General features: G+C 56.3%; 8 protein-coding genes, 1 long non-coding RNA gene and 2 other non-coding genes across 17 annotated transcripts in view; 5 read left to right on the forward strand and 6 right to left on the reverse strand.

Annotated features, from left to right (window-relative positions):
- Nucleotides 1–557: 557 nt before the first annotated feature.
- Nucleotides 558–3,337, reverse strand: LOC137486915 (uncharacterized). Its single transcript, XR_011005815.1, has 2 exons — nucleotides 3,210–3,337; nucleotides 558–812 (listed from the first exon to the last, which is right to left on the reverse strand). It is a non-coding gene; the product is annotated as an uncharacterized lncRNA (long non-coding RNA).
- A 2,030-nt stretch (nucleotides 3,338–5,367) lies between these two features.
- Nucleotides 5,368–31,746, reverse strand: PLXDC1 (plexin domain containing 1). Its single transcript, XM_068212471.1, has 14 exons — nucleotides 31,590–31,746; nucleotides 30,200–30,324; nucleotides 25,261–25,404; nucleotides 24,955–25,024; nucleotides 24,049–24,171; nucleotides 21,147–21,265; nucleotides 20,915–21,014; nucleotides 18,106–18,201; nucleotides 15,428–15,509; nucleotides 12,585–12,642; nucleotides 11,405–11,540; nucleotides 7,496–7,531; nucleotides 6,555–6,709; nucleotides 5,368–5,591 (listed from the first exon to the last, which is right to left on the reverse strand). Exons 1-14 carry the CDS (start codon nucleotides 31,642–31,644, stop codon nucleotides 5,472–5,474), a joined length of 1,419 nt encoding a protein of 472 aa, XP_068068572.1. The 5' UTR covers nucleotides 31,645–31,746; the 3' UTR covers nucleotides 5,368–5,471.
- A 1,171-nt stretch (nucleotides 31,747–32,917) lies between these two features.
- Nucleotides 32,918–32,989, reverse strand: TRNAC-GCA (transfer RNA cysteine (anticodon GCA)). The gene has a single exon. It is a non-coding gene; the product is annotated as a tRNA-Cys (tRNA).
- A 7,132-nt stretch (nucleotides 32,990–40,121) lies between these two features.
- LOC137487085 (dickkopf-related protein 1-like) lies at nucleotides 40,122–41,772 on the forward strand. The gene is made up of 5 exons (XM_068212724.1): nucleotides 40,122–40,251; nucleotides 40,622–40,764; nucleotides 41,073–41,250; nucleotides 41,401–41,596; nucleotides 41,718–41,772. Exons 1-5 carry the CDS (start codon nucleotides 40,122–40,124, stop codon nucleotides 41,770–41,772), a joined length of 702 nt encoding a protein of 233 aa, XP_068068825.1.
- Nucleotides 40,700–40,789, forward strand: TRNAI-UAU (transfer RNA isoleucine (anticodon UAU)). The gene is given in 2 exon segments: nucleotides 40,700–40,737; nucleotides 40,754–40,789. It is a non-coding gene; the product is annotated as a tRNA-Ile (tRNA).
- Nucleotides 41,773–43,355: 1,583 nt separating the features above from the next.
- On the reverse strand, nucleotides 43,356–62,078 carry CACNB1 (calcium voltage-gated channel auxiliary subunit beta 1). Of its 2 annotated transcripts, none has more exons than XM_068211749.1 (14): nucleotides 61,956–62,078; nucleotides 60,678–60,764; nucleotides 58,822–58,941; nucleotides 57,972–58,094; nucleotides 57,737–57,873; nucleotides 57,567–57,643; nucleotides 52,065–52,084; nucleotides 51,850–51,930; nucleotides 51,703–51,761; nucleotides 49,442–49,551; nucleotides 46,513–46,664; nucleotides 46,298–46,393; nucleotides 45,478–45,663; nucleotides 43,356–43,898 (listed from the first exon to the last, which is right to left on the reverse strand). In XM_068211749.1, exons 1-14 carry the CDS (start codon nucleotides 62,040–62,042, stop codon nucleotides 43,545–43,547), a joined length of 1,689 nt encoding a protein of 562 aa, XP_068067850.1. In that variant the 5' UTR covers nucleotides 62,043–62,078; the 3' UTR covers nucleotides 43,356–43,544. The 2 variants fall into 2 exon arrangements, with proteins under 2 accessions (XP_068067850.1, XP_068067851.1); XM_068211750.1 differs by lacking the exon at nucleotides 52,065–52,084 and adding an exon at nucleotides 57,170–57,315.
- A 5,393-nt stretch (nucleotides 62,079–67,471) lies between these two features.
- Nucleotides 67,472–71,854, forward strand: RPL19 (ribosomal protein L19). Its single transcript, XM_068212448.1, has 6 exons — nucleotides 67,472–67,521; nucleotides 68,921–69,027; nucleotides 69,493–69,615; nucleotides 70,176–70,296; nucleotides 71,092–71,202; nucleotides 71,664–71,854. The coding sequence occupies exons 1-6, from the start codon at nucleotides 67,517–67,519 to the stop codon at nucleotides 71,785–71,787; spliced, it is 591 nt and encodes a 196-aa protein (XP_068068549.1). The 5' UTR covers nucleotides 67,472–67,516; the 3' UTR covers nucleotides 71,788–71,854.
- A 2,207-nt stretch (nucleotides 71,855–74,061) lies between these two features.
- Nucleotides 74,062–77,664, forward strand: LOC137486726 (transcription factor CP2-like protein 1). Its single transcript, XM_068212188.1, has 15 exons — nucleotides 74,062–74,286; nucleotides 74,367–74,518; nucleotides 74,598–74,668; nucleotides 75,345–75,450; nucleotides 75,515–75,621; nucleotides 75,725–75,877; nucleotides 76,062–76,172; nucleotides 76,254–76,351; nucleotides 76,424–76,478; nucleotides 76,588–76,681; nucleotides 76,756–76,846; nucleotides 76,954–77,030; nucleotides 77,219–77,364; nucleotides 77,498–77,549; nucleotides 77,627–77,664. The coding sequence occupies exons 1-15, from the start codon at nucleotides 74,204–74,206 to the stop codon at nucleotides 77,662–77,664; spliced, it is 1,434 nt and encodes a 477-aa protein (XP_068068289.1). The 5' UTR covers nucleotides 74,062–74,203.
- A 2,746-nt stretch (nucleotides 77,665–80,410) lies between these two features.
- FBXL20 (F-box and leucine rich repeat protein 20) lies at nucleotides 80,411–119,426 on the reverse strand. Of its 4 annotated transcripts, XR_011005779.1 has the most exons (16): nucleotides 118,793–118,938; nucleotides 105,186–105,247; nucleotides 98,588–98,642; nucleotides 96,668–96,742; nucleotides 94,287–94,381; nucleotides 92,762–92,830; nucleotides 92,333–92,428; nucleotides 91,949–92,075; nucleotides 91,403–91,477; nucleotides 89,228–89,358; nucleotides 88,075–88,135; nucleotides 87,401–87,445; nucleotides 86,345–86,401; nucleotides 85,103–85,315; nucleotides 80,673–82,494; nucleotides 80,411–80,638 (listed from the first exon to the last, which is right to left on the reverse strand). XR_011005779.1 is itself a non-coding variant. In XM_068212130.1 (15 exons), exons 1-15 carry the CDS (start codon nucleotides 119,409–119,411, stop codon nucleotides 82,387–82,389), a joined length of 1,290 nt encoding a protein of 429 aa, XP_068068231.1. In that variant the 5' UTR covers nucleotides 119,412–119,426; the 3' UTR covers nucleotides 80,411–82,386. The 4 variants fall into 4 exon arrangements, 3 of the variants coding, with proteins under 3 accessions (XP_068068231.1, XP_068068230.1, XP_068068232.1); XM_068212130.1 differs by lacking the exon at nucleotides 118,793–118,938 and adding an exon at nucleotides 119,391–119,426 and having other exon boundaries at nucleotides 80,411–82,494; XM_068212129.1 differs by having other exon boundaries at nucleotides 80,411–82,494.
- Nucleotides 119,427–119,857: 431 nt separating this feature from the next.
- Nucleotides 119,858–137,497, reverse strand: MED1 (mediator complex subunit 1). Of its 2 annotated transcripts, XM_068212126.1 has the most exons (18): nucleotides 137,338–137,497; nucleotides 135,319–135,425; nucleotides 134,521–134,599; nucleotides 133,869–133,923; nucleotides 131,940–132,072; nucleotides 131,182–131,210; nucleotides 130,792–130,863; nucleotides 130,542–130,616; nucleotides 130,095–130,168; nucleotides 129,786–129,875; nucleotides 128,705–128,816; nucleotides 128,344–128,468; nucleotides 128,031–128,149; nucleotides 127,090–127,291; nucleotides 126,820–126,915; nucleotides 126,613–126,718; nucleotides 125,430–125,570; nucleotides 119,858–125,252 (listed from the first exon to the last, which is right to left on the reverse strand). In XM_068212126.1, the coding sequence occupies exons 1-18, from the start codon at nucleotides 137,363–137,365 to the stop codon at nucleotides 122,324–122,326; spliced, it is 4,572 nt and encodes a 1,523-aa protein (XP_068068227.1). In that variant the 5' UTR covers nucleotides 137,366–137,497; the 3' UTR covers nucleotides 119,858–122,323. The 2 variants fall into 2 exon arrangements, with proteins under 2 accessions (XP_068068227.1, XP_068068226.1); XM_068212125.1 differs by having other exon boundaries at nucleotides 119,858–125,570.
- A 94-nt stretch (nucleotides 137,498–137,591) lies between these two features.
- The window catches only part of CDK12 (cyclin dependent kinase 12), a 30,197-nt gene continuing 30,161 nt past the window's right edge, over nucleotides 137,592–137,627 (forward strand). For both annotated transcript variants that reach the window (XM_068212127.1, XM_068212128.1), the window contains exon 1: nucleotides 137,592–137,627. This exon is cut by the window's right edge and continues 1,818 nt beyond it. The gene's annotated coding sequence lies outside the window, so the exon portion shown is untranslated.

A 137,627-nucleotide genomic window follows, 5' to 3' on the forward strand; every position in this document is an offset into this window, starting at 1 on the left:
TTTTGGGAGGGGGAAAAAGCAGCTCCAGGCGATTCCACCCTGCCTTAAAAACACCTTTTCCCTGTGTACACCCCCCAAAAACCAGAGAATTCCCAGGTTCTTTGCAAGAAATGAAACCATTCCCATCCCTCCCTGCTGAGCCAGGCAACCCAAGGCACAATAAATCCGTTTAATGCCCAAATTCCCCTCTCCCACTCGCACCCAGAGCTGAATTCTGCCTGGAAAATGCAGATTCAGAGCATCTATTTGAGGTTTTATTCCTCCACCCACGGGCCCTGCTGGAGCAATCTGCTCCCTCCTTGCTGTCAGTGCTGTTAATTATGGCTCAAGATGCTGCTTTGGACCTGGGGTTGCATTTCCTGGGTAAAAATCTGAGTTTATTTGCATGGCTGAGGTGATTTTCCCCCTGTTTTGGAGGGTGTTGTTGGGTGTGGAAATCATTTTTGTGAGTTATTTTAATTTGTTCTTAATTTTCTATTGAAATTGGTGACTTATGTGTGTGTAGATTCATGGAATATATTGGGAAAAATTAGAAATATTCAATTTTTATATCAATATTCTATCTCTAATTGCAGACCTGCTGCTTCTCCACTCAGAGAAATAGAACAAGGCACCAGGATGGGAGAATTCTTTAATCCTGATTAAATTAAATTAAATTAAATTAAATTAACTCCTACCTGTTGGCATTGTTAGCACAGCTTCCCCCAGCCTGAAGGAAAAGAGGGATGAACAGGGTGAAAGGGAAAATGGGGAAGAAATGGATTTATTATTTATTTTTCTAATGGCAATAAACAGATAAAAGAAAAGGAAGCCTGGATGGGAAATTATGCCCAGAGGTCTCAGGTTACGAATGACCTTAAAGTGATTTTTTTAATATTTGAAATAATTTGGAATCAATGCAGAAATCAAAAATATTGACTCTGAATGCTGTAAAAAAAAAGCCAAATTATCCAAGGAAACTCTGCTTTGCATGGAAAAAAAAATAAATAATCCAAAATAATCTAAATATTCCAAGCAGAATAGCTGAGAAGAAAATGAGAATTTTGGTTCAAACCTTGATTATTCCTTCAGAGAACTCCTGGTAACGATGAGGCAGGAAAAAAAAAGCCTTAAAATAAATAATTCCCTGTATTCCTGCGGCATCCAGGAAAAGAATTTAGGATAAAATCCATTCCCAGCCCGCCCAGCAGCCCAGGCCATCAGCAGGAATCCTTTGCAGGGTTGATGTGGAAAAAGGAAAATGTTTTTATTCCATATCCAGCCTTTATCCCATGCAGATAAACCACAAAAAACCACAGGAAAATCTGGATAAATCTCCAGATTCTGCTGGAAATCAAAGTGTGTGGGAAAGAGGCCTTTGGTTACGGAGAGAATTCTTTTTAATACCAAAAAAAAAATATTTTTTTTGCCCCAAAAATATTTGGGTTGTGTTTTCCTGGTTTTTCCCAGCTCAGAGGGGGAGGGACAGGGAGGGGATGGAATTTCCCACCTGGGACAGGCCAGCAGAGGCACAAAGGAGGATTTGGAGCAGAATTTGGGTTTTTTCCCCTTTTTTTGAGGGGCACAGCTGCAGCCCCAGCCCCTCAGCCAGGTCAGGACACCCAGGGACACCAAAAGGAGCCCAGAATCCAGAGGGACTCAGAGGAAAACATCAGGATGTGGCTGGAAAAGTGAAATTAAATTAAATTTTGGGTCATCATTGTCACATTCCTGTTTCAATACTGAGATTTTCCAGCACCTTGGAATTTGTCAGGCAGGAAAAGGAGGATTGATCCCCACAGGATGGATTTGGAGCACCCAAAATCTGCTTTTTTGACAGGATTTGGTGGTGGCAAAGCCATTTTCCCCCTTTTTTCCGAGCCCTGCAGCAGCGGATTTTCCAACACAGAGGAAAACATCAGGATGTGGCCGGAAAAGCGAAATTAAATTAAATTTTGGGTCCTCATCATCACATTCCTGCTTCAACACTGAGATTTTCCAGCACCTTGGAATGTGGCAGGATTGATCCCCACAGGATGGATTTGGAGCACCCACAATCTGCTTTTTTTGACAGGATTTGGTGGTGGCAAAGCCATTTTCCCCTTTTTTCCGAGCCCTGCAGCAGCGGATTTTCCAACACAGAGGAAAACATCAGGATGTGGCTGGAAAAGTGAAATTAAATTAAATTTTGGGTCCTCATTGTCACATTCCTGCTTCAACACTGAGATTTTCCAGCACCTTGGAATGTGGCAGGATTGATCCCCACAGGATGGATTTGGAGCACCCACAATCTGCTTTTTTTGACAGGATTTGGTGGTGGCAAAGCCATTTTCCCCTTTTTTCTGAGCCCTGCAGCAGCGGATTTTCCAACACAGAGGAAAACGTCGGGATGTGGCTGGAAAAGCGAAATTAAATTAAATTTTGGGTCATCATCATTCCTGATTCATCACTCTGAGATTATCCAGTGAGATAATCTCAGAGTTTGCTGGGCAAGAAAAGGAGGATTGATCCCCACAGGCTGGATTTGAAACACCCAAAATCTGCTTTTTTGACAGGATTTGGTGGTGGCAAAGCCATTTTCCCCTTTTTTTTCGAGACCCGCAGCACTGGATTTTCCAAAGGGTTATGAGGAAAATGTCAGGATGTGGCTGGAAAAGTGAAATTAAATTAAATTTTAGGTCATCATCACATTCTCGCTTCAATACTCCAAGATTTTCCAGCACCTTGGAATTTGTCAGGAAGGAAAAGGAGGATTGATCCCCACAGGATGGATTTGGAGCGCCCAAAATCTGCTTTTTTGATAGGATTTGATGGTGAAAAAGCCATTTCCCCCTTTTTTCTAAGCTGGGTTTTCCCAGATTTCCAGCTCCACTTCCACCACAAGGAAAATTTGGGAATATTGTCCCTGTGGGAGCTGCCCAGGGGTGAAATTCCAGCCCACAGTGGAAAATTGGAGCGGTGAATGCTCAGACCCCAAACCTCAGGAAGGCACAACAAACCCCTGGCGCAGATCCTGGCTGGATTTGGTTCTTCCCTTAAAGGAAAAATTAAAAATAATTTAAAATAAAGAGCTTTTTATACCCCAGGCACTCCAAATTTGGCATCCCCCTGAATTTCAGGAGTTGTTCAGATCCCAATCCAGCCATTTCTGAGCTGTGAGTGTTGGAAAAATGGGGAAAATTTGATTTATTATTTATTTTTCTGATGGGAACAAACAGATAAAAGGAAGCCTGGATGTGAAATTATGCCCAGAGTTCTCATGTTATGAATGACCTTGAAGTGATTTTTTATATTTGAAGGATTCCTCACCTGAATCCTTCCCTAAATCCGGATTTTCTCCCAAAATCCCAGCTACAGCACAAACCCCAGGGACTGGTACAATTCTTGCTCTTTAAAATGTGGTTTTCTTTAAACCCATGGCATTTCAGAACACTTGGATGGTTCCCAGCAGTTCCAGGGGCTGCGGGGGAAGAGAAGGACCCAAACCTTCCTGTTCCCATGTGCAGAAAAACAGGAAAAAACAGCCCTGAAATGATTGGAATTAATAATTCAAGATTTAACCATTGGAAAAAAGTGAAATACAGAGAAAATCCCTCATTAACTCATCACCATTACAAAGGAGAACAGATTTGGGGTAAAAACTGGGTGGTAAATTCTCCCTTTCTCTCCTCACTTTGGGGAAAGAATCAATTTTTTGGGAAATTCTTGATTTGGGAATAAAACTTCCAAATCTAGGGCACGATCACGACTCAGCTGGAGAATTTTGGTGCTTTTACAGCATAAAATGCAGCAAAAAAAAAAAAAAAACTCCCCAGGGGCTGCAAGGAAGTCAAATTTGGGGTCTGAGTGCCACCATACATCCGTATTTATCTGTAATTGTTCCACAAATTCAGGAGATGAGGAGGAAAATATTAATTAGTCAGACCCTGCCTTTGGCACTAATCACCAGCAGTGACAGCTGAGCCAGCCAGGGGATAAAATACGCCCCAAATTTGATTATCAGGACAAAGAACTGAGGAGCAGGAGAAAATTAAAAATAAAGAGAGGGGAAAACTCCATAACCAAAAAGCATTTGGGGTGGGGGAAAGAAAATTTACCTCCCTCGGACTTGGGATTCTGGTTTTGTTTTTTTCCCCTCAGTTTAAGGCCCGATTTTGGGGATTATTTTGCAGGTGAATCCTGAATTTTGGTGGCACAGAAGGAGTAGAAAACACTGAGAATTCCCGAGTCAAAGCCTCCCTTGGGGTTGGGGGATCCCAAAATCCATCCAAACCCAGGGGCTCATCCCAGACAGGGGGAAACGGTAGCAAAATTAGGAAAAGACTAAAAACAATGACGTTAAGGGGGTGATTTTGAGGTTTCCTGCGATGTCCAGGCACTCCTCACGGATCTGAATCCTGGATTTAGCCCAGGATTTATCCCAGAGTTCTGTCCCTAAATCCTTCTCTGTTCCCGCTGTATCCGTGGCCACCAGAGGATGAATTTTGGCAGAATCTCAGATTTATTTCCCCCCTCTCTGTCTCCTTCAGGGCCGAGGGTCACAATTAGCAATTTAGCAAATTAATTACGTGCCCAAGAAGCGCAGCAAAGCCGTGGGGCCACACAGATCCTGGAGGTGAATCCTCAAAATAAAGGTTTTGTGCTCAAAATAAACCAAATTCCCCTTTCCTGGAGCAGTGGGTGGAAGGGACAGACTCGGCAACGGGGCAACGGAAAATTCCAGCGCTTTGAGACACGGGAGGCTCGGGATTCCTCGGGATGGATTCCTTGGGATTCCTCAAAATTCCTTGGGATTCCTCGGGATGGATTTGTCAGGATTCCTTGGGACCTGTCAGGATGGTTTCCTCAGGATGGATTCCTCAAAATTCTTCAGGATTCCTTGAGATTCCTCAGGATGGATTCATCAGGATAGATTCCTCAGGATTCTTCAGGATTCCTCAGGATGGATTCCTTGGGATTCCATGGGATTCCTCAGGATGGATTCCTTGACATAGATTCCTCGGGATTCATCAGGATTGTTTCCTCAGGATGGATTCCTCTGGATTCCTCGGGATGGATTCCTTGGGATTCCTCAGGATTCCTTGGGATGGATTCCTCGGGATTCCTTGGGACGGATTCCTCGGGATTCCTTGGGACGGATTCCTCGGGATTCCTTGGGACGGATTCCTCAGCATAGATTCCTTGGGATTTGTCAGGATGGTTTTCTTGGGACGAATTCCTCAGGATTCCTTGGTATTCCTCAGGATGGATTCCTTGGCATAGATTCCTTGGGATTCCTCGGGATTCCTTGGGACGGATTCCTCGGGATTCCTTGGGACGGATTCCTCAGCATAGATTCCTTGGGATTTGTCAGGATGGTTTTCTTGGGACGAATTCCTCAGGATTCCTTGGTATTCCTCAGGATGGATTCCTTGGCATAGATTCCTTGGGATTCCTCGGGATGGATTCCTCAGGATTCCTCAGGATTCCTTGGGATTCCTCAGGAGAAGCGCTCAGCACTGCTCAGCCTCCACAAATCCCTCCTTTTCCTGGCTGGCCGCCTCCACCTCGGCATACGAGGCGTGGTTGCCGTGGTTCCGGAATTTCATGGCGGGCCAGCGGTGTGGCCTCCGCTGGGGACAGAAACAGAGGCAGGTGAGCAGCTGGGACAGGGCCCTGTGCCCCAGTTCCTGTGGGAAAATGGGGGGAAAAATAATGGGGGGGGGAAATGGGGGAGGGGGAAATGGAGGGGAAAAATGGAGGGGGGAAAGAAAATGGAGGAAAGAAAATGGAGGAAACAAAATGGAGGAAACAAAATGGAGGAAACAAAATGGAGGAAACAAAATCATAAAAATGGGGGCAAAAATGGGGGGAAATGAGTCCTGGGACACATAGGGCGCTGTCAGTGTGAGTGTTTTTAGTGATAAAAGTGGATTTTAAATGTTGTTTCATGCTTCAAAAGGTTTTTTGGAATGCATGGGTCTCACTGGATGGGAAAGACACAGATCCTGGGATCTGAGATGGTGGGAGGGACCCAGATCCAGGATCCAGGGATCTGAGATGGTGAGGAGGACACAGATGCAGGATCCAGGATCATGGATCCAGGAATCTGAGATGTTGGGAAGGACACGGATCCAGGGATTTGAGATGGGGAGGATGTGGATCCTGGGATCTGAGATGGTGGGATGGACACAGATCCAGGATCCAGGAATCTGAGATGGTGGGAGGGACACAGATCCAGGGATCTGAGATGAAGGGAAGGACATGGATCCAGAATGCAGGATCCAGGATCATGCATCCAGGGATCTGGGCTGCCTGGGAAGGACCCAGATCCAGGGATCTGAGATGGTAGGAGGGACATAGATCCAGGATCACAGATCCAGGGATCTGAGATGGCGGGAGGGACACGGATTTTGAGGGGAGGAGGATGTGGATCCAGGGATCTGGGCTGCCTGGGAAGGACCCAGATCCAGGGATCTGAGATGGTGGGGAGGACCCAGATCCAGGATCCAGGGATCTGGGCTGCCTGGGAGGACCCAGATGGAGGGAAGCGGGAGGATGAGGAGGACGGGCTGATTCCCGGGCAGCTCGCTCACCTCGATGAAGAAGAGGGCGGCGCTGGATGTGGGGTGGCCGCTGATGTAGATTCCGGCCAGGAGGATCCCGGCCAGCACCAGCACGGCCACCACAATGCCCACCACAGTGCCCGTGGGGATCGGGGCGCCCGCGCTCCGCGAGGGGAGGCTGCTCCCTGCGGGGGAAATAGCAAAGGTTTTCAGAAAGCTGTAAAATTGATTTTTTTTTTTAATTCACACAATTTGAAATACAAAAAGCTTTATAAAATTTTTAAAAATTTGCAAAATTTAAAAATTTTTAAAAAATTACATAATTTAATTTTTTTAATTTACAAAATTTAAAATCTAAAAAAATTTACAATTTTTTTAATTTTACAAAGCACATTATTAAACCATTCAAGTATTTGTTCTATTCATTATCCAAATCACAAATTATTGCAAACAAAATTAAGTTTTAAAAAAAATTCTATACTAAGTAAAAAACCTTTAAATACTATAACTCTTTTCACTAATAAATAAAAAAGCAATAATAACATTAATTATTAATAATAGAATATAATATACTATAATATACTAAAATAAATATACTAAAATAAATATAATAATAAGAATTAGTAATAAAAAAACATATAAATCAATAATAATTTAACAACACCAAATAACCAAAACATAAAAATCAACTCTTCAAACAATAAAACCAAATAAAGCAATACAATAGAATAAAATAATTTTAAAAAATCAAAATAATAAAATAATAGAAATAATTCAAGCAATAAAAAACTCTCCTCAGGATAAAGCAGAGCATTCCTAGCTGTTTTCACTGGCTGGAATTGCACTAATGGGGGTGAGGAATGGGAATGGATCCCTCTGGGGTCCCCCTGTGCTCCCCCAGCCCCGTGCACGTGGATCCAGGGAATCCCAAGTTCCCTTGGAGCAGAGGGGGGGATGAAGGCCGGCCTTACCCTCTCCTCCTGCAAACTGGTTGAGTTTGGTGTCGTCTGAAAGGAGAAAACACAGCAAAACAATAAAATCAGGAGTTTTCAGTGATATCCTCATGTTTCCCTGTTGGCCAGATTTTTAAAAGTGTTAAGTTTTCCTTTATAGCTCTTTTGAAAGTTTTAAAGTTCTCATAAAACTTCTTCAGCCTTCTGATCTGCTTAGGTATCTCTGCTGGAGTTCTCGTGCACTGTTCATGTAAATAATGATTGTTTTGCATTCTTCTCTGTGGGAGGAGAGAATTGATGGACTGCTGGTTTGACCAGTGTGGCTGGAGAGGTGGCAACTCCATCCTCCAATCCACGGTCACCTCTGGAATTCTAGAAATACCAGATGCTCAGATAAAACACGCTCTTTTTTGGCCTTTGAACTTACCAAGCGTTTGTGTGCTTACTTTGTGTCCAATAGCGACATTTCCCACCCCATTGCTCCCCCCAGGATGGGATCTCCTGGCAGTTTTAAATCTCAGTGGGAAAGGGAAGCACCTGGAAAAGGCCAGGGACTGAGCGGGGTGTGGGATGTGGGTTCCTCCACTGAGTTGGCACCTGGAGCACAAATATCCCTTGGAAGGGTCGCTCACAGCTCCCCATGGGAGCTTTGATCCATCACTGGGTGTCTTCCTTCAGCCTGTGGAATCTGCATCCCAAATAAATCCACGGGATGCTCAAAATCCACTCCCATTCCTCAGCTCATTCTGGAAGGACCAGGATCTACCAGACAAGGCTTGGTCCCTCAACAGGCTCCACGTGATCAGCCTCACCAGGGTGAAATCCTGATCCAGAATTCCCTGGGCTTGTCTTGGCCTCCAAATCCTGATCCAGAACTCCCAGGGCTTGGCCTCCAAATCCTGATCCAGAATTCCCCGGGCTTGGCTTGGCCTCCAAATCCTGATCCAGAACTCCCAGGGCTTGGCCTCCAAATCCTGATCCAGAATTCCCTGGGCTTGGCTTGGCCTCCAAATCCTGATCCAGAACTCCCAGGGCTTGGCCTCCAAATCCTGATCCAGAATTCCTAAGGCTTGGCTTGGCTTCCAAATCCTGATCCAGAATTCCCTGGGCCTGGCCTCCAAATCCTGATCCAAAATTCTCAGGGCTTGGCTTCCAAACCCTGATCCAGAATTCCCAGGGCTTGGCTCAGCCTCCAAACCCTGATCCAGAATTACCAGGGCTTGGCCTCCAATTCCTGATCCAGAACTCCCGGGGCTTGGCTTCCAAATCTTGATTCAGAATTCCCAGGGCTTGGCTTGGATTCCAAATCCTGATCCACTATTCCTAAGGCTTGGCTCAGATTCCAAACCCTGATCCAGAACTCCCAGAGCTCGGCTGTGCCCCAGAGCTCCAGGGCGCTGGAAGGGCAGGGGAGGATGTGAATCCAAAAATGGGGCTGGCTGGGGAGGACACGGATCCAGGGAGCAGGGATGGTGGGGAGGTCACAGATCCAGGGATCTGGCTGGAGATTATGCAGATCCATGCTGCTGAGCCCGTGGGGAAGATGTGGATCCATAGAACCGGACTGGCTGGGAAAGACTCTGATCCAGGGATCTGGGCTGGTGGGAAGGACTCTGATCCAGGGATCTGGGCTGGTGGGAAGGACTCAGATCCATAGAACTGGACTGGCTGGTGGGAAAGACACAGATCCAGGATCTAGGATGGTTGGACAGGACACAGATCCAGGATCTGGGCTGGTGGGAAAGACACAGATCCAGGATCTGGGCTGGTTGGACAGGACACAGATCCAAGGATCTGGGCTGGTTGGACAGGACACGGATCCAGGGATCTGGGCTGGTTGGACAGGACACAGATCCAGGGATCTGGGCTGGTTGGACAGGACACGGATCCAGGATCTGTGCGGGTGGGGAGGACGCTGAGGGCCAGGCCCCCTCTTTGGTGGAGCTGCTCCTCTGCTGTTCTCCACTCGCCCCCCGCTGCAGCTGCCTTCGTTCCAGTCCAAGATCACAAATTAACTTAATGCCCTGTGTCACACGGAGCCTCTCGTTCCTTTTTTCCAAGAACCAGCGATGGGCTGGAAAACAATCTCGTGGCGGAGTTCCAACCCTACCCTTGCCTTTAATTGCTCCTTTCAAAGCCAGCCCTGCCAGGCAGGAGCTGTTCCCCCACCCAGCTCCTTCCCGGCGCTGAAGGACAATTACCAACGCTCCTTTCTATTGATCCTAATTAGCACTTTGCGTGAGGGACAATTAAGCAGCCAAATTGCGGCGCTACCTGCGCCAGGATCGGCGGAGCCGGCCCCGCGTTAATGGGATTATGGAGCTTTGGGTCTCCAGGGAAGATCGGGGCTTTTTTTTTGTGGAGCTGGAAGGAGCAGCAATCCCAAGAAAAGAGTGATCACCGCGGGAATTCCAGGCTGAGACTCCTGGCACCAGTGAAATCCGAGCCCAGGGAAATCCCAACCCCCTCTCTCCGGGATTGACCCCTTCTTGGTTGCTTGCTGACCTTCACAAATGGGTAAAAAAAGCTGGAAAAACCCCAAAACTCTTCCCACCGTGCCTCACTGCCCCATGTGTCACCTCTTGGCTGCCCTTCCTTGCCCTTCCCATGATCTCCTGTTCTCATCCCTCCCCAAGGACGGGCTCTGGAGCACCCTGGGATGGTGGGAGGTGTCCCTGCCCCTGGGATGGGATGAGCTTTGAGGTCCCTTCCAACCCAAATCCTTCTGGGACTCCAGAACCTCATAGATCCGGGGATTGCAGATGGAGAAATGGACTCGGGAGGGGATTTTGGGAAGGAATTCCTCCCTGGGAGGGTGGGGAGGGGCTGGGGTGGAATTCCCAGAGAAGCTGTGGCTGATCCATCCCTGGAAGTGTCCCAGGCCAGGCTGGACGGGGCTTGGAGCACCCTGGGATGGTGGGAGGTGTCCCTGCCTGTGGGACTGGAGGGGATTTAAGGTCCCTTCCCACCCAAACCATTCCAGGATTCTGCTCCAAAACCCCTCCGGTCCTGCTGTTCACTTGGATTTGGATTTGCTTTTTGAGGAGGTGAAAGACCTGTCCAGGGATCAGGGATCAGGGATGGGGGATCACCTGTCCAGGGATTGGGATCAGGGATGGGGGATCACCTGCCAGGGATTGGGATCAGGGGTGTGTGGTCACCTGTCCAGGGATTGGGATCAGGGGTGTGTGGTCACCTGTCCAGGGACTGGGATCAGGAGTGTGGGGTCACCTGTCCAGGGATTGGGGTCAGGGATGGGGGATCACCTGTCCAGGGATTGGGGTCAGGGGTGTGTGGTCACCTGTCTGGGGGTCAGGGATGGGAGATGGGGATCACCTGTCCAGGGTTTGGGATCAGCGATGGGGGATCACCTGCCAGGGATTGGGATCAGGAGTGTGGGGTCACCTGTCCAGGGACTGGGATCAGGGATGGGGGATCACCTGTCCAGGGATTGGGGTCAGGGATGGGGGATCACCTGTCCAGGGACTGGGATCAGGGGTGTGTGGTCTGGGGGGTCAGGGATGGGAGATGGGGATCACCTGTCCAGGGATTGGGATCAAGGACGGGGAATCACCTGCCAGGGCTTAGGGGGGCAGAGTTGCCTGTCCAGGGCTCAGGGGTGTGGTGTCACCTGTCCAGGGCCAACTCCCAGGGCCGGGGTCACCTGTCCAGGGCTCAGGGGTGTGGTGTCACCTGTCCAGGGCCAACCCCCAGGGCCGGGGTCACCTGTCCAGGGCTCAGGGGTGTGGTGTCACCTGTCCAGGGCCAACTCCCAGGACCGGGGTCACCTGTCCAGGGCTCAGGGGTGTGGTGTCACCTGTCCAGGGCCAACTCCCAGGACCAGGGTCACCTGTCCAGGGCTCAGGGGTGTGGTGTCACCTGTCCAGGGCCAACTCCCAGGGCTGGGGTCACCTGCCGGGCACCCACCTTCGGTGGTGAGGCTGTCGAGGAAGAGCGAGGCCGTGGGGGAGGTGACACGGCCGGGCTGCGGTGACACGGAGCTGCCCGGGGACGCCGAGTAGTGACCGCCCTCCGCTAAATCCTCACAGGTCCTTTCATCCGACTGGGGAGGGAAAAGGAGAGTTTGGGTTAAGAGGAGCAGAGTTTGGAGCTGTTTTTCCCCAGCAGGAATTCCAGGAGGGCTCTGTGGGTTCAAACACTGGAGGGGAAGCGGGGGAGGAGGTCCAGAAGTGACCCAGAGCGGGGAAAAGAGGAGGAAAATCTGGGAAGAATTTCAGCAGGATGAGGGACAAATCCTGGGACAAATCCTTTGTGCACCTCGGGGTGACCCCACGTGGGTCCGGTGACCTCACAAGGGTAGGAATAAAGGGAATAGCGTGAATAAAGGGGAAAACAGGAATAAAGGGAAAAACAGGGGGAAATGGGAAAGAAGGGAATAACGGGAAAGGAGGAAATAACGGGAATAAGTAGGAAAAATGGGAATAAAGGGGAAAACGGGAATAAACAGGAAAAATGGGAATAACGGGAATAAAGGGGATAACAGGAAAAACGGGAAAAATGGGAAAAAACAGGAAAAAAGGAGAGGTGAAGGGTATCCAAAGGGAATCAAGGGGTATCTCCAGGGAATCAAAGGACATAAGCAATAAAGGGATATTTAAGGGGAATAAAGAATGAGCTACAGATGTATTGAAAGGAAATAAAGGGATATTGAAAATGAATAAAGGGATTTCCCAAGGGAATAAATGGATTTCCCAAGGGTTATCTGAAGGGAATAAAGGGATGTTTAAATGGGTATCCAAAGGGAGCAAAGGGATATCTAAAGGGAAATCCCAAGGGATAGCTAAAGGGAATAAAAGGAAAGCCCAAGGGATATCTAAAGGGAAATCTAAAGGGATATCTAAAGGGAATAAAAGGAAAGCCCAAGGGATATCTAAAGGGAAATCCCAAGGGATATCAGAAGGGAGCAAAGGGAAATGCCAAGGGATGCTGAGTCTGATCCAGAACGCAGATGTGTGGGTCACACATCCATTTTTTGAGCTGGGCCATGGATTTCCTGAGGCTGGGTCCCATTGCCTGCCCTCAGGGAGGGATTGGGATTGGAACTGGAACTGGAACTGGGATTGGGACTGGGACTCTTCAGGCTCACCTGGCCGCAGCCGTAGCTCAGCCACTCCTCCCGGTACCGATCAAAGCCGCTGGAGCACCTGTGGGGAAAATCAGGATTATCCAGGGCCAGGCTGTGGGAAGTGGATTCATAGGAAAGGTTAAAACTCGACAGAAAGTTCACAGAGTGTGCATTGGTATCCAAAATTTAAGATAAGTAAATGCTGACTCAGAAATGCCATGGAATAGGACAGACATTGCTGAGAGAAAAATGAAATTAGAAACCAGTTTCAAAAGGTGGCCTTGCAAATCAGACTGGGTACTTTGGAGGAACAGAACTATTTTATGTAATAAAATATTATATACATGCAAATAAAATATAAAAATATATATAATAGAAGTTGCATTGTAGTAGGACCCATGAGGGGTAATTTTAGATTATTATCTTTAAGGCATTTACAGCATGGTGTGGCTAAAACTGATAGGCAAAAAAATGCTTATGTTGTAATTAGTAATTGTAAACACTTATATTGTAACTAAAATACAATATTGTGTGTTGTAATTAGGAAATAACAAGCTTCTGATTGTGATGGAGTGAATTATAACATCTGTATTTCCCCACCCTTCACATGAGACTGAAAATGGAATAAAAGTTTTTAAAACACCTCTCAGTTATCCCATCTCTGGGTCAAAAAAAGACAAAATCCAGCAGCAGGTAAGGAGGGTGGGAATGTCTGTGGTTCCACAGCTCCCAGAAATCCCAAATCCCAAATCTGGGTGGGAATTCTTGGACAAACGGGAAAAGTGAGACCCAAGGTTTGATCCAGAGCTGTGGGGTTTCCACACAGCTGTGCTGGAAAACACAAATATTCCCCTACCCAGAGGAGGAAAAGGGTCAAGAGCACTTCTGCAAGGGAAAAGGAGAGGGGAAAATCTGGAGAAAAGGAGAGGGGAAATAAAGAGTAAAAGGAGAAGGGCAATCAAGAGAAAAGGAGAGGGAAAATCATGAGAAAAGGAAAGGGGAAATGAGGAGAAAAGGAGAGGGGAATCAAGAGAAAAGGAGAGGGAAACCAAGAGTAAAAGGAGAGAGGGAATCAAGAGTAAAAGGAGAGAGGGAATCAAGAGTAAAAGGAGAGGGGGAATCAAGAGTAAAAGGAGAGGGGGAATCAAGAGTAAAAGGAGAGGGGGAATCAAGAGTAAAAGGAGAGGGGGAATCAAGAGTAAAAGGAGAGGGGGAATCAAGAGAGAGGCCCGGGCTGAGTTTGAGTTTCCACTCCCAGGACTCGGTGCCAGGGCAAGGCCACGAGACCCACGAGGTTCCCTGGGCTCCTTCCAGCAACATCTGCACAGGAAAAACACTGCAGGAGCTCCAGATGACATCAGGCAAAGGCCAGCCTGATAATTCCCTGCAGGAACAGGGACTGGAGCAGAGCTCTGACCTTTGGAAAGGCTTGGGGAGGACCCAAACCCCAAACAATTCCTGCAAACATCGATTCACCCACCAGGGAAAGGAGAAACAACAAGGAAGCTTCTGAGATCTTTGGTTAAAGTCCAGTTCCTGTCACAATTATGGGCTCAGGAGAGGCAAAAAATACAGATTTTATTATCTGGGAGAGAGCTGGGAGGACTCGGGGTTGGAATCACGAGGTTGGGATGTCAGCCCCGAGCCTGGAGCTCTTTGGGAAGGATCATTTGGCTCTGCAGGACCAGCCTGGCTGGAAGGCAGCGACGACAGGGGCCCTCCTGCTCCAGCTCTCCATTGCCAGCACGTTCCTGCCAGCTGGAATTCCCACCTGGAAGCTGAGCTGTCCCCAGCGACGCGGGGCTGGCGGCCAAGGTGAACATCAGCAACAGCAGCTGGGCTTTGGAGGGTGAAAAAGGGTTCAAGAGGGTGGGGAGGGGCTGGGACAGAATTCCCAGAACATCTGTGGCGGTCCCTGGATCCCTGGCGGTGTCCCAGGCCAGGCTGGGACAGCGGGAGGTGTCCCTGGCGCCACAGGGGTGGCACTGGAGGGGCTCTGAGGGCTCTTTCCAACCCAAACCATCCCAGGATTCCACGATCTGAGAAAATCCCACTTGCCAAGGCCCTGAACTGGGAACAAGCAGGACAAGGAAGGGTTTGCACGGGGCTCAGCCCAAACCAGAGCCAGGCTCGAGTTTTGCCACCGAAGCCACACCCGGGCTGGGCAGGATGAGAATGTCCCCTCGCCACGGAGCCGCTGTCACTGCCAAAGGCCACCAGCCTGGCTCGGGGGTGTCACAGGGACTCAGAGCTGCTCTGGGGTGGCTCAGGGGTGGGAGGTGCCCCCAGCTGAGCGGGGTTCCCACGGCACAGGATCTGTGTTACTGGGTCCCCTCCCCTGCCACCAGCTCTCAATAAACCCTGCAGCTCAATCTCATTAAATCTCCTGTTCTGTAAAACCCTGAGAGCAGGGACAGCACCACGTCCTCCATTCACCCCCCCAAAAAAATCAGCAAATTCCTCCCCACACCTTTGCTGGCCCCTTCCCTGACGAGCAGAGCCCGTCCCACACGGAGGAGCATCCCCAGCGCTGTCACCTCCCCGCTGTCCTTGCCCTGGAGCCCTTCCAGCCTCCCTGCCCTGCACTTCCACCGATCCCAGCCCAGGTCAGGACAAGTTTCCCCCGTTTTCAAGCTCACTGACAAAAATCTGAGTCCTGCCTCAGGTCCCAGCTTGTTCCAGGACCAAAAACCCCCAGGAAACGCAGCCTTGGAGTGGCTTGGAATTGGAGATCAGGTCACGGCTCAACCGTGACTGTGGGGCCTCAGACCCCCAAAAAAACAACAAAAAAGGGGAAATAATTTTTAAAAAGGCAGGAACGCTGGCAGAAAGAGCAGCAGGGGAAGGAGACTCGTGGCAGGTACCTCTGCAGGACGTGGCACCAGCTGCAGTTGAAGGTCAGCTCTGAGCTCACGCAGGTTTCACAGCTCTGGTGCTGCAGGCAGGCTGCAAGAGAGACAGGAGACAGGCTCCAGCCAGATTGTGGCAGCAGCTCTGTGGCCACGGAGACAAACACAACTTTCCCAAGCACTGTTCTGGGAAAGGCTGTGAGAAAATCAGAGAAAAGGATGAGAAACAATTCTTGCTGCTCCTGGGGTTGTGAACGTGTCATGGAGATTTGTTTACCAAAGGGTGGTTTCCTAATTGGCCAATGGTGATGGTGTTTTAATTGGAAGACCAATTAGGTCCACCTGTAGTGAACCAGGGTATAAAAGGAAGGGTTTCTTCATGAAGAATCTCATCAGCCTTCTGTGGATGCGTGGAGCCTGTGGAATTTGGAACTCATTACTCGGTCCTGGCCCAGGATGCCAACACCCGCAGGGCACAGGGGAGCTGCAGCTCGGGCAGCACCGAGCCCTGAGTGCCCCACCCCAGCCTCCCTGCCCCGGGAAGTGAAGGGAGCAGCTCCTTCCCAGCTCCTTCTTCCCCTCTGGGGTTAAAACTCAGCTGGGAATTTTTGCCATTTCTGGTTGTTCCTCCTGGGGAAGCAGCTGAATTCCCCCAGGGCTGTGTCCACTCTAAGGGGACAGGAATTCTGCTGCTCACAGGACACTTTTGGTCTAGAAAAGGTGGCCAGGAAGGACTTGGATGCCAAAAAAAATCAGGGAAAGGAGGAGTTTTAACCAGGCCCCGAATGGCAGAGCCCAGAGTGGGTCCTGTCCCAGGTGCTGTGGCGTTCCTGGGGATGGAATCACAGGATCAGGTCCTGCTCGAGGGCAGCAGCATTCCCATCCCTCCTGGGACACCTGGAACTGCTCCCCCAATCCAGGTGCTCCCTCCCTGGGCACCTGGGCCAGCTCCCCCACACCTGGGCTACCAGCCCACGCTCTCCAGCGGCCTCCACTCCTCATCTCCTCTCCCATGCTGAGATCCCCCAAAGGCAGGGAACAACCTCAGGTCACTTCAGCAGGAGGCAGAGCCTAAATCCCTCCCTTCTGACCCAAAAGGAAGGCTAAAAATTGAACGCCCAGAAGAAACATCAGGCTCAGGTTCTCCGTAGCTCCTCTGCAGATTCCCTGAGCTGCTGGGGAAAAACCAGGGAAAAAAAACAAACCTCCAGCAGGGAAATAAAATGAGATTTTGCAGAATGGTTATTTATGTTCTGCTTGCAGTATGCTGCTGCTGCTAAAATTGTCATCAAACACCCCGGGGAGAGCGTTTAGTGCAGCCCGGGGTGGCTCCAAGGCAGATTTTCCTCTCAGCCCGGATTTACGGGCGGCTCTGCCCGCCTGCCCTTGGATCCAGCCACTAAAAACCCGCCTGAGGAACCTCCCAGAAATCTCAGCCGGGTGTGGAGGCGTTGGGAATGTCTTGGAGACAGACCTGAAGTGAACTGGTGTCCAGCAGAATCAGCTGCTGCTCGGGGAGTGATGGGAAAAAAAAAAAAAAAAGGGATTTCAGGTGGGAAGAGCTGTCAGTGCAGGGAGGGGGGAATGGGGGAGCAAGGAGAGCTCAGGGCACAGCTTGGGACCGTGGCACCTGTGTCCCCAGGGCTGTCCTTGTCCCCTTCTGGGGGCTCTGAGCAGAGGGAAGGGGAAATTCCTGCAGATCCCTCCTGGATCAGCTCTTCCTGAGTTGGGCTGGCAAGCACGAGGGGGTTGGGATTTCTCTTGGCTCAGGTTGATCCCAAGGTCATCCTGGATCCATCCAGGCAGGGCTGGGTTTGGGAGAGGCTCGGTGGCAGCTTGGGGACCCCAGGACAGGCTGGAGACCCCAGGATGGGGTGAGCTGGGGACCCTGGGGACCCCAGGACAGGCTGGAGACCCCAGGATGGGGTGAGCTGGGGACCCCAGGACAGGCTGGAGACCCCAGGATGGGGTGAGCTGGGGACCCTGGGGACCCCAGGGCAGGCTGGAGACCCCAGGATGGCGTGAGGGCATGAGGAACCCCAGTGTGGGGGAGAGCTGCTCTCCAGTGACTCCAGGACAGAGTGAGCTCCTCCCCAGGGACCCCAGAACAGGCTGGAGACCCCAGGACAGGCTGAGCTGGGGACCCCAGGATGAGGTGAGCTGCTCTCCAGGGACCCCAGGATGAGGTGAGCTGCTCTCCAGGGACCTCAGGACAGGGTCAGCTCCTCCCTGGGAACCCCAGGATGGGGTGAGCTGCTCTCCAGGGACCCCAGGATGGGCTGGAGACCCAGGGTGGGGTGAGCTGTTCCCTGGGGACCCCAGGACAGGGTCAGCTCCTCCCTGAGGACCCCAGGGTGGGGTGAGCTGTTCCCTGGGAACCCCAGGACAAGGTAAGCTGCTCCCCAGGGACCCCAGGATGAAGTGAGCTGCTCTCCAGGGACCTCAGGACATGGTCAGCTCCTCCCTGGGGACCCCAGGACAGGTTGAGCTGCTCTCCAGGGACCCCAGGGTGGGCTGAGCTGCTCCCTGCTGACAGCACCCCCTCCCTCCACAGGCCCCAAACACCAGGAGATGGGCAGCGTCACCCCCCCAGCACCCCTGGCCCTGCCTTGGCTGCCCCCTCGGGCTAGAATTCAGAGGCTGCTGCGGTTGGTGGGTGCAATCTGGGGTGCCGAAGGGGCACTGGCACTCACTGGGCAGCGGGGTGAACTCCACGGCCGACAGGCTGCTGATCCTGCTGGTGTCCAGCTCCACGCGGTGGTACTCGTAGATCGTCCGGCGCCGGGACTCTGCAACAGAGCCTGGCCTTTAAACCGGGCTTAAACCAGGCTTAACCCCCCTGCCCAGGGCTGGGCCGGGCTCTGGGGGAGCCCTGAAGGGCACAGGGTGTGGGGTTGTGCCCTTGGGGGCTGCAGGAGGAGGGCAGGGCTGGGAAATGGATTTGTAGGAAATTCTCAAAAGCTGCAAGAAGGGCCGACGGGCTGGGGTTTGTGTCGGGGGAACACCCGTGCATGAAGGAGAAAACTGAGCACTCCCACTTTTCCTTTTCAAGTGGATCGGTGCAGGACTGTCAGCTGGCAGCAGCATTTGGTCCCAGGCAATGGGGGCCAGGCTGCTCCAAATCTGTGGCCCCAAACTGGGAGGTTTGGGGTCAGCCTCCTTCTTCAGGGAAGAAAGTTTAGACTGCAGCATCATTTTGGGCTGTGAAGCAGCGCTTGTATAACTTTAATTATGCTTGGCTATAGCTTCAGCAGCCTTTCTCTAGCAGAATTCTCACCTACAAATGATTGTGGGTTTTTTTAAATGAGTATCTGTGTACAAACCTAGAGATAAGAAATGCTGACTTAGATGATTGGCTTTAAGGCATTTAAAACATGGTGTGGCAAAAGCTGAAAAGCCAAAAAACGTTTATAGTGTGTTGTAATTAGGAAATAATTGGCTTCTGATTGTGATGGCGTGAGTTATAACATCTGTATTGTCTCACCCTTCACATGAGACTGAAAATGGAATAAAAGCTTTTAAAATTCCTCTCTGTTGTCCCATCTCTGGGGCAGAAAAAAAACTTAATCCAACAGGCTGGGAGGTGCCAGGGCACAGGAGGGGCTTGGGGCCCGGCCCTGCCCCTCCGAGGCTCTGGGGGGAGCCGGGCTCCAGCCCTGAGCCGCTCCCAAACAGCTCCAAACAAACATCACTGGGCTCTGACTCACGGCCGGGGCCTCCCCCTGATGCCTCAGGTTTTAGTTTTTCTATTTTTCACATTCTGTGCTGCTTCAGTGTGTGGGTCTGGGTTTGCATATTATGGGATGGGGAGCTCTGTTCACAGAGCAGGGAGACAAAACAATTCCTTCTCTAGCTGGGGACCAAGGAGAAATGATCCAAATCTCAGGCCCAAGAGCACAAACAACGTGGGCTGAAGAGAGAAAAACAAGGATGGGACTGCATGGGCTGGAGCTGGAATGGGACAATGAACTCCAATATGCAAATGGAGCAGAGCTTATAAAAGTGAGAGACCCTGTGAGCGGTCATGCATTTTGAGACCATTTTGGTTTATTTTGGGTTCATTTTGTGACCATTTTGGTTCATTTTGTGACCATTTTGGTTCATTTTGTGACCATTTTGGTTCATCTTGGGTGCAGCCCTGGCTGGGCTCTGGTGCTGCCCAAGGTGGATCCACTGGGGAGATCCTTTTAATGAATCCCTGTTTTGTTCTGTAACTCTGCCTGGCCAGTCTCTCCATGGAGGAGATCCTTTTAATAAATTGATTCTCTAACTCTGCCTGGCCAATCTCTCCATTGAGAAGATCCTTTTAATAAATTGATTCTCTAACTCTGCCTGGCCAATCTCTCCATGGAGGAGATCTTTTAATAAATCCCTGCTTTATTCTCTAACTCTGCCTGACCCCAGTTCTCGCTCAGCTTTCTCAAGGTACCACCCGGAGCTCCCAGGGTTCCTGCAGCTGCTTTCCCCCAAAAATCTCCTCCTGCCCCACCCCACTCGGGCCGTTCCCGCTTTTCCCCGGGGCCAGGGTGGTGACACGGCCCAGATGCTCCTCTGGCATCCCCTTTGTCACCGCGGGACATCCGAGCCCTCCTCCCAGCACGGCAACGCGAGGATGAGCAGGACGAGCATCCTCCGCTGCTCTCCATCCCTCCCACCCCTGCTTCTCCACCCCACCCGGCTCCCCCCTGCCCATTCCTGCCTCTCCTATGCCCTCCCAGCCCGGGCAGGGCTCGGGAGCTCCGCGGGGACCGAGGGAAAGGAGGGAACGGCCCAAGGAGCAGCGGCCGGGCGGGAGGGGAGGGGAGGGGAGGGAGGGAGCGCCCAGCCCGGCCGGGCTCTGACACAAACCGCGGGGAGCGGGGAATAAACCAGGGCCAGATGGCTCCGAAATAACAGGGAGGAGCGGGGCTGAGCTCCGCGTGACTGGACAGGCTGGGAGGGACTTTTTGGGGGGAGCCCTGCAGCTCAGGGCACACTGGGAATAAGTGTGAGGACATGGATGAGCATTCCCACATCCTGCTGACACGGGGGCAGAGCCCTGACACGCACTGGGCCAGCTGCAGACCCCCCCAGAATCTCCCATCTCTATGGGAATGGGGCACCCTGCGCCCCCCGAGCCTCTTGTCCATCTGCATTCCATCCTTTGGAGTCCAAGAAGAATTAGATTTCCCTCCTCTTCCTCATCAGCTGGGAATCAGGGAAAAGCTCACGGAGGTTCTGGACTGGGCAAAATTCCAACCCAGAGCATGAGGCTGAGGGGTGGTTTGGCCATGGGGGGATGCATCCCAAAAAGGGATCTCAAAAGGAGATCCCAAAAGGGATCCCAAAAAGAGATCCCAAAAGGGATCCCAAAAAGGGTCACAGGGAACATGAGGGGCAGGCAAACCCCACACCCCTCCTCACACTCGCTGGAAATTGAAGCAGGGCATCCTGCCACGCCGAAATCCCCCAAGATGAGGATCCTGCCCCTCTCTCTGTGGGATCAGCTCCCCAGGGACTCACCAGGCACGTCAGGAGAAGGGTTGAGGACCATGAAGGCGTCAGAGAGCCCGGCCTTCACGGGGTGCTGGCTGGCACTGATCTGCAGGACGGGCACCGGGATCTGCCCGGGGACAGAGAGGGGGACAGAGGATGGGACAGAGGGTGGGACACATCCCAGCCCCAGGAACGTCCAACCCCCTCCCAGCCCCAAAGGGACCCCCCAGGGACCCTCCTGCCCCGTCCCCTCTCTCACCTCCTTGTAGCCGAAGACGATCCTCCCGCTGCTGTGCAGGGCGGCCTGGAAGGTGAAGCTGCCCAAGTCCTCCTTGCCCTGGAGATAAACCTTGTCCCACTGCACCACAAACACCGTCCCTGGGGGTGACCAGAGCCGCTCAGTCCTTCCCTCTCCCCCTGCTCCGTCCTCTCCTGCCCTCGAGGCTCCATCTCACCCCCCAACCTCCAGCATCCGCTGGGAGCGGAGCAAATCATCCCCGACTGCAGGAAACAGAAAGATGGAAACTTCCACGGATTCCAAAGAGTTTGATCTGCAGCCTTAGAAGGAACTTAGATTGATGTAAAAATAAAGTACATTAGGTAGAAAAATAATAAAGTTATATTTCTGTAGTTGTAAGAAAGAAACTGTGTTGGGGAAGATGGTGAAGAGTCTGTGAAAAGTTTAAAAGTTACAGAGAGTTATAAAGAGTTTAAAAGTCTTTAAAGAGTCTAGAGAAGTTTAAAAGTTGTAATAGAAGCATCCCATCCTGTCCATCCCATCCTGTCCATCCCATCCTATCCTGTCCATCCCATCCTGTCCATCCCATGGATCCCATCCTGTCCATCCCATCCCATCCTGTCCATCCCATCCATCCAATCCCCTCTTGTCCATCCCACCCCATGGATCCCATCCTGTCCATCCCATCCCATCCTGTCCTGTCCATCCCATGGATCCCATCCTGTCCATCCCATCCCATCCTGTCCTGTCCATCCCATCCCATCCTGTCCATCCCATGGATCCCATCCTGTCCATCCCATCCCATCCTGTCCTGTCCATCCCATCCCATCCTGTCCATCCCATGGATCCCATCCTGTCCATCCCATCCCATCCTGTCCTGTCCATCCCATCCCATCCTGTCCATCCCATGGATCCCATCCTGTCCATCCCATCCCATGGATCCCATCCTGTCCATCCCATCCTATCCATCCCATCCCATCCTGTCCATCCCATGGATCCCGTCCTGTCCATCCCATCCCATGGATCCCATCCTGTCCATCCCATCCTATCCATCCCATCCCATCCTGTCCATCCCATGGATCCCGTCCTGTCCATCCCATCCCATGGATCCCATCCTGTCCATCCCATCCTATCCATCCCATCCTGTCCATCCCATGGATCCCGTCCTGTCCATCCCATCCCATGGATCCCATCCTGTCCATCCCATCCTATCCATCCCATCCTGTCCATCCCATGGATCCCATCCTGTCCATCCCATGGATCCCATCCTGTCCATCCCATCCCATGGATCCCATCCCATCCTGTACATCCCATGGATCCCATCCTGTCCATCCCATCCTGTCCATCCCGTCCCATCCTGTACATCCCATGGATCCCATCCTGTCCATCCCGTCCCATCCTGTCCATCCCATGGATCCCATCCTGTCCCTCCCATCCTATCCACCCCACCCCACAACAGAGCGGGGGCTGACCATCCCCAGGCCCCCTCCCCACAGCCCCAGCCCCTCGGGAAGCCACGGGGGCCAAGGCGTGAGGACAGGACAGTCTGGTCAGAGAAACAGAAACCCCGATGAGCTCTGCCCTGAGCTGCTCCGGGGAGTTTTCAGGGAGGCAGAGAGAAAGAATGGTAAAAGGGAACAAACCACAAACAAACAGTTTCAACCACTGGTTTTATCCAAATGGTTTTAACAAATCCCAGACAAAATCAAAACAAATGGTGAACCATCTGCAGCTCGGGACAAGTTGTTTTTCTCATGTTTTACCAAAGGGTGTCATCTTAATTAGCCAATCATGTGAAATGTGTTGATTAAATGACCAGTCAGCTCCACCCGTATGGGAACAGGGTATAAAAGAAGGGGTTCCAATAAATTCGGGGCTTCCAATGAACCTCTTAGCCTTCTCACCTGGAGTCTGTGGCTGTTTAGCCATGAAGGACACAGACTCTCAAGGCACTCACAGAAGGTTAATTCCACTTTATTAAGAAACCCTAATTGCTTTTTATACCCTAGTTTGCTACAGGTGGACCTGATTGGTCCTTTAATTAAAACACCGTCACCACTGGCTAATTAAGAAGACACTCATTTGTAAACAACCTTATGGGCAAAACAGCTCATTACAAAACACCAGGGGCAGATTGTTTAGAATTCTTTCTCTCCAGCTCCTTGATGTTCCCAGACCAATTCATGGGTGTTGGGAGCCCTGGATGCTGAGAATTTTAAACTTTCTGTGCTGAAAGGCACAGAGCCACAGGAGAGCACTGCATTCCGCCTGAGGCTGTGGAGAAAGCTTCCAAAATTGACTGATAGCACTGGGATTGTGGGTGTGGAGCTGGTTAGGAGTGTGTAACAGCACAGGGTGGAAAACTCAGAGTTTGGGCTTTTAGAATATAGAAATAAATATGGGGCAAGATGGAGGTTTTAGGTGGAGACAGGTTGTTCTTCTTCACCTTCTTCTTCCCTCTTCTCCATGGGTTTGGGGGGTGTTTTGTAACTGGGCAGAGAAGTCCACAGTGCTGGCTTTGAGGGATCAGTGATTGGGTTAGAAGTGAAAATAATTTAGGTGTCATTTCTTAACGGGATAGTTTAGCCTTAAAAGACCTTGTAACAAGGGACAGTTGGCCATTTTGTGCCTTGCTGATGAGAGAGTGCAGAACTCACTGCTGTGAGGCTGGAACACTGCTAAGGAGCAATAAACACCTGAGTCTGAACACAAACCATCCTCTCGAGTGCCTCCATCCCCACCCTGACAGAGGTAGAAAAAACAGGCAGAGAACCCACACATGGGAAAGCTTGTCCAGCTGTCTCTCTCTCTGCCCAGAGAGCTGCCACCACAAGAGTCCGTGTCACCTGGGATCCGTCCCTGCCTCAGCAGCGACAGAGCTGAGCCTGCTGGCCGAGGAAGGAGCAGAGGGGGCTGCACTCACCGTTGTCCAGGTACTGCACGGTGGAGTTCTGAGAGTAGCTGGGGTTGAAGTTGGCCATGAGGGGGGCGATGTATTGCGTGGCCGTCAGCATGCGGTGGATGACGTCCCCCGTGAAGATAAAACCTGAGCGGGCAGAGGATGAAGCTCGCCCTCCTCCTTCTGTCCTCCCTCCACCCCACCCCACCTCACCCATCCCATTTTTACCCCTCTGGATTTCCTCTCTGACCCCCCTGTGTCCCCCTGGTCCCTGCAGATGCAGAGGGAGCAGCAGCTCCTGACTCCCTGAGGAGATTTGGGGTGCAGGGAGCTGGTTGGAAGGGCTGGACCCCGTTCTCTGAGCTCCCTGGGGCTCAGGGATGTGGGGGAGGGTAGAGCCAGCACCAGAGCCGTGTCCAGGCCCCACTGTGGGCATCGCATCCCATCCTGTCCATTCCATCCCATCCTGTCCATTCCGTCTCATCCTGTCCCATCCCAACCTGCCCATCCCATCCAGTCCCATCCCATGGAACCCATGTATTCCATCCCATGGATCCCATCTTGTCCCATCCCATGGATCCCATCAATCGCATCCCATCCCATCCCATGGAACCTATCCCATTCCATCTCATGGATCTCATTCTATCCTATGGATTCCATCTCATCCCATCCCATGGATCCCATCAATCCCATCCTATCCTGTCCCACCCCATCCCATGGAACCCATGGATCCCATCCCATGGATCCCATCTTGTCCCATCCCATGGATCCCATCAATCGCATCCCATCCCATCCCATCCCATGGAACCCATCCCATTCCATCCCATGGATCCCATCCCATCCCATGGATCCCATCAATCCCATCCCACTCCATCCCATGGATCCCATCCCATCCCATGGATCCCACCCCGTGTCCCGGTCCCTGCTCACCGCCGGTGGCGATGGTGACCTGCCGCAGGAGGTGGCCGTAGAAGGGGAAGTCAAAGGACAGGACAATCCTCTGTGGGGTGGAGATAAGGGGAGAGCCAGGCTCAGCCCTCGGGAAAACACTGGGAATGTGGGGGGCTGGAAGAGGGTTGGGAAGAGGGATCCTGCAGGTTCCTTCATGCCTGGAATGAGCAGGAGGCCACGAACACTTCCCAAGCCCTGAAACTTCCCAAGCCTGTCACCGGGACCCCCGCTGCCCCTGGGCCACCCCTGCCGGGCACGGGGACTCGGGGACGGCCCGGGGCTCACCGAGGCCTGCCGGTGCGTGTTGGAGAGGATCCCGTGGACCTTCACGTGGCTCCCGTTGGCCGCTGCCATGTCCACCCAGAGCGCCGCGCGCCGCGCGTCCCCCGGGCCGTAGGTCCGCGACACGTAGTAGCTGTGGTTGTCCTCCTGCAGCCACAGGGGACACGGGGACAGGGAACCACGGCATGGCACGACCCGCGGGGATGGGAGGGCGCCCGACACAAAGCAGGGATAAATCCAGGGAAAATCAGGGGAAAATACTGGATAAATTCAGGGGAAATCAGGGGAAAATATGGGATAAATCCAGGGAAAAACAGGGAAAAATACGGGATAAATCCAAGAAAAACCCAGGAAGAATCCAGGATAAATCCAGGAAAAACCCAGGAAAATACAGGATAAATCCAGGGAAAAACAGGGATAAATCCAGGGGAAACCCAGGAAGAATCTGGGATAAACCCAGGGAAAACCCAGGAAGAATCCGGGATAAATCAAGGGAAAATCAGGGAAAAATAGAGGATAAACCCAGGAAAAACCCAGGAAGAATCTGGGATGAACCCAGGAATAATCTGGGATAAATCTAGGATAAATCCAGGGAAAATCGGGGATAAATCTGGGATAAATCCAGAAAAAAACCTGGGGAAAATCCGGGATAAATCCAGGGAAAATCTGAGATAAACCCAGGAAAAATTCCGGATAAATCCAGGGAAAATCCGAGAAAAATCTGGGAAAAATACGGGATAAATCCAGGAAAAATCCGGGATAAATCCAGCGTGGAAAAGGCCAGCAGAGCCAGCGGGGGATGATGCTGAGCAGCTGGGGAAGGTGCAGGGAATCCCGCGGGATGCTCTGGGCACAGAGGCCGGGCTGAGCAGAGCCGTGACCCACCGAGACCCCGGCAAGGATCAGCCCCGCTCAGAGCCGGGGCAAGCTGGAGTGGCCACTCCGAGCCAAGCACACGAGGCCAGAGGAAATGAGGAACCTTGGCCCGAGCAGCTCGGGGAGGGTGGGGTGGGGTGGGGTGGGGGTAGGGATGGGGGGCAGGGGTCGGGATGTGCTCCGGGGGGGGTCACCCTGGAATGGGAATGGGGCCGGGCTCTGGGAGAGAGCAGCTCCCACTTGGTTGTCACCCAGAGAGAAGACCCTGTCGGATTAAGCTCTTTTAATTGAGAGGCGTTTTAGAAACTTCTGTTTTTCGCCTCATGTGAAGGGTGAGGCAACGCCGATGTTCTAATTCACGCCATGACTCTTAACAACATCTGTCTCATTCTGTAGCATTTCTAAATCAACGTTTCTAACCTCAGTGTTTACATGCAGATACACACGGTGTCAACTTTCTACCAAAATGAAAGAGTTCTCAACAAATTCATTTCCCACATTGCCCCAAGTGCCCCCCTGAGCTGCCAGCAGCACCCCCAGACCCCCTGAGCCCCCCGTTCCTGGTGGCACTGCCCAGGTGCCAGCCCTGCCACAGCATGGTCAGGGACCTGCTGGGGACACCCCCAGACCCCCTGAGCCCCCCGTTCCTGGTGGCACTGCCCGGGTGCCAGCCCTGCCACAGCATGGTCAGGGACCTGCTGGGGACACCCCCAGACCCTCTGAGCCCCCCTCTGGCCGGTGGCACTGCCCAGGTCCCAGCTCTGTCCCAGCGTGGTCGGGGACCTGCCAAGGGACACCCTCAGACCTCCCCACTCTCACTGGTGGCACTGCCCAGGTGCCAGCTCTGTCACTGCCACCCCAGCATGGCCAGTGACCTGCCAAGGGACACACAGCCCTGCTGGGGACACCCCCAGATCCCCAGACCCCCCTGTTCCTGGTAGCAGTGCCCAGGTGCCATCCCTGCCGCAGCATGAAGAGTGACCAGCCGGGGGACACACGGCCCTGCTGGGGACAGCGGCCACCCCCAGTGCGGGCTCTGCGCCGGGAGTGGACGGACAGACGGACGGACGGACGGACGGACAGCTGGGAGCCATCGCCTGCCAGGGGAGGCGCTTCACACCGAGCGGGGTGGGGGACAAGGGAAGCAGCTTCATTTTCCCTGGGGAGCGCTCCCCGCTCCGTGCCAGCGCTGGCACACGGCCACGCTCGCCGCTCGTCCCCAGCGGCTGCGGTCTGCTGCCGGCCCCTCTGACCCCCAAAAACCTTCTCTGACCCCCAAAAACCTTCCCTGATCCCCAGAACCCTTTTCCCTGACACAAAACCCCTCTCCGACCCCAGCACCCTTATCTGATCCCCCAAACCCTTCTCTGATCCCCTAAAACCCTTCTCTGATTCCTCCAAAACCCCCTCTTAGCCCCAGTTCCCCTCTGACCCCCAGAACCCGTATCTGATCCCCAAAATTCCCTCTGACCCAAAACCCCTTCTGACCCCCAGAACCCCTCTACGACCCCCCAAAATCCCTCTCTGACCCCCCTCTGACCCCCAAAACTCTTATCTGATCCCCTAAAACCTGTCTCTCACCCCCCAAAACTCTTTTCTGGTCCCCAGAAACACCTCCCTGACCCCCCCAAAACCCCGTCTGACCCGCCTCTGACCCCCAGCACCCTTCTCTGACCCCCCAAACCCCTCTCTGATCCCCCAAAATCCTTCTCTGACCCCCCAAACCCCTCTCTGATCCCCCAAAATCCTTCTCTGACCCTCACAAACCCTTCTCTGACCCCCAAAATCCCCTCTCCAACTCTCAAACCCCTCTCTGACCCCCCAAACCTTTCTCTGATGCCCAAAATCCCCTCTTTGACCCCCAAAATCCCCTCTCCAACCCCCAGACCCCTCTCTGACCCCCAAAAATTCCTCTCTGACACCCAAAACCCCCTGTCTGCCGCCCAGCTCCACTCCCTGCACACAAAACTCCGGTGCCCGGCACAGGCACTTCCCTAAGGATGGGGAAACTGAGGCACGGGCACTTCCCTAAGGATGGGGAAACTGAGGCACGGGCAAGGCCGTGCCTGCACAGCACACAAGGGCTGCAGGGGACAGCTGGGTGACAAATGACAAAACCTCCCGTGTCCTCCTCTGGTGCCCCCTGGGCTTTCCCAAAGTGCTCCAAATAACGCAAATAAGGGGGAAGGAGCGGGAAGGACGCGGCTCCTGAGCTCATCCCAACCCCTCACCCTGCTCTGGGCACCGCAGGAATTGGGACAGGGGAGCTTGGGGACACGGGAATTAATGGGGCAGAGCTTGGGAACACGGGAATTAATGGGGCAGAGCTCGGGGATGGACCAGAGCGTCACCCTTTGTGGTCGGAGCTGCCTGTCTGCATGCTGGGCACCAATAATTTAGGGTTAGGGTAAATCTGGGAGAGAATTTTTGAAGGGTTTTTTCTTTTTTAGAAAGTAGGCTTGATTGTTTGGGGATTTTAAAATTGGTTTGGTAATTTTTTTTTTTTTTTTTGGCGAAAAGTGGAAAACAATGTTTATTAAATAATAAAATTTGAATAATATTAAATAATAACATTTTATCATAAAATACCCATAAACTTGGGGTATTTTGGGAGGAGAAAGGGGAAAAACCCCTCCAGGCCCTCCACTGGCACCTCCCGAGGTGGGATCCCACCTCCCGAGGTGGGACAGGATGAGATGCACCTGTGACCTTGTCCGTGGCCCCAATCCCGGGGCAGATCCCAAAAACGTCCCAGGAAATTGCTGCCTGTCCCTCCCGGGAGCCACGAGCCCCACCACGCCCTCCCTGTGGCTCCCCAGCGCCGGTTTTGGGCCACTTTGGGATATTTTTAAACACTTCCACACCGGGACTTTTCCTGGCTCCTCTCCATCCCCGAAGGACGAGCTGGAGCAGAATGGAAGCAGCCACTTTGTCCCCTGTGGGCCACCAAAACCAGCGGGACAAGTCACCGTCCTCCAAAAAAACCCCGCGGCCGCACATCCCCCAGGCCGAGAGCGCGGGGAACTCCCACAAATAACCGGGAGCTAATTGAGGACGGCTAATTAGGCACAGCCCGGCCGGGAGAGCCGAGGGAGGTGTCCCACAAGGTGACACAGAGGTGAACAGAGCCCCCCGGTACCGGGGGACAGCGGCGTTGTCCCCGCGTGTCCCCCGCACAGCGAAGCGCCCCGCGATGTGCAGCGGGCAGGGCTGGGCCGACCCCGCGGCTGTAATTATCCTCGGGGCTGTAATTATCCCCTCTGGGATGTAATTATCCCCTCTGGGATGTGGGATCCAGCCCCACAGCGGAACCGGAGCCAAACTGGGAATAGATCTGGCGGCGGGAGCGGGTCCGGGCGGGGGTCCGGGGTCAGATCCGGGCGGGGGTCGGGGGGCGGATCCCGGCGGGGGTCCGGGGTCAGATCCGGGCGGGGGTCGGGGTGCGGATCCGGGCGGGGGTCGGGGGTCGGATCCCGGCGGGGGTCCGGGGTCAGATCCGGGCGGGGGTCGGGGGTCGGATCCCGGCGGGGGTCGGGGTGCGCATCCGGACGGGCGTCGGGGCGCGGATCCGGGCGGGGGTCATGGGTCGGGGTGCGGATCCTGGCGAGGGTCGGGGGTGCGGATCTGGGCAGGGGTCGGGGGTCGGATCCAGACGGGGGTCGGGGGTCGGGGTGCGGATCCTGGCGAGGGTCGGGGGTCGGATCCGGGCGGGGGTCGGGGCGCGGGTCCGGGCGGGGGTCGTGGGTCGGGGTGCGGATCCGGGCGGGGGTCGGTGTGCGGATCCGGACGGGGGTCGTGGGTCGGGGTGCGGATCCGGACGGGGGTCGGGGTGCGGATCCGGGCGGGGGTCGGTGTGCGGATCCGGACGGGGGTCGTGGGTCGGGGTGCGGATCCGGGCGAGGGTCGGGGTGCGGATCCGGGCAGGGGTCGGGGTGCGGATCCCGGCGGGGGTCGGGGCGCGGATCCGGGCGGGGGTCGGGGGTCGGATCCCGGCGGGGGTCGGGGTGCGGATCCGGGCAGGGGTCGGGCGCGGGTCCGGGCGGGTTTCGGGCTCGGGGGGACTCACCACGATGCGGGTCTCGCTGGCCGGCAGGGTGTCGATGGCCAGGCTGCCGCCCACCAGGTCCTGGCTGATGCGGGTTCCCTGGGCCGCGTCCGGAGCTCTCCGTCCCTCGCTCCCGGGGGGGCGTCCTGGGGGCACACAGGGAGGGGTCAGTGGCAGCCCTGGGGTCAGTGGTGTCCCCCAGCAATGCTTCTGGCGCTGTGACACGAGTTTGAGGGGTCTCAGCCTCCATGAACAGCGTCAGTGCAGGGATGGAGAGGCAGGGAAGGGTCCGGGGTGGCCGCAGGTGCAGGGACAGGTGACAGCGACCCCGGCCAGGGGAGGACAGCTGGGGACAACACCCACAAACGGCAGTGGCAGCCCCCGCACGCACCAGCGCGACCCCGGCGAGGGGGAAGCGACACCAGTGTGGCACCAGTGTGGCCGTGTCCTCGATGTCCCCAAGCACCCCGGGCTGGGATGGGGTCCGGGTGTCAGGGCAGGTCCCAAGGATCCAAAAAATCCGCGTCCTTCGCCCCCTCCACGCATCTCTCCAGCCCCGTGGAGGCAGCGGAGGCCGAAAACGCGGCTGGGGAGTGGGGCGGGGTGGGGGGAGGATAAAAAAGCCATTTGGGACCAGATCTGCGGAGAATCGGGAGGTTTCTGGCAGCGCGGCGCGGGCGGAGGCGGCGGGGACGGCAGGCGCTCGCCCACGGGCAGGGACACAGCCGGGACGTCTGTCCCCAAGCGGGGACACAGCACAGCCCCGGGGGGGGACCGCGGGCTGTCCCCCCCCGCCCGTGGGAGCGGGGTCCCACCGTCACCCCATGGGAGTTAACTGCTAATTGCTGCCTAATGAGGCTATCCCGGGGCTGGGTTCTGTTCCCAGGTCTCCGGGAGGGGAAACTGAGGCAGGGGGGAGCAGGGCTGAGAGAGGGGCTCTGTGCCTGGGGGTCACACTCGTCATCCCTGGAGGGCACAGGGGGGCCCCAGCCCTCGCCAGTGCGGGCAGGCGTGGGGTGATCCAGAGAGCAGAGACCCCCTCCCCCCACAAAGGCTCCCCAAAATCTCAGCCCCAGCCAGGACAGCGCCAGCCCTGCCATGGGGCGCCACGGGTAGGGGGAATCCTGCGTGGGGACCCCCCAGCAGGGGGGATACAGCCCCCCACCCCCGTCCCAGCGCTGCCCAGCACAGATTGGGGGGGGGTCCGGGCACCCTGGGGCAGGGGGGAGCACGGGGTGGGGAGCGGCACACGCACCTGCGGGCTCGGGGGCACGGAGACACCCCCAAAGCACAGCAGAAGGGGGGCACACAGACCCCCGGACAGACCCCCAGGGCACGGCCGGGACCCCCCTGCACCCCCAGTCCCGGCGGCCCCCCAGAGCTCGCCCGCCTCCCCCCTGCCCCCCCCTACCTGCGCCCAGCGCCCCGCGGAGCAGGCAGAGCAGGAGGAGACCCCCCCAGAGCATGGTGGGGGTCGGGGGGCTCAGCGCCCCGCCATGGGCCGGGACCCCCGGGAGCCGCGCACCGAGCGGAGCCGGAGCCGGAGCCGGGCGGGGCCAGGGGCGGGCCCGGGGGTGGGGATGGAACTGGGGAGGGTTGGGATGGGATGGGATGGGATGGGATTGGAAAGGGAAGGGAAAGGAAGGGATGGAGCCGGAGCTGGAGCCGGCAGCAGGACCCCCGTGCGCCCAGGGGGGTCAGGAATGTTCGTCCATCCCCGAGCTGGGCCGGTGCCCCCCACCTCTGGGTGCTCACCTCTCCCCCCCCCTCACCCCCCGAGTTTTTGGGGTTCGACTTGGGGCACCAGCGAGGTTTGGGGTGCTCCAGGCTTGTCCCCACTGCGGGCAGCCCTGGCGTGACCCCGCTCTGGGATGTGGGGTGGCGGGGGGGGGCTCTGGGCTGAGCCCACCGGCCCCGCGTGGGTGCGCGGCCCCCCAAGGCCTCAGGATCACTGCACCCCCTTATTTGGGGTATTTGGGGGGCCGGCGCCCCTTCACCCCCACCCCTCGCCCAGCCGGGCCCCCCCCCAACATCCACAGACTCGCAGGGGACGCGTCTCAGCTGCCGGAGGGTTCGGGCCCTTCCCGATCCCCCAGGTTTTCCCTCTGGGAAGGAACAGCGGGTATTGGGGTCTTGGGGGGCACAGGGTGGGTGGCACAGGGTGGGTGGCACAGAGTGGGTGGCACAGGGTGGGGGGCACAGAGTGGGGGTCCCGCTGGCACCGCAGAGCCCCGGGAGCAGCCCAACCCTGCAGCTCCCACCTTCAGCCAAACCCACTGCTGGCCACCCCATAATTTGGGCAGCGTTCTGGGGGGCTCCGGCGGCACCCCAGCCCCTCAGCCTTGGGTGCCAGGGCAGGAGGAAGGGTCAGACACCCCCCCACCCCGAAATGTGCCCTGTGCCAGGGCCCGGAGAGCGATACTGACCCGCCCATCCCTGCCCCACATCCCGCGGGCACAGCCGGGGGGCGCGGGGACAAGGTGGGGGTCCCGCGGCTGCTCCGAGCTGAGGAAGCAAATGGGGGAAAGCGACATTTTTGGGGATCCCCGAGATCCTTTGGGGATCATAGCGGTCCTTCTTTCTCCAAAACAAAGCGGGGACCCCAGCGCGGCCACGCGAGGGTGGGGGAGCCGTGGGGGGGCGAGACGCGGCCACCCCTCGCTGCTGGGGTGGTGGGGGGGGCAAATAGAAAGGGTGAGAAAAATGGAGTGGGGACCCCCAAGAAAGGTGAGGAAAAGAAGGGGGCACCCGGATTTGAACCGGGGACCTCTTGATCTGCAGTCAAATGCTCTACCACTGAGCTATACCCCCGCTGCGGAGCCAAACCCGCCGCCGCCAATAGCACTGACACCGCGGGACACCGGCCCGGACACCCCCCCGGTCAATGACACCCCCACCCACACAAACACACACCCACGGACACCCCCAAACTACGGGCACCCCTCCGTCACGGACAACGCAAAAACAAGGGCACCCCTCAGTCACGGACACCCCCAAAACAAGGGCACCCCCAAAACACTGGCACCCCTCCGTCACGGACACCCCCAAAACAAGGGCACCCCCAAAACAAAGGCACCCCTCAGTCACGGACACCCCCAAAACAAGGGCACCCCCAAAACACGGGCACCACTCAGTCACGGACACCCCCAAAACACGGGCACCCCTCAGCCACGGGACACCCCCAAAACACGGGCACCCCTCCGTCACGGACACCCCCAAAACAAGGGCACCCCTCAGTCACGGACACCCCCAAAACACGGGCACCCCTCCGTCACGGACAATGCAAAAACAAGGGCACCCCTCCGTCACGGACACCCCCAAAACAAGGGCACCCCCAAAACACGGGCACCACTCAGTCACGGACAACGCAAAAACAAGGGCACCCCTCAGTCACAGACACCTCCAAAACAAGGGCACCCCTCAGTCACGGACACCCCCAAACCACGGGCATCCCTCAGTCACGGACACCCCGCACCCACGGACACCCCCAGTCCAAAACACCCCCGCCCACGGACATCCCGCACCCTCTGACACCCCACAAACATGACACCCCTCAGTCGCTGACACCCCACAAACACGGACACCCGCCACCCCCTGACACCCCCACCAACCACAGACGCACCCCTCCCACGGACACCTGCCCCAGAGAAACCCCCACCCCGCGAACACAGACACCCCTCAATCCCTGACACCCCCCACCCACTGACATCCCCAATTCCTGACACCCCTCAATCCCTGACACCCCCCACCCACTGACATCCCCAATTCCTGACACCCCTCAATCCCTGACACCCCCCACCCACTGACATCCCCAATTCCTGACACCCCTCAATCCCTGACACCCCCCACCCACTGACATCCCCAATTCCTGACACCCCTCAATCCCTGACACCCCCCACCCACTGACATCCCCAATTCCTGACACCCCTCAACCCCTGACACCCCCCACCCACTGACATCCCCAATTCCTGACGCCCCTCAATCCCTGACACCCCCAAATCCAGACAAGCCCCCACAGATACCCCACAAACACGGACACCCCCACTCGCAGAACCCCCTCCCACCCACGGATACCCCCCACCTACAGAGACCCCCCCCGCACATCCGAGCACCCCACACCCACGAACATCCCCCAGGGACACCCCCACTCACGGACGGTTTTTGGGGTTTGGGGGCCGACTTGGGGCACCAGCGAGGTTTGGGGTCCCCTGGATTATCCCCACTGTGGGCAACCCTGGGGTGATCCCGCTCTGGGCTGGGGGATGGCGGGGGGGCTCTGGGCTGTGCCCCTCACTCACGGACACCCCCACACTCACGGGCACCCCCACACTCACGGGCACCCCCATACTCAGGGACACCCCCACACTTACATCCCCACCCCACTCACGGGCACCCCCACACTCAGGGACCCCCCCACACTCACGGGCACCCCCACACTCAGGGACACCCCCACACTCACGGGCACCCCCACACTCACGGGCACCCCCACACTCGGGGACACCCCCACACTCACGGGCACCCCCACACTCACGGGCACCCCCACACTCGGGGACACCCCCACACTCGGGGACACCCCCACACTCACGGGCACCCCCACACTCACGAGCACCCCCACACTCGGGGACACCCCCACACTCAGGGACACCCCCACACTCACGGGCACCCCCACACTCACGGACACCCCCACACTCGGGGACACCCCCACACTCACGGACACCCCCACACTCACGGGCACCCCCACACTCAGGGACACCCCCACTCTCAGGGACACCCCCACACTCGGGGACACCCCTACACTCACGGACACCCCCACACTCACGGACACCCCCACTCTCAGGGACCCCCCCACACTCAGGGACACCCCCACACTCACGAGCACCCCCACACTGGGGGACACCCCCACACTCGGGGACACCCCCACACTCAGGGACACCCCCACACTCGGGGACACCCCCACACTCGGGGACACCCCCACACTCGGGGACACCCCCACACTCACCCCCATCCCCCTGCCCCACCCCCGCTGTCCCTCCCGGCCGGGGGCGGGCAGAGGCTCCAGCCCCCCGGAACGCGCCCCTCACGCTCCCCCCGAGTGCCCCTGGGGGACACGGCCCCCCCAGCCCCCCAAAACCCCCAAAACCCCCAAAACCCCAAAACCCCGAAACCCACGGGGCAGCTCCGGGCTGTGCGGCCCCCACAGGAGTTGGGGGGTGCGTGGGATCCCCCAAACTGCCAGACGGGCGGTTTGGGGGAGCAGAGCCGCCGTCCGGGACCCCCGTGGCGCTGGGGGGGATTAGCCGGAGATGTCGCGCTGGGCCCGCGCGCAGCGGGGGACGGATGGGGACAGCGGCCGTGATGGTGCCCCGGAGCGGGGTCAATATTTGCTCCCAAAGCCGCGGGGCAAACACGGTGGGGAGGGGGGGGGGGTTGGATCCTGGCGGCTCCTCCCGGGCGTTGGGCAGTCCCCGGATCAGCGGGAGAAAAGTTTGGGGTCACCCCCACTGTGCCTGTGTCACCCCTCAGCCTCCCGCTTCACAGCTGGGGAAACTGAGGCACGGAGGCAGCGGGAATGGCCCGGGAAGGGCGGCCAGGGGGGAAAAGCTAGGGAAGGGGGATTTCCACATCCCGGGAGACCCCCCCAGTGCACCCCATTCCCAACTCCCGTCACCTCCTCGCTGCTTTTGGGGTCGAGCCCCCCACCCCCGGAGTGGTGCCACAGCCCCCGCCACTCCCCGTGCTGCTGAGAACTGGGAGCGACCCAAAACTGTCCCAGCAGTGTCCCCAAAACTGTCCCAGCAGTGTCCCCAAAACCATCCCAGCAACGTCCCCAAAACTGTCCCAGCAACGTCCCCAAAACTGTCCCAGCGACGTCCCCAAAACTGTCCCAGCAGTGTCCCCAAAACTGTCCCAGCAGTGTCCCCAAAACCATCCCAGCAACGTCCCCAAAACTGTCCCAGCGACGTCCCCAAAACCGTCCCAGCAACGTCCCCAAAACTGTCCCAGCAGTGTCCCCAGAACCGTCCCAGCAACGTCCCCAAAACTGTCCCAGCAGTATCCCCAAAACTGTCCCAGCGACGTCCCCAAAACCGTCCCAGCGACGTCCCCAAAACCGTCCCAGCAACGTCCCCAAAATTGTCCCAGCAGTGTCCCCAAAACCGTCCCAGCGACGTCCCCAAAACTGCACCCACCAAGCCCCCCGAGCTGTGTGGGCACACAGGGCACCCCAAACTGCACCCGAAATCACTCTGAGCTATTGGGGGGGACACAGGACACCCCAAACTGCACCCACCGACCCCCCGAGCTGCGGGGGCGCACAGGGCACCCCAAATTGCACCGACTATCTCCCTGAGCTATGGGGGCACACAGGGCACCCCAAATTGCACCGACTATCTCCCTGAGCTATGGGGGCACACAGGACACCCCAAATTGCGCCCAAAATCATAATTTTGGGTTATAGGGGCACACAGAACACCCCAAACCGCGCCCAAAATCATCATTCCAAACTATGGGGGGACAAAGAACACCCCAAACTGCAGCCAAAATCATTCCAAGCTGTGGGGGCACACAGAGAACCCCAAACCGCGCCCAAAATCATCATTGCAAACTATGGGGGGACGCAGGGAACCCCAGACCGCACCCGGAGGGACCCGAAGTGGATTGGAGAGGTCTGGGGGGGCGCGGGGACTGAGCCCCCCGCGTGTTTGGGGACACGGAGGTGACACCGTCTGGGGGATCCGCTCGGGGGGGCCGCGGGCCGCGATAAGGGCCGGGCGATAAGGGCCGGGCTCACACCCCATTCGCGGGGGCGTTAGGGAAGGTGCCAATCCCGTCACCCCGGCGTGGGGAGGGGGCGGCGGGCGGGGGGGACACGGGGGACACACAAACACCGGGCAGATGCCAGCCCTGTGCCCACCGCTGCCCGTCCTGGGGGTGCCAGCCTTTGCGCCCTGCTTTTCCCTCTGCCTCCCCCTCATTCCCGCTGTGCCCGCTCCGGGAAAAGGGGAAAAAATCAGGGAATTGTGGGGGTGGGGGGCACAGGGTACCCCAAATTGTGCCAATCAGCCCCCCGAGCTGTGGGGGGATCCCCAGGACAGGGGGTGGGTGACCTGAGGGGCTGGAGGGGACACAAAGCATCCCAGACTGCACCCACCCCCCTCCTGAGATGTGGGGGGGACACAGGGCACCCCAAACTGCACCCGAAATCACTCTGAGCTATTGCGGGGGACACAGGGCACCCCAAACTTCACTCGAAATCACTCTGAGTTATTGCGGGGGACACAGGGCACCCCAAACTGCACCCGAAATCACTCTGAGATATTGGGAGGGACACAGGGCACCCCAAACTGCACCCGAAATCACTCTGAGCTATTGCGGGGGACACAGGGCACCCCAAACTGCACCCGAAATCACTCTGAGCTATTGGGGGGGACACAGGGCACCCCAAACTGCACCCACCATCCCCCCGAGCTGTGGGGGCACACAGGGCACCCCAAACGGCACCCAAAACCATTCCGAGCTATGGGGGCACACAGAGAACCCCAAAATGCGCCCGAAATCATCATCATGCACCCCAAGCTGTACCCAAAATCACCACCCCGAGCAGTGGGGGCACACAGGGCATCCCAAACTGCACCCAAAAAAATCATCATTTTGGGTTACAGGGGCACACAGAACACCCCGAACTGCACCGAAAATAATTCCAAGCTGTGGGGGCACACGGAGAACCCCAAACTGCACCCAAAATCATCATTCCAAACTATGGGGGGACAAAGAACACCCCAAATTGCACCCAAAACCACCACCCCGAGCTGTGGGGGCACACAGGACACCCCAAAGTGCACCCAAAACCACCCCGAGCTGTGGGGGCATACAGGACACCCCAAATTACACCCAAAACCATCCCGAGCCGTGGGGGCACACAGGACACCCCAAACTGCACCCAAAACCACCCCGAGCTGTGAGGGCATACAGGACACCCCAAATTACACCCAAAACCATCCCGAGCCGTGGGGGCACACAGGACACCCCAAATTACACCCAAAACCATCCCGAGCCCTGGGGGCACACAGGACACCCCAAATTACACCCAAAACCACCCCGAGCCGTGGGGGCACACAGGACACCCCAAATTACACCCAAAACCATCCCGAGCTGTGAGGGCATACAGGACACCCCAAATTACACCCAAAACCATCCCGAGCCGTGGGGGCACACAGGACACCCCAAACTGCACCCAAAACCATCCCGAGCCGTGGGGGCACACAGGACACCCCAGGCTGTACCCAAAACCACCCCGAGCCGTGGGGGCACACAGGACACCCCAAATTACACCCAAAACCATCCCGAGCCGTGGGGGCACACAGGACACCCCAAACTGCACCCAAAACCATCCCGAGCCGTGGGGGCACACAGGACACCCCAGGCTGTACCCAAAACCACCCCGAGCCGTGGGGGCACACAGGACACCCCAAATTACACCCAAAACCACCCCGAGCCGTGGGGGCACACAGGACACCCTAGGCTGTACCCACGGCTGGCGCCGGAGCCAGACTGCTCCGGGGGGGGCTGTTTGCTGTGGGGCCGGTGCCCCCCCCGAGGGGAAGGCTGGCAATTATGGAAATCCCTTAACCCCTGATTGCCTCCTCCCACCCCATTAGGTGGGCAAACAGTTTTAGCAGCGGGGGTCGAGATAGCCCGCGGCTACATAAGCCCCGCGGGCCGGCCGAGCTGGCACCGCCGCCGCCAGCACCATGGTGACATCCCCGGCCATCCTCTGCCTCGTCGCCTGGCTCCTGCCACCCGCCGCCGGGCACCTCTGGGCATGGATGTTCTCCCTGCCCCAGAACTCGCCCGATGCGGCCGCCCTGGGCAGGAGCCCCGGTGCGGACCTGGAGGAGGTGAGGGAGGAGTGGGGGACCCCCGGGCGAGGGGTCCTGGGGGACAGCAGGGGACAGCAGCGTGGGAGCAGGGATGGGAGACAGCCAGGGTGGGCACAGAGCTGGGTTTGCAGCCTGGGTGGGAGCGGGGCGGGCACGGGGGTGGGTGGGGGCAGAATTTACAGCCAGGGTGGGCTCAGGGGCGGGAGGAGGGGTACGAGGGTGGTTTGGAGCCAGGGAGGGCTCAGAATTTGCGGCAGGGTGGGCACAGAGGGGACACAGAGGGGACACAGGGGCAGGTGCAGAAGTCGCAGCCAGGGTGGCAGCAGGGGATGGGTTTGCAGCGGGTGTCACCCGCGGACACCCCACAATGTTCTGTCGGGGACGGGGGACACGGGGGCCTGGGGGCAGCCAGGGGTGGACACGGGGGGTTCATTCCAGCCGGGGGTGGACACTGGGGATCGCTTCAGGGCCGGGAGTGGACACGGAGATCCATCTCCAGCCAGGAGGGGACACGGCAGTCCGGTGATGGCCGGGAGTGGACACGGGGGTCCGTGTCCAGCCGGGAGTGGACACGGGTGTCCATGTGCAGCCGGGGTGGACACGGGGGTCCGTGACCAGCCGGGAGTGGACACGGGTGTCAGTGTGCAGCCGGGGTGGACACGGGTGTCCATGTGCAGCCGGGGGTGGACACGGGTGTCAGTGTCCAGCCGGGGTGGACACGGGTGTCCATGTGCAGCCGGGGTGGACACGGGTGTCCATGTGCAGCCGGGGTGGACACGGGTGTCAGTGTCCAGCCGGGGGTGGACACGGGTGTCAGTGTCCAGCCGGGGTGGACACGGGGGTCCGTGACCAGCCGGGAGTGGACACGGGTGTCAGTGTCCTGCCGGGGTGGACACGGGTGTCAGTGTCCAGCCGGGGTGGACGCGGGTGTCCGTGTCCAGCCGGGGGTGGACACGGGTGTCAGTGTGAAGCCGGGGGTGGACACGGGTGTCCGTGTCCAGCCGGGGTGGACACGGGTGTCAGTGTCCAGCCGGGGTGGACACGGGTGTCAGTGTCCAGCCGGGATGGACACGGGTGTCCGTGTGCAGCCGGGGGTGGACACGGGGATCCGTGTGAAGCCGGGGGTGGACACGGGGGTCAGTGTCCAGCCGGGGGTGGACGCGGGGGTCCGTGTGAAGCCGGGGGTGGACACGGGTGTCAGTGTCCAGCCGGGATGGACACGGGTGTCCGTGTGCAGCCGGGGGTGGACACGGGGGTCCGTGTGAAGCCGGGGGTGGACACGGGGGTCAGTGTCCAGCCGGGGGTGGACGCGGGGGTCCGTGTGAAGCCGGGGGTGGACACGGGTGTCAGTGTCCAGCCGGGGTGGACACGGGTGTCAGTGTCCAGCCGGGGGTGGACACGGGTGTCAGTGTCCAGCCGGGATGGACACGGGTGTCCGTGTGAAGCCGGGGGTGGACACGGGGGTCAGTGTCCAGCCGGGATGGACACGGGTGTCCGTGTGCAGCCGGGGGTGGACACGGGGGTCCGTGTGAAGCCGGGGGTGGACACGGGTGTCCGTGTCCAGCCGGGGTGGACGCGGGGGTCCGGCCGCCGGTGGCGGCGGGGCCGCCAGGGGGCGCGGTGGCGGCGGGCGGCGCCGGGCGCTCCAGTGGCGCAATCGGTCAGCGCGCGGTACTTATAGGGCGGTACACGAGCGATGCCGAGGTTGTGAGTTCGAGCCTCACCTGGAGCAGGACTTTTGTAGGGGTTCGCGCCTCCCCCCGTACCCCACCGCCGGGTTTTCTTTTCCTGAGAAGAAAAATCCTAGAACCGCAGCGGATGGAGCTCCCCAGTCTGGCAGAGCGCTGCTGCCAGGCTCGGCTCCCCAAAATCACCCCAACGCCCCCACACCAACCGCTCCTTCGCAGCGTGTGAACTGATGGGGTTTTGCGCCGTTCCTAGCCTGTCTGGGGGTCAGGGATGGGGTGGGGAATGAAGTGTGGCCCACCTGACGTGCCGTGTGCCCTCCTCCGCAGGTGATCCCGTGCAGCCCCGCCACCCCCTGTGCCCACGGGCACTTCTGTGACGAGCACTTCGGGCTGTGCCTGCCCACGCGGCCCGCGGGCCAGTACTGCCGCCACGACCCGCACTGCGCCCCCGACCTCGTCTGCATGTTCGGCAAGTGCCAGCAGCCCGTGCCCCCCGGGCAGGACGGTGAGTGGGGGGCTGTTGTGGCGGGGACACCAGGCACAAGCTCTGCGAGCTTGGGGGGATGCGATGCTGGAGCGGTGCTGAACCAGGGGGTGCTGGGGGGGGGTCAGAGCGGGGGTCTCCCTCTCCTAAGGCCGCTCTCTGTGCCACCAGGAGCGCGGTGCCAGCGGGACGAGGAGTGCGGGGCCGGCGGCTGCTGCGCTCGCCAGCACGGGGAGCGCGTTTGCCAGCCGCGCCTGGCGCTGGCCCAGAGCTGCCACGTCCCCCCCGGGGGACTCGCCTTCAGCATCAACCAGGTGTGCCCCTGCCAGGCCGGGCTGGTCTGCCGGCCCTCCGCGCCCGCCAGAGAGTGAGTACGGGGTGCGGGGCTGGGCGGGGGGCGTGGGGGACACCTGGGCGCAGCCCTGGCTGGGGGGATGGCGGTGGGACAGGGCTGGGGTGTCACCCACGTCGCCGTGTGCTGTCCGCAGGAAAGCGTTCGAGTACTGGCCGGAGAAGAGCGAGTGGCGGTGCCGGCAGCCCTGAGCGCCCGCGTTGTATTTATTGTCTGTAAATAGCGTGTCCACAGCGTGTCCACAGCGTGTCCGGACCCGGCCCAGCGCCGATAAACCCGGCCCAGCGCCGCGCTGAGCCCGGCGGCTGGCGCTGTGCATCCCCGGGGGGCTGGAGCCCCCCGACCCCCGCGTCGGGTCCTCGCCCCTTCCCCGGAGCCCGGCAGGTCCCGGCTCCGTCCCCAGCCCCGAGCAGGCGGCGGTGCGGGGGTCACTGCAGAGCTGGGCTGTGTCCGGTCCAGCCGCGGTGGCCGCAGCCCCCCGTTGTCCCCCCGCGTCCCTCCGTGTCCCCCCGTGTCCCCAGCAGGCTCAGGCGCGGGGCAGGTCTCACCGAAATGTTTATTACAAAGAACCAAGCGAGCGGGGCGAGACCCCCACACACACACCAACGAGAATAAATAAATAAAATACATTTTTGTCGGGTCTTTAAATTAAAAGTTTGTGGAGTGACATAAATATGGGACGTCCCTCTGCCCCGCGGTGGGGCCGGGGGGGCTCCACTGCCTAGATTTTGGCCACCACGGGGGCGAGCGCTGAGGCAGGGGGGGCTCAAAGCACTTGGCAGGCAGTGACACCGAGTCGTCGTCATCCCCCCGCCCCCCCAAAAAAAAGGGGGAAACTGAGGCACACGTGGGTGGCGGCTTGGCAGCGGCAGAGCTGAGTGCCCACCAGGCCCCCCGACCCGGGCTGGTGGTCTGGGTAAGGCAGTGACCCCGGGGACCCCCAGCATTGCCCCCGGGGTGGGGGTGGGGGGCAAGGGGCCGCCCCATCAGTGGGACAAGCCCCGTCCTGCGGTGAGGGCTGGACATGGGGTGTCCCCAGACCACCCTGGTGTGGTCATCCCGCCGAGCTGAGGGGCACAGGGGATGCCCCGGGGCGGGCACGGGACAAGGCAGTGCCCCGGGGTGCGGGGGGGGGGACGGACAGAGGCTCACGGACAGACGGACAGACGGACACGGCTGGACAGGGCGAGCGTGGACAGGCACGGCGGGTGGGTTGGAACGGGTAGGGAGGGGGGCTGGGGAAGGGGGGCCGGGGCCTGGCGGTGCCAGGACAGCGGGATCCCCCTGGCAGGCCAGGGCTGGGCAGCTGTTAGCACAGGTTAGACCCCCAAAACTGGCTCAGATTCACCCCCCACCCCCCAATTCAAGCAGAGCCCCTCCAAGGCAAACACATGCAGACCGCCCCCCCCCCCCACCCCCCCCGGGCAGGCAGCACCTCGGGGGGCACAGCCTGGGGCAGCGGGGAGCCCCCAGAGCCCTGCACACACCGCACACGCATGCACCCCCCGGCAGGGCCGGGGGCTGTGGGGGCAGTGCCAGGCACTGCTGGGGTGGGGGGCAGCTGGCAGGGACCCCCCCACCGCCACGGCCAGCTCCGGGGGCCCCCGCAGCCGGGTGGCCGAGAGCACCATGGAGAAGCGGGGGGCACCCAGCGGGCAGAGCTGGGGAGGGGGGCACGGCCCCCACCCCGCACCTGGGGGACGGGCACACGCCGGGTCCCCTTTGGTCACTTGCTGTCCCCGCCGGGCAGGGACGGCCCGAGGCACCGCGAGATGCTGGGGGGCTGCGGCAGGGGGAGACCCCCCCTCAGCAAGGAGCGGGGCAGGGGGAGCCCCCAGGGCACGGCGGGGGCTCCCCGTGGCACTGCTGGCCGGGCTCGGGGGGGGCCACAAAGGCAACCAGCGGGGCTGTCCCGCACCCCAAAACCAGTGCTGGGGGGGGCCCCCGCCCGTACCCCCTCATCCTAACGCATGTAAACGTCCCGGCTCCAGCCCTCCCCGTCGCTCTGGCCCAGGGGCTCCTGGCCCTTGGCTCGGCCCCGCAGCCCGGAGCCGGGGGGAGGCTGGGGTGCGGCCCCGGGGGTGCCCGGCGGCTCCTCCTCGACGGGGTCCATCTCGATGTCCATGCAGCAGGAATCGCCGGGCTCCGTGCCGGCCGAGTCCCGGCTGCCCGGAGCCTCGGAGTCGAAGGTGTCTTGGCGGGCCAGGCTGCGGGGGCCCGGGCGGGCGGGCGGCGGGGGGGCCCTGCCCTGCCCGCGGCCCCCCGAGTCCCCCGGGCCCTGCCGGAGGCGGCCGTGCTCCCCCTCCGGGTACGGAGCCTGGGTGCGAGAAGCAACCACACCATGCGGGGGTGGACGGGCTGGGGTCGCTTAGTGGGGGGGGTTAGTGGGGGACAGCCGGGGCTGGGGGGAGACACACGCTCCTGGCCAGCCTGGCCCGCCTCTGGTGGGTGACACGACGGCAGCAGGGCTCAGCCGGGGGGGCAGCGGGGCAGGGAATGGGGAGGGGGAGCGGCACAGGGGAGGGGGATGGAGCACCAGCAGCGTCAGGCTCGCTGGAAGATTTAGCGACAGACAGCACAGGACACGTGTCCCCCCCTGTGTCCCCAGCCCCGGGGGTGGCTGCAGGACCCCCGGATCAGCACGGTGGGATGGGGCTGTGCACCCCACCCGGCCCACCCAGGACACCCCCAAGCTCATGCCCCCACCACGGTTCCCCCAGAGAGGTGTGGGAATGGGGGTCTGGCACCCTGGCAGCCCCAGGAAGGCACAGGGTGGCTCTTGAAGTGAGCAGATCCTGGGGGTTCCCAACCCCTGGGCAGCCCCAGGCTTTGGAGGAGGCCCAGATTCCCAGGAGACCCCGAATGTGGGGCTGGCAGCAGTCCCAGGCAGGGACAGATGCCCAGGGCTAATCCCAGGGATGGCCCCAGTCCAGGAACAGGAGCAGGTCCCTGGGGTGACCCCGATCCCAGGAACACTCCCATGCCAGGGGCCTGCAGTAGCACTTCCCAAAGGAACGATCCCAGGGACAGTCCCACTCCTGGGGGGCTGTGGTTCTCCGTGGTGACCCTAATCCCATGGGTTGTCCTAATCCCAGTGTCCCCAGAGCAGGTGACCCCACACTTCGGGACCACAGGCCCCTGGGATGGCCCTAACCCCAGGGGTGGCCCCAGTTCCAGGGTGGAGACCCTGATCCCAGGGAAGGTGACCTTAGGGACAATCTCACACCTGGGGAGGGCCACAGTCCCCCAGGGTGACCCTGATCCCAGGACAGGAGACCCCAGGGATGATACTACAACTGGGGGGGGGCACATTCTCCTGGGGTGACCCTGATCCCAGGAAAGGTGACCTTAGGGACAATCCCACACCTGGGGAGGGCCACATTCCCCTGAGATCACCCTGATCCCAGGACAGGGGACCCCAAGGACAATGCCACACCTGGGGAGAGCTGTGACTCCCCAGGCTGTCCCCAATCCCAGGGATATCCCAAGGGCTGGGGAGGGGGTGTTCCCAGTGTCCTGGTGTCCCCGGTGTCCTGGTGTCTCCAATGTCCCTGGTGTCCCTGGTGTTCCCAGTGTCCCTGGTGCCCCCAATGTCCCCAATGTCCCCGGTGTCCCTGGTGCCCCCAATGTCCCCGGTGTCCTGGTGTCCTGGTGTCCCCAATGTCCCCGGTGTCCTGGTGTCCCCAGTGTCCCTGGTGTCCCCAATGTCCCCAACGTCCCCGGTGTCCCCGGTGTCCTGGTGTCCCCAATGTCCCAGGTGTCCTGGTGTCCCCAACATCCCCGGTGTCCCCTCCACCGCCTCACAGCGCGTGCTCCTCGAGGGCTCCGGGGGGGCTGGGGGCGGCCTCGCGGCCCCAGAGGTTGAGGTTCCTGCGCAGGGAGGTGAGCACCTGTACCTGGAGGTTGGAGACGGGCGCGGGGCTGGCGGCCAGCGCGGCCGTGGCCATGGTGCGGTTCAGCAGCGGGTTCGGGGGGTTGCTGCTGGGCGGGTGCGTGGCCTTCCAGTAGGCCTCCAGGTACTCGGCCAGGTGCTCGCAGGCCTCCTCCAGCTGGTTCTCGTCCAGCACGATGTCGAACATCTCCTGGGGAAGGGACGGGTGCGAGGTGGGGCAGCGCGGGGACAATGGGACAGGGCGGGGCAGCTGGATGTGGGGCAGAATCTATGGGACAGGGTGGGGACAATGGGACAGGGTGGGGATAATGGGACAGGGAGGGGTACCAGGACATGGGGCAGAGCCTATGGGATAGGGTGGGACAGCTGGATGTGGGGTGGGGATAATGGGACAGGGTGGAGCCTTAGGGGACACGGGGTGGGGACAATGGGACAGCGAGTGGCATGGTAGAGCCTGTAGGACCCAGGGCAGAGCCTGTAGGACGGGTCAGGGCTAACGGGACAGGTCAGAGCCTCTAGGACACGGTGGGGACAATGGGACAGGGTGGGGACAACGGGACACAGGATGGGGCCAATGGAGAAGGGCGAGGCTGCTGGACAGAGGGTGGAGCCCATGGGACAGGGAGGGGCTGCTGGTCCTGGGCCACAGCCTGTGGGCTCAGGGCAAGTCAACAGGGCAAGTGAGGGACAGTGGGACAGGGCGGGATCTGTGGGACAGGGAGGAACAGTGGCACAAGTCAGGGACAATGGGACAGGGCAGGATCTGTGGGACAGGGTGGGCAGGGCAGGTCAAGGTGGGACCATGGTGGCCGGGGCATACTCACAGGTGGGCACTGTGCCAGCTTGTCCGAGGCCACCATCTGCACGTTGAGGTGCTTGGCCTGGGACTTCCCCCTGGACTTCACCAGCCGCTGCAGCACCTGCGCAGGAGGGGACAGCCCGGGGTGGCCGTGGGGACATGGCCCGAGCCTGCCCGGTGCCCCCAGCGTGGCAGGGAGGGGCTGGCACTGCCCCTGTCCCCCCAGGGGCCCGCACCCACCTTGGGAGAGGTGATTTTGATGTAGACGATGATGGGCGCCAGCGAGGTCTTGGCCAGCTGGGCCGGGTGGTTGATGGTGTCGGCGTCCAGGGCCACCAACTGCAGCGTCCGGGCCAGCTCGAAGATGCGCTCGGTCTCGCTCTGGACCTCGGCTGGGGGCACACGGGCACAGGGCGAGGGTCAGGGCACACGTGGGGACAGCGGCGGACAGAGGCGGTGAGGGATTGGGTGAAGTTTTTTCTGACCCAGAGATGGGGTAACTGAGAGGCGTTAAAAAACTCTGATTTTATTTTCAGCCTCATGTGAAGGGGGAGACAAGGCGGGCGTGGTAATTCATGCTATCACAATTAGAAGCCAGCTAATTAACCGTTTCTTAATTACAACACACTACAAGCATTCCTTGGCCTATCAGCTTTTGCCACACCATGCTGCAAATGCCATAAAGCCAATCATTCAGAGTTACCCCTCATGGGTCCTAACAGAATGTATCTTTAATTGAATAAATATATTAATATACATTGTACTACATTAGTAATGTATATTATATTTTATATATTAATATATATTAATAATATACACAGAATATTAGTAATATTTATAAAAGATATATCTAGCTCTCTAAAGATATATGGAATATATATGCAAATATTCATACCTATATAGCTATATATTCATGCAGATATATATTCATATAGAATATATATACATATATTCATATATATACATATATATATGTATATATATGTATATATAAATACATATAAACATATATTCATATATTAATATACATATTTATATTAATCGATCTATATCTAGACAGATATATAGGTGTGTATATACACACCAAGGTATATAGGTAGGTGTATATAGGAATATATATATAGGTAGATATATATAGATACATATAGATCTATAGATGGATCTAAAGATCTATATATAGGTATATATATTTTTATATATCTTATAATATATATATATTAATATATATATAATATATATGAATATATCTATATAGGCATATGTAGATATATGTGAATAAATATTATAATCTATATTCATATATAGATTCATATATAGATTCATATATATATTCGTATATATACCTATATATAGATATAAAGATCTTGATATCTATATATCTATATATCTATCGATCTCTATATATTGATATATATTCTGTATAGATATATATAGATATATATGTCCTATAAATATATATATATGTATCAATATCTATATATCCATATATTTATATAGATATTCAATATATATATTCTCTATAGATCTATATATAAATCTATCTATCTATACATATCAATATAAATATATCTATATATCTCTCTATATACTGATATCTAGATAGTCAATATAGATATTGAATATATATTGGATAAACTGCTATATGCATATAGCAACATACATTGCTTTGAATACATTGAATATATAACTATCTATATATTCATTATAGATCGATATATATCGATATATATAGATCTATAGACCTATACATATATATACACACACTTATATATATCTATATATCTCTCTATATATCTTTATATATATATATATATATATATATATATAAAATCTATATCTATATATTTATATATCTGTATATCTGTATATCTGTATATCTATTTATCTATATATCTATATATCTATATATCTATCTAAATATATATACCTATATATATATATATAATATATTTATAAATATATAAAAATATATAAATATATATATTTTTTTAATATATAGGTATATATACCTATATATATCTAAATATATCTCTATATATCTTTATATATCTATATATATAGATTTATATTTATAGTTATATATATATAAAATATATAAAAATCTATTTCTATATATCTAATCTATATCTAACATATAGATATATATATGTATAGGTCTATAGATCTATATATATTGATCTATAACGAATATATTGGTCGATATATATAGCTCTATAGACCTATACATCTGTATCTTTATATACTTATCTATACCTATATATCTCTATTTATATCTTTATATATCTATATATATAGATATATAATCTATATCTATATCTAATCTATATATCTAATCTATATCTAATCTATCTATATATATCTGATCTATATCTAATATATAGATATATCTATATATATCTCCTATATATGTCTATATATGTCTATACATTCAATATAGATATATATATTGATATTTCTCTGAAGCATTTAGGTTTTTTTGTCAGGCCATCTCCCAAGGGCCACGGCCTGGGGACAGCAGCGGGAGGGGACTCGTCCTGAGCCTCGGCCACCTCGGGTGTCACCGCGGCCACCTCGGGTGTCACCGCGGCCACCTCGGTGTCACCGCGGCCACCTCGGGTGTCACCGCGGCCACCTCGGTGTCACCGCGGCCACCTCGGTGTCACCGCGGCCACCTCGGTGTCACCGCTGGGACACGGCGTCGCTGCAGGAGCCGGGTGGCACCGGCAAAGCCTCCCCACCCCAAACCACACACACACACACACACAGAACCACACGGGCTGGGGCGCACAGGGGCCACCAAGGTGTCCCCAAGCCTCAGCCTGCGTCCCCGAGGCCACCTGGGGAGGACGGGGGTCCCGGCGGGTCCCTCTACGTACCCAAGACATCTGTATCACGAGCAGGGGAGGAAGGAGGCAGCGCGGAGGGGAGGAGAACCCCGAAAGAAAAGAGAAACGGGAACAAAAAAACACAGCAGAGAAGATAAAAGAGGAGGAGGAGGAGGAGGAGGAGAGGCACTGAGTCACAGGCCCGGGGGAGCACAGGGTTCGTCACCCCCACCCCCAGGAGCGGGACGAGCCCCCCGGGCTGGGTTGGGGTGATACAGATGGAGGCTTGGGGGGTCCCGCGGGCCGGGGGGGTCCGGGGGGTGCAGGGGGTTCCGGGGCCGTACCCAGGCTGGAGCGGGTGCTGGAGCGCTCGATGATGGTGTGCTTGCTGGGGTTGTTGAGCACGGAGCGCTTGGCCAGGGAGATGTCGGCTGTGACCCGCGTGATGGAGATCCTGGGGACACGGCGGGGGCACCCCCACAGCCACGGTCACCCCCGGGACCCCGGTGTCACCCCACAGCCACCCCCGGGACACCGGTGTCACCCCACAGCCACCCCCGGGACACCACTGACACCCCACAGCCACCCCCAGCACCCCAGTGTCATCCCACAGCCACCCCCGGGACACCGGTGTCACCCCACAGCCACCCCCGGGACCCCGGTGTCACCCCACAAAGACCCCCGGGACCCCAGTGTCACCCCACAGCCACCCCCGGGACACCACTGACACCCCACAGCCACCCCCAGCACCCCAGTGTCACCCCACAGCCACCCCCGGGACACCACTGACACCCCACAGCCACCCCTGGGACACCACTGACACCCCACAGCCACCCCCAGGACCCCAGTGTCACCCCAAAAACACCCCCAGGACCCCGGTGTCACCCCACAGCCACCCCCAGGATCTCGGTGTCACCCCACAGCCACCCCGGGACCCCAGTGTCACCCCACAAACACCCCCAGGATCCCGGTGTCACCCCACAAACACCCCCAGGATCTCGGTGTCACCCCACAGCCACCCCCAGGACCCCAGTGTCACCCCACAGCCACCCCCAGGACCCCAGTGTCACCCCACAAACACCCCCAGGACCCCAGTGTCACCCCACAGCCACCCCGGGACCCCAGTGTCACCCCACAAACACCCCCAGGACCCCAGTGTCACCCCACAGCCACCCCCGGGACGCCGGTGTCACCACCTTGCTGACAGCCCACAGCCCCCCCACCCCAGGATCCCACTGTCACCCCACACCCAGTGTCACCCCCTGACCCCACTGTCACCCTACAAGCCACCCTTGGCACCCCAGTGTCACCCCACACCCAGTGCCACCCCCTGACCCCACTGTCACCCTACAAGCCACCCTTGGCACCCCAGTGTCACCCCACACCCAGTGTCACCCCCTGACCCCACTGTCACCCCCCTGCTGTCACCCCACCCCTGGGGCTGCTGGCCATGGGGGAGCTGGACCCGCCCTAATCAGGGTTTCCCTTTTTTAGGGACCCCCCCTGTGAGTTTTGGGGGTCCCCACACAGGCTATGGGGTCCCTCTGTGCGGTTAGGGGTCCCCTTGTGGGTTTAGGGGCTCCCACATGGATTTAGGGGTTCCTCTATGGGGTTGTGGGTCCCCTCATGGGTTTAGGGGTTCCTCTGTCGGGTTAGGCGTCCCTCTCTGGGGTTAGGGGTTCCTCTGTGGGGTTAGGGGTCCCCTCATAGGTTTAGGGGTTCCTCTATTGGTTTAGGAACCCCCACATGGATTTAGGGGTCTCCCTATGGAGTTAGGTGCCCCCTCTATGGGTTTAGGTGCCCCCTCATGGATTTAGGGGTCCCTCTATGGGGTTAGGGGTTCCTCTGTGGGGTTATGGGTCCTCTCACAGATTTAGGGGTCCCCCTATGGGGTTAGGGACCCCCTCATGGGTTTAGGGGTCCCCCTATGGGGTTAGGGACCCCCTCATGGGTTTAGGGGTCCCTGTAGGGGTTATGGGGTCCCCCTATGGGGTTAGGGGCCCCCTCATGGGTTCAGGGGTCCCCCTATGGGGTTCAGGGGTCCCCCTATGGGGTTAGAGGCCCCCTCATGGGTTCAGGGGTCCCCCTATGGGGTTCAGGGGTCCCCCTATGGGGTTAGAGGCCCCCTCATGGGTTCAGGGGTCCCCCTATGGGATTCAGGGGTCCCCCTATGGGGTTAGGGGCCCCCTCATGGGTTCAGGGGTTCCCCTATGGGGTTCAGGGGTCCCCCTATGGGGTTAGGGGCCCCCTCATGGGTTCAGGGGTTCCCCTATGGGGTTCAGGGGTCCCCCTATGGGGTTAGGGGCCCCCTCATGGGTTTAGGGGTCCCTGTATGGGTTCAGGGGTCCCGTATGGGGTTAGGGCCCCCCTCATGGGTTTAGGGGTCCCTGTATGGGTTCAGGGGTCCCCTATGGGGTTAGGGGCCCCCTCATGGGTTCAGGGGTCCCTGTAGGGGTTTAGGGGTATCCCTATGGGGTTAGGGGCCCCCTCATGGGTTTAGGGGTCCCTGTAGGGGTTCAGGGGTCCCCCTATGGGGTTAGGGGCCCCCTCATGGGTTCAGGGGTCCCTGTAGGGGTTCAGGGGTCCCTGCCTCGCAGCCCCTCACCGGCCATCGAAGCGATGCTTCAGGAAGTCGAAGAGCGCCTTCTGCATCATGTCCGTCACCTGCGGGGAGGGACAGCAGGGACACGGGGACAGTGAGGGGCTGGGGTCCCCCCTGGACCCCCCCGAGCGCCACCCACCCCCCGCTCACCTCATATCCCTTCAGCGAGGGCCCCACGAGGATGATGGGGCGCATGGAGGGCACCACGTCGTACGGGGGCACGTGCTCGGTCTGGGGACAGAGCCGGGCGTCACCGGGGCGCGGGGGCACGCGCGGCACCCCCGGCGCGGCTCCGGGGTGGTTTGGGGGGGCTGCAAGCGGGGGGCGCCTCCCTGCCCCCCTCCCGGGCTCCTGGCGCTACTCACCGACTTCTGCTTCTGCTTGGCTACGTCCCGGGGGCGCGGGGCCGGGGGCGAGAGGAGACAAACAAGGCATGCGTGTTACCGCGGGCACGGGGACACGGGGACACGGGGACATGCGGGTGGCACCCGCCTGGGCCGGGGACACGGGTGTGACACCCCGGGGACACGGGTGTGACCCAGGGACACGGGTGTGACAGCCCAGTGTCATGGGTGTGACCCAGGGACACGGGTGTGACAGCCCAGTGTCATGGGTGTGACCCAGGGACACGGGTGTGACCCAGGGACACGCGTGTGACAGCCCAGGGACACGGGTGTGACCCAGGGACACGGGTGTGACAGCCCAGTGTCATGGGTGTGACCCAGGGACACGGGTGTGACCCAGGGACACGCGTGTGACAGCCCAGGGACACGGGTGTGACAGCCCAAGGACACGGGTGTGACACCGCCTGGGCCAGGGACACGGGTGTGACACCTCAGGGTCATGGGTGTGACCCAGGGACACGGGTGTGACAGCCCAGTGTCATGGGTGTGACCCAGGGACACGCGTGTGACAGCCCAGGGACACAGGTGTGACCCAGGGACACGGGTGTGACAACCCAGGGACACGGGTGTGACACCTGCCTGGGCCAGGGACACGCGTGTGACAGCCCAGTGTCATGGGTGTGACCCAGGGACACGCGTGTGACAGCCCAGGGACATGCGTGTGACAGCCCAGGGACACGGGTGTGACACCCGCCTGGGCCAGGGACACGCGTGTGACACCCCATGGACACGGGTGTGACCCAGGGACACGGGTGTGACAGCCCAGTGTCATGGGTGTGACAGCCCAGGGACATGCGTGTGACACCCGCCTGGGCCAGGGACACGGGTGTGACAGCCCAGGGACACGGGTGTGACCCAGGGACACGCGTGTGACAGCCCAGTGTCACGGGTGTGACCCAGGGACACGCGTGTGACAGCCCAGTGTCATGGGTGTGACCCAGGGACACGCGTGTGACAGCCCAGGGACACGGGTGTGACACCCGCCTGGGCCAGGGACACGGGTGTGACAGCCCAGGGACACAGGTGTGACCCAGGGACACGCGTGTGACAGCCCAGGGACACAGGTGTGACCCAGGGACACGCGTGTGACAGCCCAGGGACACGGGTGTGACCCAGGGACACGCGTGTGACACCCCAGGGACACGCGTGTGACCCAGGGACACGGGTGTGGCAGCCCAGGGACACAGGTGTGACCCAGGGACACGCGTGTGACAGCCCAGTGTCATGGGTGTGACTCAGGGACACGGGTGTGACACCCCAGGGACACGCGTGTGACCCAGGGACACGGGTGTGGCAGCCCAGGGTCATAGGTGTGACACCCGCCTGGGCCGGGGACACACATGTGGCACCCCAGGGACACGGGTGTGACACCCGCCTGGGCCAGGGACACGCGTGTGACAGCCCAGTGTCATGGGTGTGACCCATGTGACAGCCCAGGGACACAGGTGTGACACCCGCCTGGGCCAGGGACACGTGTGTGACAGCCCAGGGACATGCGTGTGACAGCCCAGGGACACGGGTGTGACACCCGCCTGGGCCAGGGACACGGGTGTGACACCCCATGGACACGGGTGTGACCCAGGGACACGGGTGCGACCTCTGGGGCGGGCCAGGGACACAGGTGTGACCAGAGGTGACCTGGGGACCCACGTGTGACCTGCAGGGTGACCCAGGGACACACTTGTGACACCCCCGGGGGTGACCCATGGACACGGGTGTGACCCAGGGACACGCGTGTGACCTCTGGGGCGGGCCAGGGACACAGGTGTGACCCAGAGGTGACTCAGGGACATGTGTGTGACCCAAGGGGTGACCAAGGGACACGTGTGACCCTCTGGGGCACCCCAAAGACACGTGTGTGACCTGGAATGTGACACAGGGACACACGTGTGACCCAGAGGTGACCCAGGGGACACATGTGTGACCCAGGGGACACGCGTGTGACCCAGAGGTGACCCAGGGGACACACGTGTGACCCAGAGGTGACCCAGGGACACATGTGTGACCCAGGGGACACATGTGTGACCCAGAGGTGACCCAGGGACAGGCGTGTGACCCAGAGGTGACCCAGGGACACGCGTGTGACCCAGAGGTGACCCAGGGACACGCGTGTGACCCAGGGGACAGGCGTGTGACCCAGAGGTGACCCAGGGACACGCGTGTCACGCACAGGGTGCCCAAAGGGTGCTGTGCGAGCCCAGAGCCACGTGTGTGACCCGAGGTTGCCCCAGGTGACACGTGTGTGACCCGGGGGGCCCTGGGGACAGTGACACAGCAGCATCGCCCCCTCCGGGGTGGCTCTGGGTGCCGGGGGGGCTCTGCAGGGTCTGGGGGGCAGCCGGGACCCGCAGACCCCCCCCGTCCCGCGTGGTGGTTGCGCCCAAACCCCCCAGGTCATGCCCAGTTCAGGGGGGAGAGGAATGGTCCATTCTCAGTCGCGGGGGGGAGAGACACCGGCCGTGCTGGAACACACCATGCGCACACTGCGGGGGGAGGCAGCCGGGGGGGGGGGCACGGGCTGGTCCATCCCATGGATTGGGGGGGGGCACGGGCTGGTCCATTCCATGGACTGGGGGGGGGCACGGGCTGGTCCATCCCATGGACTGGGGGGGTCACAGCCACGGGCTGGTCCATCCCATGGATTGGGGGGGGGCACGGGCTGGTCCATTCCATGGACTGGGGGGGGGCACGGGCTGGTCCATTCCATGGACTGGGGGGGTCACAGCCACGGGCTGGTCCATTCCATGGACTGGGGGGGGCACAGCCACGGGCTGGTCCATTCCATGGACTGGGGGGGGCACAGCCACGGGCTGGTCCATTCCATGGACTGGGGGGGGGTCACAGCCACGGGCTGGTCCATCCCATGGACTGGGGGGGGGCACGGGCTGGTCCATTCCATGGACTGGGGGGGGCACAGCCACGGGCTGGTCCATTCCATGGACTGGGGGGGGGTCACAGCCACGGGCTGGTCCATTCCATGGACTGGGGGGGGGCACGGGCTGGTCCATCCCATGGACTGGGGGGGGGGACACGGGCTGGTCCATTCCATGGACTGAGGGGGGGTCACAGCCACGGGCTGGTCCATTCCATGGACTGGGGGGGTCACAGCCACGGGCTGATCCATCCCATGGACTGGGGGGGTCACAGCCACGGGCTGGTCCATTCCATGGACTGGGGGGGGGGGGTCACAGCCACGGGCTGGTCCATTCCATGGACTGGGGGGGGGGCACGGGCTGGTCCATCCCATGGACTGGGGGGTCACAGACACGGGCTGGTCCATTCCATGGTCTGAGGGGGGGTCACAGCCACGGGCTGGTCCATCCCATGGACTGGGGGGGTCACAGCCACGGGCTGGTCCATTCCATGGACTGGGGGGGTCACAGCCACGGGCTGGTCCATTCCATGGACTGGGGGGGGGACACGGGCTGGTCCATTCCATGGACTGGGGGGGGGCACGGGCTGGTCCATTCCATGGACTGGGGGGGGACACGGGCTGGTCCATTCCATGGACTGGGGGGGGGGCACGGGCTGGTCCATTCCATGGACTGGGGGGGGGCACGGGCTGGTCCATCCCATGGACTGGGGGGGGGACACGGGCTGGTCCATTCCATGGACTGGGGGGGGACACGGGCTGGTCCATTCCATGGACTGGGGGGGGGCACGGGCTGGTCCATCCCATGGACTGGGGGGGGGACACGGGCTGGTCCATTCCATGGACTGGGGGGGGGGGTCACAGCCACGGGCTGGTCCATTCCATGGACTGGGGGGGGGGGGGGTCACAGCCACGGGCTGGTCCATCCCATGGACTGGGGGGTCACAGCCACGGGCTGGTCCATCCCATGGACTGGGGGGGGACACGGGCTGGTCCATTCCATGGACTGGGGGGGTCACAGCCACGGGCTGGTCCATTCCATGGACTGGGGGGGTCACAGCCACGGGCTGGTCCATCCCATGGACTGGGGGGTCACAGCCACGGGCTGGTCCATCCCATGGACTGGGGGGGGGACACGGGCTGGTCCATTCCATGGACTGGGGGGGTCACAGCCACGGGCTGGTCCATTCCATGGACTGGGGGGGTCACAGCCACGGGCTGGTCCATTCCATGGACTGGGGGGGGGGGGGGTCACAGCCACGGGCTGGTCCATTCCATGGACTGGGGGGGGGGGGGGTCACAGCCACGGGCTGGTCCATTCCATGGACTGGGGGGGGGGGGGTCACAGCCACGGGCTGGTCCATTCCATGCAGCCATGGAGTGATCCATCCCATGGCCCATGGCGGGGGGACACAGCCACGGACTGATCCATCCCACTGACAGCAGGAGGAGTCAGCCCCGCACTGTCCCCAGGTGCAGGGCTCATCCCGTGCTGTGGCACCGGGGCAGCACTTGGCCCCCAGTCCCGTGGGGTGACCCTGTGGGGTGCCCCCAGCCCCGTGGGATGACTCCAGCCCCGTGGGGTGACCCCAGTCCCGTGGGGTGACCCTGTGGGGTGCCCCCAGCCCCGTGGGGTGCCCCCAGCCCCGTGGGATGACTCCAGACCCATGGGGTGACCCCGTGGGATGACTCCAGCCCCGTGGGGTGACTCCAGCCCCGTGGGGTGACCCTGTGGGGTGCCCCCAGCCCCCTGGGGTGACTCCAGCCCCGTGGGGTGCCCCCAGCCCCATGGGGTGACCCCAGTCCCGTGGAGTGACCCCGTGGGATGACTCCAGCCCCGTGGGGTGCCCCCAGCCCCGTGGGGTGACCCCGTGGGATGACTCCAGCCCCGTGGGGTGACCCCATGGGATGACTCCAGCCCCGTGGGGTGACCCCGTGGGATGACTCCAGCCCCGTGGGATGACTCCAGACCCATGGGGTGCCCCCAGCCCCGTGGGATGACTCCAGCCCCGTGGGGTGACTCCAGCCCCGTAGGGTGCCCCCAGTCCCATGGGGTGACCCCAGTCCCGTGGGGTGACCCCGTGGGGTGCCCCCAGCCCCGTGGGGTGACCCCGTGGGGTGCCCCCAGCCCCCCGGCAGTGTTAGGGCAGGCAGCGGGTGCAGCAGGCGAGGCGGGGCCGGCGGGGGCCGTTACCTTCCTAAAGAAGGGGATGCGCTTGCTGTGGGCGGGGGGGGTGGTGACACTGCTCACGCTACTCTTAGGGGAGCGCTGCGTCTCCATGGCCTCCTCCTCCTCTAACTCATCGGGATCAAAGGCAAAGCTAGGCATGTCCAGGCCACCTGGGGACGGCCGGAGCCGCGGACGGACGGCAGGGAGAGAAGAAGAGCGATAATGGCGATGGAAGAAAGGGGAAATGGAGATGGGGAGGCTGGGAAGGGCACGGGGGTGGAAGAGGAGAAGCAGAGGAGTCCCGCGGGAAATGGGGTCACCCTGCCTGCACCCGGGGCGGAGGGGACGAGGGGGTCACCCGTGGGGAGCCGGGGAGGGACCCCCAGGCTGGAGCTGCCGGGGGGACCCGGGACACTCTTACCGCTGGCAGGGGGGGTGGGCCGGCGGGTCCCCGTCACCACATCGCCCAGGCTGGAGCTGGAGTTGTCACCCGATTTGCTGCGTGGGAGAAGCACGGGGAGAGCGATGAGGGCGGGATGGATGGAGGGGGGGGTCCGGGGAGAGCTGGGGGGGTGTCGGGGTGAGCCCCACCTCGAGCTCAGGCGGTTCTGCCTCATCTTCTGCTCCTGCAGCAGCCGCATGTTCTCCAGCTTGACAGGGCTGGGGATGAAGCCCACCTCGCAGCCCTCCTTCACCAGCCGCCCGATCCACCAGTCGTTGTTGTACTTCTGCTCCGGGGAGGGGGGAAAACACCTTAAAACCACCCCCCAAACCCACCCCAGCGCTGCCCCCCGCCCCTCCCCAGCGCCCCCCGGCCCGCTCCCACCTCCTTGATGTGCAGGAAGTCCTTGGGCTCGAAGCAGATGGCCATGCCCTGCACGGGCACGTCGTCGCCAGCCGAAGGGTTGTAGCCCACGTTGGTGCGCACGGCGAACGCCACCGGCTTCGTCTGCACACGGGAGAGGGGAGCAGCGGGGAGATCCCGGCCTCTGCCACCCCAAAATGGGGAGATCCCACCCTCTGCCACCCCAAAAAAAGGAGATTCCACCCCAAAATGTGGCAATTCCATCCTCTGCCACCACAAAAAAAGGAGATTCCACCCCAAAATGGGGAGTTCCCATCCTCTGCCACCCCAAAACAGGGAAATTCCACCCCAAAATGGGGCAATTCCATCCTCTGCCACCCCAAAACAGGGAAATTCCACCCCAAAATGGGGCAATTCCATCCTCTGCCACCCTATAAAAAGGAGATTCCATCCCAAAATGGGGAGATCCCACCCTCTGCCACCCCAAAACAGGGAGATCCCATCCTCTGCCACCCCAAAACAGGGAAATTCCACCCCAAAATGGCCCAATCCCATCTTCTGCCACCCCAAAACGGGGAGATTCCACTCCCTCACCCCAGCCCGGCCAGGCAGGTGCCGATGTCACCAGCCGGGCTTGGCTCCTCAGCAGCGTGGCCACTAAGTAACGAGGGGCTCATGAGCTAATTGCCCCGGGGCCGCCCAGGGCGATGGACACTCAGCCAAGGTGAGCACCCCGGCTCCCAGTTCCACCCAGTAAAGCCTTCCCAGTGCCCCCAGCCCGCGATCCCGGGGCAGGGCTGGGGGCAGGGGGCACCGGGGGGTCCCTGTGCCAGGGCTGGGGGGCCGGGGGGGTCCGTGCCGCCTGTCCCACCTTGGCTTTCTCCAGCTGAGCCATGGCCTGGCGCTCGGCCTCCTTGCGCAGCGCCTCCCGGTCCTCCTCCAGCGACACATCCGAGTCCGAGGGGCGGCTGGTGTAGGACTCAGCCGAGCCCTGGGAGCGGGCAGGGGGCTCAGCCCAGCCTGTGCCCCCCAGGACACGGAGCCCATCCCCGATTCCAGACCTCCGGCCTCCTGCACGCTCTCAGTGGTGCCGGTGCCCATCGCTGTGGCCACTGGGAGCCACCCTGGTGCTGCCTGGAGCCATCCCGGTGCCACCCCGGTGCTGCCTGGAGCCACCTCGCTGCTGCCCGGTGCCACCCTGCTGCTGCCCAGAGCCACCCTGGTGCCACCCTGGTGCCACCCTGGAGCCCCTGGTGCCACCCCGGTGGTGCCCAGTGCCACCTCGGTGATGCCCGGTGCCACCCTGGTGATGCTTGGTGCCACCTCAGTGCTGCCCAGTGCCACCCTGGTGATGCCCAGTGCCACCTCGGTGCTGCCCAGTGCCACCTCGGTGCTGCCCAGTATCACCCTGGTGATGCCTGGTGCTGCCCAGTGCCACCCCAGTGCTGCCCAGTGCCACCCCGGTGCTGCCCGGTGCCACCCTGGTGATGCCCGGTGCCACCATGGTGCCATCCCAGAGCCCCTGGTGCTGTCCAGTGCCACCCGGTGCCACCATGGTGCCACCCCGGAGCCCATGGTGCCACCCAGTGCCACCCTGGTGCCACCCCGGTACTGCCCGGTGCCACCCTGGTGCCACCGGGTGCCACCGCGGTGGGGTCACGGCAGGAGAGGGACACGGCAGCTGTCGCCACCGCTCCGGCCGGGAACGTGACACCGGCCCTGCTCCCGTGCCGCTGCCCGGGGCCTCTCCGAGAGCCGGGACGGCAGCGGGGACCCCCCGAGTGTCCCCCAGGGCGGGGGACAGCGCTGTCCCCACGGCTGGCCCCAGGCCATGGGGACAGGGCGCTGCGGGGCCACTCGGGGTCACCCCGGGACAAGGCTGGGGTGGGATCGGGGACCCCCTGCTCACCCCCAGCCCCGGAGGGACAGCGGGGACACCCCAGGGACGCGGTGGGTGACATGTGGGACATCGCCCCCAGCCCCCCCGGAGCCGCTGGGGGCTGCGGGACCCCCCAGCCCTGATTCATCCCAACCTTTCCCAACACCGGGTGCGGATTTGGGGGTCCCTCTGCACAGCCCGGGGGGGACCCCTCCCCAAAAACCACCCTGGGGACACCACCCCACCTCCTACCCCACGGAGGGGACTCTGGGGGGGTCACCCCAACACCCCACAGACCCCCAGCACCCCACAGACCCCCCCCCCCAGCCCCCGGGGGAGCCGAGGGGACCCCGAGCTGAGAGCAGAGCGGGCACGGGGGGGGACGGGGGGTCCTGGGGGCTGCGGGGCCGGGGGGGGTCGCTCACCGGGGCAGCCGGGTGGTCTTTGCCGGGGATCTCCATGGTGGCAGGGCCGGGGGCGAGCGCGGCGGGCGCAGGGCTGGCCCGGGGGGGCTCAGGTTTCAGCCCCGGGTATATTTAGCCCGGTGCCGGGCAGGGGGTGGGGGCCGCGGGGGGGGGGGGCCCTGCCAAGCCCCAGGGTTGGGGAGAGAGGGTTTGGTGCCAGCTGCGGGATGCCAGGGCTGCGTCCCCCCTCCCTGGCACCCCAAAAGGGGCAGGGGACCCCTGGGGGGCTGCGGTTTTTTTTGGGGGGGGGACGCCTCCAGCACTTAGGGCAGAGCAGAGAGGGGCCGAGGGCACGGCCAGGCCTGGCTCGGGGTGACCCCACCTCAGTCCCCGGGGCACAAAGGAGCTCTGGGACCCCCCAAAAGCGCCGGGGCCCCCCCGCACCTGCCGGACGAAGCTGTTGGAGGTGGTGTCGGAGGAGGTGCTGCCGTCCGAGCGCTTGAAGCGACTCTTGCGCCGGCTGTACTTGCCCTGGGTACAAGGGGAGGGGGCGAGAGGGGAGCGCTGGAGCCCCAAAACTCCCCCCAGAGCTGGGGGGCAGCTCAGTGCCCCCCAGCCCCCGCTACCGGGGATGCTCCAACCCCCTCCACCCCCGCCCCGCAGCTGAACCCCGCTCGGGGGGGCTCGGGAAGGGGATGGGGATGGGATGGGGCTGCCCCTCCCCCGGTACTGGGGGGGCTGCGACCCCAACCCCAACACGGTGGGGCCTGAGCGGGCTCGGGGGAGCAGCCCCCCCAAACTCCAGCTCCCCCCTGTCAAAGCAGGGGGAGTGACACCACAACCCCCTGCACCATCCCAGTGCCCCAGACCCCCCCCCCCCCCCACAGCGTGGGCACCCACCCCCACGGGACCCCCGCTCCCTCCTGCTGGGACGGGCTGCAGGATGTGGGGGTGTCCCAGTGCCCCCCCTGTGGCAGCTCCCGCCCTTTGGGGGAGGTAAAAGGGGGCAAAACTCTGGGGGGAGGGGGCTGTCACCCCCCCCCCAGTGTCCCCGAGGGACAGCTGGGCCCAGCTGCCACCCAGCTCAGGGGTGGGGGTCCCCATGCTGGGTATTTTTAGGTCCAGGACCCCCCCACGTGCCACCCACAGTGACGAGGCTCCCTCTGCCCCCATCCCCTGGGAACCCCCACCCCAAAAATTGTCACCTGCCCCCCCGATTGGTGCTCCCCAAGAGCATGGAGGGGGGGGGGTGGGGTCTGTCCCCAGAGCCCCCCACCCCTCTGGGACCAGTGAGGGTCCCCAAACCAGAGGGGCCAAGCCGAGGGAAGGGGGTGGTTGTGGGGGCGGGGGGAGCACCCCAAGAGTTTTCCCAATTCCTAAAACTTTCCCGGTGGGCACAACACCCCCCCACCAAAACCCCACCTGCCCACTTCGGTGGCAAACTTGGGGGGGGAGGGGGGGCGTGGATTTGGGGTCTCTCCGAGGGGCGGGGGGGGGGACACCCTTTATTTTTGGGTGCTGGGAGGGCGGGACCCCCCCACCCCCCCCACCCCCCCCACCCCCCCCATTATCAGTTTGGGGGGGAAGGGCTGAGCCCCATCTCTTCCCCACGGCGGAATGCCACGGGACGACCCCACCCCCCCGCCCCCGCCGTTCCCCTCGGGGGGTGCGGGCGATGCTGCCACCCCCGTGCCACCCCCGCAAAGCCCCCGGGGGTGTCACCTGGAGCGCGGCGTTGTCCAAGACGTCCATCTGGATGTCCTGCGTGGAGCTGTAGGGGGTCCGGGCCATGCCGCCTTCCCGCACCATGGAAGCGCCGGGCTCGGCGGGATTTTGGGATGGATGGGTGGGTGGATGGGGGGGGAACCACACAGAGGAAGATGATGACGATGACGATGAAGCTCAGGCCTGGCCCCCGCGGTGACGGAGCGGGAGGAGGAGGAGGAGGAGGAGGAGGAGGAGGAAGGAGGAGTGGGGATGGCGCAGGGGGGGCGAGGGATGGGCGGCCGTTCCCGCACCGCCTTCCCGGGGGGTGGGGGATGCGGGAATGCGCCCCCCAAACCCCCCCATCCCAGGTACGGCACCCCCGCAGCGGCTCCTTCCCAAAAATGGGGGTGCCGAGGGCGCCCCCTCCCCAAATGGGTGCCCGCCGCGCTTTAGGGCTGGGGAGGGACCCCAAAAAGAGCCGGGGGGGGGTGACGGGGACCCCAGGCAGCAGCAGCCCCCATCCCCAAACGCGGGGATCTGCCAGCGGGGGAATCCAGCGCTCCCTCGGGACAAGGCTGCCCCAAAAATCCGCTTTTTCCCCCCAAAACCCCCCCAGGGTGAGCAGAGGGAGGGACCCCCACACCCCGCTGGTCCTGCTGGCAGTGTCCCCTGTGCCCCATGGCAGCACCCTGGGGACGATCCCCCCTCCCCAGGCATGGAGGGGCCGATCCCCCCGTGCCCAGCTGAGTCCCCCCCGCTGCTGGCACCTCCCGCCGGCTGTTGGAAAGTTCAAAATTCCTTTGCGCCCACCCCCCCGGGCCGGCCCCTGTGCAGAGGGGGTTTTCCTGTTCCTGTCGCGGCTCGGGGACAGCTGGCAGCGCATTTCCCACCCCCGGCCCCATCCATCAGCAGCGCCGCGAGCAGGGAGCGCTGGGAGGGCTCCGGCGCACCCCAGCGACCCCGAACCCGCACCCCCCGTGCCTGGAAAAGCCAATTCTGCTTTTCCTAGGTGGACATGAGATCCCTGGAGGGTCTGTGAGGACCCCAGGGCGGGTTTTGGGGGCGCCCTTCCAGCCGGGATGGTGCCCGGCGGCGGAGGCGGGCGCACCATCGCCTGGCACTGCGTGGGAGAGTGGCACAATCGCGGCATCTCCTCCTCGCTGCCGGCTCCCCGGGCACCCCCTCTGCTCCCGGGACGAGCTCCAGGAGCATCTAACCACGGATATTCCCGGGAACCCAAGGGAGGGACGGAAATCTCCTGGGAACCCCCCCGGGAACTCAGCAGCAGCAGCAGCAGCAGCAGCAGCATCCCTACCTGCAACCCCTCAAATCTGGGGTCAGCTGCGTTTCCCCCTCCTGGGATCCTTGGGAAGCGCGAGGTGGCCCTTCCGGAGGGCTCGGTGGCCCTTCCAGAGGGCTCGGGGACACGCTGAGCCCCGCTGTCACCGGCATTGTCCCGTCCCCATGCGGGAGCCTGGCGGGGACGCGGTTCCAGCGATTCCCACCCCGCGCCCTCTCCCGCCTCGGGAGCCGCCGGCTTCGGCTGTTTGTTTAAGGAAAAGGATGAGTCAGTTGTGAAACAGCGAGAGCCTGTGTTTATCCCTGTTTTTCTGGGAAAATGAACCAAAAATCTGGCGGCAGCAGCTCCTCAGCTCGCGCCATATGCCGGCTCTGCCAGAGCCCCGGGAATCGGCAGCACCTCCACTCCGGGGGTAACCAGGGGATTTCGGGGTTCACCGGGTGATTTCGGGGGGTAACCAGGTGATTTTGGGGGTTTAGCAGGTGATTTGAGGGTATAACCAGGGGATTTCGGGGGGTAATCAGGGGATTTCGGGGTTCACCGGGTGATTTTGGGGGGTAACCAGGTGATTTTGGGGGTTTAGCAGGTGATTTTAGGGTATAACCAGGTGATTTCGGGGGGTAATCAGGGGATTTCGGGGTTCACCGGGTGATTTTGGGGGATAACCAGGGGATTTCGGGGGATAACCAGGTGATTTTAGGGGGTAACCAGGGGATTTCGTGGTTCACCGGGTGATTTTGGGGGATAACCAGGTGATTTCAGGGGGCAACCAGGTGATTTCAGGGGGCAACCAGGTGATTTTAGGGGGTAACCAGGGGATTTCGGGGTTCACTGGGTGATTTTGGGGGATAACCAGGTGATTTTAGGGCATAACCAGGTGATTTCGGGGGGTAACCAGGGGATTTCGGGGTTCACCGGGTGATTTTGGGGGATAACCAGGTGATTTCAGGGGGCAACCAGGTGATTTTAGGGGGTAACCAAGGGATTTCGGGGTTCACTGGGTGATTTTGGGGGTAACCAGGTGATTTTGGTGGTTTAGCAGGTGATTTTGGGGGTAACCAGGAGATTTTGGGGGTATAGCAGGTGATTTTAGGGCATAACCAGGTGATTTTGGGGGGTAACCAAGTGATTTTGGGGGTTCCCCAGGATATTTCAGGGGTAACCAGGAGATTTTGGGCGTTCACCAGGAGATTTGGGGGTTTACCAGGAGATTTTGGGGGGTAACCAGGTGATTTCAGGGGTAACCAGATGATTTTGGTGGTTTAGCAAGTGATTTGGGGGGGTAACCAGGCGATTTTGGGGGGCAACCAGGTGATTTTAGGGGGTAACCAGGGGATTTTGGGGTTCACTGGGTGATTTTGGGGGATAACCAGGTGATTTTTTGGGGGTAACCAGGTGATTTCAGGGCATAACCAGGTGATTTCAGGGGTAACCAGGAGATTTTGTGGGATCACCAGGAGATTTCAGGGGTAACCAGGAGATTTTGGGGGGTAACCAGGTGATTTCAGGGGTAACCAGATGATTTTGGTGGTTTAGCAAGTGATTTTGGGGGTTTAGCAAGTGATTTTGGGGGGTAACCAGGCGATTTTGGGGTGACCAGGTCACTTCTGAGCGTTTTTGGGGCAGGAATCATCACCCAGCCTGGCTGTGCCTCAGTTTCCCAAATGCAAACAGAGCCATGGAAACACCTGGGCCTGGCTCGTGCCCCACCCCGGAATTCCAGGAAGTGGAAACGTTCTCTGGCAACTCTCACCAGCCCTACCAAGATGTTATTTCCCAGGAAAACTTGAATTTTTAGCCAGCAGTGCCAGAACCACTGGCAAAGAGGTGGGACTGGAATCTGAGAGCCCAGCTCAGGCTTTGGGGTGAATTCTTGGGAAAGAAGGGAAGGCAGAGATGCCATTCCCTGCCAGGAGAAATAAAATGACAAATTTAAAGGTGTTTTAGTGGTGTTTTAGTGGTGTTTTAGTGGTGTTTTAGTGGTGTTTTACTGGTGTTTTAGTGGTGTTTTAGTGGTGTTTTAGTGGTGTTTTACTGGTGTTTTACTGGTGTTTTAGTGGTGTTTTAGTGGTGTTTTACTGGTGTTAAACTCGTCCTGAGGTGGAGAGACAAGCTCTGCCCAGGTGTCTGCAGGTCCAAGGAGGGTGAACATGGGATGGGCAGGGGCCAGGCTGGTCCCAAGGCAGGGCCAGAGCTCCCAGAGCAGCCCAGCATGATCCCAAAGCAGATCCAGGCCTCCCAGTATAGACCAGTCTAGGCACAGCACAGGGCCGGTCCTCCCAGTATGGGCCAGACCGGTCCCTGGACAGGTCCAGTTCTCCCAGCAAGGGCCGGGATGAGCCCTGAATCCTCGGCCCTGCGCTTTCCACACCGCCAGCGCGGCAGGGCCACCCTAATCCCATCCCAGTCCATCCCAGTTCATCCCAGTTCATCCCAGTCCATCCCAGTCCATCCCAGTTCGTCCCAGTCCGTCCCAGTCCATCCCACTTCATCCCAGTCCATCCCAGTTCGTCCCAGTCCATCCCAGTTCATCCCAGTCTGTCCCAGTCCATCCCAATCCATCCCAATCCATCCCAGTCTGTCCCAGTCCATCCCACTCCATCCCAGTTGATCCCAGTCCATTCCAGTCCATCCCAGTTCGTCCCAGTCCGTCCCAGTCCATCCCAGTCCATCCCAGTCCGTCCCAGTCCGTCCCAGTCCATCCCAGTCCATCCCAATTCATCCCGGTCCATCCCAGTCCATCCCAGTTCATCCCAGTCCATCCCAGTCCGTCCCAGTTCATCCCAGTCCGTCCCAGTCCATCCCAATCCATCCCAGTCTGTCCCAGTCCATCCCAGTCCATCCCAGTTGATCCCAGTCCATTCCAGTCCATCCCAGTCCGTCCCAGTCCATCCCAATCCATCCCAGTCTGTCCCAGTCCATCCCACTCCATCCCAGTTGATCCCAGTCCATTCCAGTCCATCCCAGTCCGTCCCAGTCCATCCCAGTCCATCCCAGTTTATCCCAGTCCGTCCCAGTCCATCCCAGTCCATCCCAGTTTATCCCAGTCCGTCCCAGTTCATCCCAGTTTATCCCAGTCCATCCCAGTTTATCCCAGTTCATCCCAGTCCATCCCAGTTCATCCCAGTCCATCCCAGTCCGTCCCAGTCCATCCCAGTCCATCCCAGTTTATCCCAGTCCGTCCCAGTCCGTCCCTGTTCATCCCAGTTCGTCCCAGTCCGTCCCAGTCCATCCCAGTCCATCCCAGTCCATCCCAGTTTATCCCAGTTCATCCCAGTCCATCCCAGTTTATCCCAGTTCATCCCAGTCCATCCCAGTTTATCCCAGTCCATCCCAGTCCATCCCAGTTTATCCCAGTCCATCCCAGTCCATCCCAGTCCATCCCAGTTCCATCCCAGTTCGTCCCAGTCCATCCCAGTTCATCCCAGTTTTCCTAGTTCATCCCCGTTTGTCCCAGTCCATCCCAGTTTATCCCAGTTCATCCCAGTTCATCCTAGACCGTCCCAGTCCATCCCAGTTCATCCCAGTCCATTCCAGTCCGTCCCAGTCCATCCCAGTTCGTCCCAGTCCATCCCAGTTTGTCCCAGTCCATCCCAGTTCATCCCAGTCCATCCCAGTTCGTCCCAGTCCGTCCCAGTTCATCCCAGCTCATCCCAGTCCATCCCAGTCCATCCCAGTTTATCCCAGTCCATCCCAGTCCATCCCAGTTCCATCCCAGTTCGTCCCAGTCCATCCCAGTTCATCCCAGTCCATCCCAGTCCATCCCAGTCCGTCCCAGTCCATCCCAGTTTTCCTAGTTCATCCCCGTTTGTCCCAGTCCATCCCAGTTTATCCCAGTTCATCCCAGTCCATCCCAGTTTATCCCAGTCCATCCCAGTTTATCCCAGTTCATCCCAGTCCATCCCAGTCTATCCCAGTCCATCCCAGTCCAGCGCTCCCTCCACGTGCCTCCCACGCCCCCACCGCGCATGCGCAGCCCCGCCCAGCCCTTCCCGCCGCGCACGCGCGGGCTGTACCATCCCTCTGCAGCGCAGGGGAGAGCCGGGAAGGACCCACGCCTCTCCCACGTGTCCCGCGTGGGCCTCGGCGCCACGCGTGTCCTTTAAGCGAGTTCCCACGCGTGATTTTATGGCGGTTTTTCTTTGACCGCGTTTCGGGCTGCGGCGAGGCCGCGGGGCCGGGCGCGGGGGGGGGAGGGTGGGGTGGTTCGTGCCGCGCGCAGGGGGCGGGGTCAGCGCCGCCGCTGAGTCTCTCCGGCCCCGGCGCCGCCGCCGCCATGAGGTGGGAGCGGGGCTGCGGCCGCTCTTCGGGGGAGAACGGGGGTCGGGAGGCACCGGGGATGGCTGGAGGGGAGTGAGGGAGTGTCCTCAGAAGCGGGGCGGCGTCCGGGCACTGCTGGATGACGGCTCCGGGCGCTGTGAGGCGGCCGCGGCCTCCTCAGGCCTGGCAGGAAAATGGCGGAGGGGCGCCATGGGCGCGCTGAGGGGCCGGGGCGGCGGGAGCGGGGCCTGGGGCGCGGAGCGGGGTGAAGGCGCTGCTCTCGGTGCTTGGATGCGCCCCTTGGTGCAGGGCGGGGTGTTCGGGGAACTGGGGCCGGGGACCTGAGCGGGGGAAGAGTCCCTGAGGGGAGTGAGGGTTCTCTGAGGGGGGTGAGGGTTCCCTGAGGGGGACGAGGGTCCCTGAGGGGGGTGAGGGTTCCCTGAGGGGGACGAGGGTCCCTGAGGGGGGTGAGGGTTCCCTGAAGGGGGTGAGGGTCCCTGAAGGGGGTGAGGGACCCTGAGGGGGGTGAGAGATCCTGAGGGGGGTGAGGGTTCCCTGAGGGGAGTGAGGGTCCCTGAGGGGGGTGAGGGTTCTCTGAGGGGGGTGAGGGACCCTGAGGGTTCCCTGAGGGGGTTGAGGGTTCTCTGAGGGGGGTGAGGGTCCCTGAGGGGAGTGAGGGTTCTCTGAGGGGGGTGAGGGACCCTGAGGGGGGTGAGGGTCCCTGAGGGTTCTCTGAGGGGGTTGAGGGTCCCTGAGGGGGCTGAGGGACCATGAGGGTTCTCTGAGGGGGTTGAGGGTTCTCTGAGGGGGGTGAGGGTCCCTGAGGGGGGTGAGGGTCCCTGAGGGGTCCCTGATGGGGGTGAGGGTTCCCTGAGGGGGTTGAGGGTCCCTGAGGGGGGTGAGGGACCCTGAGGGTTCCCTGAGGGGGTTGAGGGTCCCTGAGGGGGGTGAGGGACCCTGAGGGTTCCCTGAGGGGGTTGAGGGTCCCTGAGGGGGGTGAGGGTCCCTGAGGGGTCCCTGCGGGTGGTGAGGGTTCCCTGAGGGGGGTGAGGGTCTCTGAGGTGGTTGAGGGTTCCCTGAGGGGGGTGAGGGTCCTTGAGGGGGGTGAGGGTTCCCTGAGGCGGGGTGAGGGTCCCTGAGGGTTCTCTGAGGGGGTTGAGGGTCCCTGAGGGGGGTGAGGGTTCCCTGAGGGGTCCCTGAGGGGGGTGAGGGACCCTGAGGGGGGTGAGGGACCCTGAGCCGGATGACGGTGGCGAGGGGTGGGTGAGGGTGCCGTGGTGGAGGTGAGGACCCTCCCAGAGGGGTGCGGGCTCCCCTGGCCGGGGGTGAGGGTCCCTAAAGGGGGGTGGTGTCCCCTGGGGGGGCTGTGGGGTCCCGCGGTGGTGCAGCCCCCCCCGATCCGTGCCCGTTTCTCTGGCAGCATGCTCCGGCTCCAGAAGAGGCTGGCCTCCAGCGTCCTGCGCTGCGGGAAGAAGAAGGTGTGGCTGGATCCCAATGAGACCAACGAGATCGCCAATGCCAACTCCCGTGCGTGAGGGGCTCTGTGGGACAGGGATTCCCCCAGGAGGGTGGAACGGAGGGTTTGGGAAGCTCGGAGTTGGTTTGGATTGATGAAATCATTGAGTCTGGGAAAGAGCTCCCGAAAGCGTTTGGCTCAAGCTTTGGCTGAGGTAAAATTCAGCGGCTTCATTGCAGGTTAAAGTGGGATTTTCAGGATTTGCAGTGCTGAGGTGCCTGGTGGTGTGTTCTGAGATAATGAGTGAGGGAATTGGGATTGCTGGAGATTCAGTGGGAGAAGCAGGACAGGAAACAGGGCCCTGAGCAGGGGAAAACACTTCTGAGAGGGGGAGAGCAGGGCCCTGAGGAGGGAGGGGATAAACAGGGCTCTGGAGTGGGGACTGCCTTGTCCATGGTGTTGGATGCCCTCCTTCCCCGTGGGCTGGGGTCAGTGCTGGCCTGGCAGCCCCCCAGGAGTGCTGGGTGCTTTTGCAGGGCAGCAGATCCGGAAGCTGATCAAGGATGGGCTGATCATCCGCAAGCCCGTGACCGTGCACTCCCGCGCCCGCTGCAGGAAGAACACGCTGGCCCGGAGGAAGGGCCGGCACATGGGCATCGGTGAGGGCTGCATCCCCCTGGGAATGGGGAAATGGGGTGGAAATCACAGTGGGGAGTGCTGCATTCCCTTGGAATGGGGAAATGGAGTGCTACATCCCCTTGGGAATGGGGAAATGGAGTGGAAATCACAGTGGGGAGTGCTGCATCCCCCTGGGAATGGGGAAATTGAGTGGAAATCACAGTGGGGAGTGCTGCATCCCCCTGGGAATGGGGAAATGGGGTGGAAATGGCATTGGGGAGTGCTGCATCCCCCTGGGAATGGGGAAATTGAGTGGAAATCACAGTGGGGAGTGCTGCATCCCCCTGGGAATGGGGAAATGGGGTGGAAATCGCATTGGGGAGTGCTGCATCCCCCTGGGAATGGGGAAGTTCCCCACCTCCCGCAGCTCCTGCTGCTCCCTCACCCTGGGCAATCACCTCCTGGGTTTGGTGACAGGAAACCCCTGGGTTATGTCAGTGGTCGTTTCTGAGCTGAAGGGGAGGGTGAAAAGCTTTGGGATGAGTGTGGGGTTGAGCTGGCAGGAATTTGGGCTTGTTCTCACCCTGCTCCCCCACTCCAGGCAAGAGGAAGGGCACGGCCAACGCCCGCATGCCCGAGAAGGTCACCTGGATGCGGCGGATGCGGATCCTGCGGAGGCTGCTGCGGCGCTACCGCGAGTCCAAGAAGATCGACCGCCACATGTGAGTGCTGTCCCCCCAGAGCCTGGAGTTCCACCTATCCTGGGCAACCCCGGCCATTCCCAGCCCTCCTTGGCTATCTCAGCCTCACAGGAAGGTGGGTTAGGGTTAGGCACAGCACAGGACCAGTCCTCCCAGTACGGACCAGACCGGTCCGTGGACAGGTCCAGTTCTCCCAGCAAGGGCTGGGACGAGCCTTGAATCCTTGGCCCTGCGCTTCTCATGCCGCCAGCGGGGCAGGGACATCTCCTAATCCCATCCCAGTGCTCCCGGTCCATCCCAGCACTCCCAGTCCATCCCAATGCTCCCAGTCCATCCCAGCGCTCCCAGTCCATCCCAGCGCTCCCAGTCCATCCCAGCGCTCCCAGTCCATCCCAGTGCTCCCAGTCCATCCCAATGCTCCTGGTCCATCCCAGCGCTCCCTGTCCATCCCAGTGCTCCCTGTCCATCCCAGTCCATCCCAGTCCATCCCAGCACTCCCAGTCCATCCCAGTGCTCCCAGTCCATCCCAGCACTCCCAGTCCATCCCAGTGCTCCCTGTCCATCCCAGTCCATCCCAGTCCATCCCAGCACTCCCAGTCCATCCCAGTGCTCCCAGTCCATCCCAGCACTCCCAGTCCATCCCAATGCTCCTGGTCCATCCCAGCGCTGCCAGTCCATCCCAGCGCTCCCAGTCCATCCCAGTGCTCCCTGTCCATCCCAGTCCATCCCAGTCCACCCCAGTGCTCCCGGTCCATCCCAGTCCATCCCAGTCCATCCCAGCGCTCCCGGGCAGGCGTTGATGTCCCCACCCTGCAGGTACCACAGCCTCTACCTGAAGGTCAAGGGCAACGTGTTCAAGAACAAGCGGATCCTGATGGAGCACATCCACAAGCTGAAGGCCGACAAAGCCCGCAAGAAGCTCCTGGCGTAAGTGCTGCTCCAGGCAGGAGGGGATTGTCAGGAATAAATCCCCCCCTGGGTCATTCCAGAGCGGTTCTGGGAGGAATCGATCCCAAACTGGGCAGGGCTGGCTGGCAGCAGGGAAATGTGGGATTGTGGTGGGGTTTTGTGTTTTGCTGTGGCGGGAACTGGGAAATTCCTCATCAGCTGCTGGAGTGGGTGAATGATTGACCAGGGGAGGGGAGGGATTGCAAAATCCCACTGTGTCCTTGGGGGGAAAAGCAGAATCTCCTCACTCCGGGATTCAGCAGGGATATGTGACCACGAACAGCTCCAGGCAGGAGCTGCTCCTTGGCCCGAGCGGATGGAAATGGGACCCGGTGGGACTGTGTGGCACCGCTGCCGTGGGAACGCCGTGCCCAGGGGCTGGGACAGGGCTCGGGGGGCTGGGGCTGTTCTGGGCGTTCCTCACGGCCCCATCCCCACAGGGACCAGGCGGAAGCGCGGCGCTCCAAGACCAAGGAGGCGCGGAAGCGCCGGGAGGAGCGGCTGCAGGCCAAGAAGGAGGAGATCATCAAAACCCTGTCCAAGGAGGAGGAGGCCAAGAAGTGACCGCGGGCTGTCCCCTGCGCCGAGCGTGTCCCATCCCCAGGCCTCCAATAAAACATCCCGGACTCTTCCTGCCGAGTCTCCGTGTCTGCAGCGGGGAGGGAGCAGGGAATTGCTGCTGGGAATCCCTGTGTGGGGCCCTTCCCCACAGCCCCGGGGAAAAGGGACCCCCTGAGCCCCCCCCCGAAGGCTCAGGGAGGAGCTGAGGGTCTGGGGGAGGTTTGGGGGGGCTCAGCACCCCCAGGGGGGAAGGCCGTGGGGCTGGGCAGGGTTGGAGCTCACAGCAGGGACCCCCCAGGACAGCCCAGACTCCCCCAGCAGCTCCTTGCCAGCCCCATCCCACACTGGGAAAGGCTGGACAGACAGACGGACACGGCCTGGGTGAGCTCTGCCCCTCCCCTGGCAGAGCGGGGAGCTGGGGAGGGACCCCCCCACCCCTGAAATGGAGCTGAGACCCTCCCCCCTCATCACAGCGATGGCACCAGCTGGCTCCATGGGTGACACCCCCAAAGTGTGTGACACCCCCAAAGTGTGTGACACCCCCATGGGTGACACCCCCCAAAGTGTGTGACACCCCCATGGGTGACACCCCCCAAAGTGTGTGACACCCCCCAAAGTGTGTGACACCCCCATGTGTGACACCCCCATGTGTGACACCCCCAAAGTGTGTGACACCCCCCATGTGTGAGACATCCCCATGTGTGACACCCCCCAAAGTGTGACACCCCCATGGGTGACACCCCCCAAAGTGTGTGACACCCCCAAAGTGTGTGACACCCCCCAAAGTGTGTGACACCCCCATGGGTGACACCCCCCAAAGTGTGTGACACCCCCCAAAGTGTGTGACACCCCCAAAGTGTGTGACACCTCCCAAAGTGTGTGACACCCCCATGGGTGTGACACCCCCCAAAGTGTGTGACACCCCCAAAGTCTGTGACACCCCCAAAGTCTGTGACACCCCCCAAAGTGTGTGACACCCCCAAAGTGTGTGACACCTCCCAAAGTGTGTGACACCCCCCAAAGTGTGTGACACCCCCATGGGTGACACCCCCATGGGTGACACCCCCCAAAGTGTGTGACACCCCCCAAAGTGTGTGACACCCCCATGGGTGACACCCCCCAAAGTGTGTGACACCCCCCAAAGTGTGTGACACCCCCAAAGTGTGTGACACCTCCCAAAGTGTGTGACACCCCCCAAAGTGTGTGACACCCCCATGGGTGTGACACCCCCCAAAGTGTGTGACACCCCCAAAGTGTGTGACACCCCCAAAGTCTGTGACACCCCCCAAAGTGTGTGACACCCCCCAAAGTGTGTGACACCTCCCAAAGTGTGTGACACCCCCCAAAGTGTGTGACACCCCCATGGGTGACACCCCCCAAAGTGTGACACCCCCCAAAGTGTGTGACACCCCCCAAAGTGTGTGACACCCCCCATGTGTGACACCCCCAAAGTGTGTGACACCCCCAAAGTGTGTGACACCCCCCAAAGTGTGTGACACCCCCTATGTGTGACACCCCCCAAAGTGTGTGACACCCCCATGGGTGACACCCCCCAAAGTGTGTGACACCCCCAAAGTGTGTGACACCCCCCAGTGTGTGACACCCCCAAAGTGTGTGACACCCCCATGGGTGACACCCCCCAAAGTGTGTGACACCCCCCAAAGTGTGTGACACCCCCAAAGTGTGTGACACCCCCCAAAGTGTGTGACACCCCCATGGGTGACACCCCCCATGTGTGACACCCCCCAAAGTGTGTGACACCCCCATGGGTGACACCCCCCATGGGTGACACCCCCCAAAGTGTGTGACACCCCCCAAAGTGTGTGACACCCCCCATGTGTGACACCCCCCAAAGTGTGTGACACCCCCCCAAAGTGTGTGACACCCCCCTAACATGTGATACCCCCAGTGTGTGACCCCCCCCCATGTGTGACACCTCCGTGTCACATCCCAGTGTCCCCATGAGGGGGGACAGCACCCATAGACACCCCCCCCCCCCCCAAATCTGACAGCCCCAGCACCCAAGTGGGGGACACAGCACCCACCGACCCCCCCCACCTTAACCCCTGGGGGCTCTGCAAACGCCCTTTGCCCAGAAAGAGCCAAATCTGGCCCAAACTGAAGGGGTTAAAATGGGGGTGGTGACAGGACACGCAAGGGGGGGTCCTCGGCTGGGACAAAGGGACTGGGGGAGCCCTGTGGTGTCCCCCCCCCCATTGTATTGACAGCAAACGGTGCCCCTCCCTCCCCAGTATTTACTGTCAACACCCCAAACTGGTCCCAGCTGGGCCAAACTGGGCCCAGCCCCGCTCACGTCTCCCTCCCCGTGCCTATAAAAGTGGGGGTGGGGCCACCCACCTGTCCCTCTCTGCTGTCACCCTCTGCTCGCGGGGTGTCCCCCTCCGCTGCTCCCCCCACCATGCTCTTCTGGCACGGCCAACCCGACCACTACTGGTCCAGCCCTGGGGACATGTACCCCCTGCCCAGTTCCGGGGTGCTCAGGTACCCCCCAAATCCGCTGGCTTCGGGGAAACTGAGGCACGCCTGAGCTCCCGCCCTTTTCGGGGGGTGTTTTCCCGCAGGGACCCCCCCGTCCTGCCCTACCTGAAGCAGGAGGAGCCCAGCGGCATCTCCACGTCGCAGCCACCGCTGCCGGCGTTCCAGTACATCCTGTGTGCCCCGACCTCCCCGGCCGTGCGGCACCACGAGGAGACCCTCACCTACCTCAACCAGGGTGAGTCTGGGGGGGGCCGGGGAGGAGGGACCCCCCCCAAGCTGAGGGCTCAGCTCCCGCTCCGGGCCCCCCTACCCAGGGCAGTCGTACGAGATCCGCATGATGGGAACGCCCCGGGGGGACCCCGCCGAGGGCCGGAGGATGGTCAAGGTGAGCGGGGTGGGGACCCCCGGGATGCGGGGGAGCCTCGGGGCAAAGCTCTGGGCTGAAGTCCCGCTCCAGTCCCAGTCCAGACCCATCTCAGTCCCAGTCCAAACCCAGTTTTGCCACAGTCCAGCCTCATCTGAGCCCCCCGTTCAGTCTCATTTCAGCCTCATAGCCCCAGTCCAGCCCCAGTCCAGTCCCAGTCCAGCCCCAGTCTTATCCCAGTCCTACCCCAGTCCAGTCCCAGTCCTATCCCAGTCCTACCCCAGTCCAGTCCCAGTCCTATTCCAGTCCTATCCCAGTCCTATCCCAGTCCTATCCCAGTCCTACCCCAGTCCAGTCCCAGTCCTACCCCAGTCCAGCCCCAGTCCAGCCCCAGTCCTATCCCAGTCCTACCCCAGTCCAGCCCCAGTCCTATCCCAGTCCTACCCCAGTCCAGCCCCAGTCCAGCCCCAGTCCAGCCCCAGTCCAGCCCCAATTTCGCCGCAGTCCAGCCCCAGTGCAGCCCCAGTTCAGTCTCCTTTCAGCCCCAGTCCAGTCCTAGCTCTGCCCCGGTTCAACTCCAGTCTAGCCCCAGTTCTGCCCCAGTCCAACCCCAGCTCAGCCCCAGTCAGGTCAGTGTCCGGTGGGGCCGTGGCCGTGGGCTCAGGCCCTGGCCGTGGCCGTGGCTGACCCTGTCCAGAGCGTGGTCCGGGTGGTTTTCCACGACCGGCGGCTCCAGTACTCGGAGCAGCAGCAGCTCGAGGGCTGGCGCTGGAGCCGCCCGGGCGACCGGATCCTCGACATCGGTGGGTGCCGGGGCTGGGGGGGACCGGGGGGGCTGCAGGGGCCGTGCTGACCCCGCTCCCGCAGACATCCCGCTCTCCGTCGGGATCCTGGAGCCCCAAATCCACCCCACGCTGCTCAACACGGTGGAATTCCTCTGGGACCCCTCCAGACGCACATCCGTGTTCGTGCAGGTGGGCGCCGGGCTTGGGCGGGGCTCTGGGGGGCTCAGGGGGTCCTGGGGGGGTCACAGCGCCCAGTCCCGACCCCGCTGACCCTGACCCCCCCCCATCCCAGGTTCACTGCATCAGCACCGAGTTCACGCTGCGGAAGAACGGGGGGGAGAAGGGGGTCCCCTTCCGCATCCAGATCGACACCTTCGGGGCGGGGGGCAAGGGGGACCCCCCCGAGCACCTGCACTCCGCCAGCTGCCTGGTCAAGGTGTTCAAGGTATTGGGGGGGGGGGAAACCAGTGCTCCCAGTGGGACCAGTGCCTCCCCACTACTGGGAGATCCAGCTGTGAGCGTGGGGCAGCGCCGGGGGTGGGTGCATGGCGGGGTCCGGGCACCCCAAGGGTCCGGATGCCCTCGGGGGTCCCGGGGGGTCCCGGGGCCTCCCTCACCCCCCGGCACAGCCCAAGGGGGCCGATAGGAAGCAGAAGACGGACCGGGAGAAGGTGGAGAAGCAGCCGGCGGCGGAGCGGGAGAAATTCCAGCCGGCCTACGAGAGCACCGTGCTGGCCGAGGTGCGGCCCGGCCCTGGCACCCCCCGTGGGTCGGGGGTACCCCCGGGACCTGCACCCATCACCCTCCTTCCTCCTCCTCAGTGCCCCCCGTGGCCGGACGCGCTGGGTGCCTCCCACAGCCCCCCGGGCACCCCGGGGCTGCCGTCTCCGCACCCCTTCAAGCTGCTGAGCCCCGAGAGGTGAGCGGGGACCCCTGGAGCCCCCCTTCCTCCACTGCTGGGGTCTCCCTCTAAGCCCGCTCCCCCCCGCAGAGTGTGCGTGTCACCCGCCTGCGCTGCCGAGGGCCCCGCGGAGAGTCCTGGCGAGGTGAGGGAGCGGCCGGTGCAGCCCCAGAGCCTCCCCCGGCTCCCCGGGAGGAGCTGAGGTTGTGCCCGCTCGGGTCGTGCCCCGCTGAGCCCCCGCTGAGCCCCCACAGGCGCTGAGCCCCTGCGCATCCCCCCTGGAGACGCAGCAGTGGCTGCTCCGGCGCCGCTTCTCCTCCTGCGCCCGCGTCTTCGCCAACTTCACCGGTGAGAGCCCGGGCCGGGCTGGGGGGCAGAGCCGAGCCCCGCTTCTGCCGCCCCCTGAGCCCCCCTGTCCGCAGGCGCGGATCTGCTGAAGCTCTCCCGCAGGGACCTGATCCAGATCTGCGGAGCCCCCGACGGCATCCGCCTCTGCCACGCCCTGGCGGGCAGGTGAGGCTCCCGCGCCCCCGGTGCCTCCTTCTGGGGACCCCCGGGAGGCTCCGTGGGGCTCGGCCCCATCCAGCCCCCCCCCGCCAGATCCTTCTCTGCCCCCTCAGGTGTCCGCGGCCCCGGCTGACCCTGTACGTGGCGCGGGAGCCCGGCGGGGCTGAGAGTGCGGAGGATGCGGGATCAGGTGCGGAGGGGCTCAGGTGTGCGGGGAGGGGGCTCGGGTGTGCGGGGAGGGGGCTCGGGTGTGCGGCAGCTCAGGAATGGAGGGTGGGTACTCACAGCCCCATCCCATCCCACCCCGTCCCGTCCCATCTCATCCCGTCCCGTCCCGTCCCGTCCCGTCCCGTCCCGTCCCGTCCCGTCTCTCTCCAGGGCTGTACCAGGAGCTGCACCTGGAGCAGCTGACGGTGGCCGAGCTCACCGGGAAGTTGGCGGAGCTGCTGGGGCTGCCCCCGGGGCAGATCCTGCGGCTCTCCCGGCAGGGACCCGCCGGCATCCACGTCCTCGTCAGCGACGCGGTGAGGACACGGGGACAGCCGGGGAGGGGAGGGACAGTCCCCACAGCCGCCCCGGCCCCTCGGGGTCCCCAGTGCTGGAGCAGGAGCATCCCACCCCCCAGAGCTCCCCTGAGCTCCCCCCTCTGCCCCGCAGATGATCAGGAACCTCCAGGACGAGACGAGTTTCGTGGTGGCGATCGGCAAAGGTACCGCGGTGGCCACGGGCGGGCGGGGCCGGCCAGGGGGCGATCGGTGGCCCCGGCTGAGCCGCGTCCCCGCGCAGCCCCCGGCCCCGACGGCTTCCAGCTGCTGCTGCGGTAGGACCCGGCCCCGGAGCTGCGGCACCCTGGGAACGGACATCTCCGCTGGGGACCGAGAGAGGAGCCTGGGGACGGAGAGAGGAGCCCGGGGACGGAGAGAGGAGCTCGGGGACGGAGAGAGGAGCCCGGGGCTGGCACAGTCCCCAGAGCCTTCCCCCCATCCCTGCCAGGCCCGCCCGAGCAGGGCCCGAGGGGACGGGACCCGTCCTGTGTCCTCCTCCGTGTCCCCGCTTTGCATTAAAGGACGGCGGGAGCGGCCCCGCTCACGGCCTCGTCCCTGCGGCGCCCGCTGGGCTTTGGGGTGCCCCGGGTGGATTTGGGGTGCGGGGACAGTCCCTCGTCCCCAGCGGTGGACAGGGCAGGGGACACGCGGGCGGGGCAGGTCCCGTCCCACCCCGCGGGGACGGAACCGGCCGCGGCACCGAGCCCGGGGCAGCCCCGGCCGGCAGAGCCCGGTGCCGCCTCATTCCAGTCGAGAATGGGTCATTTTAAACACCGAATCCTCCCCCGAGCCCCGCTCGGGCAGAGCCGGCGGAGCGGGACCGGGGACGTCCTTGGGAGCGAACTCCGGGGGCAAGGGACGGGTTTGGGATAAACAAAGCGGGAGCAGGGGAGGAAGGGCAGGGCTCGGGTGAGGAGCTGGGACAGCCCCGGACCGCAGCTGCCATCACAGACACGGGGACGAGGGGGAGAACACGAGGCCCTGGCCCCGTCGCTGGAGGGGACAAGGGAATATCCCCGACCCTCCCCAAAACACTCCATGGGGATCCAGGGCTTGGTCCCACCAGCCCTTTCCCGACTGTCCCCACCCCGCAGAGACGGCTCACGGTGTCCCAGAGACCAGGGCCACATTAACCACGTGCATTTCTTTGGCCCAGCCTCAGTTTTGTCCTCTGTAAAATGGGCAAAAAGACATGGATCCAGCAGTGTCTGGAATGTTCTGATGGGAAGTGGAGAGCAGCGGGATGGGGACAGGGCTGGAGATGGGAACGGGGATTTGCAGAGAGGAGGGGTCTCACCCCGGGGTCGCAGCCCCTGGGGACTCCCGGGTGGGCTCAGCTGCACCTTTGGGGACAGAGGATGAAGCACAAAGAGCCCCGGGTGTGGCACCGCTGGCACAGGGTGACATTCCCAGCCTGTGGGAGCAGGGGATGGATTCCCTTAAAAAAATCAACTCTGAACTTCCACGTGAGGTCAGAGCCAGGGACAGGGACAAGGAGGTGATGGGACACTGCTGGTGACACTCCCAGGATGGGTCCTTGGAGGGGCCAGGGGAGAACAAAGGGCTGGGAGGGCACGGACTGAGCTGGGAATTCAGGAGGAAAAGCTGCCTTCTCCTTGATTTTCTCCATCGTTTTGGCCCCAAGTTGCAGCACAGGAGCCTCTGCCAGGCTTTGGCACAGAGGGAGGGCAGAAACCTTGACCTGGATGCCAGAAAAGAAAGCAAAAAGGAATAACCCCCCAAAACACCCCCAGGCCCATCAAGCACACCAGAAAAAGCCAAAATGTTTTAGGATATTTTCCAGGACACTGTAGCCAAGCACCTTATCACACTGATCCAAATCCACCCCTATCCTGCCAAAAAACCCACCAAATTACCCCAAAACCCACAGCAGCAGCCAGCCATGAACAACAGAGAGAAAATCAAAGAGAAATACAAAGGGAACTACAGAGATGGGCAAAAATAGGAATTTGTTGGTTTGAAACAACGCCTGTGACAGCACTTCCCACCTGCCCCAGCCTCACCCCGTCACAGAACTGGGATAAAAGGTGCTGCAGTGCCTTCAAAGCCCAGAAGATTCTCTTTTTTGGCTCCACTGGATCTGCTCAGCCTCGCTGGAGGATCTTCTACCCCAGAAGGTCCCAGGCTGTTTCCTGGAGAGGTCCCTTGGTCCCTGCTCCCGTTGGGAGGCCAGGGCAGCTGGAAGGTGCTGGAAGGGAAATCCAGGCTCCAGAAAGCTCTGCTGGGAGGGGGGGACAGCCCAGCCTCTGCTCCACAGCTGGTGGACACAACCAGGGAGGATTCCAAGGACAGGGAACAGCTCAGGGGGTGAAACCGAAGGAGCTGCCCCAGCCAGCCCAGCCGAGGCTGGAGAAGGGGATTTGGCACAGCGAGCGAGCTTGGAAATGGGATGGGATCCTCATCCAGGGCTGGCTCCGTGCTAGGGCTGTCCCAGAGCCCCCACTGACTCCTCAGAAACCCCAGGATGGAGCAGTTCCTCCACACTGTGGGCACTGAGCCCCAGTGCCCTCCTCAGCCACCGGCTCCCACCCGGGAAGATCCCAGGAAAGGACGGGGCTGGGAGCATCCCGGGCTATGGAAGGAGTCCCTGGATGAACTCCAAGGTCCTTCCACCCCAAACCACTCCTGACTCCACGCAAACACTCAGAGCTCCCCCATCAGGAGCTGCCCCATGCAGGAGGTGGATTTTCCTCCACCAAGTGATTCCCCCAGCGAGACACGGCTTGGAAAATGGTGTTTATTGGTATTTATAAATATAAACATCAGGAAGAGTCCATTTGAAGACGGATAATTGACTTAAAAGGACACTGTCAAGAAGTTTGAGCTACCTTAATGCTGTCACCCTGGTCTGCAAACAGAAAATAAATTGCTTTGGGTTCTGTGTTCTGGAGTTTTCCCTGGAAAACTCTGCTCTGTTACAAAGGGATCAGTCAGCCAACTACGCCCTGGCTCCAAAATCCCGCTCTTCGCTCTCCCCTGCCACAGTAGGAACTAAACAAAAGTGTTTTGTTTTTTATTTTCCCAGAGTTGTGCAAATCCTGTGATTGCCGGGTGACCCGTCCAGTCTGTCACCACCATCCTCTGCCACCCTGAAACCTGGAGAAAGTTCTGGAAATGAAGGCGCCCGAGGAGAGGGGGAGAATCCACAGCGCTAAAGAGGATTTGAATAAATATAAGGGATTAAAAGCCATCTACAGGAGGGCATTGACAGTATCCTTTTAACCACAGCAGCCTGCAGTTGCTCCCAGCAGAGCGTGAGCACAGACTGGGGGGGCTGGGGGAGACGAAGGGGTGCAGCTCCAGGGGCACCTGGGACCCTCCTGCTGGGAACAGCGCATTGTCCTTGGAATTCCTGGTGGGAAACCGCCCCCCCCAGCCCCTAAAGCAGCCATTCCTGGTGCTGCAGCTGCTCTTTCCCCACCAGGAGATTCCTCAGCACCGAGGGGAAGCCCAGCTCCTCGGTCCAGGGAGCGTCCGTGCCGCACGGACGGCGGGAACGACGGACACGGCTCCCACGGACCTGCCCCAGTCTGACCAGTCCTGCTCCCTTAAACCCTTGGGATCTGCCCAGCAGTTCCACACTGGGCCCCTGGAATTCGGTCAGTCCGGGCTCCCCTGCGCCGATTTTGCCTGAAATGCCCCAAAAAAGCAGCCACCGACCCCCCCCTCCCCCCGAGCTGGGCCTGGCACATCCAAACCCCATCCCGGGGCTCCCTGCAGGGCACCACACTTACCTGAGGAGGGTGGGGAGGTCAGGAAGGGCCCTCACAGGGAGTGAGGGTGGATCCCAGCCCTGCTCCGTCAGGGAATCCTTAATTCTTCACCAGGGCAACAAGCAAAAAGCTCTACTTTGCTTTTCCTTGGGGGAAGGATGGAGGGAAAGGACAGGAGGAGGGAACTCACAGTCGCTGGAACACGGACTGCAACTTTCTCCCTCTACTGAGAATTATATATTTGTATATATATTATTCCCTGTATGGAGAATTATATCCTTGTCACTGGGATAAAACCTGGATTTGGGGTAAATTTGGACGCCCAATCCCTGATCACACAGGCCAGGAGAGCCCAGCCTGGGGTGCAGGTCCCTGTGCTTCTTTAAAATCTTCCTGACAGCACACCACAGGTTCAGGCTTCTCATGGGGAAAAAAAATCCTTATGGATGTTTGGCTTTGGACTGGGAAATCTCAAGAATTGGGGGGGAAAAACCCCCAAAAAAAAAAAAAAAAAGGAAAAAAACAGGATTTGAGGAGGGTAAAATATGTGGCATTAGAAATTCCAAGCTCTATCACAACAATCTGGGAAGAATCTGGGAAGCCTCTGAGCTGGATGCCACGGACACAGGGAAGACGAGCCTTCATGTGAGCATGCTCAGGTGGGAGCAGGGGGAATCCTGGACCACACGGAAATCCGGGATCCCAGGGAAATCCTGGACCATAGGTAAACCCAGGATCCCAGGTACATCCTGGATCCCAGGAACATCCTGGCTCAGCAGCTGCTGCTTCATTCCCTCACTGACAAACGGACATGGAACTCGTCGGGGTGTTCAGGTTTGTTGGGATTTTCCCTTCCGCACAACGGGGTTAAAGTGTGCTCCTCTCCTCTCCCCTCTCCCCACTTCCAAGGATCTCGATTCCTTTTCCAACCTCACCAGCAGCATCAGTCCCTCCGGGCTGGGAGCCCTCCCTTCCTCCCCGCAGGGGCTTCCCCTGGGGCATTCCCAGGAATTCCCAGCAGGAATGGTTCAGGATTAGGCCAATCCACCCCGGGAAAAGCCGGCACAGCTGCAGCTCCATCCCCAGTCCCTCATCCCGCCGGGACAGCTGGGATCACAGGGGGGTGTGTGGGTGGCTACAGGGCACCCCAGCCCTGCTCACTGGCCCTGGCAAATGACACTGGGATCGCTTTCCTCCAGGGTTCTGGTGTGCCCGGAACGCCACGGGCGTGGCTCCAGCCCCAGTTTGCTGGGAGGAGGTTCCAGTGTCATAGGATGATGCAGCATCTGCAGAAGCGCTGTCGGCTGCCGCCCACCGAGGGCGGGGGGGTCACCGGGGCGAAGTAGGCGTGGACTTTGATGTTGGGCAGGTGGGTCTGGAACGGCAAACACGGGGGAGTGTTGCAGTTCTTTAAGGAATGGTATCACCCCACAGACAGGAATGTTAGAATGACCCTTAAACCCAGAGGCCAGATGGCCCCAACGCCCCAGAACCTAGATAAAAACCCACTCCGCCATTGTTCGGTCTCTTTTTCCTCCTTCTCCCCTGAAAATAAACACATGGAAACTGAGCCTCTCTCTCCTGGCTTCTGAAGCTCTCCTCCTCGGCCGTCCCCCAAGACTGAGCCAGCATAACAGTTCAGGGGGGCAGTCAGAGGGGATTGCTTCAGGGGAGGAGTCAGGGACACGCCCCGAGCTCCTGGGGCAGGCACAGCCACAAGTGACAGGGAACAGGAATGGGGAATGGGGCTCCTCCCGTGCCAGTAGCTGGGAACTGGTGGAATCCCCGTCCTTGGAAGTGTCCAAGGCCAGGTTGGATGGGGCTTGCAGCAGCTTGGGATAGTGGAAGGTTCCTGCCCACAGCAGGGGGTGGGACAGGATGGGCTTTCCCAACCCAAATCACGCAAAGATTCCATAATTTTACGGTGTAGCTTTACAGATCCATATTCTCTTGGCAGAGAAAATGTTATCATTACTTTTCTTTTACACGTGGAGAAACTGACCCAGGAGGGGATACTGGGAAGAAATTCCTTCCTGTGAGGGACTGAGGCCCTGGCACAGGTGCCCAGAAAAGCTGTGGCTGCCCCTGGATTCCTGGTATTGTCCCAGGCAATCCAGGATAGTGTAAAGTGTCCAACCCAAACCATTCCACCTTTCCATGACCCCATATCCACCGCTGATGGTTCCACAACTCTTCTGAGCACGAGCACCAGGTGATGGGAGCTCTGCCAGCTCAGTCCTCCCTATGGATAAATCCTCCCCATCCCAGCTCCTCCCTCTGGATAAACCCTCCAGATCCCAGGTCCACACTCCTCCCTATGGATAAACCCTCCCATCCCACCTCCTCCCTGTGGATAAACCCACCCATCCCAGCTCCTTCCTATGGATAAACCCTCCCCATCCCAGCTCCTTCCTATGGATAAACCCTCCCATTCCAGCTCCTCCCTATGGATAAACCCTCCCATCCCAGCTCCTCACTTCTCCCTATGGACAAACCCTCCCATCCCACCTCCTCCCTGTGGATAAACCCTCCCATCCCAGCTCCTTCCTATGGATAAACCCTCCCATCCCAGCTCCTCCCTGTGGACAAACCCTCCCATCCCAGCTCCTTCCTATGGATAAACCCTCCAGATCCCAGGTCCTCACTCCTCCCTATGGATAAACCCTCCCATCCCAGCTCCTCTCTATGGATAAACCCTCCCATCCCAGCTCCTCCCTATGGATAAACCCTCCCCATCCCAGCTCCTCCCTATGGACAAACCCTCCCATCCCAGCTCCTTCCTATGGATAAACCCTCCCCATCCCAGCTCCTCCCTATGGACAAACCCTCCCATCCCAGCTCCTCCCTATGGATAAACCCTCCCCATCCCAGCTCCTCCCTATGGATAAACCCTCCCCATCCCAGGTCCTCTGTTCTCCCTATGGATAAACCCTCCCATCCCAGCTCCTCGCTGTGGATAAACCCTCCCATCCCAGCTCCTTCCTATGGATAAACCCTCCCATCCCAGCTCCTTCCTATGGATAAACCCTCCCATCCCAGGTCCTCTGTTCTCCCTATGGATAAACCCTCCCCATCCCAGCTCCTCCCTATGGATAAACCCTCCCATCCCAGCTCCTCCCTGTGGATAAACCCTCCCCATCCCAGCTCCTCCCTATGGATAAACCCTCCCATCCCAGCTCCTTCCTATGGATAAACACTCCCCATCCCAGCTCCTTCCTATGGATAAACCCTCCCCCATCCCAGCTCCTCCCTATGGATAAACCCTCCCCATCCCAGCTCCTTCCTATGGATAAACCCTCCCCCATCCCAGCTCCTCCCTATGGATAAACCCTCCCATCCCAGCTCCTCTCTGTGGATAAACCCTCCCATCCCAGCTCCTTCCTATGGATAAACCCTCCCATCCCAGCTCCTCCCTGTGGACAAACCCACCCATCCCAGCTCCTTCCTATGGATAAACCCTCCCCATCCCAGCTCCTTCCTATGGATAAACCCTCCCCATCCCAGCTCCTTCCTATGGATAAACCCTCCCATCCCAGCTCCTCCCTGTGGATAAACCCTCCCATCCCAGCTCCTCCCTGTGGATAAACCCTCCCATCCCAGCTCCTCCCTGTGGACAAACCCTCCCATCCCAGCTCCTTCCTATGGATAAACCCTCCCATCCCAGCTCCTCCCTGTGGATAAACCCTCCCCATTCCAGCTCCTTCCTATGGATAAACCCTCCCATCCCAGCTCCTTCCTATGGATAAACCCTCCCCATCCCAGCTCCTTCCTATGGATAAACCCTCCCATCCCAGCTCCTCCCTGTGGATAAACCCTCCCCATTCCAGCTCCTTCCTATGGATAAACCCTCCCATCCCAGCTCCTTCCTATGGATAAACCCTCCCATCCCAGATCCTCACTTCTCCCTATGGACAAACCCTCCCATCCCAGCTCCTTCCTATGGATAAACCCTCCCATCCCAGCTCCTCCCGGTCCCTGCTCACCCTGAGTCTCTTGATCCCAGCCCGCGTGATCTGCTGGCAGTCGTACAGTTCTATCCTCTCCAGGCTGTGGCAGCTCTTGAGGTGCTCCAGGGAGGCGTCGGTGATCAGGGGGCAGTTGTCCAGCTCGATCACCTCCAGGCGGTCGTGGGCGCAGGCGCCGTTGCCCAGGTGACGGATCCCGTCGTCGGTGATGAGCTCGCAGTGGGATAAACTCTGTCCCCAAACAGAGGGGTTAAACCCAGCTCCTGACAACCCAAAATCCAGCCAGAACCTCGCTGGGGATGGGAGGATGGTGCGTGGTTGGTGGGGCTGGGCTTGCTCCTTGCACTGGAGCTACTGGGCTCGGTGGTTTCTGAGGAATGATGTGCTTCCAGCTCCAACTTGCAGCTGGAGGGGGAAAATTCCTCCCTGGGGCGTGGGGAGGCCCTGGCACAGGGTGCCCTGAGAAGCTGTGGCTGCCCCCAGATCCCTGAAGTGTTCAAGGCCAGGCTGGATGGGGCTCGGAGCACCTGGGGTAGCAGAAGGTGTCCCTGCCCATGGGAACAGGAGGATCTTCAGGGTCCCTTCCATGGTTCCAGGGGAATGCAGCTCCGGAGGGATGAGACCCCCAGGGTGGCACAGAAATTCCAGCACAGCTGAGCTATGCAAGAACCCACCTTTGGGACACCTGTGGCCTCACCCACCACGGGAAGGGCCCCGGCCCTGGCTCCAAGAAGCAGCAGGAACATGATAGCCCCCCCTTGGTGTGGATTTTCTGGGGGATTCACCTGGAAAGTCCTCAAGGAGGAAGCAGGGCCTGAGCCAGGAGCTGGAACTGGCTGTCCTGAGGGATGACTGCGCTGCAGAATCCACATTCCCACACCTCCCAGGACAGGATCCCTCATGGCACAAAGCCAGGGGTGTCAGAGACCAAATTCCCAGAGATCCAGCCCCAAAGGTACGTGGCTTCCCAGAGGCACCGAGCATTCCAGCTCCTGGCTGCCCTACAGGTTCCTCTCCCACAGACAGACTGGCAGCTCCTGTGCAGGCAGATCCCACTTGGAATTCTGCTCCTGGGAGAATCCCCACAACCCTTTTCCTGTGGGGCCCTGGTGTGGGATTCCTGCGAGCAGCAGGGGAGGGACAAGAGGTTCCTCAGGGTCAGGTTCCCAGCAGAATTCTTCCAACTGTGAAGTCAGGCAGTGTTTAAAATCCATTTGTTTGGAGAAAGGAAATGCTGGAAGTGTCCCCTGGAATACTCACCAGGACCTGCAGCCGTGGACAGTGTATGGAAAGCTGGATTAGTGTGCTGTCTGTAATCTGGAAAAGAAGGAAAAGCCCTTTTATGTTGGTGCTGGGCATAAGAATTTGTTGGTTTTTTTTTTTTTTTCTCTCCTACCAAAGCAAAACTTCAGGATTTCCCCAGAGCCCCTCAGGAATCCACCTCCTCATGGAAATCACCTCCTGCCCTTGGAGAACTGGGATGCAGAGGCATCACTGGATTGTTTTTAACTTCCCTAAAGTGCTGATATCAGCTCCCAAATGTGTCCCAAATGTGCCTCTGGAAGGACGAGGAAGGCTTAGATTCCCTCTGAGCACCCGACAGATTGCCCAGCTCCTGGTTTTCTTCAGGAAGAAGGAATCCCACACAAAGGTTCCCAGTCCCAAACCCCCACAGGAGCTGCCTGGGATGGATTTGTGCCCTGGCTCAGCTTTGCTTCTTCCTTTTAAGGGTTAATTCCCAATCCATTCCTGCCCGGGCTGGTGTCATTGTCTCTTTATATCCCAAATTTCTGCCCAGGAAATGCAGAACTTGGGGCCCAGCTGTTCCCAGGATTCACAATCCCATTCCCCTGGTCTCAGGCTCAATCAATTTCCAATCTACCCTCGGGTTTGGAGGTATTTTTATGGAATTTTGAGTCAATTCCACCCTTTTCCCTGTAAATGCTTCAGCCCATTTTGATATCAATCCCTCAAAATCATTGCTGCTTCACAGTTTCCAAATCAGGGGAAACTCCTATTATTTTTAGCAAGATTAAGATTTTTCTCTGGGATTTTCCCTTAAAAATCTGGGATTTTCTCTCACAAACCCATTATTTGACCCGGGATCTCTCACTATTAAATATTTCTTATTTACAGCACAGTTCCCATGGAATCCAAACCAAGGATAAAACCTCATTCCCAACATTTTCCTCTCCAAATCCAGCCACTCTTCCCACTCAGGATTCCACATTAAATTCTGATTTGAAGAAAATCTCTTAATTTCCCACCAATTTTCCACACTGCTGCAAGAGAAACAGCCTGAGGTGGCATTCCTACCTGGACACACTCTTCCAGATCCATTTTTTCAAGCTCATGGCAATTCTAGGAATAAAGGAATTCCAAACACCCGTGGTGAGTGTAAAGTCCAGACAGCAAATATAAATATAAATCCATCAAAAATTAAATATAATAAATAAATACAATTAATATAATTAATATAAATACATGATATTAAAATATAAAGATAAGTAGTATATTAAATATATTATAAATAAAAATATAGAAAAATGAATAGCATTATAAACATATAAATAAAATATAAATAAATATAAATATACCACCACAAAGATAGTTTGCTTTAAAAATTAAGGGGTTCCTCTATGAGATATCACTACTGGAAGGAAAGTTTGCTGCTTCTTTCTGAAGGATAGTAAAGGAAATTTCACTCATTTAAGGTTTTTTTTTAATCATGGAGAGTAAAGGGAGTTACATTTAGACAAAACCAGTGAAGTTTATAACTAAAATATTTAACACTTCCTGTGGTTTGGATGCAAATCCTCCCAGGTGTGCGAGCCAGAACGATGCCAAAGATCCCATAAAACCAAATTTTTGGACCTTAAGCTTCCACCCAAATTAAGTTTTCCCAAACCTACTGGGGTATTTTTTTTTTTTTTTTTGCCATGAAAAGGAAGGAAAAGCAGGAGGAGGAGGAGGAGGAACAGGGCTCTTACCCTGGCCAGGGTGGTGAAGCCCACGTCGGTCAGCTGGGAACACCTTGCCACTTCCAATATTCTGCAGGACACAAGGAAAGAACCGTGGTGGAGCCCCAAAATTCCAGGAGAGGGCTGGGAATGACCTCAGGAGACCCCTCCAGTCCCACCCCCTGGCCAGGGAGAGCAGCAGGGGACACGGGAATGTCTCCAGCCAGGGACACCCCACGTCCTCATGGAGCTGCTCCGGGATGTGACACCCTCATGGGGAGGAATTCTGATGTTGGAGTTCTGGATGCTGAGAATTTTAAACTTTCTGAGAGACTCTGACTCCCAGGAGAGCACTGCATTCCACCTGAGGCTGTGGAGAAAGCTTCCAAAATTGACTGATAGCACTGGGATTGTGGGTGTGGAGTTGGTTAGGAGTGTGTAACAGCACAGGGTGGAAAACTCAGAGTTTGGGCTTTTAGAATATAGAAATAAATATGGGGCAAGATGGAGGTTTTAGGGTGGAGACAGGTTGTTCTTCTTCACCTTCTTCTTCCCTCTTCTCCACGGGTTTGGGGGGTGTTTTGTAACTGGACAGAGAAGTCCACAGTGCTGGCTTTGAGGGATCAGTGATTGGGTTAAAAGTGAAAATAATTTAGGTGTCATTTCTTAACGGGATAGTTTAGCCTTAAAAGACCTTGTAACAAGGGACAGTTGGCCATTTTGTGCCTTGCTGATGAGAGAGTGCAGAACTCACTGCTGTGAGGCTGGAACACTGCTAAGGAGCAATAAACACCTGAGTCTGAACACAAACCATCCTCTCGAGTGCCTCCATCCCCACCCTGACAGAGGTAGAAGCCAAAAACTGGCATTCCTCCTCTGGAATTTGGGGTGGGATTTGTCCTTGTTGAGTTTCTACTCCTCATCCTGACACCTCTGGAAAGGTACACCCAATCCCAAATTTTCTTCACGGATACACATGGAGGGAGCCTGTGGGCACCATGCTGGGAGCTCTTTTAAACCCCAAGAATTTGGGGACAACCCGAAAATCACAACCACCCTGTTCCAAACACCCGGAAAAAGCTCAGGGACAAAAACTGGGAAAATCTTTGGGGGGTGAAATGGCTCAGGGACCACCTGGACCCTCTGCTGAGTGTTCCATGGGGGAAATGCTGGGAGAACTCACCGGAGGCGTGGGCAGTTCTGTCCCAGGGCGTTGAGGATGGCATCAGTGATGTTGGAGCAGCCAGAAGCACACAGGGACTGCAGCTTGTGGCAGCCCCTGCAGATGGTGATGAGCCCATCGTCCGTGATTTGCTGCCAGGGAAACCACAGCTGCCTCAATCCTGGCAGGATTTGTCTCTCCCAGTTCCAAATTCCAGTTCTTTTTGGCCCAAAATTGTTATGGAAATGTTTCACCCCAAAATTATTATGGAGATGTTTCACTGGAGCAGCAGAGGGAGGATAAATCTCGCTGGATTTGGGAATATCAGGGAAGGGATTTGCAGGGAAATGTTTTGGAGCTGGACACGGTGAGGGATGGAGGAAGGTACTGGGAGTCCTAAAGGGCTTTGCAATTCCTGCTTGGAAAGATACAGGGGCTCTGTCCATTTGTGTCCCTGGGCACAGGCAGTCTGTCCATTTGTGTCCCTGGACACAGGCAGTCTGTCCATCCCTGTCCCTGGGCACAGGCAGTCTGTCCATTTGTGTCCCTGGACACAGGCAGTCTGTCCATCCCTGTCCCTGGGCACAGGCAGTCTGTCCATTTGTGTCCCTGGGCACAGGCAGTCTGTCCATTTGTGTCCCTGGGCACAGGCAGTCTGTCCATCCCTGTCCCTGGACACAGGGGCTCTATCCATCCCTGTCCCTGGACACAGGCAGTCTGTCCATCCCTGTCCCTGGGCACAGGCAGTCTGTCCATTTGTGTCCCTGGACACAGGCAGTCTGTCCATCCCTGTCCCTGGACACAGTCAGTCTGTCCATCCCTGTCCCTGGACACAGTCAGTCTGTCCATCCCTGTCCCTGGACACAGGCAGTCTGTCCATCCCTGTCCCTGGACACAGGGGCTCTATCCATCCCTGTCCCTGGACACAGGCAGTCTGTCCATTTGTGTCCCTGGGCACAGGCAGTCTGTCCATTTGTGTCCCTGGACACAGGCAGTCTGTCCATCCCTGTCCCTGGACACAGGCAGTCTGTCCATCCCTGTCCTTGGACACAGGGGGTCTGTCCATCCCTGTCCTTGGACACAGGCAGTCTGTCCATCCCTGTCCCTGGGCACAGGCAGTCTGTCCATCCCTGTCCCTGGACACAGGCAGTCTGTCCATCCCTGTCCCTGGACACAGGCAGTCTGTCCATCCCTGTCCCTGGACACAGGCAGTCTGTCCATCCCTGTCCCTGGACACAGGCAGTCTGTCCATCCCTGTCCCTGGGCACAGGCAGTCTGTCCATCCCTGTCCCTGGACACAGGGGGTCTGTCCATCCCTGTCCCTGGACACAGGCAGTCTGTCCATCCCTCCATCCCTGTCCCTGGACACAGGCAGTCTGTCCATCCCTGTCCCTGGACACAGGCAGTCTGTCCATCCCTCCATTCCTGTCCCTGGGCACAGGCAGTCTGTCCATCCCTGTCCCTGGACACAGGCAGTCTGTCCATCCCTCCATCCCTGTCCCTGGGCACAGGCAGTCTGTCCATCCCTGTCCCTGGACACAGGCAGTCTGTCCATCCCTGTCCCTGGACACAGGCAGTCTGTCCATCCCTCCATCCCTGTCCCTGGACACAGGCAGTCTGTCCATCCCTGTCCCTGGACACAGGGGGTCTGTCCATCCCTGTCCTTGGACACAGGCAGTCTGTCCATCCCTGTCCCTGGACACAGGGGGTCTGTCCATCCCTGTCCCTGGACACAGGCAGTCTGTCCATCCCTGTCCTTGGACACAGGGGGGTCCCTCCAGTCCCATCCCTGGACACAGGGGGTCCATCCATGCCTGTTCCTGTGTCAGACTGTGATGGCACAGACAGAGAGCCCATGCCAATCTATTTTTGGCATGAACACACATTTTTGGCACTGCAGAGCTGGTTGAGGGCCCTTCTGTGCAGGAGAAGTGTCTCTGTGGGCTCAGTTCTGCACAGGGATGAGAGGAGAGGCCTGGCAGCATCAGCCCAGCCTGATGGGAAGGATTTTTCCAGCTCATCCCACAGAAAAGTTCAGAGGGAAGAGAGAAACACCCTCGACACAGCAAAGGTGAGGGGCTCAGTGCCCCTGAAGTGCCACCAAGGAGCTGCTGGTGACAAGTGCCCCATGGGCAGGGGATGGAGCACATTCCATGAGGGAATCCTGGGCTGGGAATCCTGGGCAGTGCCACTCACCAGGCAGGTCTGCAGGTTCAGGGTCATCAGCTCAGGACAGTGGGCACCGATGAATTTGAGGGCCTCGTCCTCCAGCTGGAAGGGAAACCACAGGGATGGGAACTGGGAGCACTGGGATCTGGGAATTAAAGCTGGGACAGTGGGAAATGGGGATTTCCTCTGGGGAGGAGGGAAATGCAGCACAGGAGCAGCAGCGCCAGGAGTGTTCCTGCCTTTTACCCCATCAGGAGCAGAGCCTGGCCCCAGCAGCCAGAGGAAAGGACTGCCATGAAATCCCCCAAGCCCAGATCTGGCCATGGATCACAGTGACCTCCTCCAAAGGATCACTGGAAAAGGAAAATCAGGATAAAAGGATTCTCCAGCTCCACAAGTGATTTATTCCCTGTCCCACTCCTGGGGGCTGTTGAAGAACTTCCACACCAGCACCTGATCTCCAGCACCGTGGGGATTTTGGAGAAGGGAATAACCCAAATTTTTCCATGCCCACACCCTGAGGAGCAGCAGAACACCCCAGCCATGCCCATTCCCACTTTTCCAGAGCTGTACCTGGGTGCAGCCCTTGAGGGACAGGACCCGGAGCCCCCCGCAGCCCCGCACCAGCGCCTGGATCCCGTCCTTGGTCACTTGGTCGCACCAGGAGATGATGAGCTGTTCCAGCAGCGGGCATCCCTCGCTGGAGACACAGGGACACACATGGAAAGCTCATTTGCCTCGGGAAAAATCCTGCTCCAAGCCAGAAGCTCTGCTATTCCCGTTTCTGGGAGCCACAGAGCACAGCTGCAGCCCCACACCCAGCAGGGGACACCAGGCAAAGCCCAGCTCCAGAGGGAGGCTCTGCTGGAATGCTGGCTTGGCTGGAGGATCTCAGAGGTCTTTTCCAGCCTTAATGATTCTAAAATTCCACGGAAAATCCCTGCTGCCAGCTCCTACCTGAGTGCTTTCAGGGACAGGTTGGTTATGGAGGTGCAGGAAGCCAAATCCAGGTGCCTGAGTTTGGAGCAGAACTTGCTGAGGCTGGTGCAGGTGCTGCAAGAGACACACGGGGACATTCCTGCAATGGATTCATGCCAGGCCACAGAAATCCCACGGGATGGGCAGGCTGGGGTGAGGATGGAGGTGGGAACCTGGCACAGGTGCCCAGAGCAGCTGTGGCTGCCCCTGGATTCCTGGCAGTGCCCAAGGCCAGGCTGGACAGGGCTTGGAGCAGCCTGGGATAGTGGAAGCTGTCCCTGCCCTGGCAGGGGTGGGAAGGGATGGGATTTAAGGTCATTCCAACCCAAACCATTCCATGATTCCATGGAAAACCTCCACCACACCCAAGCCTGGCTTTTTTGGCACCCAGGGAAGGGTTTCACTCACGCGTCCGTGATCTTGGTACAACCATTGAGGTTCAACACTTCGATGTTCCTGCAGTTCTGGGCAAAGGTCCTGGGGTGAAGGAAAAGGGAAACATTGGATTTGTCAGGCAATGGAATTCCAGGTGGTTTATAACACGTCAGAACAAAGTTTTACAAACCCGATTAAAGAAGAAAACAGAGAAAATCAAGAAGGAAATCAAGAAGAAAACCATAAAAATCAAAAGAATCAAGAAAGAAGAAAGGAATCAAGAAAATCAAGAAGAAAATCAGGATGAAAATTAGGATTAAGATCAAGAAAAGAATCAAGAAAGAAGAAAATCCAGAAGAAAATGCAGAAGATCAAGAAAGAAGGAAATAATCAAGAATAAAAGAATCAAGAAAACCAAGGAAAAACCCCAAGAAAACCAGGAAGGAAATCTAGAAAGAAGAAAGGAATCAAGAAAGAAGAATCAAGAGAATCAAAAAGAAAATCAAGAACGAATAAAAGAATCAAGGGAAGAATCTATAAAGAAGAAAATACTCAACAAAACCAGGAACAAACCCAAGAAAATCCCTGATTTCTGCTGCCCCACGTCTTGCCCTGGGATGGCACCAGATTCACTCAGTTCCCATCACCCTCAGCCTCAGCACTTGGCTTTATTTTAATGAGAACTGAGAGAAGTGGCTGCTGGGTGAGGTTAAAAATCAATTTGGTGATATATTTATAACATTTATATTTCTGTATTTTATTTTATATTTATTAATTCTGTATTGTGTATCTAATTTATTAATTTATTCATTGTTATTTATTTATATCAAGTAATCTATATTTATATATTGGTAATATAATATTTACATTAATTAATATAATGTTTATATATTAATTAGTATAAATATATTAAGATAACATATTACTATATAAATATAAATATTTATATTTAATAATTAGATTGTTATTAGTAATAGTATATAATTTCTAATATTTACAATTAAATATTACTATAATATTTATAGTAATATAATATAGTAATTGAGCTATTATTTAATTTATTATTTATTAATTTTATTTATATTATATTAAATATATATTTATATTTATGTATGTCTTAATATATAAATATAGAAATGTAGCTATAAATTTAATTTTTATTTTTAATTTTTTATTTATTTACAATTTAATTTTTTAGATAAAACCGCAATAAGTTAAATGATAAAACAAGACAAATTAAACAATAAAAATGATTAATGAAATAATAAAAAAAAAAATTAAATGAGAAATGAACAATCTCTGTCTCTGCTCTCCAGGTTTTGACATCCCGAGGGTCTCAGATCCGAAGTGGGGATAAATTCTGAATGGGGATAACTTCAGAATGGGGATAACTTCTGAATGGGGATAACTTCTGAATGGGGATAACTTCAGAATGGGGATAACTTCAGAATGGGGATAACTTCAGAATGGGGATAACTTCAGAATGGGGATAACTTCTCCCCGTTTTATTCTCCAGATAAATCTGAGAATCTTGGATTTGCAGCCCATTCCAAGGTACCTTAAGGCGTTGTCCCCCACTCCCAGGCAGCCCCGCAGGCTCAGCTTCCGCAGGAATCCCCCACATCTCTTGGAAATGTTCTCCACCACTCGGCCCTGGGGAGACAGGAGGAGCCCCGTGAGACCCCACAGACCTTCAGGAAGCCCAAGTGAGCATCTTGCAGATGAACAACAATTTGTTATTGGAGGGAAAACGGTGCTAAGGGGCTGAAAACGCCGTGGGAATGGGCTAAGGGAGGGGGAGGAGAATTATTCAGCTTCTGAAGATGGAGAGACAAGGAGCAATCACCTAAAGCAAATCAGAGAACCCATTCTGAGAAATTTCCTCCATTTTGGAGCTCCTGGACGTGGGCACAGACTGCCAAGGAAGGTGAGAGGAGCTACAGCCCCGATTTCCACGCACAGCCAATGGATAAACTCCAGTTTCTATTCCAAACAGAGATGAGCAGAACCAGCCCATGAGTTCTGCTCCTGCAGGAAAAGAGATTCAACCATTTGTGCTCCAGAGATCCAGAAAAGGGTTTTTAATTTCAAATCTGTACCCAAAGACCCCATTACAGCCAGGATTTACCTTTCCCCTGGGACTAAAGGGCAAAACCACGGGAGAATATCTGCACCAGAAACTCAGAACCTTCCCCTGCACTTTGGCTGCTCCTCACAGAGCAGGAACATCCCTTGGTCCTTCCAGGGCTAACTGGCATTTGGGACCTCTGTGAGATGAGGATTTTCTTCCAGAATCTCTTTTCTAGTCTAAAAAAAACCTCAAATCAGCCACCAGGCTCAGCACAACACAACCCCACCATCAGACCCTGGGCTGGCCAGGTGAGCTCTGGGGACACCACGGGAGCAGCTCCATGGCTGATGCTCGACCTCCAGAGCCCTCAAAAAAGGCTGAAAAAGCTGAAACACTCCCTGATTCTGCAGTTCTATATTAAATTCTATATTCTACATTCAAATCTATATTAAATTCTATATTGAATTCTATGTTCTATATTAAATTCTATATTAAATTCTGTATTTTATATTCAATTCTATATTCTATATTTATATTCAATTCTATATTTTATATTCAATTCTACATTCTATATTCTATTCTATAATCTGTTATAGCAAGCCTATAAATTCTGCTCAAATTACAGGAGCCAAACGTGTTTCTATCAAGAATTTACATGGACTGATGGATTTAACTCTGTTACAGCAGAGCCTGAGGATGCCCAGCAGGAACTTTGAGGTGAAGTACAACAAATTTTGTTTTCAGAGAGGAAGTCTGGGCTTAGGCAAGAACTCGGGTTTGATGTGCAGGGATATGAAAACCACCCCAAAAGCACAGAGGAATGGGAAGAGCCTGGTTTGTATTCCCAGCCTCTCCTTCCTCCCAAGGCTGAGCTGCTCAGTCCCACCTCCTGCCACCCCCCACATCAGGAACCCTGAGAACTCCCCTCTAAATAAATAATTCCATGGGTCTGGGACTTTTAGGGCACGTTATGAGGTGAAGGATTCATTATGAAGACCCCAAATCCCCCATTTCCTTCCCCCAGGCCACGGAGACCCTGCTGAGGTGACAGTGCCACCTCCTGCTCCTCACCCCTGACTCTCAGCTGCACAAAGGGATTATTTTAACACTTTCCTACAAAATCAGGGGTGGATTTCCCACAAGGTCAGAACCCTCACTCAGCAGCTCTGCTCGATGCCTCTGTCTACCACAAGTTAAAGCCACACATTCCCCATTTCCCTCCAATGGGAAATGTTTTCAGTCTCCCTCCTCCAACGTGTTTTAAACAGGATTAAAAATCCTGAGATTTTTTTTTAGCATTGAGGGTTTTCCTCACCCATTTTCCTGGCAATTCGAATTTTCAGCCTCCATCCCCACTGCTGCTGCAGAATCCACATCCCAGAGGTTCAGCTACAACAGAGCTGCATCTTTTAGGGACAAATTGGACCTTGTCCTTCCCAAATCATCTTCACTTCAATTTCAATTTTTGGTATTAAAGATACAAATATTTCAGGCCCTGATTCAACAGGCATTCAGCCCTCATGATCTTATTGAGTGCAAGGAGCAGTAGATTAAGTTCTCTTCCAACAAGCAGCAGTTTTCCCCCCAAAAAAGTACCTTTGCTACTAATTTCTGTTTTTAGAACAGACAAAAACTACCCTCCTTCCATTTCTAGCTTCAAGTCTTGCTAGGGATATAGAATTCTGTCCATTTTCAAAAGCTGAATGGATTGCCAAGACTTTAAAAGACTCCCTGAAGCTGAAGAACTGAAATGAATGATTTCTATCTCCAGGGAAGGTAGGAAGGGTTACACTGGGAGTATTAATCCATTCAAAGCTGTAATTACATTTCAACAAGAAAAAATGGGTTTGTATGTCACTTAATTATACCTCAATATCCCTCTGGAAATCAAACAGGTCAATTCGCTGCCAGTTACTGCCATCCAGGGCCAGAACATTCCATGCCTTTATTGGGGGAAAAAATGTAAATGTGTGGTTAATATATATAAAAAAAAAATAGGTCAGTGGGCACCTACTCGCAGTTTGTTCCTTTGAGAAACAACATTCTGTCCCAGGTGGGAAAGCAACAGGTAATTGCAGCCAGCAGGGAGAACTGAGCAGGCACCAGGAGCACTTGCAAGGAGCTTGGTGCCCTCAAAACTCAGAATTCTGAGTCCCCCAGCCAGGGAAGAGGTGCCCTGGCTGCTTCCACTCCCTTGGGAGGTGCAGCTGTGAGCCAGGAGAGTGCTTGGAGCTCAGGCATCTTCACATTCCTGGCTGGAATTTCCTCCCCAGCACCTCAGAGGACACCTGGGCACAGGTGAGTCCTCCAGGGGACCCCGCAGCTGCACTGCCAAAGGGTTTGGTTTTTGTTTAAATCACCAAAATCTCCCTGGTTCCTGCTCCAAAGGAGAGGCAGGAACTCGGAGTTGGTCGCTGTGCCCTCAGCCAGGTGGGGAGCACAGAGCTGAATTTAAAGTTTCAGTTACTCATCAAGGTAAACAAGGGGATCTTGTAATAACCAGGAGGCAGCGTTGTGCAGGAGCCAGGGGTAAACACAGGGGGATTTCCCATCCCAAATCCCACGTGCACCGAGCTCCTCCCCAGCACAGAGCAGCAGTTCTTGGGCAGGAGTTAGTGCAGAGTTACAGCAGATGCCAGAACTGAGCATTAATTGAGTTTTTGGGGTTTAAACCTCACTCCTGATGTTTGTTTTAAGGTCTGGTTATGGCCAGGAGAAAAGCAGTAGGAAATGCCCCAGTGGCTGCATAATTCCATGGGCAGTGCAGGGAACGTTCCAGAACCTTCCTGCACATCCCTGCAGGAACTCCCTGTGCTGTGCCATGGAATGGCTGCTGTGCTCCCTGTGCAAACAGGAGCTGGGACAGGCCAAGAGAACACCCTGACATTGGCAAAGAATCCCTGACAGCCCATTCTGGCCAGCACTGCTCTGCTGGATTTCAGCTGGGAGCTCTTTCCCTGTGTTATTTGGGTGGCAACTGTAATGCCCAGACACCACCCAGGGTAATTTTTTAATGCAATTAACAGTATTAAGCATATATATATATTTTTTTTTTTAATTCCAGTGTACTTAGAGTAATTAAATCAGTGGTGGTTGAGGTTTGGAGCCAGGACTGATGGGTTTGTGCAGGTGTCACCCAGCCAGGATGGTGAACACAGCACTCCAACACCTTCCCTGGATCATCACCCCACCCTTGCTTGTGCTGCTTCCCCTGGGAGTTACCAGACACTGGCAGGAAAAAGCACCTGAATAATCTGGCAGCTCCAGATAACCGAACTTTCCAGTCCAGCTGGAGGATTTCTCCCAAGCAAATAATGCAAGTTGGGTTTCATTAACTGAAGCCCACGAAGGATGAGAACAACCCCTCACTTTATTTCCATGCTTACTCCAACTACATCCAAGGAGAAGATGAACTTTCATTGGCTCTGCAGCATCTCTGTGAATTAAAATTCCTGTGTTTCTACCAAAACCCACAGGATGCCATTTTGGGCTCATCCCATGTTGGGGATTTCAGCAGGGTGAGCTCACTATAAAACCCAGAATGAGGGGAAAGATCTGGGCAAAACATCAGCACCTTCCCCTTTGTACCTGGGACGCTGGAAAATGCTATTCCAGCTTGGAATTCCCCTTCACTGGTGCTATGGGAATTTTCCAGGACTTCCAGGGGACACTAAATAATCCCAGCTGAGTGGCACAAAGCTCCCTGGCCTAACCCCCCTGGAGAGGGAAGACTGTCACCCAAATCCAACCCCCTGCTAAAATCCACCAGGAAAGAGGAAGGTTCTTACCCTGGAAACTTGAGCACAACGACACAGAGTGACCACATCCAGGAAAGAGAAAATTCTGGAACAGAAATAAGAGATACCTTATAGGTTATTGACATTTAAAACAAAAGGGAATGTGGAAAACAAAGCGGGGGGAGGAAAAAAAAACCCAGACTGGGACAGCAAAACCTCTTTGTGATATGGCTGAAAGCTGAACTGTGAAAGGAAGCGCAGAGGCAGCAGTTCCCAAATGGAAACAAAACACGGCCATGGAGGCACTGGGAAACAGAAACCTCACACCTTGGAGTGGGTCCTGACCCCAAATCAGTGACTGAGCACCCCAAGTGACCCTTGCAGGAGCCCCACACTGAGCCAGGACGTGGAGCACCACCAGGGATGCTGGGCTGGCTCTGACTCCGCACAGGAGTGACTCCAACACCCCAACACCTTCAGCAACAGCTCCCAGAATTGGGCAGTGCCATCCCTCATTGTGGGCAGTGCCATCCTCACTACCAGCTTTGGGAATGGGGCAGTGCCATCCCTCACTGCCAGCTCTGGGATCAGGGCAGTGCCATGCCTCATTAACAGCTCCCAGAAGTGGGCAGTGCCATCCCTCACTGCCAGCTCTGGGATCAGGGCAGTGCCATGCCTCATTAATAGCTCCCAGAAGTGGGCAGTGCCATCCTTCATTATCAGCTCTGGGATCAGGGCAGTGCCACAGCCCAGTTTTGGTGCCCAGATCATTCCTGGTTTCCCAGCAGTGATCCCTGGGATCTGGGATCACTCTGCTGGGAGGGAAGGCTGGGCCAGCTGGGATTGCTCATCCTGGAGAACTGCAGGGTGACCTAATTGTGGCCTGCCAGCACCTGAAGGGGTACAGGAAAGACAGAGAGTGCCAGGACAGGGGGGAATGGGCTTAAACTGCCAGAGGGCAAGGCTGGATGGGATATTGGGAAGAAATTCCTCCCTGTGTGGGTGGGGAGGGGCTGGAATGGGTTCCCCAGAGAAGCTGTGGCTGCCCCTGGATGCCTGGAAGTGTCAAAGGCCAGGCTGGACAGGGCTTGGAGCACCCTGGGACAGCGGGAGGTGTCTCATGGTGGGGCTGGAAGTGGATGGGCTTTAAGGTCCCTTCCAGCTCAAACCATTCCAGGATTTTGCACTTCCACAATTGGCAGAGCCAGATGTGCTCGGCCAGGAGGGACAATGACACCGTGGTCACTCCTGAGTGGCACCCTGGGCCAGGGCACACCCTGGGGACCGGACTGCCGGGCTACTATTGGGATAAAGGAATTACACAGCTGAGACTGCCAGGATTTCCCTCGGGATCACATCACCCCCCGCCTCCCAGCTGTGGATGCAGGAAGCACCGAGCCCATGGGAAGCTCCCAGTCTGCACCAAGACATTAATAATGGATAAAATTCAATGGGATTTCAATGCCATTTTAAGGTTTATGGTTATTCAAACAATCGTGTCCCAAAAGAGACGAGGTCAAGTGGAGGGTGGGAGGACATCAAGGTCTCGTTCCCATTGGGAACAATTATAAAACTGGAGTTTTTGCAAAGGTAATACAAGAGTTCAACCACAATATGCTTTATTATTTTAATTTAATATTTTCAACTTGAAGGCCATCCAAAAGAGAAGGCAAATGTTGTCAGCCACAAGCATCCTGAGAAGCAGGGATGGAAAAAGCCCTTCAGAAACACCAGTACTGGGGGGAAAGGATGCTCCTGATGGAGGTAAATGCAGATTATTTATCAGAACATTGATGCTAAAGGTATCACACAGCAGCACCCAGCTACATCAGGATGAACAGCCAACGTTCCCTCCTGTGCTCATGCACTTCCCAGGGATACTCATGGATCCAAGGAGCTAAGGGGTTAAGATCCAAGGGGTTCAAGGCACTTCTGATCTTACCATGAGACAAATCGGACAGGGATGTGCTGGGGAAAAGCTCTGCAGAAGAGCCCACGTTCACTTTAACACTGTCAGGAAACCCAGATTCTGGATTTCAGAGCAGTTCCATCCTCCCTGCCTACAGACAAGGCTCCCCCTGAGCCCAAAGTAATTTACTGGTGTCCAAGGGTTTATTCAGCACCATGTCCATGCACAACAATACCAGGAAAGGCTGGGAAATGAGAGAAGCTGGGGAAAATTCTTACTTTCAAAAATCTGTCGTAGGAGAAAATAAAACTTCAAATTCTGTGGGTCACTCACTATGGAAGATGTCTCTATTTTCATTAAAATTCCTTACTCCATGGGAATCCCAGACTGTTAATGATCACCTCATCCCTCTATCAGGGCTGGGAGATCTGGGATAAATTCTCCTCCACTTCCTGCTCCTCCCTTGCCAGCCTGCCCACACATCAACAGGGATTCACCCTGGCCAAACCCTCACCCCTCTGCCTTCCCCTGCACAGAGATCTCAGCTCTGAGGAGCTCCAGAGACTTCTCCAGTGTTCCCTCAGTTCCCTTAGTGTTCCCTCTGCACTTGTCCAAGACCCTGAGTCGATGATTCAGCAGAATCAGGCTGCAAAAAGGACTTTTTCACAGCAGGCACTCCTTGGTTATGGATTTTCATCATTTCAGGATCCAGCTGCTCCCCATGGACCAGGAAGAGCAGCAGGAGCCCAGGTGTAAAGTCCTGCAGGAACCATGACCTGAGCTGAGAATTCCCCTGCCACCCTGAGGAAAGGATTTTCCCTCTCCAAGGAACTGCTGGACAACACTAAAATACCCCAAACCTTACAAATAAGCAGTGACTGAGCTGCAGCAGAAGGCTGATAAGCACTATTTGAATGATTTTTCCCAGTTCTGCATTAACAGGCCCAAAGGCAACGTGCTGGGACATTTATTTTTCAGAGTTCACAGTGGAGAAAATAATCCACAAAATTATCATCAAACACTGATCACAGATGAAGGCAGACTGAGCTTCCCAAACAGGAATTACATCTGGAATTGCAGTAGATTAAATTGTCTCACTGCAAAGGGACTCCCCTATGTGTTTGATTTTGTCTGAACAGCTCAGCTCTGCACAATCTGGGCAAAACACACTCACTTTGAGCAATTTTCAGGTTTCAACCTCTTAATCCACTCAGGGGTTTCTAGGACTCCTCACTTTCCCACTGCTGCTCTAATTAGATTAGGGTCAAGACTCTCATGAAACCCCTGCATGCTGCAGGCTCTGAGGTGAGCCAGCTTAGACTTTCAGCCTTCTAAAATTACCCACACCAATTTGTGCCAGCGACCCCCTCACCATCCCAGTTCAATCCCAGTTCAGCCCCAGTTCAACCCTGCTCCCACGGGCTGGGCAGGGGGACAGACACCACGGCTCTGCTGCCAACTCAGCGCTCCCCACGGGCACAAGTCCAGCTCCCCAGGGATAAATCAGCATGTGGGGATGGCAGAGCCAGGCCTGGGCAAGTGCTGGGCAGGGCTGCATGGGCAGAGCACCGAGCTAAAGCTGCTTAGGCCAGGAGAGAGCTGCAAGCTGCCTGACCTGCCCGTGACCCAGCAGGAACAGCTGAATTCCTGCAGGCTGATGCTGCTCGGGCCAAGCAGGAGCTGTGCAGCAGCCCCACGTCACACTGGGAGTGCCACCTCCTTCAGGAGGGCAGCAGAGACCACCTCTGCCAGGGAAATCCAGGCTTGGGGCTGGGGGTTGGATCCCAGGCAGGCTCAGGGAAGGAAAGCATCATTCCAACAGCAGTGGGAATGCAGGGAAACAGGGACAGGACGTCCCTGTGGGGACACAACCACAGCTGGAGCCACAGGGAGCGTGGATTCACCACTGGGAGCCACCGAGGCAGAAACTGTGCAGGGAGGAGCCGGGGCAGCCAAGGAAGGAGGGGGCAGTGCAGGGAATTCTGCTTTTTGCTGCTTTGGCTCATTGCTGTGTGTGTGAAGGTACAGCCACGTCCAGAGGTGTCCCCTCCTGGCTCTCAGCTGGCAGGGGACACAGCTGGAGCAGGTGCAGCAGTGCCAGGACATGGATTGGTCACCACCTGCTGGGGCTGTGGCTGCCCCAGCCCTGGCAGTGCCCAAGGCCGGGCTGGACAGGGCTTGGAGCAGCCTGGGATAGTGGGAGGTGTCCTGCCCATGGCAGGTGGAACCATACAATCCCTAAGGTCCCTGCCAATTGAAACCATCCCAGGATTCTGTGACCTCCCCACCCCTGTCCTGCTCTCTGGACATGCAGGACAAGGTCCCCATTGCAGAACATGATGTCACTGCTGCATCCCAGACACACGACAGGGCCATGTCCCAGGACAGCCCTCGGGAGCACCACCCCTCCTGGTCCATCCCTGTATTTTTAGGATAACAAAGGCTGCTGTTCTCCTCTTTCACATCCTCCTCCTCTTTATTTTGCCTAAGTGCAGCTTTCACTCCACACACAGGGGACCCCAAAGCTGTCTGAGAGTGCCCAGAGCAGGGACAGGACTTCACAGAGCCGTGCCCAAACACACCAGCCTTTGTCCTGCACACAGTGACACCCATTTACAGGAGATTCCCACAGAAAACCCATCCAAGCTTCTCTTTCAAAGGCTGCACTGTCAATGCACAGTAATTAATTTTCACAGTATGCTAACAGTGAATTCCAGCTCTCCAAACCATTACTTATGAGCTTTAAACATTTATCAACTCCCGATTTCCCCTCAGTTCCACCCAATCCTGAACAATTCCCTGCTCTACAGCAGGTTGGGATGACCAGGGACAGCAGGACACAACAAGGACAGACATTTCCACAGGGCAGGAGGGTGGGAGCTCAGCCACGCTGGGGCTTGTACCGATGCAATTCCCTGCTCCATGCAGGACCTTCCCTCCCTCCTACCACAAATCCTTCTCCAATTGTCCAGCAGCATTCATGGAATCAGGGAATGGTTTGGGTTGGGAGGGATCATAAAGCTCATCCAGTACCACCCCTGCCATGGGCAGGACACCTTCCACTGTCCCAGGCTGCTCCAAGCCCTGTCCAGCCCAGCCTTGGGCACTGCCAGGGCTGGGGCAGCCACAGCCCCAGCAGGTGGTGACCAATCCATGTCCTGGCACTGCTGCACCTGCTCCAGCTGTGTCCCCTGCCAGCTGAGAGCCAGGAGGGGACACCTCTGGACGTGGCTGTACCTTCACACACACAGCAATGAGCCAAACCTCAGCTCCTGGCTCCACTCAGGATCATTCCACTTCCATCTATCAGAAACCTCAGCCCAGCTCCAAGGGAGGTTCTGCTCCTGGGAGCCCCATGCCCTCACACTTCTCCTTCCCCTGAAATCCATGCAAAATCCCATTTACATTCCATCACCCAACCTTTTTCTCCCTACCCTATTCCCCAAACTCCTAGTGCCACACAGACTCCCTGCCTCACCCATCAGGGCTCTTCACAACCTGTCCCCAGCCTACCCCTGTCTTGTTGCCTCAGCACAGGGACCAACCCCAGGTTTGTTGTATCTGCTCCCATCAGAAAATCATCTCAGAAAATCCAGAAAGACAATTTTTTTGCCACTCTTTTGCTGCTCCACATCCCAGCCATGGTTCAGGACAAGCACAGCAGCTGCCACCTGCAAAGCCCTGTGCAAACTCCTGCTGTGGAGGTTGTGACTCCATCCTGCTCCTCCCTCAGGTGCCCCTCCTTCCCAGGTCCTGGTTTCACACAGGGATCTCCACACCCATGGACAATCATTTCCCATGTCCCAGGCCCCAGTCCCAAATATCCACTCTGGCAGCAGGGAGGGCCCTAACAGCCAAACACTGTGCTCTGGGGAGAGGAGTACTGGAATAAAAGAAATGGGATCAGGTGGGAAACAGCAACTGAATCAGGTGGGAAATACCCTTCCAGGGGAAGCAGTGCACTGAAACTAAACAGTCAGCCCTTTTCCCTGTTCTTTTCATTCCAGAAGTGAGCCAGCAGCACTTCCCTGTGTCACACTCCCCTCCCCAGACTTCACTGTCAAGGAGTGTTGACAGAACCAGTTTCTTGCAGTGTAAGAACGCTGTTGCTGTTAATAATTCAAGCTTCCCCCTGCCTCTCCTTTCCCCATTTCCAGCCCAACACCTGAGCTCAAAGCACTGACAAACTCACCTCTCCTTCCAGAGCCCAAAATGAGGAACAATCACCCCCACACTCCACTCCCCTCCTGCTTCCCACAGGGCAGAATTATCCACAGAGACATTAAAGGACTTTCAAACCCTAACAATCCACAGAGTCTCATCTGTTTGGTGTTTGCCAACGGGATCATCCTGCCAGGAGCTGAACATCTGGCTCCTATTGACAAGGGACAAGACAAAGTCCACTCAAGTGTAACTGGAGCAGAGGAATTCACTTTTGCTTTAAACTCAACCCCTCAGAGAAGCAGAATCCTGCTCTCCACATCAGCCCATCCTCTCCAGGAGGATTAATGAGAGAATCCTCACTCCTCCATTCACCAAACAGACAACCAGCAAATCAATCCAGCATTTAAAACCCCAAAACCTAATCCCAATTTAGCACAAACTGCTGACACAGACCTTTGACCTGCCTCTGTTTGGGTCTGGCTTTATGAGTGGCCCGATCCAAGCTCATGATTTGGGAGCACAGCAGCAAAATCCTGGATGCAAATAACAACCCACCGGTGTCCAGGGAGGACTCACCGAAGCAGCAGCTCTTTGGGCAGTTTTTTGTTGATCGCAGCTTCATCGTTGTTTGAGAACATCTGCAAACACAAAAAATGGCACAATTTAGCCACACATCAAGGGGACAAACCCTGCTTCACCCCAGGGAAGAAGTGGTTGGTTAACGAGGCCGTTTCCAGATATCTGGACCAGGAAATTCCTAACAGATAAACTTTGTGCTGCAGCTTTCCAGCTCCTGCACTAGACCACAGCTGGATGGAGCATTGCATCAAAATAGCTTAGAACTCGGTGCAAGGGTTGAGAGATGAAATATAAACTGAGATTTGCAGCTGTTCCAGTGAAGTAAATGATAATTATGATGTGGTTGTGAGCTGGCACTGACTGGAGAGGCTTCCTCAGCACTTTGGGGGGTGCACCAAGGCATAGACACATCAAAACTGGGAGGTTTTACAGACCAAACATCTGGCCAAGGGGCTAGAAGGGAGAGAAAGAGGGGTCCAGAAGCCCAAATATCCACCAAACAGAGCTGGAAGGTGCAGGTGCAGCAGGGTTGGTTTCTGTGATGGAAAAGGTGCTGGTGAACAGAGAAATGACCAAGTCCTGCAGAGCCCAGAACACTCTCCCAGCCCTCAGGAGCTCTGGGACAAACACGACTGATTTTTAAACTACCAGGAATGGTTTAAAGGGAGTTGAGCTCTTTGGTGCTGCACCAGGAGGAGGGACAATGCTGGGAAAGCTCTGTGTTCTGCCAAGGCAATGAGGCCAGAGCCGGTTCTTGTATCCCTCCAAATCCAGGGACAACACCAGATGCACCAAGAAGTTTTCCAAGAGAAACTTCTCTTTTTCAAGGAGTCCCAAGGAAAACAGAGAGCAAAGCCTCATGAGAAGAATCTAAATAAAAACACTTCTAAGATTTAGTATTGGCTTGCCATGGGGAAAATCCAGCACCTCCCAGATATCCATCCTGAGCAAGGATCCATCACTTCCCAAATATCCTGTACCTGAGCATGAATCCAATCCCAGAACCTCCCAAATATCCTGTACCTGAGCATGGATCCAATTCCAGCACTTCCCAAATATCCTGTACCTGAGCATGGATCCATCACCAACAGCTCCCAAATATCCTGTCCCTAAGCATGGATCCAATTCCAGCACTTCCCAAATATCCTGTACCTGAGCATGGATCCATCACCAACAGCTCCCAAATATCCTGTCCCTAAGCATGGATCCAATTCCAGCACTTCCCAAATATCCTGTACCTGAGCATGGATCCATCACCAACAGCTCCCAAATATCTTGTCCCTAAGCATGGATCCAATCCCAGAACCTCCCAAATATCCTGTACCTGAGCATGGATCCATCACCAACAGCTCCCAAATATCCTGTCCCTAAGCATGGATCCAATTCCAGCACTTCCCAAATATCCTGTACCTGAGCATGGATCCAATCCCATCACATCCCAAATATTCTGTACCTGATCATGAATCCAGTCCCAGCACAACTTGACATGAAATCCAGTGTGAAAATTCAATGTGCTGCCACTAAATGGCCCTTTAAATGCTCCATTTGGTGATGGAAAATTGGGAATTGAGGAACACCATTGCCCCCAGAGAACAGCAAACCCCAGGATTTCAGAGTCACACGCTGTGCTCCCAAATCCCTGTCTCCTTTTGAATTATCCCAAGACGCCAGAGCACGGTGCTGAAGTGGGAACTCTTAAACTTCCATCCCAAAATGCCAGCCAGCAGAAGTGTTGCTCCCCCCACAGTCCCTTTTATCACTTCCCACCAGGAATATCACAGGTCCTGAGCAGAAACCAGTCTGGCAGCTCTCAGCCCAATTTGCTGCTAATTAAACTGAGCTTTTGCCATTCCCAGCTCCCACAGCTCTTCCCTCCCATCTCCAGGTGACTCTGGAGCCACAGTGGGTGGGGACAGACATTCCCAAGGCTGGGAGAGCAGCACCTGCACATCTGGCACAGGACCAGCTAATTAAACTGATTAGCTGATTGATTAGGAGATCAAGGAAATCATGAAAGGAGCTCTAATGGAGGAGGAATGCAGAGGAATTATGGGTTTCATGGGAAAAAGAGACGTGATTCCCTTCCCCCCAGTTACAAACCCAAACCCTTTCCCACCCCCGCCCAGACCTTGAATCAGGACTCTTCTCCCAAAAAAAAAAAAAAAAGGATCAGAGAAATTAGAGGAGCAATCAGAGAGCAGGAACAGGACAAGGAAAAAGGAGCTCCATTCCAAAAAGGAACCAGAGCAGGACAGAACAAGGGCAAGAAGGGTTAAAACAGACTCCAGAAGCAGCCAGGAACCTCCTCTGCCTGATCACAGGGAACTCTGCCCATCAAATCCCTCAGCAGGAAAACCTCACCTCAGTCCCAGCACAAATCCCATCCCCAGACTGGCTGCTGCAGGACTTTCCCTTTGACCAGCACTAATCTAAAGGAATGTTTGTTTTTTGTCTTACTAAAAATAGTCCTTGGACTTAAACCATGACGGGGCCCAGGCAAGATGGGCTCCAGGGGAGAACCTCAGCTCTGGAATTCCCCCTCCCTGGAATGCTAGCAAGAGCCAGGATGCATCTCCAGACCTATTTTCTCCAGCTTTCCTCCAAAGCCTGAGGCTCAGATGGCAGAGGCTGGGGGAAAACAGGCTGGAATTGGGATTTTGCTAAGTCATGGCAGCACGTACAGCTAAATATACCATGGACATGGGGACCTTCTGGCAAGTCCATACAAAAATAAAGCTCTGAAAAAATGTCAGAGGCTATTCTAAACTTCCAGACTTTCAAAATGCTTCAAGGGATAAAAACAAAACGCCCCAAAAGTTTGCTTCTCCTAACATTTCTTTTATCTTCTTTAATACCAGGTGTTGTCCAAAAGAAGAAATTATTCTGGACAACACACAAAAATCCACTTTTTTCTTGTATATAAATTTTCAATTCTGTACCAAACACAGAATCCTCCACCACGGAGCAACTATGCTGCTGTGTGAAGCCACATGGGATTTTGGGAAGAAATTCCTCCCTGTGAGGGTGGGGAGGGGCTGAGATGGAATTCCCAGAGCAGCTCTGTCTGTCCCTGGATCCCTGGGAGTGTCCAAGGCCAGGTTGGATGGGGTTTGGAGCCACTTGGGACAGTGGAAGGTGTCCATGGCATGGGTAGCACTGGATGGGATTTGAGGTCCAACCCAAATCAGACTGAAATTCTATGGAATTAAGGAAGTTCATGAAAACAGATGGACCAAAGTGACCAAAAGGCAGAGCTCTCACAGCCTCACACTCGGCACAACGTGGAATTGTCCATTTCCTTTAAAAACTCTTCCTTTGCCCTCAAGAATATCCAAAATGTGGCCAACTGGCTCCACCCACAGCAGTCCAGGTGTGCTCTGTGCAGGGCTGATTCCCACATTTCTCTGCTCACAGGGCAGGAGACAGAGCTGCTGCTCAGGCCTCGGTCACATCAGGGCTTTGTCACCCTGAACTGGGACAGGTGGCAGTGTCTGAGTGTCCCTGCCCAGGGAAGGTGCCCAGGAGTGTGGCAGGCACATTCTTCTCTCTCTCTCAAGATTTTTCATAGAGGAGCACAGAGTGAAAAAAAGAGAAAACAATTTCTATTTCTGCTTCTTGTTTTTCCTATGTGGAATGTGTTTGGAGAATTGTTTACCTGGGGTGATTGCATGATTGGATTCTGGTGAGGACTGTTTGAGCTGATGGCCAATCCAACCCACCTGAGTCTGGACTGTCGAGAGAGGGTCAGGAGTTGTTAAGAGTTAGATATGGTATGTGGCTTTAGTATCTCCTTTAAATAGTATATTAATGTATTTTAGTATAGTTATAATAAAGAAATCATTCAACCTTCTGAACTGGAGTCAAACATCATCATTTCTTCCCACCAGGTTCACCTGCATTCACAACACAGGAGGATGTGAACAGCAGCTGGGCCAGGGTGGCTGAACAGCTCCAGCACAAAGCACAGCTTGGTGGCATTACTGCTGCCACTCACTTGGGGTGGCTGTGCCGCAGACCAGGCTCCAAGACCCATGGAAGCACTTGGCTCTCTCCTGGCTCATGGAATCACAGATGGGTGTGGGTGGGAAAGGACCCTAAAGGCCACCCAGTGCCACCCTTGCCATGGGCAGGGACAGCTCCCACCATCCCAGGGTGCTCCAAGCTCTGTCCAGCCTGGCCTCTGGCACTTCCAGGGATGGTGAGCCCACATCCTCTCTGGAAAACCCATTCCAGGGCCTCAGCATCCTCACAGGGAGGAGTTTTTCCCTAACTCAAATCCAGCCCTGCTTTATCAGTTTGAAGCCATTCCCCTGGAATTCCTGATGGGATTTTCAACACGGTGTCAGCCCGATGCCCACTCTGAACCCAAACACTTTAAAGCAGAAAATTCAAAGCTCAATGGAGAAAAAGGGATGAAGATAATTCAGAGCTTTAGGGAATTAGTGGCTGCAATGTTAGAGGAGGCACCTGGTTCGGTTGTGACAGCAAGAGACAGAATTATCCACCTTGATGTTCACTGTAGGGAAAAAGAACCTGGATCTGGCACCTCTGGAGAGCCTGAGGCTGCCTGGGAAGCACCAACACAACACCAAGGGCACCACAGAGAGGGGAAGGACACCAGGGGAGACACATGGGGAGGGAGGGAGAAGGTGACGCCCATTTCTGTACAAAAACCAACCAAGAGACACCCAGGGAGGTGGGCAGGAAATAAAAAGGCAGAAACATTCCCAGAAACACAACCAATAAAGGGCTGCACATCTCTATGTTAAGCAAAGCTCATGCCAAAGAAGCAATGCAGAATTTAAATCTATAATCTACGAAATATTAGTGAATATTTTGATTTTAAACCACTCCAACTTGTTTATTTGTGGGACAGAAACTGTGTGAGATGACAAAGTTGTGGGTAATGGTGTGCTGAGGATGAAACTGCAGCTGCTGTGAGGCCTGGAGCTCACTGCCCTCATGGGCCCCCTCTAACTCAGGATATTCCAGGGTTCTGCGAGCCTCGATCCATGAGGAAATGGTGACCAGACCCTCCACAACTGCACATAACCACAGGAAATTAAGCAATTCAAACCAAGCCAGAAAACAGGCTGCAATTATTAATTATTAGAGAACAAATAATGCGCTCTGGAGACAGGTTGTAGGTTGGGAAAGTTGGGGAATCAACCACTGGTGGCAGAAGTTAAGGATTACATCCATAGCTTGAATATTTTGGAGTTTACAGCCCACCCAGTCTGTATCAAGACACTTTGGAGATGAACCTTCCAAGCTCCAAAAGTTTTTTCTGTTCTGAAAGCTTTGTGTGTATTTGCTCAGAGTTTAAACCCTGACTCTGAGATGCACTGGGAGGTTTCTCCAGCTGTAAGGCTCCTGGCTCCCAGCCCAAATTCCAGGATTTCTGGTAGAATTTGTACCAATTTTATCTGTCATGGTCCACATGGAGATGAACAATCCCAGTACAGTCACTGACACAAGACAAGAGTCACAGCAAACCTCACCCACAACTCCAATTTAGTGAAAACAGCTGAGCGCGAACGACAAAACAACAGGAAAAATGTGGAATTCACTCAGCATTTCCTTTGGAAAAGCTCAGTGAAGCTTTGAAAAAACTTCTTACAAACATGGTCAATATGTACTGACACCTTGCCTCGAGTTCTGCTCATTTGGGGAAAAAAATCCACCACTGTGACAAGGCTCAAATAACAGAGACATGAGAGACATCACTTCCCTTCCCAGGACAAGATTTCAGGGAGCAGCAGCTGGAGCAGGCTGAGCTGCCTTCCTGGAGGCAAAGAAAATATTACACTGCAGAGATAAGTCACAGTGAAGTGACAGAGAAATCCAAGGGCTCCTCAGAGCACGCCATCCAAAGAATGAAGTTGTTTACATCCACAAGCAGCTCCGACCCAGGGAATTTTCCCTCCAGCCTGTAGTTACACAGGGAATTTTATTTAAAAACCCATCCAGTTTAATCTGCATTAAGTCTCCAAGGAAATGGCTGGCTGCTGGATGAGGCCAGGCTGTCACAGGCTCTGCTGTGGCCGTTGGGATGCTCTGTCAGGATCAGGAGGGACAGAACGTGGGTGCTGCCCTCCTGCCCCGGCCACGCTCGCCCCTCTGGCTCCCTACCAGAGCTCTGCTCAGGCAAAATCCTGACTAAGCAGGACAAACAGAAATAGACCCCAGCCAAAAAGGCTTATTACAGGCTTAATATTCCTAAAAATAGCTGGATAGGCAGGGGGCTGGATGGGCACTGTCACATTGCCGCGTGGTTGGGAAAGTTTAAATTCCTGCTGGGATGGAGGAGCTACCTGAGCCCAGCCTGAATTTGGGACACATTAAATAAAGATCCTTTTTTTGAACCAGCAATGATCCAGACCTCAGTCAAACCTTACAGGAATGGAACCCACGATGAAGCTCTTCTGCTGCACATCCCTCTGTGCAGGAAGTGCCCTGGAGGGAAATCCCTCAGTGATGGATGGAACTTCACAGGCACAGATGAGATACCAAAACCCCAACCCAAAATATGCTGGGATTCTGTAAAAAGCACTTTGCCAGGGCCAACACTGCCACCCAACCCATTCACATAACTCCTGCAGAGGGAGAAGGAGGAAGTGAATCCTATTTGGGGCAAAAAAAACCAATAAAAATTTGGGACACCAGCGCTGTCTCTCGGGTCACACAGGCTGAGGCCAAAACCCATTTTCCTGGTGGACCCTCCCCAGTCTCCCTGGGCCAAACCCATTTGCACAACCGATTTTTGCTTCCAAATCTCCCCAAATCCCTCTACTCAATCCACAGCAGCAGCACAGTGGGGGTGTGAAACACAACTCCCACTTCAGCTGCCACGTGTCTGTATCCCACTGAAAGGAAACCCCTCCAGAATCTGCTACCAGACACCAAATGGGCACATTCAGCCTCTTTTTGTTCACCTGTTTTGTTCTCCTCCCCCAGTCCTGGCTGCCAGACAGTTCTCCCCAAACCAAGCATCCCAAACCAGCCCTAAACCCTCCCTGTGCTCAGCTGAAATCCCAATTCCAGCCCCCCCAGCCCCGAGTTACCCGACAGCCACCGGCGGCATCCGAGCGGCTCCTCCCGGGTGGCCCTGGCAGGACCCGGAGCAGCCTGGGGACAGCTCAGGGAGGCAGCAGCTCACAGTTAATTAATCAGCTTTGATTCCCCACCAGTGGTACCTGGAGCTGAATGAGAAAACGCCTCCCCCAGCGTCAGACACAGCCAGGGCGAGGGCTGGGCAGCACCAACCCCATTCCTGCTGCCAGGGCTGCTCCAAGCCCAGCAGGGACCTCAGCTCCCCACAGGTGACACCTGAGGTGATCCAGCACAGATTTCTGATGGAAAATGGTGCTGCTTTCTCACCCACACCCGTCAAGGTTTTAAATATAGAGCCCTGCCCATAAGAACAACATCCAGACACAAAAAGGAAGAGTATAAATAAGACAAAGACTTCCTGACTTTCCCAGGACAGTCTATGGCACAGTCCTGGCCATAAAACACCCACTACCACTATTTATTTTTATCTTTTTAGGAGCTCATTTTAGCAGGGCAACAATTTACTACAAATACACTTAGAATGGATTAAAAAAAAAAAAAACAAAACCCAAAAACTGAGACATGATTCAGTATTTTCAGCCTAAACCCAAGACTTACCCAGCTCTCTGAGGCTCACCATAATTCAAATAAGCTGCTTTGATAAATTATAGTTCTGCCCCTCCCCAGCACCTGCAATTCTGTTATTATTACTGGTAATATTATCCTTATTACTATTATTATTATTGGTAATAAGGTGTTTTTTTCACTGCTGGGTTTGTATCCAGCTATTATGTAAGAGGATGCTGGGATCATTGGCATAAATATTGGGAAATAAAGTCAAATGATGGTGACTTAAATTAAAAAATCCACCTGAGCTGAGGTGTGAAGGGCATGGGGGGGAGTTTGTCCCAAAGGAGAACTGTGGGATCAGACAGGGATGCCCAAACCCCAATAAGGGGGGGGCTGGCTCTTCCTCAGGGCCCTGCAGATCCAGGTTTCACCCCGGATCAGAGAGGATAAAACCCTCCCAGGGCTGACTTTCCCAACGGTGTGACTCAAAGGAAACTCCCAGCCAGGCAGCCAGCGAAAACAGTAATTACTGCAGTGTCCTAGGCCCCAATTAATGACGGTGTCCAGAAGAAATGGGATGTGCCCGTGGGTGCCAGCTCCGAGTCCCTTTCCCGCCACGCAGGCGGCGATGCCGGACGGGCACAGCCCCTGTCCCCAAGGCCACCTGGGATCCCCAAAATGTCCCTTGTAGGAGCTGCTCCAAGCAGCAGCTTCCAGTGAAATCACCCCGAGGATCCCTGAGCTGTTCACTCCCAGAACCAGCCAGGAAATCCCTCACTGGAGTCAGACATGAAAGCATGGAATGGTTTGGGTTGGGGGAACCTCAAAGCTCATCCAGTGCCACCCTTGCCAGGGCAGGGACAACTTCCCCTATCCCAAGGTGCTCCAAGCCCTGTCCAACCTGGCCTTGGTCACTGCCAGGGATTCAGGGGTAGCCACAGCTTCTCTGTGAATCCGTGCCAGGGTCTCACCACCTTCCCAGGGAGGAATTTCTTCCCAATATCCAAATCTCTCCTCTTTCAGTTTAAAACCCTCCCCCCCCTTTTTCCTTCTCATGGAAATAGTCATGTGCCCCTGCTGGGGAGTGGAACTGGATGAGCTTTAAGGCCTTTCCATCCAAAATGTGCTGGGATTCTGTAAAAAGCACTTTGCCAGGGCCAACATCCCCATTGTCACTCAACCCATTCACACAACTCCTGCCAGAGGGAGAAGGAAGAAGTGACTTCTATTTGGGGCAAAAACAGCAATAAAATTTGGGACAGCAGCGCTGTCTCTCGGGTCACACAGGCTGAGGCCAAAACCCATTTTCCTAGTGGACCCTCCCCGGTCTCCCTGGGCCAAACCCATTTGCACAATCGATTTTTGCTTCCAAATCTCCCCAAATCCCTCTTCCCTCTACTCAATCCACAGCAGCAGCACAGTGGGGGTGTGAAACTCAACTTGTGGTTTACATCTCTTCCTATCTCATCGTTTCAACAACCACTTTGAACCAAATAAATTAACAGTTTATTATTATTCACCTGCCCAAATGAAGCGCTGGTTTAAAAAGTGTTACGTGTGATGTGGCATGACACCAAAAATAAAAAGGGGGGAGGAATGAACAGGAATATGGAAAATCCATCAGCTGGGACACCGCTCTCCCAAAATCTTTATTTTTTACAGTTTTTCTCATTATCTATGAGCCAACATTGTTAGATACCATCCAAAAAAAAAAACAAAAAAAACAAAACCAAACTGTTGCAGCTGTGCCACCTCAGGTGTTCTGTGGGTTATGTCACCAACAGTTTCCCTTCCCATATAAAATCAAATTCCATGGTGTTACATCACTCTTTGCAAGGAGAGTCAGAGCAAAGTGCTCCCTGCCCTGTTTGTGTCCCTCTGTTTGCACAACCTCCATTCCTTGGAACAGCAAGGCCCCAGCCAGGAGCACAAGGAGCAGCCCAGGAAAGGGAGCAGGGACAACCCCAAAAGGATCAGCCTTAAAGCCAAAACCCCTGAAAATACAGCATTTCAAAGGCAGGAATGCAGCAGATCCCAAAATGGGATTAGGGTCAGTGAGATTATTGAATTTCTGAACACAGACAGGATTAATTATTAGAGGGCAACTCGATTTTGGAGCATTTGAAGTTTCCCATTTAGCTCATTTCATGTCTCTCCCTCTCACAAGACCTTGGAACTACAGAGGTTCAGAAGGGTCAGGATTCCCTCCCACTGAGGGCCCTGAATCCAGCACAGAAATGCCATGGATCGATGCATTTCTCAGGCTGAAGGAGCTCACAAGGCTCACCACAGACTCTCATTCCTCAGAGACATCCCTGGAGGAGCCAAAATTTCATTTCTAACAGGACAAACTGCACCATGGACACACACACTTCACAGCCAGGAGCAGCTCCTGCTCACTGGAGGGTTTGGAGACTCCCAGAGGAAGCTGGAAAGGATGGAGCTTTTTGTGTGCTGGTGTTTTTGAGGATGTAGAGGAGACTACACGGATGGCTCAGTCAGGGAAAAAAAAAAAGAACTGGAATTACTTAATCCTGACAATGTGGCTGAGGGAAATCCAGGACAGCTCCAGATGACATCCTAGGGCACAGGAATATGGACAAGGGAACTTGGGCCTTGGTAAATGATTCCTCCCAGAGCATCAGGAGTCACTCAGAAGCACCAGGAGATGCCTCCTCTCCTCTCTGCTGTTATTTGGCTGCTCTTCATCAGGCAGGAAGCAGAGAAATCCCAAATATAAGCATGGATTGGGATCTGCTGGGGCACGTTCCACATTAAACCAACACCACAGAGAATTAGGAGTCAATCTGGGTAATGTTTTCCCTCTTTGTTTGCTTTGCTGCACTAAGTGGTGATTTTCTCTGCAGTGGCCACACCTCCTGTAAAGGGACTAATCCAAATATGCTCCATGACATTCCCAAGAAAAAGAGAATTCCACTCTTCCTGGAATCAGAAACCCCCATGCAAGTCCAATTTAAGGAGCTTTGCCCATATTCCACACCATATTTTATTCCTACAGTAAGGAATTATTATTATGAACCCCCCTCACGACTGGATTTGTGAATTACCCAACAACAATGGCTCAGGAATCTGTTTACGTGGCTCCACAAAAGACAATAAATGAAGTGCAAACCCAACCCAGCCTCCCCCTCCACAATTCACGCGTTATTTCAAGTCTGAAACAGACACAATATATTACTCACAGCCCCAGATCGGGCTATTTTTACCCCAAAATAAGATTCCAGACTCAAAGGCCCTACTTCCCCTTGCTCAGCCAAGGGAACTGCCCCGGCAGTACCCACAGGTGAGGAGGAAGAGGAGGAGGAAGAGGAGAACTAAACACCCACTGCCTTCACGACCTTACAATATTCCATAGCTCTGAAGAGCAGCTCCCAGTCTCCAGACATTTGTGCCCAATTTCCCCCCCTGTCCCATGAAATGTGAATTCTCACAGACCTTTCACTTGCAAAGCACGACCATTACAAACTGGTTTCTAGGAAGCAGGGAGGAATTTCCACCCATTCTGCCCCTCTGGAAAATAAATCTATTTCTAAGTGTGAACACACATTTCGGAAGCTCTTCTGACCTACACATCCTCCCTGGAAAATCAGAAATTTAAAGGAAAATAGCTCTAAAACTTCCCAGGTTATCCAGGTGAGTGGGTCAGAGATAATCCATGCTGGGGAAAGAAAGGATTCCTTGGATTTATAATCATGGAATGGTCTGGGATGGAAGGGACTTCCAAACTCATCCAGTGCCACCTCCTGCCATGGGCAGGGACATTTTCCATGGTCCCAGGTCATCCCTCTCCAACCTGGCCTTGGACACTTCTAGGGATGGGGCAGTCACAGAACACAGCAACCAAAACAGCCAAGAAACAGGATGATGTTTAAAAGTACTTCTTGCAGCTCAAAATAAGCCTTTCTATAACACACCAACTCTTCCTGTATAAATATAGGTTTTAAAAATTAATTTTAGGCCTCAAAGGCTCCTCGAGCATTTTGCTCCTTTTCCAACTTGTCTGTTTTTTTACTATGAGAAGAAAATAACATTCCAGCAAAGAAAAAACCCCACCCAAAACAGGCCAAACAAAGCTCTTCCCCACTCTTTTTCCCCAATGAATTGGGTTCATCGTGTCCTGGTACAACCCTGATGAAAACCCTCCCAAAACTGGAATGAACTCGAGCACTGAGAGACAAAGGCTGAGGAAGCAAAGGATGTTGATGGATTTCCCCCCAAAATCTGTCACCAACCTGCTTTTACTCTTTGCTCTGTATCGAGCCACTCTGCAGCAGTGCAAAATAAGAATTAAAAAAAAGCTCTCAGGGGGTAAAAAAAAAAAAAAAAAAAAATCTGTGCAGGCAAGAAGAGCCCAGAACAGTAAATACAAAAACCCTGGATAAGGCAGGGCTCACGTGTAGGCTCCTCTCTGGAGCTCTCAGGGTGAGCCCGGTGCTTTTAGCACTGGATGCTACAGAAACAGGAATATCACAACACTCAAAACAGCCGAGCCCACCCCAAACTCACACTGCTGCAGCTCTCACACGGATCTGATGGAGGAAGAAAACAATCCCACGTGCAGTGGGAGACCACCAGCATTCCCTGCACCTTTCTCCGGTTCTGAGAAAACTCCGGGGCTGAGGAATCCCACACGGAGCTCTGTGGAACCAGAGCCTCTCCGCTTTACCATTAACCAGCATTTTCCCTGCATCGCCATCCCACCCCTCTCCAGCAGCCACGTCTTTACCGTTCCAGGCTCTTTTTTGTCCCCCACACGGGCCGAGCAGACCGGAGAAGCAGCGAGCAGGGATTTCCATCCTCCACAGCCTCTCGCAGCGATGGGAAGTAAATCCCGCCGCTGCCCTTCCTCCCTACCCCCTCCTCCTCCTCCCACGGGAAGACAGCTGGGACAACAATGCGGCTGGAATCGCCCTGGCTCCACACTCCGCTTTGTGCCCTGTCCTTTGAATAGATCTCATTGTTTACCCTCCTCGCCTTCCGTCCTCTCCATCCCCCACCTCCCCGTAAGCAAATTTTTTCCCCCCGGCTACTGCCCCAAAATAAAGAAGCGGCGCTGGGGGCTCCTTTCCTCCCCCCGAAGGCCCCCCCAGCCCCGCTCCCCAAAGGCTGTGGTGTTTTCCAGGCGCAATTCCCCTCATCTCCTGCTCCATCATCAACTTGGCTGCCAGCGCTCGCACCCGCAGCAACACGTTGGCAGCAGCTCCGTCCCCCCCAAAATCCCCCGGGAGTTTGGAAACAGACGGGGGCACCCCCAAAACGGGGCGCGGGAGAAGTTTCACACCGGCACCCCCCCAAACTCGCACCCCCCGATCCTCGCCAGCCCCATTCACAGCAGGGCCTCCCCCTCGAGTTTGGATCAGACGAAGGAACCCCCTCCCCAAAACGGGTGGAGGGGAAGGAGGCTTCACACCAACGCCCCCCAAATCCGGGAGTCCAGGCCTGAGCGCCCCCCCGCCCCCACAGACCCTCCCCAGCCTCATTCACACTGAGCCCCCCACGGCACCCCAAAAACGGGGCGGGGAGAAGTTTAACACCATCCCCCCCAAACCCGGGGGTCACAGCCCCGAGCCCCTCCCCGTCCCCACAGTCACCCCCGACCCCCAGCCCCATTCACAGGACCCCCCCCCCCCGCGGGAGTTTACACCGGTGGACAGAACATCCCCACCCGAAAACGGGGGGTGGAGGGGACAAGTGTCACACCACCACCCCCCCCAAACCCGGGGGTCACCGCCCGGGGCCCCCCGGGCCGCCCCCGATCTGCATATCCCCATCCCGGCCCCATTCAAGCACACCCCCCGGAGCCCCCCTCGCTTTGCCCCAGGGGGGCCGCGCTGTCCGGGGCGGGATCTCAGGGCCCTCGGGGGGGTGGTCGCACACACCGCGGCCCGGCCCCCATCCACCAGCGCCTCCTCAGCCGGGCCAGGCCGGGCCTCCCCCCGCGGGACCGGCCGGGGCCTCACCTCAAAGCGGCTCTTAGTGACCCCGTTCATCTCCCTGCGCATGGCGGGGCCGGCGCGGGGGCGGCGGGGGGCGCGGGGCCCGGGGGGTGCGGGGCTGCCGGAGCGCGGCCTCCGCCCGGCGCCGCCGCCGCGTCCGCTCCGGCCTCAACTTCTACCCAAAACAAAAACACTCCGCACCTGCCAGCAACGCGAGCGCTCATTGGACAGCGCCGCCGCCGCGGGGAGGGGGGGCCACCGGGGAAAGGGGGGGGGGGGAACGGGAGCGGGACCGGGGAGAGGGAGGGGAGGGAGGGGAGGGGAGAGGGGAGCACAGCGGGGTGGGGAATGAGGGGTTTGGGTGGAGCGAGGAGGAGAACCGGGAGTGCCCCCGCGGAGAAAAGCGGGGTGCGGAGAGGAGGGGCACGGGAGCGGGGCTGGCGAGGGGGGATGGGGGGTGAGGGAGAGGGTCCGGGAGCGGGACCGCCCCGGCGGGACCGCAGGGCCCGGGCTGCCTTGGGGATGCGGGTCTGGGGTTGTCCCGGGGAGGGCGAAGGGATGGGGAGGGAGAAGGACCCGGGGCGGGGGGGACACACGACCGAGGCTCTCCCCCCCCACCTACCCCGCAGGCCGCCGCCCCCATCGCGCCGCCGTGGGCAGTCCTCCCGCCCCCTCCCCCGGTGCGGAGCGAGGGGCGCTGCCCCCGGTGCCGGGGGTGCGGGACCCCCGCCCCGCGGCTGCGGGGGCCGCAGGATCCTCCCCCCGGTGTCCGGGGGGCTGCGGGGATCGGGGGTCCCGGGAGGGGGTGGGGGGGGGGGGGGGGCGTCCCCCGCCCCTCCGCTCTCTTCCGGGAGCAGCGAGTTCAACCAATCAGCGCCCCGCGCAGGGGTGACGTCATGGTGATGTCATTCTCGCGGGAAAATCAAGCATGGCGGGGATGCCCTTGTGACGCTCCCCCCAGCACGGAGCCGAGGCCGCTTTGTACCAAAGGGGTTTATTTGCATGTAAATAAACATGTTCTCTGCGATATTTCCAAAAAAGTTGAAATTCCACTTTCCGCCCAAAAAAAATCTGCCGCGGGAGCCGGGATATTTACAATTCCAGCGATTTTCCAGCCAGGGATTTATGTACATCATGATAATCGAGGAAAGAACCACTTTCTTTTAATCTCCACGTTCACTTCACCACCTGAGATTAAAAGGTTTGGCTTATATTTAATTTTCATTTTACTTTATCTTTCTGAATACTGAAAGATGTAAAATTATTGAGAATATAAGCAAAAATATTCCAAAAATAAACCATTTCTCAGAGCCCGAGCACTGACACCCCAAAGCCTCTGCGTGGTCACGCACCTCAGCTCTCCCAGGACTGACGTCATTGGAAGGGGACAGGGCACCAAAATGGGGTGAAAAGCTTTAAATTTGGGCTGGAGGAGACATTGTTCCCTCTGTTCCCACCCTCCACAGGGGGAATTTTGGATACTGAGCTTTGGTCTGGGTGAGGGGAGAGGAAACGAGTGCAGCTTGCTCCTTCAAAACAGGTTTTTGTGTCAATTTTGCTGCTTTCCCTTCCAACTTTTATCGTGCTGCACAGCAAGAAAGAACAGCTCTGGCTAAGGACGAGTCCAGGGAGCCATCCTGGGGGATTCCCAGCCTGGATTCCACTTGAAAGTGCTTCTTTTGGAAGGCTGGTTGTGCCCTCGCACAACTCGCAACGGATCGAAGGGATTTTGTCCAAAAAATGGATTAAATAAAAGCAGGAGATGGGGGCAGGCAGCCCTCCAGAGGCTGAGCTGGCACCATTCCCAACAGAGCCACTGGAGGAGGGTGTCCAGCTGAATTCCTCTGGGATTGCATTCCTGACATCCTCTTTGCAGCACCCCACAGTCCCACGATTCCAACGCTGCGCCAGGTATCAGCGTTTGCTCCGGTCTTTGCTTGGATTTAGCTCCCATTTTATTTTCATTTCAAGCTCTGGTGAGGGGGAGGTTGTGGCGTGCAAGACACCAGGAGCAAGGGATAAATACTGGAAAATGTAAGGAGGGAAAGTTCTCCAGAGCTGGAGGAAGTTTGGGAGACATTCAGGCTCCCACGCTCTGCGGGAGCCCTGGAATTAAACTGGAGGCAGGAGGAAGGGGTGACAAATCCCTACAATTAACAGGATAGCTGCCAACCTACTAAAAAGACTTTCCAAAAATGCTGGAAACCAAACAGCTTTCCTGGGCTATCCCTGGGGTCAGCCTAGGATGGGAATTTTCAGTGGTTTAAAAGAAAAACTCAAATCCTTGACATCTTTTCACACTGCGTCCCCAAAGGTGAAGCACAACCTCATTCCCACGGGGAAATCCTGGCCTCCAGCACCAACAGCAAAATCCAGTGGGAGCAGGATCCTGCTCAGTACATAATTCCACAGGAGATGTGTTTGGAGAACTCCTGATTTCCAACATTCCTCTTCAGTGAATCAGATGAAACTGCTTTTAAAAATAAAACACTCTCCTGAGTCTCTTTTCCTTTCAGGGACCACAAGATCAGCCCGGAGAGGATGCCTGAGTCATGCTCCTAATTCCAGCCAAAAGGGGAAAATCCATCTTTTAAGGAAATCAACACTTCTGCTCCAACTCTGATCCCAGCTGAGCCACTCTGGGACTGTTTTCCAAGCAGGACACGGCTCCCTTAGCTGGACAATCCTTCCCAGGGCAGTGCCCCTGTGTGTGACCACAATTCCCAGCTCAGCAGCACGAGGAGATTCCAGGGAAGCTTGTTGGTGCAGGCAGGAGTCCCCTTTCCATTGAGATTTGCTGGGATTTCACCCTGCTGGAATGTCACCAAAGCTGCAGAGCCACCCAAACCTATGGGCTCTACCCAAATTCCCACTTGGGGAAAACAAGGAGCATGAGGTGTTCCCACATGGAGGTGAATAAATAGCTAAAACAAGTGGGAAGGCAAACCCAAGGCAGCAGCAATCCCTCAGAGCTGTGACCCGGGATAAAATCCTGATTTCCATGAGGAAACAGTGCCCAGCTCATGCCAGAGGCACCGTGCTAAGCTGGGCATTGAATGAAGGAATGCCATGGGAATAAATAAATTAAAAACCTCGTGGTTTTCCTTCTTCCAAAGAATTAAAACCCAGCCTTAAAACACTTCCTAAATATAATTACTTTAAAACTTCCTACATCCAAAAGGAGCTTATCCTGAATGGGAAGAGGGCAGAGGGACTGGGATCTCCCAGGCCAGCCTATGTGTGTTTGCCTCATCTGGGAGCTGCTCCCACATTCCCACACTCGGCTTCATCCCCGTTAACTCCGACAGGGATGATAATACTCATAAATTCAGGAAGAATGGCAGTGCCCACAGGATGAAGGCCACAGGCAGGGACCTGGCTGCTGGCACTCACATCCTTCTGCACAGACCTTGGTGGTCTGAAAATCTTGGAAATACCTTGGAAATACTTATTTTTCCCCTCTCCAAACACACCCCGTGAAGAGCCGCGTGGCAGGTTTGAGATGAATCCTTCCTTCCTTCCCTCCAGGACCTGCAGACAGCTCATCTGGGAGAATTAATTGCCAATTAGAGCAACATCCATGAGATCATCATCTTCCTCCCCGATCAGGAACTCGGGGCTGGCCCGGGACGGCCGCTCGGCCGAGAGGATCGCGTTGCTCGCCATGGACAGAGACTGATCCGCCGAGATCGGAGACTTGGACCAGCTCTCGGGCTTCATGCCGTGGGATTTCTTCTTGTCCCTGTCCTTATCCCGGTCCCGCTCTCTGTCCCGGTCTTTGTCTTTCACTTTTTTCTTCTCCTTTTTGTGCTTCTTGTGCTTCTCGGCGCTGTACTCAGGCAGGGGCCGGATGCCATCGTCGGAGCTGGGGCTGTTCTGGTAGGATTTCTCGGCAATGGAAGAGCCCGACTCGCTCTCGCTGTCGATGTTCTGGGGGGTGTAGGCCGGGGATTTGCTGTGGCTGGGGGAGCAGCGCTCGTGTTTGGGGGTGGAGCCGCTGATCAGGGGGGATCCGTAGCTTTTGGAAGAAGGCATCTGAGGCCTCAGGCCGTCCCCGCCCCCTTCCCCGGGTTTCTGCAGAGTTACTTTGGCTTTAATGCTGGGGGAACCACCATCGTGTTTACTGATGATAATTTTGGCCACTCCAGTGCTTCCAACGTTTTTGGAATCCGAGTTCTTCTTGGAAGAGTCAACGGATCCTCCAGAAACAGAGACCTTCGATTTCTCCTTGTCGCTCTTCTCCCGCTTTCCCTGGAACTCCCCTCCAGACATGTTGTGTTTGGAGGACATTGTATGGCTTGAGGAATTGGAACTCGACCCCATCTGTCCATCCATGGGGTCGTCTCCGCCAGGCCCGCTCGTGACCACCCCGTGCTTCAGCTTGTCTATGACTGCGGTCAGCGATGGCTTCTTGTTTCTGCTCGGGGACTTGCCTTTGGAGCTTCCATGCTGGTTCTGGGATGAAGACATGGAAGACCCACTGGATGAAAAGGAAGATGAAGATGCCGTGGAGGAATTGGACGAGGGAGGCGGTTTCTGTGACATAGACCCGGAGGATCCCATTCCTGAAGACGATTTCATGCTCGAGCTCGATCCAGTCCCAGACATGTGGGACCCACCAGAACCTGAACTGATGGGTGACTTCGCTTTAGACGACGGGGGAGTACCCGGGACAGGTTTCATGGGAGAGGCGAGTTTGTCAGAACCCCCCGAGGGTCTCGAGTGGGACGGGGAGATGTTTGGTTTGCTCATGGAAGGGTTCATGAGGGACGATGGCTTTCCTTGAGGTTTCATCTTGGTGCTGCCAGAGCTGGTGCTGAGGCCGTGCTTGGTGATGGGGGAGGATCCTGGCTTTCCCACCGACTGGGCCGAGCCCTTGGACTGACCCGACCCGGAGCCGCCTTGGCTGGAGTAGAGGCTGCTGCTCATCTTTGAGCCAGAAGACCCTTCTGATTTGCTTTTAATTTTGCCTGAGGTTGAAGAGGAGGAAGAAGAGGAGGAGGAGGAAGAATGGCTATGATGGCTTTTGCTGCTGGAGGAGGTGACAGAACCACTACTCGTGTACTGGCCGTGTGAAGATGGTTTGCCAACAGTCACTGTTCCTTTTGGGATCTGAATGGTTATTTTTGGAATAGGAGGAGTAGCTACCCCAGGAGGAGTCTGGGATCTGCCCGAACTCCCCGGAGATTTGGACCCACCTGTGCTTGCTGGTGGCGTGAAGGGCCTGTTGGATGAACTGTGGGATGGAGATTTCCCATCTGTCTCCTGCTTCTTCCGCTTTGGAAGTTTCTCTTTGCTTTTGCCATCACTGGATGGCGTCCGGCTGCGCTTCCCTGGCTTCCCATCTATCCCAGCACCTGCCACGGCACTTCCAGACCCATTGCCTTCCTTTACCCGTTTCTGAGACTTCTCTTTTCCTAAATCCCCCGTGTTCAGCAAAGGGCTCTGACCTCCACTGTGGTGCTCCATGATGTCAGAGGACCCCAGTGCTTTGCTGGCAGCTGCAATAATACTAAAATCCACCGTATCGGATGGAGTGCTCCCCTTAAATTTATTTTCCCCCCCATCAGCCCCCAAGACTTGCACCCCCAAATTAGTTAGAGCCTGGGGGGCATAGCCCTTGAAATCATCAGTGTCTCCGCTCTGACTGCTCTCATCAAAGTATTCCTCCCCAAAACCACTCTGGCTCTGACTGTTCAGCAAGTCAGGGTTGAAATCTACCCCATCTGGAAAAAAATGGTTGGAGGAATCGCTGTTGGGGCTCACAGCAGCGTCCGCGATCAGGTCTGCGGGGTCTGTGTAGGGGTTCTCACTACTGTTGGTCTGAAAAACATCGGGGTCAAAGAGGGCACTTTGTGAATGTCCTGAACTAGAAGAGTCTCTGACTGGAGTCCCAATGGGTGGGCAGTCCTCGGTACTGGTGGGCAGCTTGGAAGCCTCCTCTGCTATATCCGAGAGGATGTCGGTGACATCGGCCCCGATGCTGTCCGAGCTGGACAGGCGAACCATCCTCTGGATACTGGGCTGGGCGTGGGGGAGCGCCTGGGGGTAGGTGGTAGGAGGAGTGCTGCACTGGCTGGGTGCTGGAGTAATATGAGGGGTGTCCAGGGTGTCTGCAGTCATGTTGACATCAAAAATGGGGTTCTGGGAGTCAACATCCATGGAAAAGAGCTCCCTCTGGAAATCATCCTCAGTCTGGTGCTTGGGCTTGTCGGCTGGCATGCGGGATTTTTTTTTCTTTTGTTTATTCCCCCCAGGGCCCATTTCCATTCTGGGGGAGCCAGAGGAAGAGTTCTGCCTTTCCAGAGGGCTGCTCCCATACAGAGTGGAGAAATCCTGAGGGGGATTCTCCTTAAGAAGGTTCATGAGCATGGGGTGGTTCTTGGTGTTGCTGGCTGGTGAGGATACTGGTGGTGGTGTGTGGTGGGGGGGGGTTGGACTTGAGCCAATGGTAGACCCCACATTCCCTGTGATCTGCAACAAACTAGTGAGAATAGGGTTCTGAGACACTTTGCTGAAGTCCTCCCCATGGCCCACTGAGTCATGCCTCTCTTTCATGCTTATGCTCATGTTAAACAAAGTAGTGATGGGCCCCCCAGGAAAAGTGTTGGTTGGGGTGGTGGTCCCGCTCATTGGGTTGCTGCCTGTGGTCATGCCATACCCTGGGCTGCTGGCTGGGGGCAGGTTTTTCTTCACCATGTCTTCAACTGTCTCTGCAATGAGGGACAGGGCTGGCGTGTCAGCTTGGATGGTTTCTGCTTTCCTACGGATGGCTCTCATGGTGACAGGGATGGACATGCACCTGCAAGACACAGCACAAGGTCAGGGTGGGGCTCAGGTTTTCCCTCAGCAAAGGTCACTGGGGAGGTTTTACACCTCCAGCAGGTATAAAATGAGCACTCAGGGGCTTGCACAGGACAGCAGCAGGTCCAGGTTTTATTTACGTCCTGCTGTTCTGCTTGAATTCAGACTTCTCCCACCACCCCCATCCAGCCACGAGACACCTGCGCAGAGGGAGAATGAATCAATTATCTCTAATAACTGATAGAGGATAGATCATTATCTGGTAGGTAAAAAGCACAGGATGCAATCATAGAATCATGGAATGCTTTGGTTTGGAAGGGACCTTAAAGCCCATCCAGTGCCATGGGAAGGGACACCTCCCACTGTCCCAGGGTGCTCCAAGCCCCATCCAGGCTGGCCTTGGGCACTGCCAGGGATCCAGGGGCAGCCAGAGCTGCTCTGGGCACCCTGCGCCAGGGCCTTCCCACCCTCACAGGGAACAACTCCTTCCCAATATCACACCTAGAGCTACTGTTTCAGTTTAAAGCCATTCCCCCTTGTCCTGTCTTCATGAAGGAATCTGGGTTGTTAATCCAATTCTGGCAGAAAACACCTTTTTCTAAGCTTGGTAAACCTGATTTCCTACCTTATAAAAATCCCAGGATGGCTTGGGTTGGAAGAGCTTAAAGCCCATCCAGTTCCACCCCTCTGCCATGGGCAGGAGCAGCTTTTTGAGCTCAAAAATCAGTGTTAACACCACATTCTCCTCAGGGATAACAAGTCTATAATGTGCTGAAAGCAAAACCAGTGGTTTCCACTCAAAAGGTGACAGGAGTGTTGTGCCCTGTGAATGTGACCAAGCTGATAAAAGCCCTGTGTAAACAACAAACTCAAAAATAAGTAGCTACAGTTCAACATCTGGCACTGAATTTTCAGCACGGCTCTGAGTTCTCTCCTCCAAACAACCACAGAACAGTTCCAGAACTGCTGGATAAACACGAGATGGAGCAGAGATCATCTGTGTGATTGGGAGCACAAGGTGGGACAAAATCCTAGCTTACCTTTGAACAACCTTGGCAATGAAATCATCTGTACAGATGAGGGCATCAGACAGCCCTTTGTAGAGCTTACAGTTCACATGGCTGGAGTCCTGCACGTCCATCACCACTGCAAGAGAGCAGGGAGAGATCAAAATCCTGCACACAGGGCGAGGAAACCCTGCAAGCCTTCCCAGAAATGCTGCTCCTGCTGCCCCCGAGGCCACTTACCACACACCAGGGAGTCGTTCACAGGGTGCTGGAAGGATACACTGAAACACGAGTCAGAGAGAGGACAAACTTCAAACTGCAGGATCCCAGGAGAATCTGAAAGACACGGGAACTTTTAACTGAGGAAACAGTGGAGATGAACCAAAGCTTCAAAACCTCCACACAGATGGGAAAAAAACCAAAGGAAGCTGCAGAGGCCTCATTCCTTATGAGGAAAACTCCCCAGAGTTCATCATTCCCACCTCACGTTCCTCTGGAGGTGGCACCCACCTTCCTTCAGGACTGTCCTCTTGACACAGCTGCCGATGAGGGTGTTGTAGGCCACCTGGTGCCGGATCAAGTTGAGGATGAGGGGCACCCGGCCGGGGTGCTGGAAAGCAATTTTGCTGATCAGAGTTCCCTGGAGGCTTCGTCCGTCCGGGAGAGGAGCGTCTTTGTTCAGGAAGTAACAGTGCTGCTGTCCTGGAAGAGCCTGACAAACAATCCCTGCTTTAGAAGGGGATAATGGACATCTAGAAGTGCTCAGAGGCCACTGACACCATGTCACCTTTCTGGCTGACAGGGACAAACACTGAGGATGTTTTCCTTCCACTCTGAATAAGGAAAACATTTTAATTCCTCAGAAGTAATACTGCCCAACTGTTCCCACTAAAACAGTTTCACACTGGATGGCATCCCTTCTGGGGAGAGAATCCTCTGGAGTTAACGCTCATGCACAAATTTAAGGATTTCTCCCAAAATGCTGCAATTCATTCAGCCACACATCACTGGACAAAAGGAAGGGACAGATCCTGGGAAGGCTCAGCCCCTCTGCTCTCCTCCCTGCAGCTGCATTCCAACAGCAAAGCATCTTTCAATACCTAATTTTCCCGAGTACCATGGTGATCACAGAATCATGGAATGGTTTGGGTTGGGAGGACACTAAATCCCATCCAGTGCCACAGACTGGGACACTTCCCACTCTCCCAGATTGCCCCAAACCCTGTCCAACCTGGCACTGGACACTGCCAGGGATGGGGCAGCCACAACTTCTCTGGGCACCTGTGCCAGGACCCTGTACATGAATCCTAATGCTTGAAGAACAGCTTTTGTCCGTGAATAAATACAGAACCCATTTTGTTTATCCCACTCGGAAGCCACCTGAAACAGCTGAACCCCCCTGAAATGCTGCTGTGGAGGTGTCCCAGGCTGGCTGGGGGGCGCACACTTACGGCGTAGAAGCGCATGTTGTGGTTCAGGGGCAGGGGATCGGCCTCCTTGGACAACTCAAACTGTGTGATCAGCTCATACAGGGGCACAAACGTGGGTGGTGTGTCAAACAGTGGGATACCTGAGGGGACAAGAGAGCGTGGAATGATGGCACCTGAAGCCAGGGAGAGATGGTGGAAAACCTGTCCAGATTTTACTGAGAACAGCACAAAGCCCCAAACAACTCCCCATGTTAAAAATCAGCAGCATTTACTGATAGAAACGAGGGAACATTAATAAAACCCCAGAGATGAGTCTGACAGGTCTGCAACCCACCTGTGCAGCTCTGCAGCTTCTGGATGAAAGCTCGAGACACTGGAATGGGACGTGGGAATTTCAGGAAGAAGCAAGCGGGCAAGTCCACGCTGTTGGCACTGGTGATCGAGGAGAAAGACGGAGTTCTGGAAGAATGGGGGGGACAAAAGGTCCTGTGAGCTGCAGGGCTTCTGCTGTCACTTGACATAACACTTATGTTTGCTCAAATACACCTTGTTACACCTTAAAAATGAAGGCACTCCTCAGAAGCACCTGACAGCCCTGAAACAGGCGTTTCTTGGCCTAAAGGCAGCACATGTGGAATTCTTATAAAGCTGTGACAATCCCCCAGCTGAGTGCTGGCCTCGTGTCCTGCCCTTACCCTTTGCTGTCCACAGGATGGGAGCCCATGATCAGTGGAGCAATTGGAAGTTTGTGCATTGCCATGGTTCCCTCGACTGTCACCGACACGTTCATACCCAGCGAGCGAGGAACTGCAGGGGGAAGCAGGAGAAGAACCCAACAAGGACATGAGCTGATGGGAAAAAACCCACCAGTGGCAAGTTGTGTGGATTAAATATGAATTAAATATACTTCCATCCCTGGAAATGTTCAAGGCTGTGCTGGATGGGGCTTGGAGCAACCTGGGGTACTGGAAGGTGTCCCTGCCCACGGAACTGGATGAGCCTTAGGGTTTCTTCCAACACAAAATATTCTGTGATTCCAGAAAATACTACTCTGGCTTTCCCCACAAGGCACAGAGTTCACTGTTCACCTTCAGGACCAAATGGACAGCAGCCAAACTGACTGTTCTACCCAAAGCTCCCTTTCCCTCTTGCCAGGTGGACCAATTGCATCATTCTCAAAATATTTTCCAAACGCATTTGCGAGTTCGTAATTTGGTCTTTGCAAAGCAAAACAAATTATGGTTTTGGATAATTTCCCTCTCTTTTTTTTTCCCTGACAACTGGAGCTTGGTTTTGGCATTGTAACAAGAGCCAGATGTCCATGCATAAAAACAATCTTCCAGTATGATGGGAGAGGCACGAGGCTGGATGGGGTTCTGAGGAACCTGGGATAATGGAACGTGTCCCTGCCCATGGCAGGGGATTGGAAGTGGATGAGCTTTAAGGTCCCTCCAAACCCAAACCATTCTGGAGTTCTATGTTTTTATTCAGGTAACAAAACAAATCCCATGTTAAAATGAGATTCAGTGCAATGAAAAAGGCTCTGCCTGCAAACCCCAATACCCCACAGGAGCCCAGCCCCAACTCCAGCACAGCCACAAGGTCCAATGGCCAGCGGTCACCTGGGGCCAGTGCTTACAGCTGGGCTCATTAAACCCACAGGCCAGCCTGTGATTGTCCTGCTGGACAGGGTGACAGCAGAGGCTGGGCTGGAATTCTGCTTCCTTCCCTCCCTCCAAGCAGCAGCAGCCCCCAGCAGTTCCACAGCTGACCTACCATTGTTCTCGTGCAAAACCACGGGGGCCCCGGTGCCATCCTCAAATAAATCATAGGGGGAGACATAATATTTGAGGTTCATCAGGAGACCTGGGGGAGAGAAACTCCTGATGAGGCATCCTGAGAAGTCATCCTGATCATCCCCAACCCACAAAGCCACACAAACACCCAAAGATTTTGTCCCTCTTTTACTTTATTATTTTCCATCAGTTAATGTGAAACTATGACCCATACTTGAGGCCAAGAACAAATATTTTTTTTTAAATTTATTAAAATTAATTCCCTTTTTTAAGAGTGAATCACAGGTACCTCCACTCCTGGGGGTGAGATAGCCAACACTGCCATGGAGGATTTTGTCCAGGGGGTTTGCATTGGTGGCTTGCCTGCAAGAGAGGCAATCAGAGTCTGAAACAAGCCACAGCCACACCTGAAGCCAAAATTCATGTGCTGAGACTGATTTCAACTCAAAATTCACATTTCTGGGACCCAAAGAGGGATTGATCCAAAACTTCACACTGTACAGCAAAACAAAAGCTGCTTTACCCTCTACAGCATGGCTGGTTTATCTACAGCAGTGAAACAAGGCCAAAGCTTTCTCAATTTAAATCACATCATCACTGAATCCACCCGGCTACAAACTTTTGATTTTGCCTTTTAGACTCTCTTCCAACCAAATCCTGCAGTTAAAAAGGAATTTCTCAGAGCTCTAAGCATTTATAGAGATTTAGAAAACCACACAGACACCACAAAACTTACCAATACATCCCAGCCATCTTTTGGAGATCCAACTCCAAGGACTGCAGAGCCAAGTACATTTTAGTTTTAAGTTTGCTTAGGGAAAAAAAAAACAGTAAAACAACATAAGAAAACTTGAAAGGAGTTGTGCAGTGCAAACCTACAAGCTTAGAGGGTTTTTTTTCATTTTACATGTGTGGGTATAAATAAATGTATTCTAGACTCGTTATTTCATTTTGTATATGTGGATATAAATATATCCTGGACTTACTTGTCCCCTGGCAGCTTATACAGGTTCACAAGTCCCCTCAGATGCTTTGAAAACTCATCAAAATTTTTCTCTCTGAAAGGCAAAAGGGAGAAGTTACCAAGTATTCAAATTGGTAACAGGTCTCATTTTAAAAAAAGACTTTTTCTACATGAAAATGTGTTCTTTAAATGATCCAGCTTTAATGTGCTGTGGGCTTTGAAGATACCCTGCACAGCAGCCAGAATCACAAGATCTAAGCCAAAGCCAAAAAATCCCCTGGAGAAGTGAAGACACTTCGTGGGGAAGGAGCAGTTGTGAAGAATTTTGTGTTTCCAGACATCAAATAGCATCAGATCATTACAGCAAAGAGAAACCTGTGAGAAAACACAACAACCCACCCCTGTCACTCACCTCAGATGTTGCACCAGCTCTGGACAGCTCTGAAAAGGAAAGAAAGCACAAGGATGTCAGCGTGGAATGCAGCCACTCCAGGCTTTGTGCAGCTCTGCAGCTGGGAAATATCAGGGCAGGGAAATTCCCAAGCATCAGCTTTTCCTGGGAAGCCACACAATGCTCACAACCACGCCTTGCTGTGGTTCTACTTCTGTTCCTCAAGCCCTGCTGGGACAGGTCCAGGTAATAACATTTCCTCTTAAATTATTATTTTGAAATAAACTTCTCAAACTGCGAAGATTTAGGTTGAAAATCTAGGAGCTTACATAGGGATATTAAAGATGGGCTGTTTTGAGGAGATGCCAATCAAACACCAAGCTCAAACTCTCCTCCACATGCAGAAGGGCAGTAAACCCATTTTCTCCCAGCATTCCACAATTTTTAACTTTCCATTCCCAGATCTGAGCTTTGTATGAATAATTTCCCTTTCCTTTCCTTGGAAACACAGCGATAAGTTCCATAAAATTCTCAGAAAAATTGAGGAACCTTCCCCAAATGATTTTGTAAGTTGTGAATCTATAGGGTGCATTGATTAGAAAATCCCTCAGGAGCAAACTACTCCATGGAGGATTTTAATTCCCAGTAGAAGGAGCAGCAAGGGTATACCTCTGGGGCTAAGGGAAGGTCAAATAAAACCCATTTCCTCTGCTCAAAATAAAAGTAGGTAAACAGGAATCCCAAAAGCACAAGGGTTCCTCTTTCCCAGGAATACACACCACGGGGTTTTCTCCATGGTGAGCCACCTTGACATCACAGAGCAGCCCTGTAGGGTCCAGCTGCACTTCCACATAAAACATGTCTGAGGTGATGTAACACTCGGTGCCGTTGGCACTCAGGTGGGACCCGAGGCTGCCAGAGGAAACAGAACAAAAATCGCTGTGAGATGCACAGAAAACCCCCACAAAACCCCACAATCCAAGCACACCAAACTCCACAATCCCACAATCCGTTACACAAACCCCACAGTCCAAACAAAAACCCCAATCCAAGCACACAAAACCCCCCAGTCTAAGCACACAAAATCCCACAATCCATCACACAAACCCCACAATCCAAGCACAAAATCCTCAATCCAAGCTTATAAAATCCCCAATCCAACAGAAACCCCACAATCCAAGCACACAAACTCACACAAAACCCCCAAATCTAAGCGCACACAATCACCCAAACTAAGCACACAAAGCCCCACAATCCATCCCATAAACTCCACAATCCAAGCACAGAAAACCCCACAACCCATCACAAAAACGCCACAATTCAAGCACACAAAACCCCAATCCAAGCTCACAAAATCCCCAATCCAAAACAGAAACCCCATAACCCAAGCACACAAAACCCCCCAATCTAAGCACACAAAACCCCACAATCCATCATACAAACCCCATAATCCAAGCACACAAAACCCCCCAATCTAAGCACACAAAGCCCCACAATCCATCATACAAACCCCATAATCTAAGCACACAACCCCCCCAATCTAAGCACACAAAGCCCCACAATCCATCATACAAACCCCATAATCCAAGCACACAAACCCCCCCAATCTAAGTACACAAAACCCCACAATCCATCATACAAACCCCATAATCCAAGCACACAACCCCCCCCAATCTAAGCACACAAAGTCCCACAATCCATCATACAAACCCCATAATCCAAGCACACAAAGCCCCACAATCCATCATATAAACCCCATAATCCAAGCACACAAACCCCCCCCAATCTAAGCACACAAAGTCCCACAATCCATCATACAAACCCCATAATCCAAGCACACAAAGCCCCACAATCCATCATATAAACCCCATAATCCAAGCACACAACCCCCCCCAATCTAAGCACACAAAGTCCCACAATCCATCATACAAACCCCATAATCCAAGCACACAAAGCCCCACAATCCATCATATAAACCCCATAATCCAAGCACACAAACCCCCCCCAATCTAAGCACACAAAGTCCCACAATCCATCATACAAACCCCATAATCCAAGCACACAAACCCCCTCAATCTAAGCACACAAAGCCCCACAATCCATCATACAAACCCCATAATCCAAGCACAAAAACCCCCCAATCTAAGCACACAAAATCCCACAATCCATTACACAAACCCCCCCAATCCAAGCACACAAACCCCCCCCAATCTAAGCACACAAAGCCCCACAATCCATCATACAAACCCCATAATCCAAGCACACAAAGCCCCACAATCCATCATACAAACCCCATAATCCAAGCACACAACCCCCCCAATCTAAGCTCATAAACTCCCACAATCCATTACACAAACCCCCCCAATCCAAGCACACAAAATCCCACAATCCATTACACAAACCCCCCCAATCCAAGCACACAAAATCCCACAATCCATTACACAAACCCCCCCAAACCAAGCACACAAACTCCCACAATCCATCACACAAATGCCACAATCCAAGCACACAAAGCCCCCCAATCTAAGCACACAAAACCCCACAATCCAACACACAAACGCCACAATTCAAGCACATAAAAACCCAATCCAACACAGAAACCCCCCCAATCCAAGCACACAAAGCCCCCCAGTCCAAGCACCACAAGGTTCTGGTGTGGGCAGGGGACCAGGAGAAGTCTTTGCCATGAGTCAGAGGAGGAGACGCACCCGCTCTGCCTGGCGATGGACTCCAAGCGATCGGTCATGGCAGGCAGAGATGACACTGGATGGAGGGAACAAAAGCCAAACTTCAGGGGAATGATCTGACATTCCCTAAGGAATGAGGCACCAGCAATGAACCAAATCTCAGCTGGTTACTCCCTCCCATGTCTGCTCACACTGCCCCATGTGCAGGATCTGTCCCCAAATACAGGCACGAGGGTCTGCACAGAAAAAGCCAAATATTCCCAAACTGCAAGGAGAGAACGGAATTTCTTCTGCAAGTAAAATCCAGGTATGGGCACTCACAGAATCATGGAATGGTTTGGGTTGGGAGGGACCTTAAAGCCCATCCAGTCCCACCCGTGCTATGAGCAGGACACCTTCTACTATCCAAGATTGCTCCAAGCCCTGTTCAACCTGGCCTTGGACACTTCCAGGGATGGGGCAGCCACAGCTTCTCTGGATAAAAAGAGGATTTTCCCAATAAAAGCAGCACAGCCACTCCTGACTGTCCTGCCTGGCACTGAGCTCAGTGTGCTGATGAACCCCTGAGCACCAGGAACACTGTGAAATGCAGCAGCAACACCCTGTGTGGTTTTTATGGAGCCTTTCCATAGGGCTTTCCACCCTGTGGAGAGCACACAGAGAACACACCAACCTTTCAGGGCCTTCTGCAGTGTCTCCAAGCAGCTCACCAGGTGCTGGTGTCCCCCTGAGTTCAGCACCACACGTTTTTCCTTGGGCAGACAGAAGAAAAAACATCATTTTTCCTTGTCCCTCAGTAGGAGGGAATTATGGCGACTTTTGAGCAGCCACGCGAGGTTTATTTTGATAATTTAAAGCAGATTAGATTTCATCCCCAAATTACAACATCTTGATTCCTCTAGGAGAACAGTATCTGTTTGCAAGCAGATTACAAAGGCAGGCCTGGAATTGAGTTATTTTCTTTTTAGCAACTTGCCCAGCTGGAAGAACAGAATGTAGCAGCTTTTTATAGGTCTAAGCTGAGAGTTTTAGATGAGGAGGCAGAAAAATAAAGAGCTGGGCAAACTTTTAACACCTGAGTATGGGCAGAAGGCTTTGCTGTAGCTCTCCCCTGCCTCCTTCTCCTCCTTCTCCCACCCACACCAATATTTTAAACCCATTTTTGACTAAGCCAGGGCTGAGTGTTGAGTGTCACTGAACAAACTGCTCCACAAAACAATATCCTGGAAGGGTAAGTAGCAGAAAATACAAGTTTGACCCTTTCCCTGGCACTGAGCACTAATCTGTAATTAGGGGAGGGAAAGGCACATCAGCCAGGGAGGGTTTGGACACCGTCCCTCCCCTGCACCCCTCAGGAGACAGTGAAGCCCTGGACACAACAAAAACACCTGGAAGAGGTCTAAGAACCCAACACAAAGCCATCACCAGAGGAGCTGCAGGCAGCTGCTGCTCAGAGCCCAGCAATGCTCACCATGACCTGACGGACCAACTTCATGGTTTCTGTCCAGGGCCGGTTCTGGCTGTACTTGGCGTGGAGCCTCTCCAGGAGGGAGCTCATCTTGTTCAGCTTCTCTGCCTCTGTCACACAGGAACGTTCAGGAAACACAATGAGCCAATATTGGAAGTTTTACAAATCAGTTTAGCAATACAAAACTTTCCACCTTTAAGCTGAAGACGACTTCAAAGAATTTACTTACTGCTGGTTTAACCCCTGATCTTGAGGTGAGGTAAGCGTTATGGAATATCCCAGGCTGTTAAAACTAAAGGACCATGAAAATCATATGGAATGCCTGTCTGGAAAATGCCCAGCTCCTGTTCTGCACCATCCCTGAGTGATGTGGCCTCAGCAGGTTCAGCTCTGTCAGGACAGGATCCCCAGGGTCTTAGACCTGGGGCAGGAAACTGAGGGTGTGAGGTTAAAGCAGTGAGGTGGGTTTTGTGTCCTGGATTCCCCCTCTGGTCTCTCTCCAAACTTCTTGAAAGGTCCTCAACACCTTCCATCATCAAAAATCTCAGCCAAGTCATCCCGATTGCCAGTTGTCACAAATTCTGTGCTCAGACACCTTCCTGCCTCACAGCAGGACGTGGGGAAGTGGCTGGAGCTGTGCCAGGGGGGGTTAGGCTGGATTTTGGGAAAGGTTCTTCCCCCAGAGGGTGCTCAGGCACTGGAACAGCTCCCCAGGGCATGGTCACAGCCCCAAGGCTGCCAGAGCTCCAGGAACATTTGGACAACACCCTCAGGGACAGGGTGGGATTTTTTGGGGTGCCTGTGCAGGGATGGGAGCTGGACTTTGATGGTCCTGTGGGTCCCTTCCAGCTCAGGAGGTTCCATGGCTCCACAATTAGCTCAAAGCTGAGGGCTGGTGTCCCCTCAGTGCTGCTCCATGTGCTGGGAGGGGATGAAGCAGTGGATGAGTGACTGGAAGGTGACAACGAGAACATGGCTTTCAGGAACACTCAAATCTTGTATTTTATTGCCAAGAGACAGAGCTTTCCACACTTTCATGTCAAAAAAAAAAATCCCAGTGGACATCATTCCAGAGTAAACCCTGTCCCTAGCCCCAGAGGGTCCGAGGCAAACACGACATTTTAATGTCACCTCACAGGAGCCTGTGACTTCCACCTGTCAAACTTCCACAGTTCGGGTTCCTTATTGATGCTCTCCCAGGCCACAGATCTTACACTGAGTCCTCCAAACCCAAGTGTAAGGAATGAATGAATGAATGAATGAATGAATGAATGTGTGCTGGGTGTTCTGGAGACATTCCAAACCCACCTGTATCCCCTGCTCCAGGTGACCCTGCCTTGGCAGAGGGGTTGGACTGGATGATCTCCAGAGGTCCCTTCCAACCCCAGCTACTCTGGGATTTTGTTTTACACCTCTTAACTGCATCAACACTGGCTGCTGGAGGTGGGAAGGGACCCCTGGAGCTCACCTGGTCCAAGCTCCCCCTCAGCCAACAGTGAGCTGTCCAGAATCCCAGGAGAGAGTTGGAAGGGATCTCTGCAGATCACCCAGCCCAACCCCCTGACCAGGCAGGGACACCTGGAATGTGCCCAGGTGGATGTGGAATTTCTCCAGAGAGGGAGACCCCCCCCACCCTCCTGGAAAGAAGCTCTTCCTCATGCCGAGGTGGAACTTGTTGTGTTTCAGTTTCTGGCCATTGCTTCTCGTCCTGGCGCTGGGCAGCACTGAACGGAGTCTGGCAGCACGCTCTGACAGCCCCTGGGGATATCTGCACGGACTGATGGGATCCCCTCTCACCCTCCTCTTCTCCAGAGTAACCAGGCCCGGCTCCGCGCTCCCTCCTCCTCACAGAGACGCCCCAGGCCTCAAACCACCTTTGTGACCCTCGCCCGTTTCACGTTCCGGGGCGCCACCTCAGCCCCAGCCCGGCGCTGCGCAGACCCGGAGCCTCGGATCCACAGGGCCGCCCTCGTTCCCTCACGGAGCCGGCGGGAACCCCCGCGTCCCTCGCGCCGCACTCACCCTCGGCGCTGCCCGGCGCTGCCTTCATATTGCAGGTCCGGGGCCGGGATCGAGAGAGGGAGAGGGAGCGGAGAGGGATCGGGAGCGGGCGGGGAGCGGGGGCGGCGGCCGGGCCGCCCTCGCCCTCACACGGCGGCGGCCGCCGCCATCGCTGCGCCCGCGGCCGCGCTCCCGCGCTCTCGCGAGACTTCGCCGCGCCCGCAGGGGCGGGCGTGGCTGGGGAGACAGCACGCCCCGCCCCCTCGGCTTGCGGGAAGCGCGGCGGCGGCCGCTGTGCAGCCCTAACGGAG

The sequence above is a fragment of the Anomalospiza imberbis genome, chromosome 22 (assembly GCF_031753505.1).
Source record: "Anomalospiza imberbis isolate Cuckoo-Finch-1a 21T00152 chromosome 22, ASM3175350v1, whole genome shotgun sequence".
In the NCBI taxonomy this organism is placed as follows: domain Eukaryota; kingdom Metazoa; phylum Chordata; class Aves; order Passeriformes; family Viduidae; genus Anomalospiza; species Anomalospiza imberbis.

Bases quoted from the DNA above. Each gene is read 5' to 3' on its own strand.
- RPL19 (XM_068212448.1), top strand. The intron at 69,616-70,175 runs GTGAGGGCTGCA...CCCCCACTCCAG, and splicing joins GGGCCGGCACATGGGCATCG to GCAAGAGGAAGGGCACGGCC. The intron at 70,297-71,091 runs GTGAGTGCTGTC...CCCACCCTGCAG, and splicing joins AAGAAGATCGACCGCCACAT to GTACCACAGCCTCTACCTGA.
- LOC137486726 (XM_068212188.1), top strand. From the start codon at position 74,204: ATGCTCTTCTGGCACGGCCAACCCGACCACTACTGGTCCAGCCCTGGG. The intron at 76,847-76,953 runs GTGAGGCTCCCG...CTGCCCCCTCAG, and splicing joins TGCCACGCCCTGGCGGGCAG to GTGTCCGCGGCCCCGGCTGA. The intron at 77,365-77,497 runs GTGAGGACACGG...TCTGCCCCGCAG, and splicing joins ACGTCCTCGTCAGCGACGCG to ATGATCAGGAACCTCCAGGA.
- PLXDC1 (XM_068212471.1), bottom strand. From the start codon at position 31,644: ATGCTCTGGGGGGGTCTCCTCCTGCTCTGCCTGCTCCGCGGGGCGCTG. The intron at 25,405-30,199 runs GTGAGTCCCCCC...CTGTGGCTGCAG, and splicing joins CCAGCGAGACCCGCATCGTG to GAGGACAACCACAGCTACTA. The intron at 15,510-18,105 runs GTGAGTGCCAGT...TCTCTCTTGCAG, and splicing joins GGAGTTCACCCCGCTGCCCA to CCTGCCTGCAGCACCAGAGC.
- MED1 (XM_068212125.1), bottom strand. From the start codon at position 137,365: ATGAAGGCAGCGCCGGGCAGCGCCGAGG. The intron at 131,211-131,939 runs GTGTGTATTCCT...TTTCCTTTTCAG, and splicing joins ACCATGGAGAAAACCCCGTG to AGCTGTCCAGAGCTGGTGCA. The intron at 130,617-130,791 runs GTAAGTCCAGGA...TTTTTCCCTAAG, and splicing joins TATAAGCTGCCAGGGGACAA to CAAACTTAAAACTAAAATGT.
- CACNB1 (XM_068211750.1), bottom strand. From the start codon at position 62,042: ATGGTGCGGGAAGGCGGCATGGCCCGGACCCCCTACAGCTCCACGCAG. The intron at 46,665-49,441 runs GTACGGCCCCGG...GTGTGCCCCCAG, and splicing joins CAGCACCCGCTCCAGCCTGG to CCGAGGTCCAGAGCGAGACC. The intron at 46,394-46,512 runs GTGGGTGCGGGC...CCTCCTGCGCAG, and splicing joins TCAAAATCACCTCTCCCAAG to GTGCTGCAGCGGCTGGTGAA.
- LOC137487085 (XM_068212724.1), top strand. From the start codon at position 40,122: ATGGACACGGGTGTCCGTGTGCAGCCGGGGGTGGACACGGGGATCCGT. The intron at 40,252-40,621 runs GTGTCAGTGTCC...GTCCGTGTCCAG, and splicing joins GAAGCCGGGGGTGGACACGG to CCGGGGTGGACGCGGGGGTC. The intron at 41,597-41,717 runs GTGAGTACGGGG...TGCTGTCCGCAG, and splicing joins CCCTCCGCGCCCGCCAGAGA to GAAAGCGTTCGAGTACTGGC.
- FBXL20 (XM_068212129.1), bottom strand. From the start codon at position 118,834: ATGCGCAGGGAGATGAACGGGGTCACTAAGAGCCGCTTTGAG. The intron at 92,831-94,286 runs GTACCTTGGAAT...CCTTCACCCCAG, and splicing joins GTGGGGGACAACGCCTTAAG to GACCTTTGCCCAGAACTGCA. The intron at 86,402-87,400 runs GTAGGAATGCCA...CTTCTTTTCCAG, and splicing joins ATCTGGAAGAGTGTGTCCAG to ATTACAGACAGCACACTAAT.